At 39.5% G+C, this 129,799-nt stretch overlaps 3 protein-coding genes across 8 annotated transcripts; all 3 read right to left on the bottom strand.

Annotated features, from left to right (window-relative positions):
* Window positions 1-8,303: 8,303 nt before the first annotated feature.
* TBC1D15 (TBC1 domain family member 15) lies at window positions 8,304-45,161 on the bottom strand. 5 transcript variants are annotated; one of them, XM_074162722.1, is made up of 18 exons: window positions 41,286-41,365; window positions 40,805-40,811; window positions 36,337-36,435; window positions 36,028-36,102; window positions 35,164-35,302; window positions 33,341-33,551; window positions 28,384-28,486; window positions 27,212-27,409; window positions 25,414-25,542; window positions 24,618-24,721; window positions 24,227-24,321; window positions 21,845-21,961; window positions 19,013-19,113; window positions 18,181-18,280; window positions 17,716-17,813; window positions 12,803-12,919; window positions 12,148-12,234; window positions 9,300-11,482 (listed from the first exon to the last, which is right to left on the bottom strand). In XM_074162722.1, the coding sequence occupies exons 1-18, from the start codon at window positions 41,294-41,296 to the stop codon at window positions 11,276-11,278; spliced, it is 1,998 nt and encodes a 665-aa protein (XP_074018823.1). In that variant the 5' UTR covers window positions 41,297-41,365; the 3' UTR covers window positions 9,300-11,275. The 5 variants fall into 5 exon arrangements, with proteins under 5 accessions (XP_074018814.1, XP_074018823.1, XP_074018832.1 ...); XM_074162713.1 differs by lacking the exons at window positions 40,805-40,811; window positions 41,286-41,365 and adding an exon at window positions 45,080-45,161 and having other exon boundaries at window positions 8,304-11,482; XM_074162731.1 differs by lacking the exons at window positions 40,805-40,811; window positions 41,286-41,365 and having other exon boundaries at window positions 27,212-27,458; window positions 28,391-28,486; window positions 36,337-36,429.
* Window positions 45,162-55,426: 10,265 nt separating this feature from the next.
* Window positions 55,427-73,011, bottom strand: RAB21 (RAB21, member RAS oncogene family). Its single transcript, XM_074163943.1, has 7 exons — window positions 72,603-73,011; window positions 65,709-65,768; window positions 65,413-65,520; window positions 63,822-63,885; window positions 62,942-62,996; window positions 62,420-62,508; window positions 55,427-61,519 (listed from the first exon to the last, which is right to left on the bottom strand). The coding sequence occupies exons 1-7, from the start codon at window positions 72,747-72,749 to the stop codon at window positions 61,380-61,382; spliced, it is 663 nt and encodes a 220-aa protein (XP_074020044.1). The 5' UTR covers window positions 72,750-73,011; the 3' UTR covers window positions 55,427-61,379.
* A 21,711-nt stretch (window positions 73,012-94,722) lies between these two features.
* Window positions 94,723-120,836, bottom strand: TMEM19 (transmembrane protein 19). 2 transcript variants are annotated; one of them, XM_074168704.1, is made up of 8 exons: window positions 120,602-120,836; window positions 113,571-113,615; window positions 109,872-110,022; window positions 103,003-103,116; window positions 101,287-101,424; window positions 100,707-100,961; window positions 99,415-99,624; window positions 94,723-96,595 (listed from the first exon to the last, which is right to left on the bottom strand). In XM_074168704.1, the coding sequence occupies exons 3-8, from the start codon at window positions 109,999-110,001 to the stop codon at window positions 96,432-96,434; spliced, it is 1,011 nt and encodes a 336-aa protein (XP_074024805.1). In that variant the 5' UTR covers window positions 110,002-110,022; window positions 113,571-113,615; window positions 120,602-120,836; the 3' UTR covers window positions 94,723-96,431. The 2 variants fall into 2 exon arrangements, with proteins under 2 accessions (XP_074024805.1, XP_074024806.1); XM_074168705.1 differs by lacking the exons at window positions 113,571-113,615; window positions 120,602-120,836 and having other exon boundaries at window positions 94,815-96,595; window positions 109,872-110,133.
* Between the last annotated feature and the right edge of the window lie 8,963 nt (window positions 120,837-129,799).

The following is a 129,799-nucleotide window of genomic DNA, read 5'->3' on the forward strand; positions in this document are numbered from 1 at the left end:
TGAGGAATTCTTTGGTGCAGGAAGTTGTCTCTCTCCCTTCTATAGAGTCCTGCTTAGAAAAACACAGGCTGGTTCAGAGAAGATGTATTAAGGGAGAGGAATTAACATCTTGTAATGAAAGACTTGACTTAACATACCTGATATATTGAAGGGTGATTGGTGACATGCAAAGAATACTTCCACTGAAAGAGAATGCTTAACTTGAGAAAGCTCTTTAGCCATGACAGGCCTCTGCCTGAGCTGTGTAAGGGCCAGGCTCCGATTATAAGACTCTTCTAACCACAACATCAATAAAGCAATTGATCGCCTATGAAGGTAAAACAATCCCATACAGGTCCTGGAGGTCTTCTATATTTGTATGTGTTTTGGTTTGTTTGTGTTTTTTTTTTTAAAAATTGGTTTGCTACTTAATTTGAGACTACGGTTAGCTCAGAAATTTTAAGCGAGCAGAAGGCTGAAACAATAACTTGACTGCAGTGTTAAGGTACTGTCTCAGCCTCAAATCTACTTATGCAATTGTTTTAGGATTTTTAACGTCTCTTACGCTAACATTCTGAGGTCAAACACTCGTTTTGTCACTTGCTCTCCATATAATTTTCCTCCCCACTTCTTCCATTATCTAAAACTTTTCTATGACCTGCTTTGAATAAATAGGTTACTTTACAGAGTGTAGGACTGAACAGCACATCTGGATTGAGAGCACCATTTCAGTAAGTTTCCTTCAAATACATACACAGTTTTCTCTGTTCCAACACACCAGCCAGGAGGAATGGTCATCGCTTCCCCTTGCGAGTCACCGACGGTGCTTTCCCATGCAGCCTCCCCAAACAGGGACAACCTAGCTGAATGCGACAGCTGGCATCATGCGGCCTTAATTTGATTCTCAGAATCACAGCCATCAAGGAAGAAAAAACTTCTCAGCAAACTTTCTAATTTATATTGAATGTGATGCTCATGGTATGAAATAATCCTGTTGGCCAACTTGGGTCAAGTGTCCCAAGTCTCACTTCTCCTCATCCCCAGACCCAGCTAACTCAAAAACAGACCTTGAAACCCACATACCATAGCTGGTTATAAAGTAACTATATTCACTAGTTCAGACACCAGAGCCTTCTAAAAGTGTAGTTTTCCCAGGCATTAGAAGAGAAATTAGTCCTGTGTGGCTCAAACCAGAACAGTGATAGACCAGGAAAAAGTTCAGGTTGACTGAAGCTGAGACACTGAGCAGGGAGCTCAGCGCACAAGGGAAGTAGCAGGACGTATCGCTCATAGTACTGAGCTTCATATCCCGTCTAACCCAACTGCAGGTTGCCTCCTTTCACCACCTCCATGCCTTTAGCCTTGCTAGACTTACTACGTATAACGAGCATTTACATATCTCTGTCATCACAGAATTCATTTTGCTCTTTAGAAGAGACCAACACAGAAGCACAACAGATTTGAGACAGTTTCATACCTCCCATAGAGTATCGTGAAATCTTACCATTTATCAGAACTAACAAAAAACAGCAAAAGCTTCCAGTCTAAACTGGCTGTTGTCAGTCAGATGAGCTCCTTCTTAAAGTGGATGGTCATGCTCAATGATTAGGTCCAGGACAGGTTCACAGATGCCTCAGAACTGGTGGGAGGCTTGAAGCAAACCCTTTTAGCCTCACTTTTTCAGAGTTTCTCTTGTGTGAAATGTAATAAAGATCCTTTCTTCTGCTTGACAGTAAGATGGTAATAATATTTGATTCTTCTACTTGCTTCTGTAATGTGAATCAACCATTTTCATTACGCTGACAAAGTTTTACTGCATTTTCCCAGTTAGAGGAAAGCATGTCTGCATGTAAAGTAAGATTTTATTTCAGTCTCGTATCCTGAGTTACCAAGAGATATTCTGTCAGGTTTATCCATTATTTTTAATAATGGGAAAGCAAGTTGGAGTCTTTGGACTTTGATATTCCTACCTGAGATACCTAGACACCATTCCTACAGCTGAACTATTTATGAGAGGGAGATCACTTAACATTCTCCAAATGGTCCAATGACAAAAGCAAGCTCTACCAAGCAGGCTTTTCTCCTACCAGCATGACAGAGCACAGTAGATTTTATCTGCTGTTACATGCTAGTTCTGCAGCTGGGACATCCCACAAATCAATGACCTACTACCCAGTAGCCTTGCTGTCTGTCACAGCTCTGTGACAACCAGAGAATGGCAAAGGTTTTCTGTCTCCCACAACCTCTTCAGGGTGACTGATGAATCCAAAACAAACACGGCTACATTATGTCAACAGGTACTTAAAACAGGCAGGGAAAACTAAAATTCAACTATTTTAATCGTGCTGCCCATGAATCCTGCAGAGACACTGATTCTCCCTGGAGAGGAAGTTCTTCTTTTGCAACTTGTATTTTGTAGGTAGACTTTCCTATAGCAGTGCCAGATCGAAGGGCCTACATTTATGGACTGAAAATGTTTATTTCTTCTTTGTTCTAGCTGCAGTACAACAGCGGTGGTATTTGGCTCTAAACAAAATCTGTATTTAGCAGTGTTGCCAGAGTTCAACTAATTTTTCTATGCTTCACAGTGCTGTATACGTAACACAAGTGAACACTTTAAAATTGCTGGCCAAAAAACCTGGAAGTTCATTGAAGCAGCTATTAAAAGCTATCTGTTCTAGAACGTATTTCAGTGTGCCACAGAACAATCTTATTTCATTTTGGGAGATGGGGTTAGCGTTGATCATAAGAAATGAAGCTTTGTCTTACTTTTATTTCTAAAAGGCATCTTATTGTCTATAATCAGAACTCAGAAACTACAAGATCTTCACACATATTTTTCTCTCCTCTTGTGAAAGAGCAGAGCCATCGTTGTCTGAACTCCTGAACTGTGCACTTCTTAAGCTTAAGAATGCAGAATTCTTAAGTGAAAATTTAACTCTAAATCTGAAGCAAGTCTGTGAAGTGTTTTCAATGTTTGTGTCATTTTTCGCTCTTAGAAATACTGACTCTCCATTTCAGCATAGTTTTCCTTAAAACTCTTTGTAACATTTACCATAGTTTGATGACATATACTAGCAACTTCAGCACCTCTGATTTGATTTTAACAGGAGGATAAAATTTACAGTGCAGAGGTAGCAAGTGTACACAAAGAAATAATCTGAATTTACCTCTGGCTCTCCCAGATCACCACCAAGTCTTTGTCTACAGGCTTGCTGCAGCAGGAAGGAGAACTTTCAAGTCAACTTGTTGCAGAATAGGGAAAGAAATGAAGCTGTGAAAAAGTATACAAAAAGCACGAAGAAAGGTGGACTTCACAAGGATCTAAAAATGAACATTATTCAACATAAAATCAAGGCGGCAAGGAGGAGAACAGATATGCTTATTATTAATGCAAGAGATGTTGACAAAAGCAGAAAATATAAGTCTTGATGCCTAACCAAATTATCATTTATTTGTTAAAACAAGGACTTTGTGAAATAATTGACAAGTGGACTAGCCAAAGGACCTTCCTACAACAAGGGAAGAAAGATGTACAATCAGTTCCTAGATTATCAAAGATACACACACCAAGTCCAAAGTCCATTTCTCTGAGTGAGATAGGTCAAAATCTGTGAAAAAATCTGCTGAAAAATCTATGATGAGAACACAGATCTAATTTTTAAGTCATGAAGATATGAGAAGCAGAGGTTTTCGGAGCAGCCAGCAAAATCAGCCCAAGTTCTAATAACACTAAGAGGATTTTAATCAAGCAACAGCTGTTGCGAAAGGATATCTACCAAATGATAGACTGGCTAGGAAGATCTGGGAATAAAATGATAAATTTTGATCCAGGATTTGGAAGAAAACAATGAAAGGAGAGGCTCTTGTAGATTTGATTTGAGCCAACAGAGAGGAACCGGTTGAAAATATTATGCAGAAGGTGGTCTGTGTGAAGAATGAACATAAAATGAATTCATGATCTTCAGCCAATAAGGGTCAGAGAAGAAAGCAGAAATTTACAATTTCAGAAAAGAGGACTTCAGTAAATTCAGTTATCACAACATCCAAGGGGAGGAAACCTAGTGCAGAAAGACAATTCTTTCCTTGCTTCAGGAAAAAAGTAGGGTTTCATCAGGAAACTCCTTCACTGTAGAGGAAGCATAGTCTTCTACTACGCTTTTACTAGTAGTATCGTAAGTCATTAGTTTGTCGTTACCCTCAATTCAAAGAAGTAGTTTACAGGAGGTGAAAACTAGGACCAAGCTAAGTACATTAATGCATAGACAAAGGCTGTGGTACAAAATTGAAAGTAATTAGCATAGGACTTCAAAAGCAATTTTTTCAGCAGCCAGAAGAATTGAAGTATCAGACCACTACTAAACATGAAAGGACAAACTAAAAAACTTGATCTAAGTATGTAATGCTGCTTTTTTTTTTTTTTACATCATTCTTTGCTGAAAGCATCACCTGTGACCAGGGGTCTGTCATTATTAACAGCAAAGGCAGAGGGGTAAGCTCTTAGCTTTTAGGAAGATAAAACAATGTTGGAGAATACTTGGGATAATTCTGATGGTAGCAAGTGATTTGGCGCAGAAGCCACCCTTACAGAGTCGGCTCGTTAAATCTTTGCCATTGATAACTATTTTAAGAACTAAGGGGATAGGCAAGTGACAAGGAAGTGGGAAAAGGCCAAAATTATGTCCATTTTCAAGAAGATATTGAGGAGGAAGAAGGGCTGAAGAGTTATGGACCAGTCTGATTTCATTTGTTTCAGAAAACAGAAGTTATTTGTAAAGACCTAGAAGATAACAGATGATTAAACAGTCAAGATGGATTTGCTGAGAACAAATTGAGTCAAGCAAATCTCATTTCCTCTTATGTCAGTCCTGTGGACCAATGCAAAACAATACACGTCATTCATCTTGATGGCAGTGAAGCATTTGGCGTGGTCTCTCATAACATTCTCACAAGACAGATAAGGAAAATCCAGATGAAATTAATAGATTGGACAAATGGGTGGGTTCACTGTTAAATGGAAGGGTGCAGAGAACGGGAGAACCACAGGTACCTACCCTTACTCCTGCAGTATTTAATAATAGCCTCAATGACCGTGTAGAGACCACCTGTCAATTCCCAGGCTGTACCCACCTCAGAGGTGCTGTAACGGTTACAAAATTTAAACAGATCTTGACAGGGAGGAAGGACTACTCATGGATGACCAGCTGCACAATTACAAGAGAAGGCAGAGCTGATATGAAGGGAGTCAGAAGTTACAGAAAGTCACCGGCTGCATGCGATCGTTCAGTGTGCCCTGGAAGTCTACAAACACCTGAAAAGTGCTTGTATAATAGACTGCAGGATCTACAAAGGTGTTCTCCAAATGGATCAGACAAGCATCTGGCAGAAGACAGACATGCCTTCCAACAGGAGATAGTTTAGCTGGTCTGTTATTCACAAGCTTTCAAAAGCGCCTTCCAGTATTGCAAACCTATGATTTTAACAAACTTGCTGTATGCATGTACTCAGGGTGAAAAAATGTGTGGTATGATCGATCTGGCCAGAAGAACTGGTTAAATCGGAAATTTATCAGCTCCTTTATGTAGTTCACCATACACTGCACAAATTAATCATACCAGCATAAAAGATGTAGCAACACAGGATGGAGAACAAGGAAGTGGTAGCAGTAGTTGTACTGTTTTGCTGCTTGAGGAATTATCAAGTCCCTGAACCCAAAAACCTCCCCTTTTTCAGTTAAAAACCATTACCCCTCATATCCCATCACTCCACTCCCTGATAGAGTCCCTCCCCATCTCTCCTGCAGGCCCCTTTTTTAGGAACTGGAAGGCTGCTATAAGGTCTCCCCAGAGCCTTCTCTTCTCCAGGCTGAACAACCCCAACTCCCTCAGCCTGTCTTCATAGGAGAGGTGCTCCAGCCCCTCTGATCATCGTCCTGGCCCTCCTCTGGACCCGCTCCAACAGGTCCATGTCGTTCTTGTGCTACCACTGTGCTCAGCAATAAAAGCTCAGGGAAAGGAGGAGGAAGCAAGGACATTCGTGGTCTTGGTGTTTATGTTTCCAAGGAACCCGTGCTGAGTCCTTGCTTTCCAGGAAGTGCCTGAACATCTCCCTGCTGATGGGCAGCAGAGAATGAAATCCCCTTTGTGCTTTTCTTGCGGGAGCAGCATTTGCTTTCCCTGGTGAACTGTCACTTTCTCAATCCAGGAGCCTTCTTGCCTTCCTTTTATTTTCTCCCCATCCCATGGGAGAGGAGAGTGGGTGAGGGGCGGGGTGGGCGCTTGGCTGCTGGCCAGGGTCAACCACAACACACAGAGGAAACAAGTGGCCACCATTTACTGGGCAAAAAATTAAGCTCTACACAGTGGGCCTCTGCATTTAGTTGGTGAATAACAAGATACATATGTAGAAACAATCCAAGAACTAATGTTAAGACAGGGTACACGTAGCCTGTATAATCAAAATGTATACTATAATCGAATTCTTTCAAAACATAACCCATCTAGAAGACTTCATTTATTTGAATTACATGGACAGTTTGAAATATATATTTGATTCAATTGTGAAATTCATTTTGGATGAGGCAAAAAAAGTGACATCCTGCAATATACTTTTTGTCTGCAATTCATCAGAAAATTCGATTTGCGCCAAAGATAGTGATTTAACATGAAAAAATAGCACACAGTTCTCTAAAAAACATTTAAGATTAAAATCCCCACTTGAATGAAAAATGAAATTCAAGCTGAATTTATACAAGGCCGGCACTGCAATAACATCACTTAATTGAATAGCAGACATTTTCAAGTCCCACTAAACATGAAGCACAATTCATCATGTGTACACCATTAAAAAAAAAAAAAGGTATTTGAAAGCATCTTTAAATCAAATATAATAACGCACATATATGAAATCTGTCTGTTAAGTGGATATTATGTGTTATGTATCTCTTATTACCTTATCAATGCGTATATGCAGTCACATCAACTATTGAGCCAGATATAGGTACATCATTGCACATAGAAAACCAAGGGTTAAGATTTCCTGCTTTAATCCCAGCCACCACAGAGCAGCTCATGGAAAATCTGCCCTAAGAACAAGCACAGACCTCGCTGCCACGATTCCTTTCACACAGATGGAGACGGCACCAGCCGCTGACTAGAAATGTTCCCGAAAACAGTCAACAGATTTGAAAAATGTATTTCAAGCTATTTAGCCAGCCACAAACGAATTCATGTTACCAGCCACTTTCCTACAGCCCACGGACCAAACTTCAGTTTTACATTGCATCTGTACAAGAATATTGACTAAAACTGAGTGTGAGGAATAGTTAACACATTTCCTAAACAAATGATTACTCCAGCACACAGCCCACTTCATTACTGTTTTCCAATCGTATTTGTAATGTGAATCAATTCTCAGATGCGCTTCTAAAATGTCACTAGCGTCTTCAGCATTGTCGTTTCTGTTGTTTTACAAGGAACAGTTTTGAAGAAAATATAGATTTTGCCTACAGAAATTCAATCCCAAACTTGCTAAGGGTTCATCTGCATCACACCAGGATGCATGAGTTGTGCCAGTGGTACCACAACTTGTTCGTGGTCCAAATTCTGAATGCCAAATCATTTACAATAAAATAGTTTTTCAAGTTAGGCAAGAGTCTTGTAACAGGAAATTCTTTAGAAAAAGTCCCTCGCTTATTTTGAGCTAAAATATTATCACAAAAAGTGAAAGCTAGAATACTTTTTACGGATTTCTGAAAAGTTTCAGCAACAGAGCTTTGATTCAGTGCTCAAGAATGTATTTGAAAGTAGTGAGGAATCTGCTTCCTCACCGCTTTGGCTGACTGGGGCCAAAGGATTTTAGAGAGTAATATGTGAGGAAAAACTAGAGAGAATAATTGAAGAGACACCATCAGCATCTTAAATTTGTCTGCTAGAAACAAGCAAAGGTTTTAAGAAAAAACTTGTTGGCAACAAAACTGGGCTTGTTGAACATTAACACCTTAATTTTAATCAAACTACAGATCAAAACCAAAACGTTGCTAATACAGTCAACATCACGGTATTTCCACATTTGGTTCTTAAAGCAATCAGGACCTGGTGTAACAACGTATGTAGCCTTTATCTTCTTTAGGAAGATTCCCCACAACAATGAATACAAAACCTCCACACTTGACAGAGGTTTGAAGGCCACTGGGAGCCAACCCAACCATTACAGACGAACAGGACGGGCACACATTTGCCAAACGTATTCAATTCAGCTGAAGCTTTAAGTCATTACTATGGGCAATTAAGTATAGCATCATCCTTTTATATTTTTTTTTTTTAACCTCCCAGTATCAAAACCATCCTAAAGACATTCATTTTGGTCCAAACTTCCAAGAAGCTTCAGCCACTTCTTTTTGTAAGCTATCCTCTTGCCCTCAAACAGAAGAAAAAGCCCTCAAGAATGTACTTTGGAAACAAATGAAGTTGCCCAAACAGGCAGAATAAGAAAAATCTCTCTTAAGGAGAGACCTACATAAATGTAATTTTTACATTGGAACAGATAATACTGGAATACTGCTATGATTGACAAGTATGATATTTTAAATACTCACTCCCAAGAGATAATTATCTTCAAGTCAAGCATTAAAAAAAACAAACAAAACCAACAAAACCGGTTTCCAGGAACTAAACAAATATTGCCTCTTTCATAGCCTGACAACTGTAACCAAAAATGTATTCCATGCTAATTTATACATGTTAATTCTAAGCAACCCAAGTCATTCACGTACAAAAGAAATTTAGACAGCCAGAACCTCCAGCCACGGCATTTTTTCAGCCATCGTGATCTTGATTAAGGCCTCTCACAGAGTCTGAACCAAGACTACAAACAAAAGCCATCCCTAACAATCAGGAATAGTTTGGTGGAAGATGAGGTTCCCTTTAATTGCAGCTCTCTGCAAGGCTGCCTGTCAGCAGGAGGGAAACTACAGCTAGTGAAGGCTGCGAGGGACTTGATCTTACTGCTGGGAAGCAGAGGAAGCTGACCTACTCCAAGCCTTCCGTAGCAGCTGCTCAGTGGGTGATTCAGGAGCAACCTTCTCATCCTCCACATGCCAGTGCTTAATACAAAGGGAAAAGATCAACAATTATACCCAAAAAGGAAAGGCAAACTTTCAGGGCTGGCAGTAGTTCTTAGCAGCCATAGCTGTAACTCTAAGAAGTGACAGAATTCCACTTAAATATGTTTTTCCTAAACATTTGAATATTCATATTCAGTCAATTATGATTTTCTTCAAGGTCTTAATTTGTTGCATACTTTTTTTTTTTTGTGGCTGCATATCCTGAATAACCAAGAACCACGCACAGTTAATTGACAGACTCGCCCATGGCATTTCTGTTTTAGACATTTCCTTCCCCCCCTTTCATAGTTTCATTTTAACATCATTTTTGACAAAAAACATTTTGCAAGTATACTTCAAAGTGAACTAGGTGCTCCAAAAATGCTGGAAGTAAAGTTGCTTAGTATATTTGAACCGAAGTGTTGATTATATAAGTTCTAATGCCTTTATGTATTCTATGCCACACTAAAGGAGCTGCCAAGAAGCACAATGCTCAACAACTAACAAAGGGAGATGCTTCACAGTAATTTCCTGGAGAGGAAATGAAAGGCCATAGATATGCTGAGCTGTGAACCCCCGACTTTCACCACGTAAGACTTCTTATTAACTGATGAGCGATAGCACACTGACGATATTAAAAACAAAATCTACACTGATTCAGCTCTCTGGTGTTTGTTCACAATTGGTGAGAGAAGTTTAATCGGGTCTCAAAATATTGTAACAACTTGATTTATCTATTAAAGCCTTTCTGTATTACTTGTATTGGCTTTAGATGGCACAAATGACATTTGTAAAAGTAAACGGCTCCAGAAGAAAAGAAAGCTCCGCCATATCCCACACATCAACCGCCTAGAGATGAAAGGCATGTTCTTCTCTGTAATAAACAGATATTCCCACTGCTCTTCACTACTCACAAAATATATAATATTGATGAACTAACCATTGTTAGCTATCCCCTCTATCTCATGTTCTTATATCAACAACCAGACAACTTTTTTCTCTAAATATGATTTAATTAAAAACACTAAATCAGCTTTGATTTTTATTTTATATATGTACAATAGTTACCAAATAATGAATACACTGAATCAGTTATGTTAAATTTCACATAACGTCAAAGGACATCAGCATGGCATGGAATAAACTCACATTGCCTTTTGCATATACAAAAAAACGCATTAACGTTAATTCTGATTACTATTTTGGTTTGTGGGCTTTTTTTCTTATAATCTGCTTATTAATTATCCAAATAATCTTGCCATAAAAACAGCGTAGTTAATTGATCAGTTAATATATTAGCAAAGATAAACATTAGTAAAGTTTGCACAAAATCAATTGCAAAGTTACCTCTAGCGTAGGACTGAATGTATTCACAAGAAATTGTGACCTTCTTCAGTTAGAAAAGTTTTGAAAAAGAGCCCAAGTTGGAGCTGTGCATTAATTTGGTCAAACTGATTCATATGAATGAACAGTCAATATTAAGATATTGAAAATATGACTATCCTTTTTAGTATTCACAAACATTTGTGTATATAGTGTGTGTATGTGTGTAAATATATATATACGCATATATAAAGTGAAGATATGTTAATGTAAAAATATACTGTTCATCCACTCCCAATTACACAAAATTCAGTATTTGGACATTAAACTGTGTAAGTCTAAATGTCCATTTCAAATCTACATTCAACCAGCAACAAATACTTAGAAGTATTTTTGTAAACATTTGAGATAGGGCACACCCATTCATTTACAAAACAATCCTCCTTTAACACATCAGCATCTCTTCAGCCTGAAAATTTTGTACAGCGGCTTCAGCTGGCCTCTTATGAATCTGCTCAAATCAAAGAGCTCACACTGTCTTAGATCAATACGTGTGAAAGCTCGACAAATGCAGAATTTTCCAATTCATTCTTAATCACCATCCATTTCCAGTTCACCAGCAAAAAGAAAATGCACTTGGCTACAAAAATATTAAGGAATGTTATTGAAAAGAAAAGGCTATTTTGGTAGAAGAAACTACAAAAATAGTTAAGTTGAGTCATGTTGTAAAGCTTTAATGCAAGAGCATTACAGTACAGATTTTCTTTTCAACCTTAAAGCTTAATCAACACCAAATTTAAATATCCATCTCTCAAGTGCTTGAAAAAAACGTGCTCAGTAAAAGTCTTTCTTCAATGTAACCAACTGTAATTACGCAGGTGTCAGGCTCTGCGTGTCAGGCATCTGTTGAGTGCTGTCTCTTGTTCCATTGGCAGCAATTACAGGTGGTGAGATGCTCTGATATAATGACGTTGGACAACTCAAAACAGCTCCGCTTTCATCCTCTCCGGTATCTGAATCTGGTGTCACAGAACTGCTTTCTATCCCCAGGATCTCACTAACTGCTTGAGGCAATTCCTAGAAAGGAGGGGGAGGAGGAGGGCAGGAAATAATAATAATAAAAAAACCCCACTGTAATTAATTGAAAAAAGTTAACAACAAGGTCCCCCCTGGTCCATCCCCCACCCCCAATAAATAATCATTCATCTGAATTTAGCTCTCGGCATTAGTTCCATTAAAGTTACCATTTTCTGTACCTGCTTTTTGAAAAGGCAACAAAGGGGACAGGCTCAGGAATCAATTCCTGATTAACAATATAATCTTTATTACAAAAATAAAAGTCTAAACTATTATAATTACACTTCATGTTATTGAAATTAGCTTTATTGAGCGAACCATTAGTTTCTGCCTAAGAAGTCTGGTGTGCTTTCAGTGCAATGTACCTTTCATCTCATTTTTCTAAAGCACACTGAACGTCAAATTACTTGTACTGAGGTTATCTAAGAGTCAAGAAATCACCATCAAAATGCACAGATCAGCTTTACCCCAGTGAATGATACTACTCTATAAAATTAATCACTCTTGCTTACAGACTTTTACAATATAGGTGCTGTATAGATACAGCACATCCTTTATCATACACGGGCATTTGGTATTTCACATCATACACGTACACTTACACCCAACTATATACTTTTACTCTCTATAAATGCTCACAGTAAATATATGCAAAATATCTTTACCTTGCAATTCATCATCTGCATAGAAATTGCTTCTGCTTTGCAGAGTATATATTCCACATCAATTTTCATAGACAGTTCATTGATATGCTAAAAAAATATTCACAAACAACAGTAAGTGTGATAAATGGAAAATATGCTTTATTGTAAAATAAACTAATACTGTACCGCACTGCTAATAAGTATCGCCTTATAAGCTTGCCTCTTAAGCTATGAAATGCTAAATGTACTCTATCTGCTGTGACAAATGGGTACTGAAAGATGTAGTACGCACCAGCTGGCTTCTACCAGTGTCCAAGATCTGGAAGAGGAATATTGTACTTCTAAATGTGACAAACTATTTAGCCCTCCTGGGTACCGCCCCAGCTCACATTTTCAAAGAGGTAACAAATACAATTACAGAAGAAAAAACAAAATTTAAGGTTGAACATACAAAGCAGTAGTATTAGCAGTAGCCGGTTTTCCAACTGTTAATGATATCACTAAACACAGACGTCAGATAAACTGTTTCAGAAGCATGGAGGACAGACATTCAGCTCACGTTTAACTCTTCAGAAAGTAGTACACACCTTTTCCTCCCCCCAACATGAAATACAAACATACTGCATTAAGTCCAAAAAGTTAATTAATATTTAAATAATGCATAAGAATTCTGTACCTTTAATATTTCATTAAAGCCATAGTGCTTGTCCATTATTTGCTGTTTTTCAGATTCTAAGATGGCACAGCAAAGGAGAAGATGAAAATTCTGGCAAGGCAATTCCGTCCACATGACCTATTAAAATACAAAAACCACTTTTGAAATGCTTATGCTTTTCCTCTGAAAAAACCAGCAGCTCTTGGAAAAGTAGTAAGCCCTCAAGCCAAGTGGCTTAATTACAATTAAGCTATTTTTGAAGGCAACCAAGTATTTGCCCAGTGAATTGAAATTTTTCTTTTGGCCAGTTAGTGACAACTGCAAGTCTGAGTCACTAAAAGTTTGTCTGGTTCTTTAAGACTCCTGGGTCTACTAGACTGTCCACCATAATGCTATTAAGCTGCCTGAGCTTGTGATCTTGGGAATGTGTGTGTTCTGCCTCAGCTCATGTGAAACTCTCCTACTCAACTACTAACTACACAAAAGTAATTAAAGCTAACAAATTATTTATGTATCTTAGTGTGTCTGGATTAAGCATGAATTGGTAGAAGCGTGTCATGCAATCCCTCCAAAAGGTTCTTATGGTTATAATTAAGGTGCTAAGGTTGTTCCCAGTCTCCCACTACAAGAGCCCAAATACATGTACACCCAGGTGTTGGGTGTGGATGGGTGTTACTTTCTGAATGGAGATACATTGGCTTTTGGTCCCACAGAGGCCACAGATAATCACTCCTGAGGTCACTGGGACTGAAATGTGCAATCTCAGTATTAATATCCTATTTCAGAATGTTCATAAGAATCGAATCTTACAAAAAAAAGTATTTGAGGAGAATGTGTGTGGTGGGCAGAAAGCTGGAGAACAGTTTTGACAACAAAACAAGGAAGGAACCAGAAAATTGTTTGCATAAATTACTCTGACATACAGAAAAAGGGATTTAAATCAATGGACTTTTTCAAAAGGGCAGGTAAAAAAAAAAAAAAAAAGCAGGTTCTTGAAGAGTCTTACTTCACTAGTAAAATTTTTTTTGCTTCGTTATTGATAGAACAGAGCCTTAAAGCTCAACAAGAGCTTACTTATACTAGAACTTTCATCACTAGTACATGTAGCCCACAAATGGAATTGCATAAATCTGAAAGACTTCCAAACCAAGTTCACCCAAATTAAAGTACAAATAATCTTGAATGTTTCAATTAAGATTCAATTCACTCAGTCCAGAATTAAGTTTCTGATCTTTTTCATGTATCCGATATTCTGTGAAAGTACTCTCTCACTCCAGGAAAAGGGCTGGAATGTAAATAGGCTGATAAACAATAACAGTCATTCAAAAATGCCTACAGTCTACCAAATACAGTCTGTCTACACACTACTGGTTGGGTTTTGTTGTTTTTTTTTTTTTTTTTTTTTTCTTTTTAAGAAGGAAATTGACAGCTGCACATGGGTTTCATTCAACATCAAGTCTGCACATAAAGAAAGCAAACCACTGCCTACACATTTCCAGTACAATCACATTCTCACAGTATAAATATCATGAATCATCTACAACAATCACTAATGAAGCATATCAGACAACAGGCTGCCTCGTGGCATTAAACCTAAACCAGAACATAGATGATGGAAACAAAACAATGCAGGATATGGGGGAAACCAAACCAGAATCCAAATCTGTGTAACAGTTACTGTTTTATAGACATTAACAGAATATTTAACTTTCATATCTACAATTTAATGCTATCCTACTGGAATATCTCCTTTAAGAAGTATTTGCTTCAAGCTGTAACTTCAGTAGAAGCTGGATCCAGCTTCAAAAGTGGAAAAAACCCAAAAATACTAACAAGGATGTTTACAGACATTCTCTCCTCTGTGAGGAAAATTTGCTGCTGTCACCAGCTGCTAACACCAGCTGCAAGAAATTCCATACTACTTGCTACCATTTTTGAGACACCTTTCAAAGTATGGAGCAGAGCATGCACTTAAGCTTATGTACGTAAATGTGTAACAGCATCATCACAAAGTACTTGGAAAAGGATAATAGAAAAGCAGCATTTAAATTAAGAATATAAAAATCTATCACTTAAGCATGACAACTCTTTTCCTCCTATTTCTTTCTGATAAAACCACATAAGTAAGGACGCGTTTGTTCTAGTGCTACCCTCAGCATGCATGAATATTTGTAACAAATACTAACATACATGTAAAGTAATTTATCACTAGGTCATCCTGGTTTTATACAACATGAGATGTACTAGCATGACATTGGAGGTAAGTAAGCCAACTGTGTAATTGTTAAAGAATTTTTTCTTTCAGGGATTCTTCTTTTTCTACACAGTTTTCCTGCACCGTCTTGAGAAAGAAGCAGCTCACTGTGCAAAGGGAAGATTAAGAGCTGTCTGGAATTACCAACTAATATTGTCTGTCCCTCCAGTGTGAAGGAGGGACTGAGCTGCTCTCAATTTTGGGACATCTAAGCAGTGGCTCAGCGTGCTGTCTATCTGGGCTGAGTTTGAGAGACACTGCTAAAGTGCGCTGCAAATAATCTCCCCCACAGCCAGAGCAGTTTAACCTGCATGTGTATTGCTGTAAAAAGGTGTTGCATATAGCACTGCAAATAAATGCAATCACACAATGTGTCTCAACTTATCCACACAGGGTGTAATGCCACCTCACTAGCGCTTGGCACTGGACCATGATGATATAACCACCCACATTTTCTACCACAATCCGATTATTATGCCTCTGGCTCAGTAAGTGGGAGGGCCTGATGTTAGCTTCTACTCCAGCTGTTGGAGACAGATATCTCCCATCTCTAAGGTGAATGTCTAATAACCACTGTAGTGAAGAATCTTCTTCATTCCTTTTTTTGAGATAAAACACTGCAAGTCACGAAGCCAGTGGGAACAGGGAAAAAATATCCGATGCTACCTGAGTGGTTCAAGCAAATCACAGGACAGAAACGGAGGTCCAAAGGAACACTCAGAAATTCAGAGATGAGACACAAGAACTTGCGACTGGAATTTCAGATGGTACCTCCCCTTCTTCCCATTCTACCCTCTGCAAATGAATATGTCACAGGGAGCATCACCTTCAAATGGGTTCCCTCAATTCATGCACTATTACAAAATCACAGACTAAATTTGCGCAGACTGAAATACCCTAAAAGCAGTTAATTTCTCTTTGCTGATTACAAAGGGGAAAACGGGCTCCTGTGCCTATAGCTTGCCTTTGTAAATCCCACACATACACACCACTGGTATGAATGAAGCTGCATAACTATGAGCAGTGAAAAAAAAAAAAACAAAAACCTGTTGTAAGCTGGACTTCAACTGTGACAAAGGTGACGCTAGCTTTCACATAAAAGCATTAACATAATGCCTTAATCAGTTTGTTTTAAAAAGGAAAACAAGATATCCCCTTTCCCATTCTGTATCTCCCAGCAAAGAAATTGGATACTTCTAGTAAACATAGATTATGATTTACTAGAAGAAACCTAGAAGACTATTACTACAATTCCAACATTCTCCTCGGACAGAAAAAAAAAATACTTAAGAGTTAGAAATACAGTATGTTTCTTTTCTGTATGCACATGTACACATGCATTAAGGCAGAGGTGATAAAAACATGCTAGCCTGGGACTAGAAACTAAAAATAAAAATACTGTTGTCATCAATTTAAAAATAAAAATTAGTCCTTAAAAAAAATTACTGAGAAGACAACATAACACTGAGGGGAGAAAAGCAGATGAGTGATTTTTTTTTTTTCCCCTCCAAAAATCATTATCATTTTATCCCTTGGAATAAGAGAATTCTTCTCTTTTCTTTTTTCTACATTTTGGTTCTCTTATTTATGAATGTTATCAATAAACTTTTCAGTCTTCTTCAGTTAAAATACCACCTCAATACTCTATGATAGTAAATTATACCAACTGATCATAAAAAGCTAAAAGAAATTTATTTGAGACGGTTTTAAATACTGGTCCTCCTCTTTATGTGTCTCCTTTTTCATTAGTGGAAAAAGTGAATAAAAGCATCGACATTATTTTTCATTATACGAGAAACAACACCATTTTTCATTATAGTACAAGTTTTATGCATCTTAGTCCTGTTCTTTTCATTACCCTTCTGTTCCCCAACACAACTCAATGTGATGTTATGTCCTAGTAAATACTCCTTCCATTCATCTCAACATTTATTCTCGTTTGGGAGTTTTCAGTGGATACTGTGCTCTCATTAAATGCATCTTAGACAATAAACCTGCACTCTTAACACACTTCTCAATTTTCTGGGAACAAAGAATTAATGGATGTTCAGCAAAAGTACTAGTTCATCTTAAATACCCCGTCTGATTACAAGGCCATCTAAATCAAAAAAGATCTCATTAACCTGGAATTATTAGAACTTTGATGTTTTGACATTTTAAATTGTGTTATTGGGCATCACGAAGCCTTATCATCAAGATTAACTGGGTCTTCTGACATCATCCTCTTTATGGTTTTAGGTAACACAAGAACTACCCTGCCAGTGCTTCATGCCACAATCTAGAAAGTACTACCAATATCAAGGAACTGATCAGCGACACAAACAACTGCTATGTCTTCTAGCATAAACGGTTTTCCGTTAAAAGTTAATTGGTACTCTCCACTTACTACTTTCACTTAAGGGCCTCATCTGAAGGATCGTGTCCAAACTTTTTGAAAAAGCCAATTTATCCCCACCAGCTCTTACAAGTATTTTTTTCCGTTAACTTCCTAGTTTGATTTTTTTGGCTAAAAGACATAATATATGCTAATATGTCCTCACTTTATTACAATGAATCAGGTTGTTGGTTTTTTTTTTTTTTTAAATCTATTAAGAGTATTAATCACTTTGAAGAATGATCCAAGCTTTTCATTCTAAAGTCCACAGACTGCTGGAGTTTGTGTGATGACATATCTTCTTACCTCCCAGAGTCGAAGAATATCTTGAAAACTAAATTCCCTTTTAAATCGGATAAGAAGCCACCGGAAACAAAAATAAAGGTAGCCTGAGTCTTGAGATTCTAGAAATAAGAGCATTACATTTCATAAACACCAAATTTGGTTAAGATAACAGGTGAAAAAAAAAATTCAACAAACCAACACACTTTACAGGTACACAATCACACCACCGATTTTTAAGACGGAAGCCCCTTTACAGAATCAAAAATATTTGCCAGAGGATGGCATATTTTTAAAATCAGTAACAAGATGACCCTGTTTTTCAACAGGCATAGAGCAATTACTGAAGTCTTTCAGGCGTTATTAATTTACACATCCTGTGTTCATATAATATTACTAATGGAATTATGTTTAAAGACTAGTAAAGATATCAATGCACACAGAATGCAGTAAGTTGTTTTAGTAATTGTGCACGAATAATACACCTACCTAAATAACTGCAAAATCCACTGTCTAGTAAACGGAGCAAAGTACTCAGCTGAATTAGTTGTGTCTTCATACCCTGCATCTGTTCTTCAAAATTCTGATGCTGGATGGAATAAAATATTAGCACTGTCATTTTTATTAACTCGATGATAATTTTGAGATTTACAGCTATTTTTAATTTTAAAAAAATAAGTTGTGTTATTGCAACAGTGGTTCTCATCCTTTAGGTATTTAGGATATGGATATTCAACTGTACTTCTGTCTAATGAAATGTCTGCCTTTACTGAAAAGTTTAACAAAACAGTGAACTGTGCTTCTTTTTTCTTTCTTCGATAACACTTGTATGTAATAAATGGTATTTTCAATCAGCCTATGCTTTGTACCTCCAAGCAGCACCACTGCACTCAAACCAAAAAGACAACTTTTTTTAAAATTCTCATACCAGTCACACATCGTTTTGCCACATGCACAATTCATAAAAGCTTCAGTTTGTGGAAAGTCTAAATTGCATTTAGCAAATACCAAAAGGCAAGTATGAGAGGGAACTGTCAATTCTGAACAAAATCCTGCTAGAGGACTCCTGATTAATACAAATTTGGCTGTGATAGCTCCGAGTCACTTCAAAATTTCCAAGGAGCCAAATTTGTCTTTATTGAACAGCAACAGTATCACAAACCCAACATAATCTGTGTCACTCAGAGAAAACATTGACTTTAAACAAAAGATGATTGCTTTAAAAGAATTTTAAAAAATAATGAAATTTATAAAACAAGATTAACCCCAAATGTTATCCATAGGTTAACTGTTTATGCGGGCTAAAAAAGCCTTATTTTACCATTTGATCCATGTATGATACAAAGCACCAAAAGGCATCTACTTCATTCTCCATAATATACAAGACAGGTGAAAGTAGGTCACTCATCCCCTGGACATAACCTTGATGGAGAAAAAGAAAAAAACAAAGCAAACAGGAATTTACTTAAACTCAGCAGTTAAACAGTAATTTTTCAAGTGTTGAATGACTGAGTGCAAACGAATGTTTGCATTCCCAGTTTGTACAGATACTATAGTTTTCCAACTCAACCACCAGTAAAAACATTTTTATATTAATAACCACCAACATCCAGCAGATCTAACAAGCTTTAGCAGCATTTTTTGGCAGTATCAAGAGAACATAAAACACACACTTTTTTTTGTAGTTGTTAAAATACATACAAATTGAGCTGACATCAGAATAGATTTTTAGTATAAGAAGTTCCCACTAAGAGCTCAGAAGCATATATTGATATTTTTGAGAAGATTAAATAAATACCTTGCACCATCACAGACTCATATTTACTCTCCTCTCCATCTGTAATTGGTTGTTTTCTTTCATATATTTAAAATCTTTTTATATCTTCCCATTTTTTTTCCCCCTCCAACTGAAGATGTTCTTTTCAAATAGATTTGGAGAAGAGATGTTGAGTTTCAATCACAGGAAAACATATGGTGCAATAGCTTTTATGAAGATGATTTCACACTTAGCATTTCTAGCATTGAATATGCTTTAAGGATTCCTGTATTTAGAGAAGTAGGAACTGTTCTGCTTGGTTGGTATTTTAAATGCACCAAAGCATAAGATCATCTACGTAACCAAGCAGCCAACAACAACAACAAAAAAAGACTACTACCTATCCAATAAGGAGATTATTAGCAAAGTATTGCTTGTGAGAAGCATGAAAGAAACATGTATCCAGACCCAATTCAAGGAAATGCCTTTATGTTTCTGTTCCCAGAAACGATGAATTGAGTTCATATGCCCTAAAAAGCACTCGAATGCCTTATAATAAAAGCTTACAATTAAGTCCATTTTTAGATAATATCATTTTTTACATATAGCTAGAAAATTTTAATTGTATGCAAAACATTTTCAGAACTGTATAGCTTTTTAAAGCTTCTTCCAGCTTCCTTTTTTGTAATTAACAGCCCAACTAAGAAGAGTAGAGGACTAGGATTTTTAGAGCTCATTTTTCCCCTTCTTCCTGACTTTTCCAACTACCTTAACACTGATGCTCAGGTCAGCTTATCTACTGGCCTATTGCTGCTGACATCCTTAAGTAAGGGAGAACATGATTTATGTGTATTTCTGTCATCAGTGGTTGGTTCAACATGACATTTCTCAGACTCAAGCTTGGCTGATTCAATTTCTTAACATTGTAATTAATTATAACTGAGGAACTGAAAAGAGGATTCGAATCAATGACTGAAAATATGGAGCAGATGTGAGAAGAAAAATAGAACAAGGAACAGAAAACAGGTAAATAATTAAAAGAAAAAAAAAAATCTTTATTCCCCTATACATTTAAAAATAAATGCAGAGAAAATTCTGTTTGAGACAGTTTCGACGTCTCTTAAAGACTAAAAGCAGTTTCATTAATACAGACTTGAGAATCCATTCCAAAAACTATTGTATTAACAGCTGTTCTGTCCCCTCCCCTATTTGGCAGTCTGTGGCATTATTCGGACCCATTCGGACAATGGCAGCATTGTACCAACACTTGAGTAGCTTAGAAGCCTCGGAGAGATACAATGTCAAAAGTACTATATTTCTATTATTCCTGCTTGTTTATAAAACAGAAGACTGCATATATTTAAGACACCTAAGTGATATTTTTAATAGAGTGGGTGGTAAATGTGCTTTAATTTCACTTATCACTGTGTGTTAATGCAGGTTGAAGCGTGGAAAAACATGCGGAACAGAGCTACATGTTTAAACACTCTCGATCAGCTTTAGTTTTCCCCTTGTTTTTGAAGCCAAAGATCAAGTCTCTCTACAGACTTGACAGAAAGGACAAAAGCTGACAAGTACGACCACTCTGCAGCAAGTTTACTAGCAGCTAAAGATTTGTTCCTACTATTTACCTTCAAAACCTGGCACAAAGTGGGCTTTAAGAATCCCAACATTTTTCTGAGACCGGACACCCCCCAAAAAAAAAAACCCCAAGGATACAACAGCCAAATTTCACACCAGGGAGGAGGGAGGAATCAGCTAAAAGTATCTTTTGGCTCCCTCCCTTCCTTCCAAGACAATTAACAGAAGCCAAGACTTAGACATCTTGTATACACTGTGATTAAAACTAGATGTTATACGCTGTTCCTTCTGCAACAGATGCATACACTAAAGTGTAATTTTTGACAGACTGTTAAGTGTACTCCTCAAGAACAAGCTTTAAAAGTATTCCTAAGAAAATCCATGTTTACAAACAGCTGGTTCAGCATGCTGAGCTTTAATTACAGAAGTGGCAGCTGGTTTATCATTTTAATTGATACGTCAGTCTTAAAAATGGATATAACACTCAAGCTACAAAGACCTAAACCTATTTAAAACTCTGAAAAGCAAACTTGATTCAACTCTAAAAAAAAAAAACCCAACAGTAGGGCTACAGTGAAGACAAACTGCCACCTCAGCTGATGAATTCAGATGCCTGTGATAAGCCTCAGATAGAAGACAGGAAGAAGCAGGATGAGAAACTGAACAAAGTTATCTACATTATTAATACATAAATCTTGACATTTACAAAAAGCATTGTAATCAATCCAAGTTGAATTGTATTAACAGGTCTTAACATAAGCAAAGCTGCGTATCAGAAACTAAAAAGGCTTTTACATTCAGAGGAACACAACTTACCCAAGTCGAAATCATACATGCAATAGGTCATCAAAATATCATGAAGTAAAATCAGTCCTGGATTATCTTCACCTTCATAGAATTTATTTGTGCGATCTGTCCTGTTTACATCTTTTTCTAAGAAAACAGTCCAGATTTAAAAACATTTTCAAAACAAACATTTTCATTCTACAAAGCCAGCATTAAATGAATTCAGAATGTTCTTAAGCTGCTGATTTTTTCCTCAAACACTGTTGCAAAGCTTTGAAGTGTTTAAGACAACTGCATAACCAAATGTCATTTCAAAATAAAGAATATTTTAAAAGAAAGAAAATCCTTCCTGCCTGGAATAAAAGGATTTGCTTATAAACATATTTTAAAGGTTTTTGCCTTTTCTTTTTTTAATACTTTTTATGGGAAAATTCTTGATTATAATTCATTGAAAATTTACTGAATTTCACTGAATTTTTTTAGAGTTGGAAGGGACCATATAGATCATCTAGTCCAACTCCCCTGCTGAAGCAGGATTGCTTAGAGAATGCTACTCAGGACTGCATCCAGGCGGGTCTTGAAAATCTCCAAAGAAGGGGACTCCACAACCTCCCTGGGCAACCTGTTCCAGGGCTCTGTCACCCTCACCGTGAAGAAATTCTTCCTCATATTCGAGTGGAACCTCCTATGTTCCAACTTGTGCCCGTTGCCCCTTGTCCTCTCACTGGGAACCACTGAAAAGAGTCTGGCTCCCTCCTCCTTCAACCCACCCTTGAGATACTTATAGGCGTTAATAAGGTCTCCCCTCAGCCTTCTCTTCTCCAGACTAAAGAGTCCCAGCTCTCTTAGCCTTTCCTCATAAGGGAGATGCTCCAATCCCTTAATCATCTTTGTTGCCCTTCGCTGGACTCTTTCCACTAGTTCCCTATCCCTCTTGAATTGGGGAGCCCAGAACTGGATGCAATACTCCAGTTGTGGCCTCACCAGTGCAGAGTAGAGGGGGAGAATGACTTCCATCGACCTACTAGCCACACTCTTCCCTATGCAGCCCAGGATTCCATTGGCCTTCCTGGCCACAAGAGCACATTGCTTGCTCATTGTCATTTTGCTGTCTACCAGGACTCCCAGATCTTTCTCTTCGGAGCTTGGCTCCAGCAGGTCCACGCCTAACCTGTATTGGTGCCTGACATTCTTCTTGCCCAGGTGTAGCACCTTACACTTTTCCCTGTTGAACCTCATGAGGTTCTTCCTTGCCCAGCTCTCCAGCCTGTCCAGGTCTCTCTGGACACTCTGGACACAAAATGTTCTACACTTACAGGGATTAAGAACAATTTTATGTGAGTTTGCCATGCAATGCCATTTATGAATACTTATGTGATGTCACATAAGCTATAGTAGGAAAGTTACCACATGATCAGCTCAAAAACACTGTGATAGGTGACAACAGCATGTTTGTAAGTTCTGTTTAACAGCTTCCTATAACTCAGTGAGCTGAAAATGCCTATTTATCAGGCAGTTTTCAAGCCTCAAAAATAGCAGGCACATCGCATACACTTTAAAAATGTGAAATGCAAGATTGATGTATTGAAATAAGCAAAATTTTGAGTGCACTTTAATAAAAATAGTATTTTTTAGTTGTCGATTTATTTTAGAACATAAGCCTAATAGTCATTTACATTTCAAACACTTAAAAAGGAACAGAACTGCTTCAAGAGAAACAAAACTTCAGCCTTTTTTGAACTCTGAATATATTTTTTTCTGTTAACATACACACTCTCTAAAACATTAGTCTAATCTTAGTAGATTAGTAAATTTTCTCAACCCTTTCAGCTTGCCGCTTGAGTAACCAGATGAAATAGATTTAGTCCATATCTCAGAATAACAAAAATTTTATCCTATCTCCTGAATCTCTATTTAATAATCCTAAACACTGGTGTCCAAATTTCATTACCAAAGAGAACTGAAGACACAAACTGCTAATATGCAGCAGAACTTGATGAATATTTAAAAACAGGTATAAAACCCCACAAGTCAGAATGCATATAAACAAATCCCTGTAAGAAATTTAAAAATGTAAACAGACACATTTTCACATTCTTGTTGTATGTCATTATTTTAATGGCATTCCCACTAAAACTACATCATGAAATAACACAAAGAGTCTTTTGTAAAGGAAGATAAAAAAATCCAGCCATTCTGTAACACTAACATGTAAACCTCTGAATTACTCTGGTTAAGAAAGTTTTAGTGTTAAGTATATAACAGAGTTTAGACACCTCTGAAAACAGCAACGTTAGTTTTTAGTGCCTCTTCATACAGGTTACTCAACGGGTTACGTTTTTTCAACTTCATATTGAATTGTACAAGTGTATGAACTTGTGCAGTTAGGTAAGTTTCTAAATCTAAATTTACCTATAAGACTCCGGTAATCTCTTAATCTTGAATTTCGTTTCTCCTGTTCCTCACTGACAGATTTCCACTGCAGTTTCATCCTGAAATATTCATCCCTGGAGAAAGATAATTTTGAAACCAAAACTATGTTACTACATTTCTTTCTTATCTAAGCATTCATTCATTCCAGTTTTAATTTGGCATAAATAGGATAACTAAACCCTGTTTATATAATATTTTTACTTTAGTGCAACAATCCTTTTAAAGAAAGTCTCACACACTTCTTTGCATTCAACAACCTTTAGCAGCTGTCTGTCAAGCTTCCAAAAAAGCTTTCTACATCATTACATGCCTTAATAAAAAATGAGGTTTTTTAATTTTTTTTTTGTAACAAAAACCCCACTGTACTCACGTTTTCCTTTTTTGCAGATTTGCTCTCTCTTCTTTAGTGCTATTCCAAGGAAAATACCCCAAAAGAAATTTCCATGCCTCTTTTCTTAAAGTATGGCAGAGACCCTAGGGAAAAATGGATATGAGATAATAACAAAAAGACTATTTAAATTTTGTGAGGAAACTGTCCTATAGTGATACAACACTTCTTAAAGTAACAACTTAAAAGAGAATTTTTATAAGTAAGCTGCTTCTTACATTGTAGCCAAATCTTATCTGCTAACTAGGTATCACACTTGGAGAAAACAGGAGGAAGAGAATATGATTAGGCAAAAAAAACTGTAGAAACACTGGATTCATCCTTAGAAGATGAAAAAGAAACTTAAAAAAAGATTTTTCTTTGCTTCACTGCTGGAAATAAAAACCTTATGGGCATCAGAGACTTTAAGAAGCAAAAAAAGTACCTTTAAAATTTATATATTTAAGCATCATGCTGCCTAACTGCCAAACTTCTGGTCTCACCACAAACTGATTTTGAGGACTAGACTTCCATTTATTTATTTTTTTTAAACAAATACTTTCATCTTACAAGACGTAGCCAACATGCAGATGAATCTTGCAAGCAGTCAAAAATACCAGCGTCCACTCAAGGTCACTATTTGTGAAAAATCTTTCCAAGTAATGTTCATGATTTGTAAATGACAAAAATGTACTAGCTGAATCATATCCCATTCTCATCAAAAGAGTCTCATTCAACTGCTGAAGTATAGTCATGAGAATGAGGCATAGGTCTTGTTGACTTTAGAAAACTAAGTTACCCCTTTGAATATCGATCGCCTTATGGAGTCGACATCTAAAATTCTTCCTTCAGAATCCATATTCTTAGCCCATTCTTCAGGCGACACAGGCTCTCTTCTACTAACTTCAGGCTGTTTTCCGAGATCGATCTGAAACACAGGCAAATACATTATATGAATCCCACTGAAGTGCTTCAGTAGTTTTAAACAACTGCACAAATAGTACTAAGCTTGCCACTTGCTTATATTCAGTGCAACTATACTGCCACATGTGCACACCTCAGTTAGCATTCCTCTAAGGATATGGGGCTGTGTCCACATTAGCAAGTAGCATGGACCAAGGCAAGCAGATCTTTAGCGCAAGACACTGTGCTGAGGACCTGGGTATACATGTTAGTATTTCAGATTTTGGAGGAGGATGTACATGTGTCTTAAATAACCTTCTACCCCACAAAACGCCTCTGAACTAGCTCCCCATGGACTCAAAGTCTCTATGCAACTAGAAATGTATTAGGTATGTGCAACACAGCAAACAAGACAATAGGGAGCTTCACTTTGAAAGCACATTTTTAATACACACTAGCACATCTTAGAACTGAAGAACTACTTGTGTTCAGAGATGATACGCCCACACAGACTGCACAGTGTGACTTAAAGATCAATTTTAAGTACACTGTCTGTCATGGCTTGGGCCGGACTGACCACTGAAGCAAACGACAGATGCTCTCCCCTACCTTTCTCTCCAAGGAGAGGAGGGTAAGAGTGAAAGAGACTTAGGAGTTCAGAAAAAACTGCCTTAAAAAATAACCAAAACCCAAAACAAGACTACATGCGCTTTCAGAACTCCTAACACCCAACAAAGCTTCAGTTTGTGGCTAGTCTCTCTCAGTTCCCAAATTGCAGGTTTAAGCACAGCAGAATTCAACATAGAGTAATTCCTTACTTTCTAAAAATATTTTGATGATGGCAACCACCAAGTCAATTTGTGGTGTTTTACCTCTTTAGAAGTCAGAATTTGCCAGATTAAGATATATAGAACAGTATTATTTTAATTATGTAGCATTCATCATACTTCTTTTGTCAAGAAATTAACTGATTGATAGACAGCAAGTTCTTAGAATTACATAGTTCATACAGCTACTGCTAAGTTATTAACACTATTTTGAACTCAAGAAAAAAAATAACATTCAAAATAGTTTAACACTCTAAAAACGTTAGCTGCTTAAATACTAATCACAAGCATTTAAAAATAAACGTTTTCCACCAACCTGTAAAAGGCACCAACAGGAGCCCACACAAAGTGATTCATGATCCAATTACAAGCTCATTGTAGATTTGGTTCAATTCATACTTAAGCCTGTACATTTATACACCCTAGACAGTAATCATCCAATTAAATACTTTATTTTAATCTTCTTAGCCCTCTTAAAAAAACCTGAAATGTTCAAGTCATTAGCCAAGAAAGTTGGTTACTAACCTGTATACCTCAATTTTACTTAAATATAGCTCTATCTGACCAGAGGAAACACTAAACATGAAATGGGTCACTTTTCCGGGCACTGACTCTAAGATAACGTTCTCGTTTCAGTAACGACAAAACTTTCTTTCAAAGCAAAACTCCTATTTGCAGGGATCAAAGTTACATATTCTAGAAGTAGCTGATAATGATCTTACTCTTGTGAATAAATGGTAGGGCAGCATACAATACAATCGTGAGGCATGAACAGTATAACTCACAAAGCTTTGAGTCCTACCACTCCTTTAAAGATGTGCATAAAAAGAATCGATGCATCCGTATCATACTCATTTACACACTCACTCGTGTAATGACTTCAAATCCTGGTTCTTCCTGCTGATTTATCTTTAGCCCCGGAATAGCATCATTGAGAAAGTCTGCCATTTCTGATGGTGGTCGCCTTTGAGTTGAAGGGTCACTTAAACGGAAACTGTCAAAAATATAGTTTGTGACTTTGGAAAATCTTCCCATTGTTACTGTGTATGGATCTTTCTTCAGTTTCTGTGTTATAAACAAGTAAAATACAAAAAGCCTCAGATTATTTGGAATTCTTGTACTCAAAGAAAGCAAAAACAACAGGAAAACTATTGTAGGTCTCAACATATTGAAGTTTCATGTATCAGTAGTTTCATACAGTACATTCATCACAAAATTAAAAAAAGATATCTTAAGTATTAAGATAATATTTCTGATCAATTTGAAAGACTGCATAGCAGTGTACTCAGTAAGCCTGACATCCACATAGAAAAATGGATCAGATCTACTGCTTAATTTCCAGTGATTAATGCCACAAAAATGTCTTCCTTATACCCAGTTTCCCTACATTCATAGAGAAAACATCTTGAATCATCATGTACTCTGCTAGGAATCTCACACAAAACTTCATTTGACAATTAAGTTCAGAAACTAATGTAATTCACTCATGAAGATCTTCTTTAATTAAACAAATCAGTGGGTCTAAACTCCGGCCTCATTCAAGTCACTGGAAATTTTGCTGTTGACTTTCACGAGTCAACAAACCCCACCAAACGATAAGCAGTTTTAACATAAAAAGAAGCTTTTAGGCGCTATTGTGCTCTTTGCTGCTCTATTTCCAGCACCTCTTCAAAACTGTCAGAAAACATCAAGGAAAAGAACATTTTGTCAAGGAAAATCTAGAAAATTCTAATTAATACATTTTGATAACTCCTAACATTTTTTTCCTTCTTCCTCTTTCTAAAGCTATCTGTACCAAAACATACAGGATCACAGACAACACTAACCTGAATAGGTTTGAAATAGTACCACAGGGAAGTTAAGAAATTATTAGAACATATAAAATAACTTATAAGTGTACTTTCTATAGTAAGCATTTGTTTTAGGATACAGTCAGTGCTTCTACAACAGCAATCATTCAGAGAATATTTGCGTGACGTGGTAGGGCGGGTTTTTTTAATAAATGTCTTCAGAACAAAAGATTCAAAGATAATACATACTTGTAACAAGCCATATGATGGTTCATCAAAGAGATTTTCAAAAGACTGAGACAGAGACTTGTTCTGTGAATTCACAAGAAGAATCCGTTTATCCTGTGGAGATCTGGAAAAAAAAAAAAGAATTATAAAGGGTTTCTGTAAGTACTACCAGTTCTTCCTGAAATGTTTTTAGAACATTTACTGTTTTATCAAGTCACATTTCAGGTTATGTGCACAGAAAGTAGGTTTCATGCAAGATTGCTCTTAGCTCTTGGCGCAAGTTCACAAGCTGACACACTACAAAACAGGACTTTCATTTTTCACAAGATTAGTCATCATCATATTAATTCGGAATTGTACTCTTTCATTCTTTGAAAAATCATGATGCTATTGAGAAGTTACTCTGGAAGATAACTTGTCACCCACATGTAAACAAAGTTTTCTTCAACTATAATTTTCCAAATTTGACAATGGACAAAAAAGATGACACAGGAAATGAAATTTAATGAGACACGGTCAGGCTCAACACATACACACTGAAACTCCTTTAACATAATAGAGGATGTGAAAAGAGTCCATGTTATCATATACAGTTAAGAATTTCTTTCTACCAATTGCTAAATCTTACATTAAGGCATCCTGTAAAACATTACATTAAGGAATACAAACTGCTTTTCAATGTATGAAAGCACATTAACAAATTCCTAACAAACAGTATTACAACAGCTACTGTCAGAATAATGCTAATTCATACTGATAGGAGCTTAAAAACCACAACATCCATTGTACTGTGAAACAGAACCATCTCAGTACAGCCCTGCAAATGTTTCTGTGTAGACTCCAAAAGCTAAATGAACACAAACTCTATTTGGCCTAACTCACTGTATTTGAACACTCTTGTTCTTCAATATAACATTTGCTTCTCTGACAGGCTTGCACAGGCAGATGAAAACGGTAACAAAGACAGTAGAACCACGCTGCTCCTAGTATTTAATCTGTTCTTTTGCTCTCACCCACCCCCCCCACCCCATCTTCTCCCCTCCTCTGGCAGATACCCCATCAATTCATCAACCAGCTCCTGAATCACCCATTTACAGCTCAATATGTGACAGAAGAGAGAACAGCTCAGAAGCCAGAATGACATTCAAGCCTTGAGTTGGTGGCCAGTCAGAAGAAAGCCAAACACTTTACCATCTGACTCTAATCCATCATACAGACTTACATTTATAAAATACCTCTCTACTGCTCTCTCCCAAAGTTTAAGTCTGCTATATCTAGTCTTTGAAAGAAAAATTACTTTTATTTTTATTAGTACCTGCATCATCTACCATGTTATTAAAGTCAAAGATAAGAACTTTAATAAGCCTTATCTCTCTCCCATTCCAACAGGACAGGACACTGTTAACACCAACGGATATGAAATGCAACAAGAGATCTCATTTTGAGACAGCCAGACACCACAGTCATAGTTTTGAGGCAGCAACAGCTAATGAAGTTCAACTGGCTTTGGCTAAAAAGCAGCACAGGGGCAAAGGCTGAGTCATGTATTATGTTTTCCTTAACTAAAAGAAAAAAAAACATCTTTGTACCAAATCTCTACTTTAATTAAACATTCTCTCTGGACAGCCAGTTGGGTATCAACAGCTACTTGGGTAATGTTCAAAACAAATTTGTGAACTAGACATTTTATTAAACACTTACTCATAATACTGTGAGTTAGAAAGTGTCATCCCTACGTGCAGTGTTTTCTCAATATTAGACTGGTGCCACCAAACTATGAAGCACAAACTTTAAAGCAACAAATTACAAATATTTTGTTCAAATTTAACACGCTGATCTCAGCAATGACATGACATTTTGTAAGGTATGGTGTCAGGGAAGGGCAAAAACTTTTGAGGTAACAGGAACAAAGGAAGAAAATACCTATGACAAAGATATTTTAGAGAAAAGCTAAGCTTTCTGCCTTAACATCAATATCCCATGATATTGATATAAATAAAATATCAATATTTTACTAATATTACTAAAAACCTCTATAAACTAAAGGTTGGGATAACAAGTAATTATGCTGCCAAGTATTTGCTTATGACATCCAGAAAGCTGAGTAAACGTCTTTTCCTAAAAGAGGTTGTGAGCTTCGATATATCATGAACTAAAGCACAAATAACCCTCAGGAAACAACTTATATGGCATATTTGGTTTTTGCTTTCCTTAAAAAAAAAAAAGTCATCATAATTCAGGACCACAAAAGAATTTTGTGCCAGAAGCACAACTTAACTGGAAGACAGGAATTTAAGTAAGAAAGCTGAAACAAAGTTCCTGCTCAGCTCAATGTTTAACTTCATTCAAATTTAATTTCCACAGCTGTCTCAGCTTTTAGCTTTAAAGTTCCCAAAGTATCTGCTGTTGCATTCATCAATTTGAGGTGGCGATATTAAGCAGCTCAGCATGTCCTGAACGCTAACATCACCTCAAGTTTCCCTGTCTTACCTTAGCAGAGAACTCCATCTGATAAGCATTCCTGAACCCCAAGAACACAGCTGCTGGGTCAGACTGCACAAACTCTACGCCAATGCCTTATTTTAAAATCAGACACACGAGGACATGACTGCCTCTCTTCACACAGTTTTTTCCCCACCTGACTGCTACTGGTTTGCACTGTCCTAAGAGTAATGTCCATATCACCTGGCAAGAGGCTACAAAGGACAAGAACTAAGAATCCACTGGGTCAAGTAAAGGAAGAATGGCAAGCACCCACTCACTCACCATGGACTATCTGAAAGAGACAGTGTTTGAAACAGGACCCAAAATCACTATCCATTTCACTTTCATTCAGTGACTTGCCAATAAGCATTAATTTTTCATAGCAACATGGAGTATAATTTTTTGCAGCACATGACTCAATAAAACTGGAAATAATGCCTGTGAGTAACACAAACTACCTAACATTACATGCGGTAACAAACTGACAACCAAATGCTGGACAGAATCTAGGTGTCTGACTTATAGGAGCTTAGGTGTCCAACTTCATAAAATGGTTTTAAATATGCTGGTATGTTAGTTTAGATTCCTGCAGGTTTTTTTCCAAAACTTTCAACTATAAGGTCCAAAGATACAAAAAACTTCCTGAATATGAAAAGACAAATACACAGCAGAGCAGTGTCTTGTAAATATTTATGCTTTTGAGCAAAAAATTTTAAATATAAAATGAACTTAGACCACGTGTCTCAACATTAAATACATGGAACTCCAAAATTAATGCAAGTATAACAGATCTGTAGTTGCAGCACTACATTTTAATTATCAACTTTTCCGTTGCTTATTGCTTTTCATATGTGTGTATATATATGTGTGTGTATATACACACATATGCATATTCAAATAAGCTCTTTAAATAGTGGCAATTAAAAAACCCAGCAGCACGAACTCATTAGTTCTAAATTGCTTTTGTTAATGCCTCAAGAAGGCATAAGGGAAAATCTTCTAAAATTTTAAAGTTTTTAGTTGACAGTTAATCCCAAGAACAAAGTTTTGATTAAGTCAACGCAAACCAGTTTGCTACACTGTCAAGTGCACTCACTAGGCCTACTTAAGACTTGGTCCTGTTCATTAAGTATATGTTACGGGAATTAGTAGTGAAGAACTAGCAAAATTAGGAAACAAAATGAAAGAAGTTTTAAGGGAGAACTCAAAGGGAACTTAGAAGAAAAAACTCAGGATTTAAGATGAAGTTGTCATCCAGGATTTGCTAATCTACAGTAGTACAGAGAATATTCTTACTTACATCTTTATCTTGTCCCCTATGGCCTCTCCTTTGCTCTTCTTGAATTTTCCCCTTAAAAAGCTCACATACAATGCTACAGCCAGTACCATTTCACCAACTGGTCACACTGACCACACTACCTTCTCCAAGCAGTTGAAAACTTCCAATTATCATCAGCTTCAACACTACATCTTGACACTGTCAAAGCCTTCAAAAATTAGTATTACTCAGCAACAGCCATCCCTGCTTGTCAAAGGCAAACCTGACCTCATTGATGCTACCAACATGAGAAGAGCCCTCTGTGAGGATTCCCACAGCCATTTTGCTATCCACCTTCAAATCTGTCACCCAAATATTATGTTCCAAGTGATAACAAAACACTTCTGAGAACAGAATACCTGTTACACTGATGTTACACCTGTAACAGGTGTATCTGTTATACTTTATGCTCTACCTACTCTTATTTACCCCATTGCCTTCTTAAATTATACTTATGCCTACATGGTGAGAGCGAAACATTTTATTTTATTCTGCATTTATGCTACGCCAATCAAAAAGGCTTTTATCCAAGTGACAAACTTAGAGGTAACGCAAAATATATAACACAATATAAATACATAACAAAAGCCAAGTATTTAACACCATGATAGGGCCTCACTATGTTTACATTCAGAAAGTTGATCTGAAGAATAAAGATTAAGTGTGAAACACTCCCCACAGCAAGAAATTACAGAGGAACAGAATTCCAGGAGAAAACTTTTATATACAAATTGATTTAGTTGACAGTACTATAAGTTACCTCACACACTGATGTCAATACTCAGGTATTTCACATAAAGTAGAAGATCTCAGATTTTAACACAGATTATCCCATTTAATAGAAGTGGTTCATGAAGAAGGATTTAACTCTACACTGAGTGTTCATGAGAAGCCTCTGTACCCACTAGAGGGTGCTACTGGAGTATTATGGAGCTAATAACTCTTCAACAGATTCTAAACAAGTTCATAAATTGATCCAACAATTTTAAAACTTCAGCCTACATTCTGAATGCATATGTGAAATTACCATTTCCGTCACCTTGAAAATTGCTTCTACTAATAAAAAAGGGAAGAGAAAATACACCATTCAACATTAATCTGAAATTAATTACAAAATTAAAAAAATAAACCAGTAATCCATATTTAAATCAGAACTAAGGGTTGTCTGATACTTACTCATTGAGCACAACATGCTTTTCAAGGCATTTAATCAATAGCTTGCTATCTCCATGATGAAAGTGAAGAGCTGGAAGCTTCACATCATCCTTCAGACAGAACACTAAATAAGACCATCCCATGCCTTCTTTGTTTTGTTTGATTGATTTCAGATCTGCCAAACTGAACAGGAACGACCACTTGCTTTCTCCATTTGCATGAGCTGTAACATCTTAAAAACAAAACCATCACATAATTTTAGTTTGACTTCCAGTTTTAGAAGTTACAAATGCATGATATTTGTCACTGTTCCTAAAAAACAATCCCAAACCCAAAACCCAGCATTGGTTCTGATAATAAAATGTATCCTGTAACTACTGTAACTGTTATTTTTGGATTTCTCTTTGTGCCCCTCGCCTTCTAAAGGCTTCTACAATACTGAGCAAGTGCTTCAGACTGCTCCCCTAAAGCTGTCCCTACAGTTTACAAAGTGATCCAGGAGTTAAACGTACAACTGCTGTATTAAGTTCCAGCAGCAAGCTGAATCCCACCAGCATCTCCACCAGGAACTACTAAACTAAATGTGATATACATTACAATACTGTATGCTATGTATTGCACACAGTATTAGTCACGTATTGTAAGACTACTACCAAAGTAAGGGAGAAGGAATTGAAAATCTCCCCACTCACCCCTCTCTCCCATGTATACAGCATGTATATACACTCTGTGCAAGACTATATACATTTAACGAGAAAGGATTAAATATTACTTTACCAGAGGACACAAATTTTCCAGCATGCCTAGAGGGAATCTGGCAAACCCCCTGGCCTGCCCCTATCAAATTAGGGCAACTGGAAATAAGCAAGAAGTGACAAAACCATAATCCAAGTCAGTAGTGCTCACTGACACCTGCTTGGATGAAGATGTACTCGGATGCCTAAAGATAAAAAAAAAAACCCAATACAAAGCAGCAACGTAACAGACCATCCTATGCCAGATGCTGGTGTTAGCTTTATATGGTGCTAGCACTAAAAGCTCCTCTCAAACACAGTATTCTGGGAGCAAGGACTGTGGCTTTACCCCAAAAAAACATTCATAATTTTAAGTCGAAACCCTGCACTCATACATGACATAAATGACTTTTAAAACCATCCCAGATATGGTGAAACAAGCACAATGATTCCCAGTTATAGACTAAGAAATAATATGGGGAAAACAAGTATTATAAAGAAAAATACCACAGGAGAATCAGAGAAAAAAAATTACTTGAGAATCACTGTCCTTTCCCCCCCCCCCACTCTTTTTTTTCTTTTTTACAACATATCTACTGAGACACTATATCAAAAAAGGTGTAGCTATAAAATTATTTTGTTAAAGTAAAAGAGATGCTATAAAAAGACCCATGTACCACATAACTGTACATTTCATCTCCCCCTGCTGTTGCAGTATGGAAAAGCATTTGAGTAGTAAATTGCTTATTTTTTCATTTTCCTTTCTAATACGGCATCTAGTTCCAATTCCGTTTGTTTGAAAGAATGCAAGAGCCCAAAACAGATAGAACTGCTACATCATCTAATGATCGTCACAGCAAGAAGTTAGATTTAACATTTATTTTCAATACAATTCTCCAGCAATTTAAAGAAAAAATTAGATTGGAGGCAGATGGCAACTATTCTATTGTGAATTTTTATTCCACACCCAGAGATTCACTTCTTACCACAAACAACTCTCAGCTTTTCAATTCCTAATAAAATTCATTTTACTGTCTGTAAAAGGCAATTCTTCAGTTACAAGTTACCATAAAGAAAAAACAAAACTCCCACACTTATTTTTTTATGTACCTCCATTTGAATGATGCTTCTTTTTAAAAGAGACTGTGGTGACCATGTCCCATTCTGCTTCATAACTACTTGGACGGTCTGCTCCTCGGGAACATTTTTCTTTAGGAGTTTGAGTCCACTCCACAACAGAACTGGAATCCTGACAGGGGGAAAAAAAAGTGACTATCAAAAAACAAGGCATGAAAGTTGAGCTAGTTTCTCAGATTCAACAAGAATAAGCATCTTCATTTTCACAGATTAAAAGAATCTGTAGTATTAAAATCCTAAGAAACATGATACAGTTCAATTCAGGAAATTTTGACTTAAGACTTATAAAAGAGGTTTTACTTAATAAATTCAACATGGTACTAAAATATCCTAGCCTCTCCTGCAGACTCTACCAACATAAACTTTTTATTTAAATGTAAAACTTAAATATTTCTTCTTCTTTACTCACATCCTTTTAATACTGCTTAAATACCACATACCACTGCATCTTGGAACTTACACAGACTTCTATTTTTATTTTGCATTAGAACAGTACCTCTTTGTTTTGAGTCTAATTACGAAGAGTGAATCATCAGACTACAACACAGTAGATCCAAGGCGACCAGTGACCGTGATACGCTTACTATTCATACAGATTGTCCCCTTTATTTTATATATGAACCAAGTGAAAACTAAATACAGTCACCTACACATATATCCCAATAACCTTAACTGGGCTGCAGTCCACAAATACAATTCCTACTTGTAGCTATTAATACCAATGATAATCACATCAATAGATTTTTGCTTCCAGTTATGAGATCATCTACGCATAAGTTAACACAAAATAAAATCTCTGGAGAAACAGAATGAAGAACACATAACTAACAAGCATACCTTTCCAGCACAGAGGATATTAGAAGTATCCAAAGTATCATCCAAGGGTCTCCAGTCTACTATTACTTCATTTTCCTACAATACAATCATTAAAAAATTCAACACTACACGAGAAAGTACATATCTCTATTCACTCACAGTATGACTATAGTGCAACACACAGATATATAAAAATGATGCAATGTCAACCATTATGTGACATTTGTTCATTTATGAAATCCTATACTTAAGACATTTAAGATTTGCCAAACACGTTACGTGCTTCATCAACAAGCATACGAAGTTTCCATAACTGTATTATGCAAATACCTTTTCTATGACACGTAATACTCCTGGTATTAAGCTGTCCTGGTCATCATTTTTTCCACAGGATGAATGTATGAAAACTCCTTCTTGCTCATATACAACCTATAACAAAGTGGGTAACACAATAAAAACAAGATTTTAAAATTGTGTCTCTCTCCTGTGATACTCATTATCATTTTGACTCAACTGTATAAATGGAAACGAGTAGCTCTGCCTTTTCAGGAGTTTTGTTACCGTTCCTTCCTCCTCATCCCCAAGATCTGAGTCCTCCACTCATGTAAATCAAGAAACAACAGAAAATGGAACCTGTTAAATTTACTCTAAGTAATACACTGACTACTATTACCTCACCAGTAAATCACAAAAAATGCTTTCAATACCTAGTATTTTTTAAATCAGCAGGCAGAGGTTCACATGGAAATACTACACAGCTTTGAAAATATTAAAAAGCTTTCTCAAGTAGTCTGCCTTTCCCCCACTAGCCATTTAAGCATATTGAAATTATAGCCTTAATTTAAATTAAAAAATGGATGAACTCCACCAAAACTGCAGCCTTAGATTAAATAATGGTCTAATCCTACATTCAGGGTGAATGGCAAAAGTTCCATTTCAAAGGTAGAATGTGACAGTCAGATAAGAGAGGCTTGTAGGAGTACACGCTGCCAATGTAACTTTTGCATTTAAGCATTTACAAAACTGTTCACAGCATTCTGATCATGCTCCTAAAAAAGAAATATCTGAGAATTCTTGGCTGTCAAAATTCATCTGGCTCTTCAAAGCTACATGCTATACATACTCTTAAAAGCTCTATAAACAACATAAACGGGTTCCATTTTCAACAACTCTCTAAAAGAAGAGTGAAAAGTCCCTAACACACCAAACTTTGATTTTTGTGGAAGTGAAACACTGTTGTTTTCTGGTATTGTAGCACTGGCAAGCAGCTACTACTCAATTCAAAGAAGGAAAGTAACCTTAAATTACACATACAAGTAATAAATACTAAGGAAAGTATCAGGTTGAAAGACAGTATACCAGTAGTTGGATTTGAATAAAAACCAATCCATTGGTAGGCAACTACTGTAACACTGCGTAGCTGAACCCCACACACCATGTGGCCCACAAAGGTATTTGCTCAGTGCCTCCACAGCCCAACAATCAGGAAAATGTCTGGTCCGTCAGCACACATGGAAAACAAGACATTTGAAAACCAGGCAATAGCAGCATATGCTGCTGCTTGCCTAAACAGCAGGTTACAGCAGAACACATAAAATTATTATCTTGAAATAAGATGTGGGAGAACAGACAGCAAATGTTGGAGTACAATTAGAGGCATCACTAAAATACTAAGGACTTGTGAAAGGCGTGCACGCAAAATCTGTGTAGTGAGATCCTGGTACGTATGGAGACAGCAGAAGGAGCTAGATACGAGCACAGCAGGATAACGAGCCCATTGCTCCCTTATTAGCAGTTAAAAGTAACTACAATCCCCCAAACCTACCAAAACTTGCATCAGTATTACCTATCAACAACCCCTGCATAGCAAAGTAACATGATCTTCCTTAAATCTTGTTAACTTTTTGGCTTTAGTGACAGAGGTGTGTGACCTAGAAAGGCCTCATTATTCACCGTGTGGAAAGAATTCAAGGGTTTAAGAACGTCACATGTTCAGTTAGTTGATTATGCTTCTTGTATTATGAGACAAAAACAAGCTACTGGCTCACCTTATTTTTGTACTATTCATTATTTTACATATTTCATCATGGCCTTATTTTCAAAGGTAAGAAGTAGGTGGAGCCAAGATCAATCTTTCATTTTCTTTCTTTTCATATGATTAGAGACATCCCTCTTCCTCTAACTCTACACAATATTAATAAGCCCATCATGAAAAAAGACAAGTTCATGTTAATAAGTGTACACTACAGGTGATTAAATAAGTCAATATGCCCCTAGGATTTTAATCAAAACCCAAAGATATTCCTCACCCTAATATTACAGCCCTTCCACCCATCCAGCCAGTAAGAAACCTGTGCTCTGCACAGTCAACTGGCTGGTCATGGAAACAGAACCCCAGGGAAGAAAAGCAGCATATGTTGCTTAGATGCTTGAGGCCAAAAAAGCTGCTCAGCCGTTAAAGGCCTAACTACAGATTTAAACAGCAGGAGTTTTGTTTTCTTCTACTATCTATTTGCAAACATTTGTTGAGCTGTCCACAGAGATGCACGTTCCTCAGGTTTAAATGTTACTACATACACAAAAGCCAGACCCTGCTTGTCTCACAATAAAACACAAATGAAAAGAGAAAATAATTGTTTGTCAAAAGCACACACCAACACAACCAAAGCAAATGAAGATGTAATGTGACAGGAGCGAAACAACTTTGAGAACTACTTGATTTCAAACAAATTTTCATTCTGTCTTGTAGCTGTACACATACCAGAATTACTCAAAGGTTTTCGGACATCTTACTAGCTTAAAGCTAGTTCTATGCAAAACAGTTTCCAGATTTATCTGGAAATTATTTTACAGTATCCTTAAGTTTCTCAAATGCTTCAAATCATAAGCATGACTACCTGAGGAAACTTATCACTGTAAAAGCACTCAGTTGGCAACTTATTTCTACCAAAAAAAATGCAGAAAAAGTAGAGGAAAAAAGTTTGTATGATTCAAGTATTAATTTTTAATAATCTCAAAATATCAAGTTTGAAATAACATGTACCTGAGAAACTCATGTTCATACATCTTTCCTCCTTATCAAGCAAGTCCATACTTGCAGTCCGAAGGAATGACTTAAACCACATTTATTTTTCCATTTCTACAGAATTAAAACTTGCCTATTTGATTAAGAATCCTACCAAAAAGCAACAGTTTCCAAACGATGCTAAGCTACCTTGACCTGTTGGGTTATTTTCCCATACGGAAGTCAAAGGCAAACTCACAATTCATTCTAATCAGTCATTAAAAGCACTGTGCTGCACAGGGGCCACAGATATTCCATCTCATATACCAACAGAGTGTCTATAAAAACAGGGAGTCACAGCGCAAAATTCAGGGAATTTTCACAAAGGAATACTTGTCTACCCATCTATCATAAAAAGCAGAGGGAAACAGCAGGACACAGGCTCAGTTCACACGTCATGGCATACGCTAGTTAAGGTACTGGAAAGCTGTTCAAGTATTTATATTCCGTGTCCTGCAGACAATTATACAGTCCCAATGTTGTCCCAGTAACATTTTCTGAGAAATAAATGGTATCATTCTTAATACCATAAGGACATAGCATAGACAATTTGTTATCTCCAGTTTATTATGCTGTTTACAATAAGCAGTCAACAGGCGATGTTTGTAGCTTGTTATTGCCAGGGACATACATGAGCAGAAGGCCTTCAGCATACCACATCAACAACTACAACATATGCCAAAACACAAGCAAAGTTTTGGGATTAAATGTTTGCCATTTGATGGCAATTTACGGCCCTGTGCTACCAGCTAGTGAGAGATGACAACACTGCAACCAAAGACAGTGAGGTCTGGCAATAAAAAAGGAAAACTAGGATCTAGGGCTGCCATGGAACAAAATGGTCCTGCCCTCCTCACCCATATTTCCCACCCTACCTGTGCTGGGCACCTACGTACTAGCTGATGTCACGTGCACTGATCATTCATACCATATACTCTTCCTGCCACACATTCATACCGTATACTTAACCCTGTCACACACCAACAACCTGCCAAAAGCAGGACATCTCAGAGAATGGAGAAGCACTGCAACCGTCCCAGCTGGTTAACTAGTCCCATCTTTCAGACACTCCATACTCTCTCCCCGTCTTCTTATCCAACTGACTCTCCTTCTCTGCCAGAGAGTACAGCTCAGGGCCAACACTGCTCTGCCAAGATGCCATCCAGGTTCTCATGACAGATGCAGTTTGCAGCACTTAGACAGTGAATCAGCCACTGCTCTGGGGTCATAAAGTAATTATGGCACTGTGCAAATCCTGATTCTAACAATTTTTCAATAGCAGTTACTTCATTTTTGCCTAGTATTAAAGAATCAGGTAAAGGAGCTTGCTGTAAATTTAACAGTTGAAGCAGCAAGCAGGCGTGCTCACAAGAAAGTGACCAAGTAAGAAAGTCTGAATGCTCCACAGACTACAAATTAAGGAAAAATGTGTCTGGTCTGCAAACGTTAACAACAGATACAGCAGCTGCACGGCATCTTATTTTCAGATTCTGACACAAGGTAAACAGAACAAAAGATGCAACACGGTAAGGAAACAACTGCAGGCCAATAAAATAAACTCAATTCAGGCAATTGTTGCCCTGAGAGATCTTGCATCCACAAAAGAAAGTATATTAGTTTAGAGCTGTGCTTTAAGTTAGAAGAAACATAACCCAATTAACAAATCTGCATTATGCTGCTTTTATTTCCATCTCCCTCTTTGGGATAGCTGAGATTTCCCCAGAGCTTATTCACACATGCACTGCTAAACTGTGACTTGGCATGACAAAGTACCTACTGCATCAATAATCTGCTTTCAATGACCAGATGCCAGCACATTTGAGTGCTCTGCAGAGTGTCAAACTAACATTACTTGACCAACATGACCTTCTGCTCCACTGATGATATCCTACAACTTCTGGCATTTAATTTTTAATAAAAGTATAGAACCATACCCTTATATGTCTTTTGTTTGCTGACTCTATGGCTCAACCTTCTTAAGACAGTAAAATTTCACCACCTGCTAGTCTTAAAAGACTAGAAGTCTTACAAACACCATGTTTCTAAGCAGGAGAAAAACAATCCCTCATATATTGGTCATATTATGACAAATATGAGAAAGCGCGCAACGCAAACCACATATCGTAAGAAAGGTCTCCTGCTTCACAACAGTAAGTTTTTCACGTCTGCCTTATGTGCACTGAAGATTTCTTGAACCACAAAGTATTTCTGCTACTTATGCAACATCAGTGGAAATACAAGTCTATTCAGCGTACCGAGAGTAAGAGCTTGAGGTGGTAACAGACTATTTATACTGTGAACACCTCTGCAAGACAAATCTAATGAACAGAAAACAGAAAGAAAATACAGAAATTTCAGAATTATCAGTGAACTGCTTCACATCCAAGCATAATGAAACCTTAACTAAATTCAAAAGAGGCAAAGACAGGTAAAGGCTCCTGTTCACAAAGAAAACCTATGAAGTTCAAAATATTCAGAAAGGATTATGATTCTGTATATAGCAAAGGATAAAGGCTAAAAAAGTTATAATGAATATTTTAAATCAAGCGCTTAATAAAATGGTGCGACAATGCATAGTATAGGAGTCTCTGTGCCCCCAAATTTAACTAGTAGAAAGTGCAGCAAGACACTGCCTCCACCACAGAATACACAGTGGATTATTTTAGATGTATATATCTGCCAACAAACTACCTGAAGGATGCAAAGCCAATTTTAACAGACTGTATTTCAAATCTCTTTTGCTGGTCCTGGTTATTATAAAACAAAAACAAACACACAAAACTCAACAGCAAGCACACATCCCACCCCCTAATACTACCGCATTTACAACATTGTTTAGTAGTAGCTACGGTGCCACTCGAACACTTCTAGTTGCTGAACTGGCCAAACATCTGAGCTTAGATCTGAAACTCAGATGTTTGGTCAGTTAAAGCTCTGAAGCTTTAACTTGACGAGCAAGGGCACAGGCAAGTGAAAAATAACTTCTGTGACAGCCCATGTGCCAATTGGTAATGTAAGAAAGATCTAACAGCCCATGTGCTGAAAATACTCTGAACTCCAAGAGCTTAAAACAAAAATCCTTCCTGTCTTTAGACCTGCTGTAATAGTAGCCTATACACCAAGAGAATAAAATTGAAGTTTGAACTTCTCCCCATACACAACTTTTTACCTTAACATGGTTTACTGTTATAAGGTTTCCAGAGTCGGTTCTCTGAAATAAGGACAACGAACTGCTATTTGCTAAGCAACAAAAAGAGAAAAAAACATATACGTTCTTTCATGCATAAAGTCAAAAGCACTGAAAAATGAAAGACCTTTCTGCCAAGTTACTTGCAGGAAAAAAGCGGCAACTCTACGAAAGAGCAAAAAAATGAAGCTCGCACTGTTCTAGTGCCGATGGTCATTAATAAAGAATGAGTCGTGACTCCAGAACAGCATTAACTTAAGTTTTTCGGAACCGAGTTAACTGTATAGAGAAAGACACTGAAAAGAACTTTCCAAGCTATGAAACAGTAAGAAAACACAAATAGGACAAAAATCCAAGTGCAGTGTATGTACAGTTACATGAGGTAACCAAATTTATAATTCATATCCCACTAATGTATGGAGCAGAAACTACAGACAATATGAAATAGCTGAGCTGTAAATCCACTGATATTAATGATGTCTGGGAAATAAATAAAGTTAAAAAGAGGGGGAAGGTAAACAGGGTAAAAATATAATAGAAACTACAACCTTATATGGTTTGCTGAAAAAAGATTTCATGAAAGCTGAGACAATGCAGGCTATCCTAGCTGCTTAATATATTGCCATGTGCATTCCATGGGAATTACTTTGTGTAATATTTTGCAGAAAAGAACACATAAATTAAAATACATTACTTTCACGTGATAAGATCTGCCAAGTGAGACTAAAGCACCCCACAGACTAATGCCTACTACTCTCTTAGAAATCTACCTGAAACACCTCATTACAACCCTGCACAGCCAGAAATAAAAGTGCAATTAATTTAGGACACCCATAGCTTGAAAACACATTGAAATGCAAAATGCCTTAAGTGAGAATGTTGGGTCTATACCAACTTACACTGTGTTTATTCCACCTGGAGTGAAATTTCACTAGTTTTTGAGGCCTTTTAAAATCCTGCTGCCATCCAAAGGAACAATTTGTGATCCAATGTGCTACTTAGACCAACAGAAAAGCAACCCAGCCAAAAATAAGCACACACCGTTGTTTTTTTGGTAGTATTTCAGCTTGCTAAATGAAATCATTGAGATATCAAATAAGTACAGTATCCAAGCAAGCAGAAGTGCAACACACTGGTGGGGAGATCTAGAGAAGGATGGAACTGCTCCTGCTGAGCACAGGTGAAACTTCCAAACTGCCCAGCTACTTCATGAAGTTTGAGAAAACACAACTACTGGTTTCTTCCCTCTGTATCAAAAGAGACTGAATTAGAACTTGCATTAACAAGTTGCATTAGTACTGTGGATGTGGAATAACTGAAACGGAGTTTTGCAACATCTTAGAGATTTAGTTGCAAGCTAGCAGACTTTTTTTTTTTTAAACAACAAATACGTAGCAAATTTACAAACAACTAATCCACAACAGTTTTAACCTCTCGTATAAACTATGATAATACAGCTGCTTTCAGGAAAAACTTCCCGAAGAAGATTCTGATACAAACCTATGTGAAAAAAAAAAACCCAAACGCTGCAAAATTCAAATATTTACCATCATCCAATAAACTGCTGGACTAAGCTTAAAATGGACAAAACCAGAAGAGTAACTTTTCTCTGTATACTTAGAAACCAGATGTGCATAGCTAGAAACAGCTGGGAGGACAGTATGGCTATCTTTACATTTACAGCACTTGGCACTAAAGAACTTTAAGTTGTAACAACTTCAGCTGAACAAACTGCCTGCTCCACCAGTTCTAGTTGAAACAGATATGGTAAACTGGCACAAGTGAGATCTCTACTGAACTTTCCTGCTATCTAAATGCACTCCTCAGCTGAGATAGTAATTTTCTGCCGTATGCTGGAAAACCAAAACTGAAGACTATCACACTCTAACCCTGGCTACATACAGTCAAACACTACACTGAGATTTTAAATCCTAGATAAAGGATCCACGTGTCCAGGAGCCCGGAAGTTCAAAGTAACACTTTCAGAAAATGAAGTCACAGAATAAAAATATTTCTACGATAAAGCCATAGGGACTCGACTCGGGTTTGTTGTTCGGGGAGGAGGGAGGCAGAGATCGTTGCCAAAACCTTTCCTCCTGTGACCTCAAATCAGGACAGACATTTGAATCCTTGTCAAGCTCTACTGTTTCATTCAGGAACACTCGGGCATGGCTCGGCGGCATGTAAAAAATCTTTACGTTACCAAATATACCCGACCGACAAGGCTTTCTATCCACTCCGGGGCAGGCACCCGCACACCACCAGCGCGCAGGCCAGCAGAAAGGCCAGTAACGCCTCCGAGCCCCTCAGTGACAAGCGGCCACGTAGCCGGGACAAGTCTCGTTCCTCCGGTCCAGCCTCAGAGCCTGCTCTACACAGACCGGCCCCGGGGCTGCCCGCCTCCGGCGGACAGCGGCCTCTTCCTACACCAGAGCCGGGTCCCGCGTTCCGGGCCGGGCGGGAGACGCTGCGAGGTGCCGCCTCACCCACCCCGGGCAGGGCCCAAGTCCCACCCGCCAGCCGCGACCCCCCTGCCGCGCCCTAGACAGAGGGCCCATGGCTTCTCGCCACGCCAGGCCCACCCGGGAGCGTGGACGGCCCACCTCCGCAGGGCTCCGCGGCCCCGTGAGGAGACCCCGCACCCTCGGGGAGGACAGGCCCCCGCCTGGCCACACGCAGCGGCCCAGCCGCCCCTTCCCACGGCTCCCACCATTCAACGCGACCCCAGCACCAGACGCAGCAGGAGGCCGCCCCAGGAAAAGAGGCCGGCAGCCATCGCCGCCCGGGCCGGGCCGAGCCCAGCCCACCCTCCCCCCCGTTACCTTGCCGCTCGGAGGCGCCGCCATGTTGCCTACGAGTGTTTATGATGACGTTGCGCTCTTCACGTGCTTCCCCCGCCGCTCCACAACAACCCCCGTCAGCCCCTCAGAGGGGCGGGGTGGCGCAGGCGCACCCGGGCTCATCCTATCAGGGCAAAGAAGGGCGCGGCGGACGGCGACGCGCGTGAACGGCCCGGCTCAGCTGGGGGTGGCAAGGCCAGACGGGGAGCCCCGCCCCTCGGCGCGCGGCAGCCTGCGCGAGCGGCGGCCTCTTTACTTCAGGGGGCGCCGGCAGAAAAGAGGAGAAAATGGTGGTTTTATAACTTTTTCTTTCTTTTTTTTTTTTTTTATTCCCCCCACCCCAAAGGCTGTAGTTTTTTTCCTTGGTCTTTTGGCTCCTTTCGAATCCCCCGCACGCAGGTCCCTGCGGGGAAGCGGCTGGCCCCTGAGGCGGGCGGGCAGTCCCCGCGGCCTGGCTCTGGCCCGCCCTGGGCTGGGCGTCGCGCTGCCCGTGGTAACCCCAGGTAGGTTTCAGAGAGAATTGCAGTAAGGAGGCAGCAAGGGGAAGGCAGCAGCAGAAACGTGTAACCAGCGGGGGCACTGCAGAGCAGCCAGAGTGCCTGCACCTGCGCCGGGGATGGGGCCTCCACAGCGATGGGAGCGGTAGTGATCCAGCTAGATCGTGCAAGTATGGCAGTAAGGAGAAAAGAGGAATTTTTGGTTTTTTTGTTTTTTTTTTCCTCAGCCTTAAAACTTTTTCTGAGCCACCTGAGATTGTAATCACAATTTGAGCACTGTTGAAAATTTGATACATAGTATCAAATAGCCTGGAGAAGAGAAGGCTCCGGGGAGACCTTATAACGGCCTTCCAGTACCTGAAGAGGGCCTACAGGAGGGATGGGGAGGGTCTCTTATCAGGGAATGTAGCGATAGGACGAGGGGTAATGGTTTTAAACTGAAAGAGGGGAGATTTCGATTAGATAGTAGGAAGAAATTCTTTACTGTGAGGGTGGTGAAGCACTGGAACAGGCTGCCCAGGGAAGTTGTAGATGCCCCATCCCTGGAGGTGTTCAAGGCCAGGCTGGATGGGGCTTTGAACAACCTGGTCTAGTGGGAGGTGTCCCTGCCCATGGCAGGGGTGTTGGAACTCGATGATCTTTAAGGTCCCTTCCAGCTCTAGCCATTCTATGATATATAGTATTGTCTGTAGTTGTTTTCTTTCTCTTCCCGCGATTGCACAGTGTGAATATAAAGAAAATACCAGCACACAGGCACTATTAAGCGGCCCTAATACCCATGGACCAGATTTTTACTGTTAGTGAAAAATGCACCACTTTCAAGATGAGATTCCTTTGGCTTCTGACACATAACACATTTATACTCATCACGGCATAAAGCCAAACGTTAATTACAATCTTATCAATGTTATCAAATGTTCAGCATCCATATATGTGCAGATTTATACTGAAAGAATTCTCCTGTGGACATAACACGTTTTGACTAGCCGCCTTAACTGGAAAAGTATATAATGCATGGTATTAGTTAAACAGAAAAAAAATTAGGTTTCACTTAATGTCTGCAACATTTGATCCCACTGAGATGATTTTTAAGGCATTTGTTATATTCCAACACCTTATCATAAAATACTTTGAGCAAATAGTATGTCCCCAAATACTGTTTACTTCAAACGGATGAGTGAGATGCTCACAGGGAAACAATTCACTACTCTAAAGGAGCAAAGGTTGTTTAGTCTTTTTTATCTGTGTCATAAAATGTCATCATAATTTGCTTTTGACTTCTCAAATTAAAAAGTCATTTGGCTAGATTAACATCCACACTGTACTTTTTACCATGGAAAACCAGATTTGCTATTCTCAAGACAAATACTGCTTCAAACTTGGGAGAGCCTGTTGTGACTCTCTGTATATAAACGTGCATAAAGATGAGAAAATAAAATAAAACTGCAGTCAGAGCATAAGTTCTTGTAGTCATACCTGGGTCTGGAAAGCTGTATGGGCATTGCAGAAATGGACATCAAGGTGGTCCCTTTCTTTGTATTTAGTAGGAGAACAATTGAGTGTTAGGTGAATACAAGGAAGAAGGCTGCACATTGCAAAAATGCATCACCGTAAATGAATTGCTTTGAGAGGTGAAATTGTCGTTTGCCATCTTCCATACCCGCACTGGTTTCATCTCATTTGGTCTCCCATGTGTTCATTTTCATCCTTTCCCTTTCTTTTCATTTTCCTTTATTTCTTTCTCCTTGCAATATAATCATACAGTAGTTACACACCATGTGTAATCCCATTCCTTGCTCCACTTCCCTTTCATCTTTCAGCTCCCTGAAGTCTGCAGTGAACACTGGGGACTTCCTTTGCTTAGCTCCATTGCATACTCTCATTCTGGGACTCCACTGAAAGTGCTTTGTCAAGGTTTCTTTCAAAGTTTCTTTTCTAAGAGAAGCTCAGTATTATGATTCCCATTTCAGCTTTGTTAGCCTTTATCACAATCTACAACAGACTCCTTGAAGTCTGCTCTCTTCACTAGCATGACCACCATCTTCTAGTTCTCCTATCTCTTGGACTTGATCATTACCATATTCAATGAAAGACTCCCTCTCTTTGTAGGTAATCATGTCAATAAATATATATTTATCTTGTGACTCACTGTTTTATTTCTACTGCAGCCATTAATCCTGATCCAAATTAAAATCTTAGCATCTGCAGGCAGCTAACAGACATGATGGTTTTATCCTCCTCCAGTCTGTCTTGGCACCCACCTCTCTCCTCAGTATCAATACCCGTCTGTCTCCAAGCTTGGTTGATGCTTTACTCTTAGATATCTCTCTGCATTCTCTCTTTCATATAACTAGCTCTCTTGCAAACTTTCTTGTGCAGCAGCTCCAAAGCATAGCTTTTCCTTTCTATCCACACAGCTAAACAGTTTTTTCTTGAAACTGTTTCCTGACAGTGACTAACACCATTTTTGATCCATTCAGACTCCTGAAGAATGCTTTTGCAAAGGTCATTCATCTAGCTCCTCCTGTCCATCTGCCAACTCTCACCTTTCTCTAGGGCCCAACATAAAACGTCCTTCTTCATTTTGAGGAAGGTTACCTCTCGCTCTCACTGCCAAAGGTTCCACACCACGTGAACTCAGTGCTGGACTCTGCCTATAATTTGTAAAATTTTCACACAAGAAGTTGTGTGGAAGGCTTTTTCCTCGAGCTGACCTTCCTGCAGGTCAAAAGCTCCCTTAGAAGTGCACCAAGCCGTCTCATTATTATTCTTTAAATCCTGTCCTCCCTTTTGCTAGAAAACGTACCCCAAAAATTGGTATTGAGTAGATGGTTGATGAACTAAAACCACCTCTCATGGTGCTGACCGCCACATTGTCCCATTGTTTCCTTGCCTATTCTGACTGTATCTGTGTGTTGTTTCTTACCAATTCTTTGATTGTCAGTGGGACTGAATAGGATCTTTATTTTTCACATGATCATAAAATAATTTAGGTTGGAAAGAACTTTTGTACATCGTCTGGTCCACCTCACCACTCAAAGCAGGACTAATGTAGTAGTTGGGTCAGAATGTTCAGGGTCACTTTTGCTCTTGGTAGACTTGGGAACGCAACTCCAGAGGCACCCTGCAAGCAGCTGGGAAGCATGGTTCTCAACTGAGTGACTGAGAGAGAGACCAAAACCAATGTGCGGGGGTTAGAGATATGCTTGATGCGACATGCTCACACAGAACATCCTGCTCTGAGCAAGACAAGTGTTTTCCATTTTCTCCACCAGGAGATGGTGAACCAACCAGGATGGTTGAAAATTCTTGTTTATTCTTGACCCAAATAAGGGTTAACAGCTGCTTTTCAACAAATCTGGTTATTTAAGGGAAACCAAGTTCAAGAGACTGCCATTCAAATCCACTTGTTTAGCTGAGTTAGAGACCAACTTAAAGAATCTAGCAGAGCAGGATCTTGTTCCTTTATGAGATTCTTAAGGTACTATGGCAATACTACTACAAGTTTCTTCTTTCAGTGTTTCCATTGCTAAAAACATGCTAATTAACAGTTAATGACAGTGTAAGCTCACTGAATGCTAACCTGTGTTCCTCTATGCGTTTTCCTCTTAAGCTTCCCTCATTCCCGAATTCATTTGTAGTCACCCAAATGAGGATAGAAACATGGAGTGGAAAATGGAGAATACTAAGACACAGACTCCACATACGATGTGAGCAGTGAGGAACAGCTACTGTCCACCCCTTGTTAGGGAAGAAGGGGTTTAACACAGGTTATACACATAATCAGAGTTTCTTTGCCAAACATGGAATTACGACTCAAAATAATGGCAAAAGACCTCTTCAGAAGAAGGATGGGAGAAAAAGATCACTTAGCAGGGGACAGGCTAACAGAGAAACTCAGAATAAATTTTTTAAATAGATGGAGCTGTGAACATATCCAGGAAATTGTGAATTATTTCTAGACTGATTTTCTTAAATATTTTAATGTAGATAAAGATTATGTAATTTGTTAGGACTGGTTATTGTTGCCAGACTTGTGCTAATGTAATCAATGTTTGTACTAGGGAGTTGCAGCTCAAAACCTGACCAAAGAGACAAAACTATCTTCCATTATTCCTTAAGAAAAGCAGCATCTGGGGCTTGGGAGATTAGACTTGGAAGAAGCAAGAGGTTTAAGAAAGGTACAATATTTAAAAAAAAATAATCATTGACCAGCAAATACTTGAGCATCCCTGAAGCTCAATACACAGTTCAAAAGGAAGAGATTGGAATGGAGAAGCTCCTGCAGTCTTCAAACACAGACTTTAAAATGTACATGCAGATGGGGCCATCATTTTGCAAATATACAGGTACACTGCAAGAGCACCACATAAGTCATTCTGAAAAATAACTTTACAGAGAAACATTGTATGCCAACAGAAGAATGGTTAAAAATATAACATATTTATCTTTATAAGATATTTTAAAGCTTTGATTCACAAGAAGCACATAACAGAGGAAAAGATAGCCTTCAAAGGCTGTGAAACAAGGCCAAAATGAAAAGCTTTTACTCCTGTTGTGCAACCAGAATAGGGAGCAGCACAGCATTACCTGAAGGAGCTATCAACTAAGTAAAGAATTAAAAGATAAATTCCATTTTTGTTACTGTCAGACATCAGTTAATCCTTGCATTTCCAAAATTAATAAATCTTGTGGTAAAACATCATTGGAGTATGCCGTACTGGAGTATGTGTGTAAAGTCATTGGAAGAGTGCCATTTGTACGGGCAAGGGACTAATCTTCAACTTGTGATCTATTCAAATAGTTAAAATTGAAAACATTTTTATTTGGCCTTAGGACCACCCCAGTCCTAGGGAATCATCCATTACTCCCAAACACTGCTCCCAAACACAGGTATCAGTCCCACTGAATTGCCCCCCAAGTTTGAAATTAATCCTCGCTAAGCGATAGTTCTCACACAACCACCAGGATTCTTTTTGTTTCCCAGAGAAGTCTTCTCCCAGAGGTACTTTAAAGTCAAGTTTGAGACACTTCTCAGGCCGGCTTAGCATTTACTTTCCTTTGATGGAGATGTATTCAGTGCAGCTCCCTTCTCCTTCCACCAGTCATAGGAGAGGAGTTTCTGCTCTAAGTTTCTTTGGTGAATGATTGACAGGTCCCACAGGACTCTTCCTGAGTCTCCCATCCTAGCACACTGCTCTCAGCATTCCAGCCACTGCTTGCCTCACTGTCAAGAAGGAAGAGTGTTTCAGAGAGCTCAGTCCCACAGACCAATTTACTTTGTGAAATACATGACCACCACCTAGCTAGTTGCCCAATTTACCAGACATCCCTCTTGGGCGCTACTCCCTTGTTCTTTTGCAAACTATCATTGCGTAACAATGAGTATATCGTTATCCAAGATGGAGAGCAAAATGACCCTTTGCTATCAGATTGCAATATCACAGGATTACAGAAAGGTTGAGATTGGCAGGGATCTTTATAGAAATCATCTAGTCCAGCCCTCCTGCCCAGAGCAGATTGCTCAGGACCTTGTCCAGTTGAATTTTGAGTATCTCCAAGCATGGAGACACCACAACCTCTTAGATCAAGCTGTTTCAGTGTTTGGCCACCCTTTGAGCTGAAACATTTTTCTTACGCCTAAATGGAATTTCTTCTATTTCAGTTTGTGTCCATTTTGTCTTGTCCTTTCACTGGACACCACTAAGAAGAGTCCAGCTCTGTCTTCTTTACTCCCTCTCATAATGTATTTTTAAACATTGACAAGATCTCTGAGCCTTCTCAAGACCAAACAGTCCCAGTTCTGTCAGCCTCTCTCATATGACAAATGGTCTGGTCTCCTAATTATCTTTGATGGCCCGTCACAGGCCTCGCTCCAGGATGTCCATGGCTGTTGTACTGGGGAGCCCAGCACTAGACTTAGCACTCCAGAAGTGTCTTGCCAGGGCTGAGGGGAAGGATCGCCTCCCTCAACCTGCTGGCAGTTCTCTTCCTGATGCAGTCCAGGGTGCCATTGGCCTTCGTTGCTGGCTCATAGCCACTCAGATTCTTCTCTGCAAAGCTGCTTTCCAGCCAGTCCATCCCCAGCCTGTAATGGTGCCTTACCGTTTACAAACCTGAATGATCCACAACACCAAGTTCCCTAGGCTGACACAGTGCTAGCAGGTTCCTCTCCTTTCTCCATAAACTCATTAAGAAAATAATAGGGCATTCTGTAGCTCTGTGGTAAAGTCTAAGCCTTTGCACGCTACACAGATGGGAATCTAACAAGGAGGGTATCTTCACCTTGGTGGCCCCCTCTTCTCTGAGCTGTCTGCTCTAACAAGGAATCTTCTAATAAAGGTAGTCACAGCATCCCAGCCAGCACCAAGAAAACGTTCCTGGCTTTCCTCTGCTTTCTGTTGCTGTTGCAGCTGCAAGTATAGCTGTTATAGTTGTGCCAAGAGCTGCAGCAGCTGCTATTGTTGTTCACACAGCTATTTCAGCAGAGCTCCAAGATCCATTCCTGTGTTCAGAAGTGTCAGCTGCCCACATGCTCAACCACATGAAAACCTGGCCTGCACAAGATAAGTGCGGATTCTGTCAGATCCTTCCATCACAGGCTAAATTTGTACAAAGAAAAACTCCACAGCAGAGAAACAGTGCCAAAAATCTCTTTCTCTTTGACCTTCTGCTCACAGGAAATGGATATATTCCAAGCCTTGCTTTGACAGATGCGACCCACAGTTTTTCTGGGCTACTCCAGTTTGTCACAGATCACAAACAGACAGTAAATGGGTTACTGTCCTGGACTCTGGGGGCAGCAGCACACCCAGGAGGATGCTGCAGACTAGGCTTCTCTTTAATTCCTCGTATTCTAAGAGGTACCAGTCCTCAGGATGAATTAGTGTTATAGACAATAAAAGAGATATTGCAGAATTTAGCTCTCATGCTCTTGTTTTCCTCATACAAGAGGTAAAAATAAGAAACCTCCCATCCTACTCCACAATTAGGAGAGCAGAAGAGACATCAGGCATTGGCTACATCCGTTCAAGTCAACCAAGGAAGCTTGGCGTACTGACCTACAGTCAACCTTGCTGTTTAATCAGTAGTGTGTTCTTACATAACTACGGCCCGTATCATTTAAGGTTCCTCAGACTAATAACTAGACATAGCATGGGGAACAGCACAGCCGCTGCAAGCAGGCAGCACGTAAATATGAAAGCTATCCTGTGCCATTTGCTCTTGAGGCCAGAGCTCCTTATGCACCCTGGACTAATTTATTTGCCTCTGGGACCAGTTGGGATTTTCTCTACTCACTAATTGTCTCTACCTCAATGTAGAAACTGAGAAATGAAGATACAATAGCCTTTCTGCCCTGTTCCTCTAAGAAAACATAACACACCTAACCTGCATGAGCAGAGCATGCAGGTACAGTAATGTTCCACGCTTGGCTGCCTTCTGCCACAAGGTTAAACAAGGATGCAGACAAAGAAATTAAATACACAGAGTGAAATTAAAAGGAAGGAAAACCCATTCCCCAGCAGCATTTATTTGTATTTAGAGTGTGAAAGCATGGAGATGTAACAAGACATGAAGGCAGTACACTGGATGATGAGCTTGCCTCAAGTATTTGCACTGTGTCACATTTTGTATATCCATAACCACAGCTGTGAGATCCTGTTTGTGAACCTGGTATTTTTTTTTTAATCTATGAACATCAAGTATTAATGGAATTTCAGAATATGAAACAACCCAAAACAAGACAATCGAAACCATGGCAAGATTTGTCATAAGAAAACATTACAGTTGGTACAACTGATCACAACTTTACAACAGCTTTGTTGCCTCAGTGGGACAAGAAGCCTTTCTTAAAAATATAAAAGCAGCAGAGCAGATACCAACATGAAGTGCTCTGCATTTGTCATGCAAGGAGAGATTCATGATTGCATCAGCCTCCACAGCAAGTAACTGGAAGCTATCCGAGTGTGATGACTAAACAGAAACTGATCTGTTGTTTGCCGATTGGCACAGACTAGTATTGCCAGAGCTAGAAATGCAGAAAGAGACAAACAGTAGTAACCCCATCACTTCTACATATGCATTACACCACCACCAACAGGCAACATTTCCTGGAAAGAGCAGGAAACTAACGAAACAATTGTTTTAGGGTGGGGATAGGCAATGCTGTGTTTATCCCAGCTGTTCAAAAAGCAATGCTAAGGATGAGTCTGTGCTACTAAGAGAATACTTAGTTCTCTTAACTTGCCATCACAAGCCACTGCAGACACAGCTCCATTTCCCAAGCTGAAATCCCTAAGTCACTTAAAAAGAATCAGTGTCCCACAGTGCCAAGCACTGCGGTATTCACATACTGAAAGGATGGTCAAGATTCCTTGAAGGCTCCAATCAAAGCACAATTTAGTATCATTTTAAGTCTCAAACCAGCTTCTCAAAGCAGTACAGGCACATCTTATGGTTGAGGATTGTTTTGCACTTACTCTGTGTCACAAAACAATGGGAGAGCAAGCTGGCAGTCAGAGATGCACTGGATACTCTGCCGCCTTTTGCTATTTGAAACATTCACCATAGGACTCCGATTGCAGGGGGTAACTACGGGCAGCACACTTGTTCTTCATTATTTAATATAGCCCCTTTAATGAGATGCTGACAGTCTTCAGAAAGGCTAAATCTGTGAAAGATCTAGATTTACTCTAAAAAGCTCTTAAGATTTTAGTTTCTTAACCAAAAAATTCTCACAAAATAGAAAACACGCTTTCTGACACAAAGATAGTAGGATATAGCTACTACTTTTTAAAAGTGCAAATGAAAGGGCTAAGAACAGCCAAAGCAGGAACTGTGCAAACTCCCCTTATCTTGCCCTGCTTTTCCTGTTGCTTGCTGTTTTCACTGAGTGTCCATCCAGTCCAAATCCACAGCATCAGCTGAACAGCAGATTTCACTAGGGAAGTGTGCACAAACATTCATTACAGAGGTAGGACATCAGTAGGACAAACATAACTGGTGGAAAATTCCCAGTCTTGAGCCTTGGTTCCATGTTTGACTTGTTTTTGCTGCTCCTTTAGCACACAGGCAGCGTGCCTGGGGCTATCATTAAGCTGACAAATGTCATTCAACAGCAACTGATTCTTCTTCATGAACTGTTCTGGGCTGCCAAAGACCAATTTCGAGAATCAAAGCTGCATTTTGATGGGTCCCTGCTCCCACTGCAGTCTCTGGGATATATGCTAGCATAATGTAGAACAACCTCACTGAGCCTGGTTTGGCCCCTTAAAGCCTTCTTTCATTACATCATATTCAGATGGGTTCAGAAAGTAGTTATTGTATTTCTAACATAAACTTGTGGTCTCAGTTTTTACCCAGTCTCTTTGTAAGCCAGGTCACTGCCCCCAACAAGCACTATTCCAGTAATTTTCAGGGCCACTTTATTACAAATTGTTCATTAAGTTTCAAATTCTGTGACTCACTAAAATGTAAGAGATAATTTTCAAGTATGACTAACAAAAATCCACAGCTCTGATTTCTTGTACTGATTTTCAGTACACATTTTATCCTGCTTTCTATTGAGCCATTCCCACCTACATGCATAAACACTTCTAATATTAGGCATTAATAGAACAGCAGTCATGCTAAAGAAGTTCTTGTTTCCCTAGTTGATTGATCATTTGGAATTAATTTATCACAAACTATCTTCATGCAAATGCACTGGCATATAAAATACTCTAGATGTATTTAAGAACTCCAACTGCAGCAATGCACTGGGAAAGGTAAGGTTTGTGAAGGCTCTGCTAGAGACCATTTTTCAATGTGGTTTTGGTTTTTTTTTTTTTTTCAAAATTCCTTTTACCCACAAATGCCAAATAGCATATTCCTACAACATTTGACAATGTCAAGTTACCCGATATTAAAAATACTGTGTCCTTTTCAGTGTTGGCTTTTGCCCTGCTAACATTTTCTCTGGGTTCAAAGAAAAGTATTCTATTTGATTGAGCCTGATAAGCTCATTGAGTTTATCTGAGAAGAAAAATCCAGTAAGACAATCATTATGCCTGTGTGATCAAATAGCGCTGACAGCACTTAAAGATTTAGGTATCAAGTGCTCTCCTCTTTCTACTAAGAAAAGCCTGATTAGGCAGTTTCTTAAGTTTCCTGTTCTGAAAAACTAGATATTTTTTTTTCCACTGAGTCTCAAATTTGTTGATCTTTCAGAATGGAGTTACGGTTAACTTCTGCAATTTAACAGTTTCAACAGCTCAAAAGAGATCCATTGTATGAATTTGGATCTGTCACAGGATATCAACTACTTGGCCACAGATGAGAAAGTAGTCCTTGCTCTCTCCAATCCTCTCTACTTGGATTTCTTTTAAGTCACTTCCAATATCCAAGAACCAGCAGTCAGGTACCAGAAGTAGCAAGGACTTGCCATCAAACTTCCAATACTCTCTCCTCACTGGTTTGGAAGCAGGATATGACAAGATTGTTGCTAGTCATCATCCTTTGTTGTCATACTTTCAAACTGCAATTGCTTCTAGGTGATCTACAATAAAGTCTTACACCCCTTGCAAGAGATGAGTGAGACTAGATACACTGAAAAAATTACCTGTCAAGAAATAAGAAAAGCTCCTCTTGACAGGGAAGGAAAAAAAAAAAAAAGAACTGGGAGGAACTGGGTCTTACTGCTGTAATACTTAGCACTGTGTAGAAGAGCTAGAGAAGCAAACAGAGAACATCTATGTTTCTTTTCTTGTACAGGGGAATCTCCAGCACAGGAAGTTTCCTGTAGTAGTAATTCATTAACAATGAGCATCAGTGCAGCCAACAAGCAGGATGAGAGACAGAAACCCTCTTCGCATTCACTCTGCAGCTGCATCAGGTCATGCTGCTTGCCTGCATGTGCAAAGCAGTGGCAATAGATGGAAACAATTATTTTTGCAGTCCATCTTTCAACATCCTGGTATTGAATAAATACAATCAAAGCTCCAGACTGTCCAGTGGAATATAAATGAGTACACAACTTCTCCCTGTCAGACATTATTTTAGGGCTGTAGAACATGCCAATCAATTGGAGCTTTTGGCCTTGTTTGGTGAACTTAAGTCTTGGAAAAAATTAAGAATCAAAAGAGATCAGCTTGAAATAAATTTTCATTTTGGAAGTAGAGCCATTTATAATTTTAATCAGACTATATTAAAACTTTTTTCCAAGCCAAAATATTTTCAGTTATCTTGGACAGAATAATACCTTTGTGATAACAGTGACAGTTTCGTAGATTCTCACTTTTCAAGCCAACTCAAGACAAACATTTCAGATTCTCCACAACTTTCAAAACTACTTCTCCATCTCATTCTGCTCAATACAGTATCAAGAGGGAAGAGTATACATTATTATTTGATAGAAAAAGCCTAAATTCAGTAGATGACTACAGCACTGAGATGCACAGGTTGGTCCTAAATAGAGGAAAAAACTGGGCATTGAGCAGAATCCCCAAAAGAATAGCATGAGCAACAGTGCCCAGCACAAAGTGAGCCAGTGTGGGGGCTTTGTTGAACTTGTGCAGCAACTAATGCCAAGGATCTTCATCTTCATCTGCAACTCCTTAACACAACTACAGTAAAGTTATCCTCATTGAGAGATGTATTTCCTGACTTGTCAGGGAAAAAAAAATCCTAAGCTTTGATACAAACTAAGGTTAACAAGGTCAGTTAACTGTAATGCTCATAAATTAGCATATTCTAGTCAAGTTTTAAGTAGGTTAGTATTGTATCTGAAAGCCTGTTCAAAGTTATTTGTATTGTCTTTAGTAAAGCAAAAATGGTATTTCACAGAAGGAAGAACAACCTAGGTAGTAATCTTAGAAAAGTCTTAAATTAGGCAACTACCATCGCTGATATGACACACTAACAACTCCACCAAGAAACGGTTAACTCGGCACTTCACTCTGCAGCCCACTACCAGCACCTTCAGTTTTTCTTACTTGCCTTTTTCTTTCCACTTCTCTCTTTTCCTTCAACAAAAGGCAGAAAAACAAGAGAGGTGGCTGGCTTTAACTCTCTTGTTCCCATACTCTATCATTCATATCACTTAACTGCCTTTTTTTTTTTTTTTGAGATTCCTGAGCTCCATTTGTCCTCAAGCAGGATGCCCATTCCTCTTACCTTCTTTAAACTGTTTTGTTTTTTTTTTTTTCTCTGACAGCATCCAACATTTTCAGAGAATTCAATTTGTGCTCTAACCACCTGCCATGACCTCATACCTTTTTGCAAAGATTTTTTCATCTGGCTTGGAATCTAAAGTAGAAGTTAAATTACTAGGTTTCTTCAAGAGCTGTAGGCAGAGATACAAGTTAAACACCTAGAACAAGAGAAGTGGCAGGAAAAAGAGGGCTAAGGAATACTTGTAAACGTGGTAATAAGCAAGAATGCCTGTCCATAATGTGTGAACACTGAAAAGTGTGTAATAAAGGCAACACTCAAATACTTAACTGCCTCAAGAGACTAGCCAATGCAGTTCATCTGAACACTGAACGTCCCATCTTGGAACCATATGTGAGTTCACTGCAAACCAGACAATGTCATCATCCCCAACCTTTACACCTAATTACACTCATCTCCAAGCACTACAATATTTGAATCTACTAGTTTCCTTGCCTGAATCAGTCTATCTGGTCTTTTATAACTTCTGAACTATAGTTTAAGTGCAATAAGACAGCATCCATAAATAAATCCTACTAGATACATACTGCTGCATTAAGGTTTTTGGACTTCGGTTTGTTAGATTTTATTTCAGCAAGTGATAGAGGTTCATGGGTAGCTCAAGTATTCAGAGCAGCAGCATCAAGACTGTGAGCAAGTAGTTAAAGTTGCTTTAGAAAGGTATTTGTACTCATGCTATAATAAAAAGAAGTCTAATCTTTGATTTATTCTGAGGAAGTGTGCTTAATGTTGACTTACATGCTCTAGCATGTGTCTGGCTGGTATTATCTATCCCACAATAGAGATACTTTCGAACAACAGACATAGTTGTTCTCTTGCACTCTTCTCACAAGAATGAAAAATAGCTTACTTGTTTTCAGCAGCAGCAGTTAGCAACAAGAATACAGTTTTCCTTGAGACACAGAAACCAGGCAATCTAGATGATTCCAGCAAACGCAAGACTTAGTAACCTGGTATTACTACTTTGTGGTTTGGTTTTCAGAGTAAAACCCTGCTCTAATACAGAAAACCAAGCTATCTGTGCTCTCCTATATATTTAATGCAAAAACCACTACAGGTATCTTCAATAAAGATGTCTTTTCCTGGAACTGTTTTATTTTTTTCAAGCTGTAGCTTAAGAAAAGTAACTTCTGAGAATTTTTTTACGAAGTATTTTGCCTATAACAACCAGAACCTTTTTTAATCACACAAATTTTCAGCTTCCTTACCCCACCTATATCTTCAGTAGTAATAGTTTTAGTTTTGCAAGAGACTTCAGAGTTAGTATCAACATGACTTTGTTATTTTTGTAATTGACAGAAGTCACACAGAATGCCCCAACCACAGAATACACTAAAGAAAAACTTCAGCTGCCAGCAGAAAGATATTCTATACACTGCTTCTATTTCAAAGTAGGCAAACAGAACATTCTCTTGGGTAAACACCTAGTATTAATTTGCAGACCAGAACTACATCTGTCCACTCCAATGAAGTGGAGAAAGCTCAGCACTGGAGAGAACACGTATGCTCTGGTGTAGGTAAGCCCTCAGGATGCATCTATGTATCAAGTCTAGTTGAGGTTGGGTTGGTTGGTGTTTTTTCCCCCCCATCTCTGCAAAAAATCCAGATATTCAAATGAAAATTGAATCAAAAAATCTGGAACTCCTATTATGTTCAAGACTGGAATCTGTCATACAGTCTTGCCAGTTTCATTCCTCTTATCAATACCTACCACTTACAAGACTCACTTTTATCTAACTGTATGGATTTGAAGCTATTGGTTTTAAATCAAACTGACCTGTTTTTCAACTTTGGCAAGGCTCACTTAAGTTAGATAAGAGAATGTTAACTTAATGGTGTTGCTATACATATAGACACATAACCATGAATTTTAGGTTCACACCAAAGCTATGTGTGGTCAGGAAACTTTATCTTCACTAGCATGAAGTCACCTTTGTTCATCAAGCATACAGCCATGTCAGGAGAGCATGGCAATGGTAGCTTAAGAGAAAGTATCTACACCACAGTTTAGACAGAAAAGGAAAAAGTGCACCAGGACCAGTCTGTATCAAAGCCATCTATTATTTCAGAGAAAATAAAAATCATATTGAAGGCAGCACACTTCTTACATGTCAAACTGATTAGTTGCTATTACTCCTTTGTGCATCGAAACATACCCACACCATTCAATGCATTCATATGCAATAGTAATTCTACCCTTCAGAAAAAGGCAGGCCAAGGAATATTCTATTTTGTCATAGACATCACCTTTACTGTTTTTCCAAGCATGACAACTTCAGTTAAAAAAAAGTCAGAGCACAAAACATTTTGAAGTTTCAGCTACCACCATTTGTGTTCCTTTGTGATAGTAGTTTATACACTTTGTTTCCGAAAACCCTCCTCCCAGAACTTAAGTGGGCTTCAAAACACTTTACAAGAAAAAGAACAAGTCAGGAGTAAGTTCAGTTCTGTCTAGATTCCCCAAAGTTACAATTACATCTGCTAAGTTTCGTATCTTCCACTTAATCACTCCAATCAGTAGCAGATCTAGTTAATGCCAATTCATTTGTTCACTCAAGCCCTGCAATAAAGGGGGAAAAAAATGCTCATTAATAATTTATAATGCTGCCTTGGGACACAAATGTATTAATGCAGCTTAGGAGTTTCCCATGCATCTGGTTTACTGGCTACCAGACAGACTTTCTGGGGATATTCTGAGAGGCCAAAGTAACTGCAGAGGCAAGATATATGCATGCGCCAACTGTTTTAGCTGGCAGTCAGACACCTCAATGTTAAACAGCAGTAGAAGGAAGCATTCCCTTCCCACTAAGGAGGTACTCTAAATACTGCTACTTGCCAGAAAAGGCTTAAAAGAAAAAATAATCCTGTAGCTATGAATGTACCAAAAAATGCTGTTTTCAGGGAGGGGGAACAGAATGAGCAATTCAACAATACACATGAAAAGCTTGCATCTTTCACTGACTTACACACTTCACAATCACTGACAAGACTGATGTACATATTTCTGCACCTGCAACTGTAAAAGCAGATAAAATATTTAATATGTAATTTACAATGTATTTTACCAGCTTGGCATACAGGATGAACAGAATATATCAAAGTAGTTGACAGTTATAGGCTTGTAGAGGCCCTGCAAAAATATTACTTCAGGTATCTGCTAATTTAAAAAAAAAAAATCAATTTGCATTTTAGAAGTGATACAATTCAATCTACCACAAAATACAAAGAGCTGCAAAAACGTATACCATTCCAACAACAATGTATATAAGTTATTAAATAATGATCTGATTTAAAAGAATATAAATGAAGCCTTTAAGTAGGTCTTTTCTACATGCATATTATTCCTCATTAAAGAAAAATATGTAAAAAGGCCATTGGTAATTGCTTTGTTAACCACTGTAGAAAATGCCAATTCTCTGGTCACAGACGCCACTAGTTTAGCACTTAAGGTCTCTGCAGTGTTACATGTGATAATTTTTAAATACTGTTAATCCTATTACTCCATTGGTAAAGAATGCGTGACTTGGAATATGGCAGTCTTCATATAGAGAGGGCAGTGATGCACAGTTTTATAGTTATCCAGAAGAACAGCACCCTCCACTGCTCTGTACTTGTGGCTCATCATCAATGATCTGTACACCTCGCCTTGCTATTCCTGACTGACTGGAACCATTGCCTCTTGCTCTTTCATCCACTTGAGCAGTTTCTATCATTCCTGTAAAGGAAGAAATGTATTAGATGACATTCCACTGCATTTTCACACAAGACTTTGAGATCTTAATCTATTTCAGTTACATGCACAAAGTTCAGCAAGACTGGGTCTCCTATTTGTTATGCAGAAATAAGTACTTCAGTATCACATGGCACAGCTGCAAGAATATACTTAAATCTTCTTCCTAAGCACCAAACATCCAGCAGCTCCTGTTGACTACAGGAGACCCTAGATGCTTGGATGTTCTGGAGCTAGTGACTTGAAACGCTAAATTTACCTACCCGTATCAAGAACATTCTGTTATAAAAAAAACACTAACAAGAAACCACACACACCACAGCACCCCCTAAAAAAAAACCCCACAAAACTCAACAGCCTACTCTTCAGATACACAGATGAAGTTTTCCTGAAATTCTTATAAGAATTATATAAGATATATTCTATAAGAACACAATGATTAGGGAAACTCCCCTGTGTTTTTAACCTACATGCCGTGATCTTTTGTTTAGATCCGTGAACCATTTGCTTAGACTGCTGTGTACCATTTGCATCATTACAACTGAGTTTATGATTTGTAATTGACATAATTTGAGATTTTTTGAAAGAGGCTGAAACAAAGGGTTTGAAACAGACAATAGTGAGACCAGTCACATGAAGTTTGATTTGAAGTTACAGTAGCCAGTGCTCCAACGAAGTGACAAAAAGACATTTTTGAAGTACAGCATGACTTTGCAATTAAAAGCATCCATACATCAAACTTAGCTGTTACAGTACGCAGGTGGCTTTAAGTAGACTATCAGTTCTTAGTAATAGTTTACATTAAGGCTTTTCTAGATGGTTTTAAGCATCCTGAAGCCTTCAGCATTTTGTGAATGAGCTCTTACCAAACTAGATAATACCTACTTTTACAAAGGTCAAGAAACAGCTCTTCAATTCCTTTGTTCTGTTTAGCTGAAGTATGATAATGTTTTGCTCCAACAGATTCAGCATACCTGTAGGAACGCAGATACAGAATTTCATTGTACTGAAGGACTCAATCTTTCTAAGCCACTTTACATGAAGCAGAAAGATGATCACTTGAGGTTTTATTCCAAGTTCCGAGTTAATCTAAACATGCTGATTTAATGTAAAAAGGGAATTATATGGTTAAAACTGCTATGATCCATAAAGAACACTAGATGAAGCAAAGAAAATTTCACATCTAGAAACACATTTAAACTGCAAACGTTGACTTTAATCATGTACAACTCAAGTTACACTTTGGTCAGTAAGGACATTCTGACTCAGATACTAACAGAATGCTTAACACAGCAGCCAGCTAGGCACTGCTGGTTTATGCCTGCCAGTTGTTAACAGCATTACAAGTTTATTACTGCAGCATAATTCGACAATGACTGTTTCTATTAATAAACTGCTGTGACTTACGTTTCTGCTTCTTGCACTGAAACATGTCTCTCTTTTTCCAAGTCTATTTTGTTACCTGTTGGAAACAAGTTCATATTTCAAGTCTTTGTACTTCAAAATTACCCAAAAGAAAGCAATCATGTAATCATGGTACCCTACCATTTTCTTACAAGCCGTCCCAGTAAAGACCAACTTTTATACAAGTCTCAATTTGGAGAACAACAATATGATTTAAGAATCCCTTTTCACACAACAGGCAATGAAGATGAAGTTTTACTTCTGTAGAGAGATCAGAACAGCTAAATACCTCCACAGAAGCCACCAATACAGCCTTCTGCTTTTCTTTTGTGATTTGTCAGGCAGCTTATCTGTGCTGCAGAGGTAATTTTTGTAAAATACCCATACATCTATCCTCCTGAATGTGTTCTAATCACTTCTAATCACCAATTTTAAATCTAAAGCCTGTATTTCTGTTGCATTCTGTTTGATTGAAATACCCAGGCTTTAAGACTCATTCCACCTTCCAAGCACTTGATTATGGTAACAGACAAGCATCCAGTCCATACCACTAATAAAAGTAAAATACATGTTTTACTACCTGCAAGAAGGATAACACACACTTGAGGTTTATGTTTCTTTGTTACACTTCAGTCTGCAGGTGTCTGTACCATGCACTGACATGGTATATCATTAAATAACTTGTTTTTCCAAACTAACTCTTATTTTCCTCAATGTGATTTACTGAAAATTCTACCTCCAACTGAATTTTAAATATCAAATTAACATAAGCTTTACCCCTTCACAAGTACAAGCTGTCAAAGCAGTGTTCGGAAGATGGTATTAATCAAAAGAAACATTTCTGATTCACTCATTATAATCACATGTTAAAAAAAAGACTTACCTACTATACATAAACAGATTTCATTTCCCAACATTTTTCTTAATTCCTTAACCCAGTTTTTTACCTGCAAAAAGAACAGAGGTAAGCGTATTTTCACTTGATATACTATTAGCTCAAGCATTGCTTGACTGACCCATTTCCTTCATTAACTGTTTAGTCTAAACATGTTTAAAGCAACACAGGTGGACAAAATATTCTTTAGATAGCTATGCATGACCCTTGTTCAGCAGGTTTTAGTTTGCAGTTGAAATTAAGAGCAAATGACTTAGATAAAATGGTTCAGTCACTCCAGAAATATAACTCACCATACTGGTATTAGCCCCACTCCAAAGAACAAGTTCACTGCATTGGCCACTTTAGGTCAGGCATGAGATCTTTTATCAACAGGCACTTACTGACAGATCACAAATGGTACTTTAAAGGTAGAGGTACCTGAACTGAGTTGTTCAGGTTAGACTATAACAAGTGTTTGTTTCCTGAGAGAACAGATGGGACAAGTGTGCCAAGTCAGCTGATGGCAAGGTATCTGTTACAATTCTGTTGTCACACTTTTAAGTTTTATGATCACTGCACTGACTTAGTGACTGCTATTTTAAGATAATTTAAGTTGTTAAGAGAGGCAATCACTTCCAGAGCCTAAAAATAGTTAGGCTATATGATACAGAGGTAGTTATGCAGTCCCTTCTGCAAATTAACCTTTACTCTTTTTTCTGAGGATATAAGTATTTTGATACCACAGAATTTTACTAAGCAGGGCTCAGCATGAAAAGGCACAAGTTGAAGCAGTACTCACAAGTCATTACAATTCTGCACAAGGGGGACAGAAGTTTAACTGCTAGCACAAGTGCTTTACTTGCCCTACATCAGGCTATTGAAGTTACTTCAGCTGTTGTCAAACTACACCTTTACTTCTATCACTGCTAACCCAAGCCTTAACCATATAACCACAATTTCTTACTCCTCTACAAAGAAGTCCTACTACTTTTGCCACAAGCTCACCCAAGACAAACTCACTTAGGAAAGAGTGTCACCAGTTTTCAGGTGGAGCATCCTATGGAGTGATAGCATTGATTTGACATAGGGTTGGAAAAAACTCACCTGCGCAGACTCATCAACTAATATCACTGTAAAATAAGTAGCCATTAAACTTCAGGTTCTAGTGCGGATTTGAAGTCCGAATATCTATTATGACTGACAAAGCAATGTTTTCACTGTCATGTATTGCAATTTCAGAGTTTTCAGATTTGTAAAAGGTCATGTCACTTAGTATCTTTTAGTAACTTGTTTTATACAGTAGAGATCAGTATCGCATATCACAACAGTACTGGTTTATGTTTATAGCCTGTAACAGGTAACTCATACATCTAATTCCCTCATGTTCTTTGAATAACCCTGCCAGAACTTCAGTAGACTGAAAAAGTCAGCCTTCAAGAGAATACTAACAAGGCATATACTTCCACTATACGGTCTAAATTTGCAGATGTAATATATATTACTGCTGAAAACAGAAGATTCCCATTTACACAGTTGTATCACAGATTGCCTTTCAATCAGTTTTCATCTTGCACAGAGATAAAAATCTGTCCAGTACCTTCTGAAAAGAGTCTTCATCTGTTATGTCATATACTAGAATAGCGCCATTAGAATCCCTGTAGTAGATCGGCCCCAAAGCATGAAATCTTTCTTGACCAGCTGTATCCTGCATTTAAAATTACACTTGTTAGCATCTTAGACAAAGCAAACAATACTTCAAGAAATTCCAAATACTTTGAAATATTACTTTATTAGTAAGTGCCTGACATTTGAGTTCTAGCAAACCCAGAATATTTTCCTGAAAAATTACTTATTTAGCAAGGGGAAGGAAAATAGGAAAGTAAATATACATACCCATATTGCAAGGTTTACTCTTTTCCCGCCAATATTTAGCTTCTTTGTAAGAAAAGATGCCTGGAAAGCAAAACAGATTAGGGTTAAGTTTTACACATGAATGTCTCGTTTGACTTCAGACTGATTTACTAATAAAAACATCTGAATCAATAAAAGACAGATTTCTGGATCAAACTCTAAGCCAGAATGCTGAGTCAATACTAAGCCAGTTAATCATTTCACTACAGTTTGCCAGGAGTCCATTCTAAATAAATTTGGCTTAAGCCAATCATTTACTACATCTTTTTGCTGTTGTTTTGAATGATTTGGGAAGGATAAAAGCTGTGTGGAAGGAGTCTGAATTCACAACACTGATAAGTCTAAGCAGAACTTAAAGCATTTCCCAAGAGTACATGAAGTCTGGGTAGGAACCAGCCTAACAGGATTTTGAATTTGCAGGAATTAGGCAAAGTAGTTCACTGTTAGTGAGCTCCCAGAACAAAATAACATAGTTTATCGCTAAAAGTCTCAGAACACTAGTATTCTGCAAGTTTTCTTGTCTTATCTTTTTCCGTTTCCTGCTGAAGTGAAACCACAACTCTCCCCATCTGTTTTGGGGGGCTTTTTTGAAGAAGTGGTCTGGTTTGGATTTTTGGATTTTTTTTTTTTTGCCAGACACTGTTCCTTAAAGCTCAGTGATAGGCTTCTCCACTAACACACTAAAGGAAAGCAAGTGGCAGGATAAGAAAAGCCTCAGAATAAGCATACAAGCTGCTCTAAGAATTCCACTACATTATCTTCTGAAAATGTTTTAAAAGGACCAAAGCATATTGCAAGGTTAGTCTAATTTCAGTAACTGAAAAGTATGTCTGTTCTTCTCCAAGCCTGCATGATCCACATTTTCAAACACCACCTCTGTTATCAAGTATATAGTTTTGTGGCTAAAAAGGAGTATAATTTAATACAAGTTTAATAAGCTAGGACAGGGTCTGAAGGAGTTGATAGATTAGGAACCTGCTCCCCCTGTTATGAAGTCTAGCAGTAACAGGTTAACATCAGAAAATTCAGTTGCCAAGGGTTAACTTTTGTCTTTTTTCTTAAATTATACTTAGTTTTCATTTCAGCTTTTGGACACCAACAAGTACTCAGTGGTATTTTACGATATAATCCTAGATCATTTTAAGCTGGACTGTAGCAGTTCAATATGAACCCTCTGTACGAGCACTGACCAGGCACTGAACTGACTAAAAGTCATGTGTATGTGGGATGTGGCATGGTCCAGATCAGCTGCTTAACTACATAAGCAACAAGTATGCATGCAGAAGACCACGATAGTTCAATTTACACTAGTCTAAACTGCTATGAAAGTGCCTCTCTGGAATGCTGCCTGTATTACAGTTCAAGTCATCCAACACTCAGCTGCTAGAACAGCTCCTGCTCTTCAGCCACTTCCCTAACATCAACTCTGGCATCTGTATGACCTAAGTTGAGATGATTCAAGATAAGATAGCAGATAGCAAAGAAATAATCATGACCATTGCATTCAACATAACTAAAGCATTAATGTTACCCCACCAGTCTACAGCAAGGTGGGATAAGTCAACTTCAGAAAAAGTTGCAGATAGCATGTTTAAAAGTATTTAACACTAGCCAAACAGCTCAACAGCAGAGTAGAAAATATTAAACATCAGGACAACTTTAATTCTCTAATAAAAAGCTCTGCAGGAAGTAGTTCATGGCTTCCAGCTAGCTGTCCCTAGGATTATCTGATCAGTGTCTAGTCTTCATTTAATAATTTGTTCTACTACACCAGAGTTTAAAAGCTAAAAGCTTAGAGGTGACTTCAAAAGTTTTAATTCACCAATACTTGGGCCATGTTAAGAGAAGGTATGGTTAGGCACAATGAATCAAGCTTACCTGACAGTGTTTTATTGATCTGCTGTACTACAGTACTTGATATTCTATTCTAAGTCTCAAAGGAAAAGCTCTTCTGAGCTTTGTTTGCTTTTGTCACAACACTGACAATCAAATCTGCTCAGCTGATATGAATTTCACATAGGTGTTTGAGAACCACATTTCTGGACCAAAAGGGAGAAAAAGCCTTCACAGAAACAGGATTTATATTTAAGAAAAAACTACAGAACTCATTATCCATAAAGTTATATCATCATGGCTTTAGACATTGGCCCAATTAATAGCATAGATAGCTTTACTATCTGAAAGAGCAAATATTAAAGTAGGCTTATCCCCACAGAAGTTTTACTCAAGTATCACCAGTCCTTCAGGTCACTACAGCTTTTGACAGCAATACGGTTTTTTAGCACTAAGAGTTGGGTATTTCCTTTCCTAAATACCTGAGTATTAGAAGACCCATACAATTAAAGTAAGGCTTTTTAGTGTCTCCTAAAAAAAAAAATAATCACAGGAGACTGTGGCAGTTGTACTTGTTCTCTGCATTAAAACTTGATCAATTTGTACTAATTAAGTTTTAGTCTACCTAAAGTCTGAGGGCCCTAGCCAAAAAAGGAGATAATATCCTATACCAGATATCTTGATTACAAGCAAGTTTGTCTAAAAAGCTGGCCCAATAATAAGATTGGAACCTGGTATTTGAAGTAGTCATGATTAGTAATGAGCAGAAGACTTTGTGAATATGCTGTGAGAAACCGTCAATACTATATTACAGACTAAATGCTTCTTTCTTCTTCATTGTGTTCATATACCTGAAGAATACTGTTAGCAGGCTCCATTCTTGAATTACTAAGTATGGGTAAGTTTGGCATATTTACCATGAGCAAAGCCTATTTTACAGCCACAGTGACAAACATGCCAAAGGCAAACCAGCTAGTATGTACCTTTTAACACCCCCCACTCCCTTCAAGCTCCATTTGCCTCATGGAAGAAAAAAGTTACTACTCTTCACTCATTCTGAGGTTAGACAGCAAGTAAATAATCAGGTGAACAGCAGGACTACACTGTTCTTAGAAATGTGGGGGGAGCTCAACACAGAACTGAGAGCCTTAACTACTATTTTGAGACAGTTTAGGAAAAAAACGTCAGCTGCCAAGAGTGTCAAAGCCTTTGAAATCCGTACAGCCTAGACAGTGTTAAGTAGTTACACACAGAAGAGGATTTAACATTTTTTCCTCATCTCCCAAGAATTTACCAAATTAACTCTGAGTTGTGACTCAACTTAAAATCAGTAACTCTTTTCCATATTATTTTCATTACTATGACAATTCATTTTTGCTAGGACTTTCAAAAACCCACAAATGTATAGGACTACAGTTAATTCAAATATAAATAATCTCAAACAGGTCTTTGAAGTAAGCTACTAATTTTGGTATTTTGACTCTAGCATCTTATGACTGGTGTGAAGAACACTTACACACTTAGAAGAAAAGGGTAACACAATTATAAGAGCTAAAATTCCATTCTCTTCATATGCCTGTAGAAAATCTTTTCTTTTAAAAGCTCAGTTTCACATGCCCATCAGGCCCTGTTAAGAGCTGATAAGGAGGCCTGAGTAAACACAAGACCCAGCTAGAAAAGATTCTCTTGAAAGTCACTGAAGGGAGAGGTGTATGTCATCTGCCCCTTGACCATTTCACCTTCAACAGAGGCAAGCCAGGTATACGATTAGAATCACATCAGTGGTTCTTCTGGGTTGGATATTTTGCAGTCCTCCACACATTTGAGAGATCAGTACACAAAAGTTGTATTTATCTTGAGTAATTAACTAACGGAAAGTGTCTACCCAAATGTTTTAAAAAATAGTTTGACAGTAGGTTTGTTGTTCACTTTTATCAATTTATAGCTTAGAATCATTTTATCAAGACAAGAGCACTGACCTCAATATTTTAATCAATAGGAACTAATTCTAACTGTCCACCAGATCTGACAACAGGTCACGGACTGTATTCCCTGCTTGCAAAAAGCCCCACCATCCCTGCATCAGCTTTCTCACACTATTCTAGATAAATGTTTCCTTATTTCAATTTACCTTAATTTCAATTTGCAGGTCATCAATATCTTAGGTACATGACTCAAAGCTACTGTAACTACACACATCCCAGCAGCCTCCTAACCTCAAAGGTTGAGTTCCAGTTCACCATTTCCGTCTAGCTAGCATTTAGGAAAGAAGGCGGAGGGGGTAGAAGAGAAGAGAAACAGCTCTCTTTCTCTTTTGCACTAACCGAAGGTTTTTAGTGAAACCCTATTTGGGTGTACACAGGTTATGTTCACAATAGAGTAACACTTAACTCTTAGAATTCAGAGAAGAAAGCATAGATATACATTAGATAAGAGATTTACACTGACCAATTTAAAGATTTCTGTGCTCTCCCCCCATCATCAGGCTCACTGCAGGAAACACTAGTTTCCAGAAGGCTACAGTCTCATTAGCCTTTTTGTTGCAATTATATTGAAATAAAGCACTATGCAGTACCTTTTTCTTCCTACATTGGGGATTACTGTGGATGGAGAGCCTCTAGTCTCGGTATCTAGCGATCTTTTCATATGATTCATCACTGTGGCTCCTTTGCTGAATCAGAAGCTAAGTATTTATCTAATTTTGGTTTTATAGGAACAAAAGTAAGTTGCTGCAACACTCTGAACTGACGCCACAGAACAAAGCCACCTTATTAGATTAAGCCTCTAATCTCAAAAAAACCCAGAAAGTTGTGCAAAAAATGTCACCTCATTGCTTAATCAGATATCTTAGTCACTCCTTATTTTTTAAGGGACATTTTAATTTGCTAGTAGAACTTACTAAAATTTTCTTCTAGAACTGTAAAAGGTAGGAAAACAAGAATAATAGAGATAATACTTCGTAAGTACACATGACGTACAGTAAGATTCAACTTTTACAATCAATAAGATGTATATGTGGCTAAGGAGGCTCAGAACAGAAAAGCAAGCGAGTTGAGAAACACAGTGCAGTCAGTTAAAAGATACAGGTAGCAACCAGAAACCTAGTCACAGTGGAGAAACAAAATCTCAGAGTGTGAGCACGTGCTTCCACTTCTCCACAAACATAACACACACCCCGCTCCAGGCAGTCAAACCTGAAAGCTCTGAAGCCATAGTATCTAGAGACTTTTTACTGTTTACATTTTTGAGCCATTTAAAGGCCCATTTTATGACATCTGTGACCTGAGTCTGTGTTGCAACTCACTTTTTGCTTCCAATTTTAGGTTTTCCACTACAGATTTAAAGAACATAATTAACATAAAAAACACACCAAGCTGCATCACATGACAAACTACTCAGCTCTACTCTAGCTACATGTGATACCAGAATTCAGCTATACATAATCATTTAGATGCACCGATTGTTCGCTCAATGCTACACTTCAGCTGAAAACTAAAACTGCAGGCCTGACACTTACAAGCTGCTAGTCATTCCTGCAGGTAGCACATATCAATTAGCTCTACGGCAATCAGAGCTAAAATCAGTTTGCCATAATTACCATACCTAGTAAACCCACCAACTGCATTCATCCAACAGCAGAGTATGAACATAGGGTAACTAAGTTTAAAACATGTTGGTTTTTGAGCTTTATAGCAGAAGTGGAGCAACAGCACCTGTTTATGAAACATACACTGTATTGTTTCTAGTGCTTCTCTAATGTGGCTTTCGTTTTAAGGGAAAATTTCACTATTAAATACTTCTAAGATAATCAACCCTATAAGAATTTTCCCCTAAATGCACAGGAATAGTGTGCAACTACCCTTAGGCCCTACTTTGGCATCACCTACTATTTATTCTGTACTTCACAGAACCTCAAAAGTAGTTAAAAGCCCACTAATGACCCACATGGTGGCAGGGTTTGTTTCTTTATTCACAACAAAAGAGTATTAAGAACAGTATACACTACAGCACTACAACCACACTTTCATATACGTGTTCACAATCGCTAAGAAAGATGCTGTGCAACTGGTGTAACTGCAAACAAAAAGGTTAAACAAGGAGAGACATCCAAAAAGACATAACACACAACCCACAACACAAAATTTAAAACATGTTTTCTGAGACCATATACAACATAAACATTTTAGTTCCTACCATGGCATACATACCATTCAGCACCAATAGGTAATGCACAAACATTGCTTTCAAGCAGACACCCTGTCACACACTCCTAAGTGAAACATCAATTTTTTGTTGTTTACGAATAAGCAAACAGTACTATTGAGAACTGGGCCAAAATTCAGGGAGATAATGTGACAAGCAAGTAAGCCTTAAGAATCTTCTCTGTTATTAAATCATAAGCCTTAATCTCATAAACCATTTTGTGAAAGCTGTTCTCTTTAAACAGCAGTATTTAGGCAGTTCAAGTGTTAGGATTTGAGAACATGAGGAAGACTATAATTAACAGGAACGCAGCACGTCTGAAACACTTAGTCATCAGTCCACTACCGACGACTACAATAGCAACATTACTTTCAAATCATACTTCCCAAGATTCAAATGAAGACATTCATACGCATAACCGGAAAAAACGAACAGCTTGTATTCAGAATAGAAACAAGATCTTTAAATACTGAAGGCTTAAGTCCGAGGCGTTAAAAAGAACCAGAAAATTCGCTTCCAGCAACCTCGGCAGGGGACAGCCACCATTTGAAGGGCGGCAGTGGTCACCCCGGCCGCCGTTAAGCGGTCAACAGCCGGCCAGCACCGAAAACCCAGTGCGGATTTAGGGAGCGACACTCCACCAGCCCCAGGGCTGAAGGAGCCGGCCAGTGGGCGCCGCAGGGCAACCAGTGGCGGGCTAGCACTGGCCAGAAACCCTAAGAGGTGGGCAAGGGAATAGGGGAAGAGCAGCGGACCCCCCTTCCCCAACACTCTCCACCCTGGCCCTAGCCCGGTAGCTGCGGGCAGGGTCTCTCCGCCCGTCCCCGGCCCGGCCCGCACCTGCAGGGTGGTGATGTGCTTGTCGTTGAACTTGTTCTCGCAGTAGCGCAGCACCAGGGAGGTTTTCCCCACGCAGCCCTCCCCGAGCAGCACCACCTTGAAGGAGAAGCTGCGGCCCCCGGCCGCCGACCCAGCACCCGCCGCCATCCGCGCCCCGCCGCCGCCGCCTCACATCAACGGTCCCACACCGCGGCCGCGAGGCGCCGCCGCCACCAACCGGGACGGAGACCCACGGGGAAACGTGTGGACTCTCGGGGCTGGAGGAAGAGGGGAAGGTGCCGCCGAGGCTCCCCGGGAGATAGCGGGAGCGTGAGGAGAAAGACGCCAAGAACCACAACGTTGCCTGCGGCCGACGGCCCCGCTCCCCCTAATGGCGTCTTCTTCCTCCTACGTCACGCGCCGCTCGGTCACGCGCACCTCCCCCCGCCGCCAATGGGAGGGGCGGACGCCGCGGCGGCGTGAGGCCCCGCCCTCGCGCAGCTGAGGCGGAGGGGGGCGGGTCGCAGGGGGGCGGGCGGCGGCGGTATCTCCTTAGGCCTTTCCTCCGGGACGGGCGGGGACGGGTGCGGTTTATTCCTCCGTGGGCGCCCGCGTGGGTACGGGAGCCGCGGTGTGAGTCAGTGTGTGCGCCTGCCGGCGGTTCCGGGGGCACCGGCGGCTCCTGGCCCGGCCCTGCGAGGCAGGCCGGCCTGCGCGGGTGGATCGCCTCCCGGCAGCGGCTGGATTTTTCCATTGCCCGTAAAGGGCAGCCGGAGGGGCGACTGGGGCGAAAGCGAGGTGCGCCGGAGGGAGGGAGAGAGGGAGGGAGCTCCTCCTCAGGCCTGTTGTCCTCCCCAGGCCTGTTGTCCTCCCCTTCCTCCCGCTGTTTCTAAAAATAGCCGCCTGTCCCCAAAACTCGTAGTGGGGGGGGCGATGAGGCAGACCGCTTAGGGGTTGGCGCTCCAGGCTCCCAGGGCAACAAATAGCTTTACCATATCTAGAAACAAACCGTCGGCAGAAATGGAAACCCATGCAAGACTTATACACCCATATGAATTTGCTTTTAAATGTGTTAAGGCTTTCAAATGCAGCAAATGTGCCTACCAAGCACCTCCCTGTGAGCAGGAAGCCAAATAAGCATCATAAGGACAGGTTTTGTTCCAATTTCGGTGGTCCTACCCACATGAACTAAGTTACATGAGTCTCTAAACCAGAGGAAAAAAACAGTCTGTAATAAAATGCTTCAAAACTCTGCTGTGAGAGCAGAAGGCTCTTGTGCTGTGATGAAAAAGATACAAGAAAAAAGTTCTGTTGAGTTCCTGGATTGTAGGGGTCTCGTATGCTCAGGAACTAGATAACTGCCTTGTAACACTGGGTGTCATTCCTTAGTTAAAAACAATCCTCACAAACCAATCCAAACTACTGCAGTGTAACTTCTGTCTGATGACCATTGAGCAGTAAGAAAAATAAGGCTTATGAAAAGGCATCACAGTGCGATTTCTTTTTTTCTCTGTCAGATAGTATTAATGCTCTGTTGTGTGAGAAATTATTAATAGAGGAAAGAACAGAGAATGCATCCAGGAGAACAGATTAAATTTCCTGAAGCAAGAAGCCTCGTAACGAACAGCATTACATTCACATACAAAATGGATTGATTTTATTTTCTCCAGATGTAAATAAAATAAACCTTTTTATTTTATCCAGCTGTAAATAAAGGAAATGGGACCAGCTAAAAAAAAAAAAAAATCAATGCAGACGCAATCTTCAGGAGTATCTTTTCTTTAAATAAATACCCAGTTTTATTAGCACATAAGTGGTTTTAGCAAGTTGCTATAAAAATACTGTCTTGCTGGAAAGCGATGCTGGCTTCTGTCAATCATGCCATCTGTGCACAGGCAGTAAAATGGGCAGTTCTTTGAGGCTGAATAGAAGGAAGTAAGATCTGGATTTGGATGAAGGTTGCCAGAGACAATGGAAATCAATGCTCACGAGCACAAGCTGCTTGCAGGGCCCAGCAGGTGGAGGCTTTGCTGGGTAACTGGTGGCAAATGCATCTGCTGAGACACAGGGCTGCGCGGAAGGCTGTCGTGCAAACAGCAAAAAAACATTCCTGTTCTGGTAGATTTTTACTGTTTTCAACAAAAGCAGGTTCTGCGTACGTTCTTTGTAAGTGCACGGGATTATACTGAAGAATGCACCTGATTTGTACTTTTCAGTTCTCCTTTGAATAGAAATGATCCATATATCAGTTACATTTTATTGGTTAAAAGGGTACTTTCTGCATGGATGATTTTTCATCAGTCTTAAGTCAAGTGTATTATTATACTGAACGCTGTGATGGACATACAGGCTGCCTTCCGGTGAGAAAGAGAGCTGAAGCTTTGAAAAGGGCTACAGGAGAGATACCCTCTATGAAGTCCACGTGCTGAATGGGCCTGACAGCGCAACCGTGAGCATTGTTTTCCTAAAAAAGGGCACAGCAAAGCGTAAAACACCAACTGAAGCGCAATTCTGGCAGGCTGTGTTTCTCCAGGAGTCCTCTTCTGTGATGCAAAGTCAGAAGATGCATCTTCTCACTGCGAGTAGGCTGCTGTGAGTAAATACTGTGTTCCATCGTTTCTGTTTTCCTCTCTGGTCTGGAACCTATGATTACTGGTTTTCTTGTATGAGAAGCCCCATACCTTCCAAAACTTGAGCCACCAGTGCTAAATGAAATGAAAAGGCTGATGTGGCTGAGAACAGAATATTCTGCCAGAGCTACCTAAAGTGTCACATTTCAGTGTAATCTGATACATGCGACTTATTAAAATCTGCAGGGTTAACTATCTGAGACAGTCATCAATTTATTTTAATAGTTCTAAGTTAATTTAGGAAGTGTTTATTTTATTTCAGCGTATTTGAGAATGCCTCTTTTTCCTTTAATTTGGTGTGCTTCCCCTTTTTACATAGCTTCCTAAAAATACTTTTGCAGACCTTCTGTTTTAACTGTGTTGCTGATTACACCTGCATGAAAAATGCCTTTTGAGACCTATTTTCTATTTCACAAAGAAACTACAATACCTTGTATGTTATTATACCAAAACAAATTGCACCGTTGTATCCATTGCCGTTACCTTTTATCATTCTTGGTAAGACTTTACTCAAGCCTTTTACTTCACAGGCAGTGGCATCTCTTTAAGTGAAAATCGTGTGCTTCTTTTGGCTTGCTTTATAAAAATATAAGATGTGTTAATTCCAGTCTATACTTAAGTGCATGTAGTAGCTGTGCAGAGGAGATACTCAAGTTGGTCAAACCTCCAACAGCATGAACACTTCCCATGCCATTGACAATGTGCCCAGCACGCTCAGAGCAAGCTCAGGGAAAGAAAGATGGTGGACATCTGAAAAAAAAAAGGTAAAAAAAGAAAAAAGGAAGGACTCAAAAGAAGCAGTTGGGCAAATGCTTTATCAATTTACTGCAATTCTTTCATTCCCTAGGGAAAGAACAAAAAGAGAGGGAATAATGGTGTGGGCTAAGAATGAGGAGGAGGTAATACTTTTTCCTCAGTTTCTCCCCCCAGCCACTCTCTTTTAAGTTCTTGCTCTCATGTTCATACCTAATTTTTTTCTCCCTCCAACTGCCTCAGTTTTGGAAAATTTGGCCATTACCTTGAGTACGCTTGACTGATTAGGCTATTTTTTTAAAGGCACCCATCTAAGTCGCTGCAGTTCTTGCTGTATTAATAATTAAGCTGTAATAATTGTAATAATAAATCTTGTGTTGTCTGACAACGTTACTCAAAATGATATGTGGATGTGCCGTATTTGTTACAGGAAATAAAACATTTAGGATGTAAAATATGTACACGAGGCAAATGTTGTCATCTGCAAGAATGCCTTATGTCAGAATGGTATAGCTTCAGTCCAGTTATTCCCAAATTTGACTGGCTGTAACTATTCTCACACACCATTTCATTTCCCATGGGCCTGTAATGTGAATTTTAATTATTCCAAATTTGCAGAAAAGACCATCAAGACAGTATCTGTCACGCTATTTATTTTGGGGCAGAAATGCAGCTTGTAACAGCAAGATTCCCCGGGACTGTGAGATACGGAAATTTCTCTTCATTGACATGTTGGAGCAAATCGATTGGCATCCCGTGGAATCTATGCAGGCTCTCAAAGCAATGGGGAAGAGACAAACGGTGCTGTAACTCCTTTTGCTGTTAATCCTTGATCCCACTCGTCAGCCCTGTGTGGGGGCCCTGAGATCAGTCCTGCTCTGTGAGGTTTGGCACCTGGGGCTCAGGGACAGCGTAGGGCCCGTGGCAGCCCCTTGCTTCTGGGGAGAGGCCCCAGAAGAAGATACACAATATGGATTGGTGGGTCCGCTGCTGCTGCAAATGCAAGGTCATGGCTTTGTGGAGCATTTGTCCGCATTCCAGCAGGTGGGCTGAAGATTTGATTTATGAGGATTAGTCCTCCTGGTTGGAAACCAAGGTGACATCAGCAGAGGCTACTGAGAGAATAAATACATTACAAAGGCATCTGCATTGTTTCGTACTTATATTAACAGCAAGAAATGAGCAACAGGGATTTAAAAAAATACTAATTGAGAAGAAATGTGCTATGAATAGCGTTTCTGAAGCTTGCATGGACAGCAACTTGAACAGCTGGAATATAAAAATAATATGATATAATCTATTATTTAACAAGCATACAGGTAGTGCAAAAGCACAGATGGGACCCTATAGCTTGTTTTGAAGACACTGTAACTTGTATCAGCATTATTACCATTTCAGACACACAGAACCTTGAATGCATAATTTTTGCTTGCAAAACCCAAGAAAGGGATATTGCTGGGGCTCAATAAAAGACCCAACACTCAAACTGGAAAATGAGCTTGAATTTCTTCATAGAAACTTGTCTGTATTCTGCCCTTACGGTTGAGGAGAAGGAGAGGAAATGGTGTGACAGTCATCTACTTAGAAAGTCCTCTGTATTGGAGGACCTGGAGACCAGATACAAACTATCAGCTGAATTTCAGGAGTGCCTCATCTTTCATTTCTTAAAACAAACAGTAGAGCACACAGGATGAGGTAATCCTGCTTTGGACTTAATGTTTAAAATAATCATGGCATTGGAGATGGTTTCCTAGGCATCAGGGACATAAATATGGGCAGAAAAAGAACATTACCAGTTAGTACTAGCTAATGAGCTGATTCCACAACGGAAGAAAACTTTTTCCTTACAAAGAAAAGTGGAAATCATAATTGGGACTCCTCTAAGAAGGGCTTGTAAAGCTAGAAAAATTACAAATCAACAATTTAAAAAAGAAAGATAAAGAGAGGACTTTTGTTAAATGCCCTGCCTGGATGAGCAGGAGCAGAAATTAAATTTAAAAAAAAAAAAAAAAGAGAGGGAAGACAGGGGAGGTAGAAAGCAATTAGTAGTCATTTAGGATAATAACAGGCAGAATATGAGCAGGGCAGACAAACAGTAGAGCGTAAACCCACTGCTTATAAAGTTAATAGGTATTAAAATGTCATAGTTACAAAAGTCAACACCTCCCTCCCCCAAAAGTCTGTTTACTACATATATGCTATAACAGTGTTAAGAATGAAAAAAGTAAATTAAAAAAAAAAAGCAGAAGTGTGCATTTTAAACACATGCTGGCAGACCAGGGAAATTCCAGAGGAAGGCAGAACTGGTAAGATCATGTTCAAATTTAAAAAGTGAAAACGGGACCCGTGCAATGATGAACTACCTAGACCAGTTTCAGTCTCTGGCAAGCCTTGTTTAGACAATTGTGCCAATGTTTGCAAATACAAAAGGCCAGTGCAGCTACTGGCAGGTCTGTATTTCCCTCATGGGATGTATAAAGGATGAGACTTTCCACCAGACTCTGGTGCGGCAGAGGATGGGGAAGTCCGTAGGTTCCCTCAGACCCTGCTCTGGGTGAGAGCGATGTGCAAGCTGATCCCCGGTGAGATCTCGCAGTGCTCTGACTGTGGGTCAGTCACCGCAGTCATAATGAAAGAAAGGGTTTGTATTTCCTGGCTGATCAGCCGGTAAATTCTCCGAGAAGTCCTATAGTGGGAACGGGAACGTGGAAAGGAAGTGTAGGCGCTAGCAGAGTTCCTCGGGGACATCCTGAAGCCCACCTGTTTCAGTGCTCCTGAGCTGCAGTTAGGCAATCATAATTGCATGAGTGAGAAAAGTAATGAGCTTCTCTGACTAACCCCACTCTGCTTTGGGTCATGGAAAGCTTACTTCATCAACTATGCATCTTCATCCAAATCATCATCCATCATAACAGCAACCAGGCAGTTCACAGACCGACTCTTTGTTAATGATAATTGCCTGTTGTGCTTCAGCTTGTACAGCCTTCTGTGCACGCACAGACCTCGACTCACCCATCCTCGCCCCGACATTCATACCTTCAGCTGTGGGGAGGAGCAGAGGATGATAAGAAGAAAAGTAATGATGCAAAAGAATGGCTAATAATTAAATGAAGCATGTGAATATTATGTGTGCCAGTCAACAAAGTCAAATGGAAAAACAGGTCTCATCAGAGAAACCTGAGATGTCATTACAGGCTTGGCTGTTGGAAGATAATGTCATAGCTGTACTAATTTTTTAAGGTGCTTGACTTAGGACTGCATGTTAATGATCAGAAAAAAATTGTATTCTAATGCAATAAAGCACAGATTCAGAGCATGAAGAACTGGATAAATGGTTCTAAGTAGCTGTCAGTGAGACAATTGTCTTTGATGTTCCCTTTGGGGCTCCTTGAGTTTCTTAAATGGCCTGGAAAGCAAATATAAAATCACTGCTGATCAAACTTGAAGTGATGTGGCACTGTCTGTGTGATAAACAGTGATAAGAATAAGGCACCCAGCAGGAACTGTATGAGAAACTAACGCCTGAAAAGTAGGAACGCTGTAAAGGATATAAAAGTGATAACTCTTAGGCAGCGTAAAGAATATGAGAGATGAAACATAACAAGTATCTCATATGACTGCAGCAAAAGGGCTGAGGTAATTCCTGGATATGAAATAAGGAAGTAACAAAGAGATGATTTTATCTCAGTCTATAGCATTGATAAAACTGATCTTGGAATTTGGCACGTAGTTTAAAAATAGGTCAGAGAGCAGGAAAGCTCTTGCTTTGGTTATCTCATTAATGATGTAGCAGGGACAGGCACAAGGAAAGAACTAGTAGCAGGAATCCAAAGCCAGAGAAATTGAGATTCAAAATGAAACACAAGTTTTAAAACCAATACAAACTACAAAATGAAGCAAATGATTCCTCATCTTCTGCCAGTTTTGCATGGGGGTTGATGGGGACCCTGATGGGATGACTTTGGCCAGATACAGATTGTATTTCGGGCAGTCACCAGGCCCAGTTCACAGGAGATTAACCATCTCTGCCAGCTGTGAAACTTAATAATAATTTTAAAATAATTTAATTTATTTTTTCAGTATTGTAGTCATCATATTTATTGCTGAAATAAAGACTATCAGAATTATTAATGGCCCAAATGAGAATAACATTTCACTGAAATATAGCGCATTCACCTAAGAGTTCTAAAATTTGGGGGAAAACTTGCATTCTAAATGTATACTTCATGGCAGTAAGTGGAACAATCCTAGGACTCCATTATATGGTTTAAATTGAAGCAGTTCCTTCCAAACAAGGAGAAAAACAGATAAGCTGTTTTTTAATAATATCATTCAATTCTTACCATTGATATAAAATGTATTGCTGCACTCTTAAAATACATCAATTTTATAGATTCTTTCCTTTGCAAAGCGTTCCTTAAAGTGCTTTGCAGTACAGATACTGGAAACAAGCAAGTAAATAAATAAACAGCAACAGTTATATGCTCAATTGTCACTCCTGTTCAGTCCTGCATTTTAAAATACTGTATGAAGGGCAAGTGACTGGACACCAGGATTACCATATAAACTCTTAAAGAAAGGCTTCCATTTTGACTGACTGAATAAATGAAACAGAATCAGCCATCCTTTCCTTTTCCTTCCTCATTTCTTCCCTTAGAAATTTCTAATTGAAAGCCAGTTCTTCTTTTAATTACACTAAGTAACCCAATTCCAAGAGTCACATGGACACAATGGGGAAAAAAAGGGCATTTGCATATTACTGTCAGAAGAACACATCCCATAAAAAGCAATCATCATCTTACTGCTTTGACCAGTTCAGTATTTTCTTTTAAAATGCAAAACATCTTGTTGTTAGAAGTGGAGAGCTGCAGTGATAGAAATACTGGTCTCATTTTCTGTCTAGAAAAAAATGCTTAAGTATGACTCCTGCCCCCAGGCCTGAAGCAGCTGATGCTCCAGGGCAGTATGAGGGTCTGGCGGGGGTTACCCCTGCCATTTCAGTTCTGCAGGAAGCAAGAAACCTCCTGTGCTAACGGAGGAGATGCTTAACATGAGCGGCCCCGCTGCATTCCGGGTTGCCTGGTGAGATTAGGATTAGGTTTTGGAGAAGCACTTTGTAAGAAATGACAGCACTGCTGTGTTTCTGGCCAAAATTCTCCACTTGGCCGTGAGTGAGGGCACTACACCGAGTTGCTTCTGCATCATACCCCAGAGGAGGCTGCCTGCCAGCGCTGGGTTAGGCAGCCTCTGGAGAGCAAGCACAGCAACCTATGTACACTCTGTGCATGTGTGTATGGAGAGAGTTGTATGTACATGTAATTTTCTATCATAAGTATGTAGGTTGTGTATATAAAAGGTGAGATTAAGGGTAAGATTAAGCTCACTACAGTCATTCAAATAAACAATTTGGCTATTCAAGTGGGAGCCCCATTGGAAAGCCATAGAATCATAGAACCGTTTAGGTTGGAAAAGACCTTTAAGATCATCAAGTCCAAGTGTCAACCTAGCACTGCCAAGTCTACCACTAAACCACGTCCCTCAGCACTGCATCTACTTCTTTTAAATACCTTCAGGGATGGCAGCTCAACCACTTCCCTGGGGAGCCCGTTCCAATGCTTGGCAACCCTTTTCATGAAGAAATTTTTCTCTAATATCCAATCTAAATCTCCCCTGGTGCAACTTCAGGCTGTTTCCTCTTGTCCTGTTGCCTGTTGCTTGGGAGAAGAGACTGAACCCCACCTCTCTATAACCTCCTTTCGGGAAGGTGTAGGGAACCATAAGGTCTCCCCTCAGCCTCCTTTTCTCCAGGCTGAACAACCCCAGCTCCCTCAGCTGCTCCTCATAAGACTTGTGCTCCAGACCCCTCACCAGCTTCGTTGCCCTTCTCTGGACCCGCTCCAGCACCTCAATGGCTTCCCTGTAGTGAGGGGCCCAAAACGGGACACAGCACTCGAGGTGGGGCCTCACCAGTGCCGAGTACAGGGGGATTATTTATATTCATTATAATTTTTATTATTATTATTTGTATCAAGTGGTTTCTTAATTGGTAAAAAACATTCCCTGTGGCAGGTTTGCACATCCAGCCAGCAAAAGCTTTGCTGCTGTAAGGCAAGATGTCCTTCAGGGGAGGCTGCCTTTTGGGTTCCTGCGCTTCCCCGGCTGCAGCAGTGTGGGTGCCGGTGGCCTGAGCCCAGAGACTCTTCCCCAGACTGGGGCAGGGGGGCAGAGGGGCTGCTGTGGGCACCAGCCTGCTCTGCTGCAGCTCTCACCTGTGTGGGGTGGCACCTGTCCCCTCCTCCTCTGCTGCCATTTAATCATTAGCATCATTAAAGAGTTGAAGTCTTCCTCGTTACATTACTTGATCATGTACTTTTCTTTCCCCACACAAATTATTTTTCTGAACCTTATACTTCCATATGAGCATAATTCTTCAAGTTTGCAATGGACACAAGTTTAAAAAGACACACACAAATAAATGCAGGGCAGCTTTCGCCAGACTCAATGAGCATATAGACAAATATCCCATGGGGAGTGGTGACACTAAAAGTCTTGCGTTGAAAAGGGAGGAATTGTCCTAATTTGAGGTTTTCTGGTGACCTGTGAGGTGCCGGGAAACGTGCTCACGCGGGGACTGCTGCAGGGCCATGGACAGGATTGGCACAGAGATGGTGGAGTCACAACTAACACCCTGCACTTGGCAGGGGGTTTTTACTCCTGAGATCTTTCTCTGTAAAGTGAGAATTGGAGACCACTTATAATTGGGTTACTTGGAGTAAATTGTGAAGGAATAGCTGTATTCCCTGCAACCTGGTGAGTGTTTCACTGAGCCCTGGTAATCTACCCAAAGCTTGCTGGGCCAGACAGATTGCACTATTTTTCCAGAAGAAGAGAGGAAACGCGGAGTTCGTGTTTCATCCAAAAAGCATGATCCTCATATTTCCATGATCTGAAGCTCTACCTGAATCTAAATGGAGCAGTAAAACAGGATATGTAGTGTGTTAGGTATATGTACTTCAGAAAAAGCGACTAATAAGTTTGTAAACAGCAGATCTCATGGGAACCACGTTTTTTAAAATAAGTGAATCCATGGTTAGGGATTCTCTGCAGTGTTTTGATAGTTTCTTTTTTCCCTTGTGGAGACACTGATGGCTACAAGACATATTGATGTGTTCATTAAAAAAAAACAAAACAAAACAAAACAGATTTATTAACAGATTTCTAGCAAACAACAGCATTTGCCAGATAAAACAGCCAAGACCCAGCAAAAAAAAAAAAGAAAATAAACCCTCTGGGGGAAATCTGGTTTTCCAACTCCTCTTTACAAGCACTTTGATTCAAAATACCATTGCATCCTTGGTTAATACATTTATTCCATGAGTACGGGGGTGGGAGCTTGGTAAGGTTCACTAAACAGTCCTTACTACAAATAAAAACATGAAGAAGGGAGGGAAGGTGTGTGTGTTTATAACTCCGGTTATTAGCTATAAATTGACCAAAAGGACTTTTTCTTTACTGCCAGTGTCAGTCTCCAGCGATGAGAGAAGCCCCCGCTCAGGCAGGAGGAGGCAGGATGAGTGAGCCAGCTTTTCTGCCCCCCAACCTTCTGTGCTCGGTGGGAGTCCCGTTTGCTCAGTTCAAGAAGTGTCGCAGGCAGGGAAGGAGGGTTTATTTGCTGCGAGCCAGAGGGATGTGGAGTGTGTGTTACTCACTTTGAACTACATGCTGCTGCTCCAGAATGAAAGTTCCTATCAGGATTGCGTTCAAATCCTGAATTTTCTCACAGAGTAGCCTTTGCTGACTGAACAGAACTAGCTGCCTAATAGCTTCACCTGGCAAGGCACAGAAATCATGGCTAGCATGATTAGTACTAATAAAACTTTATTTTATTTTTGATGTTTTGTAATCAAGCTGGTTTCAACTTGTTCAGTCATTTAAATTATGCATGCCAGTTCAAACAAAAGCTGAAGAGAGCCTTTAACGACTAAAGATGCCTGAGCTTGGTTTTGTGTTGGCTGTTCTGCGCCTTCTCCTCTCATGTAATGGCAAAGGTTAGCTTAAATGGTGGCACTTTCTCATCTGCATTGTCCTTACCACATGAGGACAACTGCAAGGGGAATGCTGTGAATCTCCAAGGGCGACAGGCATAAGGCTAGGTGCAGTCATCTTTGCTTTTCAGGTAGCAAAAGCATGATAGGAGTTTTAAAATGCCACATAGCAGGCACCTCCGAGCTGCCAGCTTTGTCAAGTCTCACTTCTTGACTCCTGAGCTCCCCAGATGTGCAGCAGTGACTGAAGTAATGATGCAAACTCCGAAGCTTAAGGAAATTCAGCCTCTAACTAAGGTGAGGTAAGAAACGTCCACTACATGCAGGTCAGCTCCTGATTGTCCAGGCCAATTCTCTTATTTCAGGATGATTCTTCCTTCAAGCCATCTAGCCCTGGCCAGTTTCCAGGAGGGATGCTGAGATTTCTGCTCTGATTTGATGGTACATTTGATGGTTCCCAGAAAAGCTGATGTCTCTACATGGGTTTGACAAAGGAATAATACAAGTTCCAGGAACACAGAGAAGGGAAACAGTGTACTTTCACATGGCTGGGTCACAGGAACTACAGGGAAGAAGCTAGTGCCTTGCAGCCTCAGGGTCTTTTTAGGTGGCTCCCTCCTTCACTTTCGTACAGTACAGCTGCTGCTACTATTAAAGGAAGACATGAGAGGAGTTGGAGAATGATCCTGTTTCAGTGGAGGCATTCTAGAAAAAGGCCTGAAGTTATAGGTGATGACAAGTTTTCCACTTCTCTTTCCACTGAGGTGTATCTGAATTGACTCATTCCAGGGGAAAACATAAAACAGTTGCTTGTGTTCTTCAACACAATGACATGGTCTCTCTGATGCTACAAGTACGCTATAATATCACACACTATCCACACTTTTCCATGCATTATTCTGTGCAGGATGGTTTTATCTAACCAAAGGTGGAATAGCTGTCCCATCTTCAAGGCAGCAATGTCTGTACCTTCAATGTGAGAGCCTTGGGGAGCAGCGCTGCAGAGGAGGTGCTGCTGGTGGAGGTCATGGGGCTGAGCAGATCAGGAATGACAGCTGTAAAATAGGTTTTGCAAAACTGGAAGGTCTGTTATTTTGGCATAGCAACAAAGAACAAATAGTTTAATGGAGCTTTTCAGGAAATGGCCTATATTTTGTGAAAAAGAAGTTAACTAGTGTCTAAAGGTTAGTATTGAAAAGAGGATGACTGATTTTTAGGTATTGTGTTTCATTAAATATTCCATGGCTCTTTGTGATCTTTGATCTATGCTTCTGTACAAAATATGGGAACTTCATCAGCAGATACAACAAGCAGACATCACCAAAGCATGGTGAAAAGAAGCTACAGGACAGCCTCCAGCACAAACGAGTTGAGGAGAAAGAAATGGACAACTGTGTAAACTTTTAACTCACCAGAACACTTATGAATGAGACAGAATGTAATAACCCAGCATGCAAGTCGTCTAGAAGATAGTGATGACCTCTGCTCTTCTCACTAAGCTCCCCAGGGTCTTTCATTGCAACAACCCATATGTCATCAGTATCAGACACATCCCTATAAATAGCAGCATAAATTCACCACTGAGGAATGAGGCTATCAAGGAACCATCCAAAATCTCTTGATTTCGTATCATGTTTGCCTGGGTCCTCACATCACTACAGCCATATTGTCCCAGGTTACACCAGTTTGCCAGGTTACACCTTCTGCCTACTCCCTTTGTGTAGGTAGGGTCCCTGCTTATGGGAGGCTGTTCCATGGAAGAGAATACAGTGCTCGAGCGTGCAAATCTGGGTGTATTCAGGTAGCCAACTTTGGGCTTCTGCTTTCAGGTGCTGCAGGACCCAGAACAAAACCTATTTCCAACCACTAGAAGAGTCCAGATAATTCACAGAAGCAAACTAAAATTCTCAAGGATCAGGAAGGCAGAAGGACTTCCCTCCTCCTCTTCCCATTGAATACTTTGGTACTGTAGAACCAGAAGACTGTAAGATGGGCAGAGCAAGTTCTCCCCCTGGTGCTGCCAGGTCACCCTGGTAGGAGAAGGCAACCCAGACCTGCTGTCCTAGTGCTACCTCGGGAGTTGCTGTAATACATTCCAACAGTCCCCTCAGCAAGCAGAATTAAATGGCAAGTCCCTCAGGACACAGAGCCACTGGCCTGTAGCAATAATGGAAATATGGCTTAAATTCTTCCAGTGGCGCTATTGCAAGACTAATACCATAGCAGAGCTCCACTGAGGCAAACCACTTTGGAAATCCTACTGTATTTAGTAATTCTGTGTTTTTATTAGGAAATCACTTCTGCTCACCATCAAAGGCCTGCAAGTCGTTTTGGGTCTGAACACTTTAGGCTACTTAGGTATTTCTGTGTCCAAATAAGTTTTAAATGTAGTATTGTTAGCAGAAGAAGAAACTATGTGTATCTAATGGGAAATTCAAGGCAAAAAAATGCTTCCTTTGATAATAAGCTGTGCTTCTGTCAACAGGCACCAGCTGATAATTCTGTTCTTCGTAAAAGAAAAATATTTTGCTTTTTTTTTCATGCAAAACAGAGGACAGGATGAGCTAAGGTAGCGGGCCAGAGTCCATTTGCATAGCTGTGTGAACATAACAAGCTGCTCGAAAAACCACGCAGGATTTGTGAAATGTTAAGGGTGGGCCCTAGATTCCTGCTTATCATTGACTTGACTTTGCTGATGCTGGGTGAGGCGATACCTCACAGTGAAAGTGAGTGACCACAGCTAAGCCATTCCACAGAGCTCTCCCACTGCCGGGCAAATCCCAGTGCTTTGGGAAGCAACACTGCAGAGACGGCAGATTTCTTGCTAAAGTAGCATAGCGTGAAAGGCACTTTCTGGTGTCTGCGGGTGCCAGTGTTTTCAGTGGGATATAAAACTGAAATATTGATCACTTTCATTCGTTAATTAGTTGATGAGACATTTTATAAGACCGTATAATTGCATCTTCACGTCACTTGTCTGCCACGCAATTAGTGTGTGGTTAAATGGCTGTTATGCATCAATAACCCCCACCAATGCCGATGAGAATATTGTCACTCACAAACGAGGCACACCATTTTGAGTCACTGCTTGTTGGGATGCATTTCTAGGCTCGTATAAGTGGTCAGTTCACAAGGGTCACAGACCATCAAGCCAAAACATATGGTTGCCATCAACTAGTCTCACCTCCTGTCTAATTTAATTATGACGTCTTCCCTGACTAATTCTTATATGAATTAGAGCTTATCTTTTAGACAAATATTGAATCATGGTTTCAGCTTTCTGTCTGTGTAACTATAGCCACTCTTGAAATGCCCATCTTGCCTGGAGAACTTCTGTTTGTTTTCAACCTGGATTCCTTTAGTACTATATAATTTGGAGGAGTTTTACTACACCCAGTTTCTGGGTGCAGCAGTTTTAAATAGCCTATCCACATTCATTTCTCTAAAACCTCCTTTGCAGACTGCTGAAATGCCTTTTCTGACCCTGAAAATAAGTGCCAGGGTAGGGAGGATCTGAACTGATAGCAGTAATAATACAATCCTTTTGAATTTGTTACTTTATGTTTGAAGATTAAGCACAATTTGTCAAAGATAAAACTGATGAACTCAATCCTGCAGCTGTGCGTGCACTTAATGAACTTGACTCGCATGAGTAGGGCCTGTCTGCTAGAGGTGATGCAGAGGAGCCTGCTGACTACAGTTCAGCAAGGCTGCTCTGGGTCTGCTTAACTTTAAACAACACTAGCATGCCCCTCAATTAGATATTAGAATTAGATTAGGTATCAGAAATAATTTTTTCACTATGAGGGTGGTAAGACACTGGAACAGGATGCCCAGAGAAGCTGTGGATGCCCCATCCCTGGAGGTGTTCAAGGCCAGGCTGGATGGGGCTTTGAGCAACCTGCTCTAGTGGGAGGTGTCCCTGTCCAAACAGGGGCATTGGAACTTGATGATCTTTAAGGTCCCTTCCGACCTAAACCATTCTATGATTCAATTACTAACACTTCAGAGGGACTACTCTTGTGCTTAAAATTAACTGTGGGCTTGAACAATTTGCTGGGTAGTATCTCGCTGCTCTCCACTTGTAGTGGGATCAAACACTGATGAACTTGAGCTGCCCTGGAGCACCTGATGCCACTGACCTTGGCAAAATGACAACAGCATTATTGACTGTGCAAGGTTTTGTACAAACTCTGTGGTGAAAACAAGGCACAGGAAAATAACCCCGCTGAAAACTTTGATCAACCTGTGACACTTCAAATTAAGGCTGCTCTGGCTTAGTAAAAATAAAAGTGCTCTTACTACTACAAGGAGTGTTTACAAGAATTACTAAGCGGATCATTTCTTACTAAAGACAGGACAATGTAAGTGCAGGTGGCTTGGCAAAGCTAATTTACTGCTTTTCAGCTTTGTTATCTGAGAAAAATGGGAGGCAACCTACTCTAGGTGCTCTTGGGTAGAGAAATAAAATAATCCTGGTGCAGATGTATCTGTTGTGTCCTGATAGGGTCTTACACAGGACTGATGCTTCAGTTCTGGAGGAAGATGCTGAGCTGATTTTTTTAGGATTGCCTTCAATCTAAAGGTATCTATTTGCATTAAGCTCTTGTACAGGAGAGAGTACCTTAGCACTCCTCAGCATCCTTAGCGCAGAAGCAGAGCTCAGCTTCCTGCAACTTTCAGCCCTAGCAGTCAGCTTTTGTTGGTTTACATTTCACTTTTTCCTGTATATGAGTGGGAAAGGGAGACTCTATAGGCCCCAGAGGACATAAAACAGTATTTTTATACAACTATTTGCACTAACGAAGAAAAAATAATTGCACAGAACAGAAGAGTCCTGTGCCAGGCACAGAAGAGTAAACACTAACTTTGTATCTGCTGCTATGAAAAGATTCACTGTTCTGTGGTTCCTCTAATTCACATTCATGAGGATCAGGGAGTAGCTGCAGACTCCACTCCAGAAGCCGTGGCAGTAAAACAGAGACATAGAGAGAGGAAACCGCAATGATGAGAACTAGATTCTTCAGATAATGGCAGAAAATAAAACAAGAGAAGATATTTAACAGGAGAGGATTACAATTGCAAAGAACTAACAATAACAACTCCAAAATGGCATGTGTGCAATTGTTATTTTTGGATTTGTAAATTCTGTGAAGACATGGGTATAGACTGATATACAGTCATTATTATCACAATTCTTTTTCTCTTACCTTCTAGCTCAAGTATTGAAGTAGAGCAGCTGTATGCAAGTGCATACAGACATCATTTAAGGGAATTTCAGTGATATCACAGATTTAACAGTAATTTTCAATAACTTTAACTCCATTTAAATTTTAAAAAATTCTTTTGGGGTTGCATTTTTAATGTTTGCTTCTTGGTCAAAAAGTGTGAGTAACGTAAACAAAATACTATCCTGGTAACAGTGTAAAGAAAAATAATAACCTAAAAAGTACTATCCTTTTAATATAAAAAAAATATTTTAAAAGCTTTCAAAACAGCAGGATTTTAACTTCTGTAAATGGCTAGTCCTCAAAGAGAATACTCTTGACAGTTTTAATTTTTGAAAATTAGGGGTGTCAAAAAGCAGTATTTATGGCAGTGCCTATTAAATCTAGTAGGATTTTGCTGTTACACGACGCACAAATAGCAGCAACAGTTAACAGCTTTCATTCCTTAGGACAATGCTTAAATGCTTAAATGCTGTATATGAACATTAACATGTACCTGCTGGAATTCAGGCTGCATTAAATGATACGTTCATTTGCATTCCTTAATACGACATAAACTGTTGCATTCATTAATTTCTCATTTTCAATTTGGCCAATTAAAGAAGTTCTTTAGCACTTACTTTTCTCCAAAGGCAGATAATGGTTTGGTACCACCAGTAAGTTAGTTTTTAGCATAAATATTAAGTGAGCACACGGAAGGTTTAATTTTTTTCAATAAATGCAGCTTTCTCAAAAATCTCAAGAAAATAGAGGGTAACAACGCTGCCCTGTCACAGTGAAAATATAGCCAAGAATTAAGGGAAAAAATCTGAGATACATCATCTCTTTCACTTTACATGTGCCAAATATCAGGAGTGAAAGATAACCTATTGGCTATGAAAATACTGACACTCTCTAGCAAAGAAGAAATTTGTGGCAAAAGTCACACATTATACTGGGTTGGAGAACACTGAAATTATGCCCTTGTGTATTTTGAGAATTTGAATTTTATTCTCCCACTAAAAATGCTATTACAAGCTCACTCAAGCCACGCACATGCAAGGCCTGTGTCCCTCCGGTCACATGGGGGGCTGGAGGCAGGAGAACACTTTGCCTAAGTACGATGTAAGAGCACAAGTCAATAAACTTGAGCACGTTGTAATCAAGCTAGAGCTTGCGTTCTAGTGCAAAACCATCTGCAAGGAAGAATGGAGCAAAACATTTTCAAAACTACGCATGCGTTTATCCTTGCCTCTGTCCTCTTGACTTTTTTTATACCTTAAGAAAGAAGATAGTTTCTCAGGTAGAACAGTAAGTGAAGACAGATGACTAGCTGTTTTCCACTGTGGAAAAAAAATCAAATTATATAGTTAAGAACTGGCTTTATTAGAGATAAGAAGAGAAAAAGGAAAGGCAACTAAGCTTGAAATCTAGATTACATTCTTATTTCAGCTGAGTTCTGAACCCAAGTGAAATATCTTTTAAACCACTTCAAACCAAACCTATCTGAACCTGACAATGTGTGCTTGCAGCCCAGAAGGACAACCATATCCTGGCTTGCATAAAAAGAAGGTGGCCAGCAGGTCGAGGGAGGTGATTCTGCCCCTCTGTTCTGCTCTGGTGAGACCCCACCTGAGTACTGTGTCCAGCTCTGGGGCCCCCAACATACGAAGGACATGAACCTGTTGGAGCCAGTCCCAAGGAGGACCACAGAGATGACGAGAGGGCTGGAGCACCTCTCCTGTGAGGATAGGCTGAGAGAGTTGGGGTTGTTCAGCCTGGAGAAGAGAAGGCTCCGGGGAGATCTTCTAATGGCCTTCCAGTACCTGAAGAGGGCCTACAGGAGAGATGGAGAGGGACTCTTTATCAGGGAGTGTAGTGACAGGACAAGGGGTAATGGTTTTAAATTGGAAGAGGGGAGATTTAGATTAGATATTAGGAAGAAATTCTTTACTGTGAGGGTGGTGACACACTGGAACAGGTTGCCCAGGGAAGTTGTGGATGCCCCATCCCTGGAAGTGTTTAAGGCCAGGCTGGATGGGGCTTTGAGCAACCTGGTCTGGTGGAGGTGTCCCTGCCCATGGCAGGGGGGTTGGAACTAGATCATCTTTAAGGTCCCTTCCAACCCAAACCATTCTATGATTGTGAGTTTATACAATGTCCTTCTACCTTCATAGCTTTGCAACTGGGGCTGCATTTGCAAAGTCCTTACAAAACTTGTTACTGAAGTTATTAGAGGATATTAACATAGGAACACCAGAAGACTTTTCTTACTGCTTTCTTGCTTTATACTGACATTTCCTGCATGAAAACTGCAGAATGCGTTCATGTTCTCTTAAACTGCTTTCATCCTTGCTAGTGGTGTGGGTTTGAACCTCCAAGTCCAGTTTGGATGGTAATCACATTGCTGTGTTTAATTCTGCTTTATGCTTGCATGAGCAAAGCCACAAAAAAGCAGCCACCAGGCAAGAGAGGTGCAAACAAGTTATACAGGGCTTCACAGGTGGCTCTGCAAGTCCAGCCAGGTAGCTCCCCCCAAACTGGTGTTTGTTTCCGCATTGGTGGTATTCCCCTTTCCAAAATCCCTTCCCTCAACGGGGACCAGACTGGTTCTTCCACATTTCAGCTAAACCCAGTCTTGTCTTCTTCAGTCAACCACCAGGAGTTGCCTCTGCTCTAAGATGACAGAACCCAGAGCAGCACAGAGCTAATGACCCTGCTAGAAGGTCTACTAAAGGAGGGTACATTTAGTCTAAAGATATTTTCAAAGTGATAACATGTATGAAATCACTAGTTCATATTATCAGTGGGTCACGTGGCAGGTTTCCCAGAACCCACATAACTATGGTCTTCTGCTTTCCTGTTGTCCTGGTTTGAAAGCAACACAGGACTAATTTCTCTTCTAATGCTGGGGAAAACTGCACTTTTAGAAGACTCTAGTGTCTGAATTCATGAAAATATTTACTTTATAGCCAGCTATGGTATGTGGGATTCAAGGTCTCAGTGTTTTCGAGCCTGGCCAGCTGCAGGGATGAGGAGGAGCAAGACCCAGGCACTTGACCCAAGCTGGCCAACAGGATTATTTCATACCATGAACATCACATTCAATATAAGTTAGAATGTTTGCTTAGAAGTGCTCTCTCTCCCTTGATGGTGGTGGTCCAGAGTACTTCCTGCCCCGGTGCCAGATCCCTGAGCCCTTCCTTTCCTCCTGAAGCCGTAGCGCTCGCAGTGTCTGACATTTACTGTCCACTGCTGGGAGTGCACAGCTTCCTGCTGATAGAACTGTCTGAGTATAATCCTTGTCTATTTTATATTGGTATCAGGATCAATACTGCTTCCTTAGTGTTATTAATGTTAATTATTTAGTCTTATCTTATATTTCAACCTTTGTGTTTCAAGGAAAACTCTGACATTTAGGGACATAGTAGAGTCCCCATCACCAGAGGTTTCCAAGATGCAGTTGGACAGGATGCTAGATAATCTAATTTTAGGCTAATCTAACCTTTCTCACAAAAGGTTAGACCAGATGATCTTTTGAAGTCCCTTCCAACCTGGGCAGTTCTATGAGTCTATGATTTAGTTCATGGTTGTAGTGGCAAGATATTAAAATGGACCAATTTTCTCCTGGGGCATGAAAGTTGTAGAAAAGCTGCTGAATAAATGCTCTCCCGGTGGAACTTCATTACTTGGATTCAAGTTTTACAGACTTGGAGTACCCAAGTACAAGCTGCCACTTGCCCTGCAACTTTATTTCTACATTCCCACATTTCATCTTCATTTGGGACTTGCATTAACATTTACTGAAGGTGGCTGCAGGCTTGGGAGCACTGCAGGGATCTTCGCAGTCTGAGTGAATTCATGTACCTGCTCTTATTTACACATTACAACAGGCCCAGCACTGTGAGAGCTGCCCCCTGCCCCCTCCCCCCCGCCAACAGAAACAGTATTTAAATTGAGTTATTATTCAGTTATGGCAACAGCCAGAAGCAGAGAACGTTATGCACCTGCAAAGCTTTAAGTGAATAAACTTGCTGTAAAACAGGTTAACTTCTGCTTGAAGAAGAGTGAGTGACTTCAATTTAAGATGCCAGATAATGAAATTTTTAAAAAGGCTGAGCGGGGGGCCAAAGCACTGCCTGTGGGGAAACACAGGGAAAACAAATCCTGCTTGCAAATCTGAGATGGCCAACCCTATCAGATTGTAATGTGAATATCAATCTATCAACACATTTATCCAGTGCCCAAATCAGGTTCTGTAAAATACCAACAGTATTTCACGATGTTTCAGCCTTTTGTTGTCAGAAAAAGTCAGTGTTCTGAACATCAGCTAGCCCTTAATACCCAAGGGAGGTGGTACATCCCCTTAATTTTTTATACCACTTCATTTTGTTGTCCCAGGGAACTGTCGTTTACGGCTGCTATGAGGGACCACTCAACAGCACCATGGTCACACCCCAGACAGTCTATGTAGCTGTAACAACAAAATAGAAATATAAAAAAAACCCAACTGAATATTGGTGACTGATACCAGTGTACTTCAACACTCGGGATCAAGACACCAAGCCTAAGTGAGACCTGGCTAAAGAGTTCTCTTATGCAATTACGTCATAATCATACTTTTACTTGAACTTCTAACACACCTAAAACTCAAGCCAAGAATGAGGATCAATACTTCACAATAGGAACCTCTTCAGTTAAGAAAAAACTGGAGTGTATCCTCTTGGTACTGTGGAAATATCGGTGCCACCTCAATATGACAGAACACCAGTGACAGAGTTACCTCATATACGAAGGGTACTGATGGCTCCAAAGCAAAAGAAATATTTGAGTGTTTAAAGAATGGAATTAAATTTGCTTACTGCAGTGACCTATTTTGCACCTTCCAATCTATCAGTTTCCTTGTTTTTATCCTAGCTCCTGCATATCCTCCCTCTCCAAGCAGCAGGTGGTATCCCTGTCTGCTCCTTTCTGAGCTCAGTAACTGCTCTTAGTGACACACACCAATCTACAGGCAGTTTGTCACATACTGTAACTTCTTCCTTGTCTCCCCTACTCCCCTTCTCCCCCCAAGCAAGCTAAAAATTTTACAGCTATTAAATAGTTAAATGTAAAAAAATTCACATAAGCTATACCCCACTCTACATAATATACCCAGAGTTAACACGGTCTTTTTTAGAGTTCGAGAGCGCTTAAATCTTTCTAACTACTGGGGATTTATGAGTGGGAATTTCAAAAGCAACTCAGCATCATCACTAAGACATGACAGAAAAAAATCTGAATAATGGCCTTTGAAGGTCCTACCTGAAGGAGCTCATTCAGATCACATTCATTCCTATGATAACAGATCAAAGCATTTCATGCCACTATGAATTTAAAATCACAGATGTCTTCTGGGTATGGCAAGCTGGTTTTAAAATGAGACCCATATTAAATAGCAGTGAAAAGCTGACCAGGTCTACTTCCGTGTCTGAAAGTATACTTTGTTTCAGAAATCAAAAGAGTACAAAAATTAGGCATTTAATTGAAAGAAAAAGTATCTTACAAAAATTGCGTCTGTCTTGGTTCTAGAAGTCACAATGGTATTACTAAAATATTAAGACAACTAATACAGTTTTTATTTAGAAGCAGCATAAATCCAAACAACGCAGAAGAATCTCAAGTGTTTATTGTTACAGTTTTAGTGCATATCTTCCTTTTATAATTTTGTGCCTTGCCACAGGAGCAGACATACAGCAGCCACGCAATTCGTTCTTTTTGGAAGCTTTTACTAGTTTGAAATCTCATCTTTATAATTGGATAATACAGTAAACTACTTCCAGTGATAAATTCCAGATTTATATAGACTAGATTTCAAAAGAGTAAACTCAATATGGAAGGTGTTAAAATTTTTGAATACTCCCATATAAGGTGACATAATGCACAATTCAAATGAATTAAAACAGGCAACATACACAAGACATTTGTAAAAAAAATAATCAGATGTTCAATACAAAATATTCACCAATCTCTAAAGATAAACAGAAAAAGCTTTATAACTTAACAGTATGGGCTCCACCTTCTGAATGTTGACAGTGACAGTTACTATGAGGGCATCTCTAAGGTTCAAATACAATCTGTGCTGGCTAAATTACTTCCACCTCTTTTATAGATGGAACATGGAATTGCTTAACATAGGATCCCAAGCACCAGAAGTTAAATTCCCAGTTTGAAATACTTTCTAAGTGAGACTTTCCGCAACCACTAAGAGGATAACCTCTGTACCTTCTTTGGTTGAGTCCATTCATCTCTGGACAGCAAACCCAAACAAAACTGGAAACCATTCCACTGCTGAGAAAGAACCAGAGTATAGTTTGCTCAGAATGCTAAACATTATGGAACATTTCTATGCTGACGGAAAAAAAAAATGTTCCATTTCTAAAGAGATGAATGTGAATTCACAACTGTACCTTTAACTTTAGATAATTTATTAAGTACCACAGTACTGACAATCTTCATAAATATTAGTTTTGAAATAAACGTGTCTAAAAAGCACAGACAAATTTATTATTCTTACTGGAAAAACTACTGAGTTTTTATTTTAAATTTAGTCTTTTGCTTCAAACATTATGTAGTGGCATCACTTTTACCAGCCCTATTATCAGGAAAGTGGAGACAGTATCAGGATACAGAATAGGCAACAAGGCTCACTTCTCTCTTCACCCATCCATCCCCCCCCCAAAATAATTTCCATAAAACCTTACATACTGTAGATTATGGTAAATACCAGAATTCACCCATTGTCACCACTGCCTACATAAAGCTGCAGCATACTTTATGTCTGGCTTGGACAATAGCCGCAACGCTCCATCACGCTGATTGATGTAGATTAGACTTCTATTTCCAGCTTCTTGCCCTTCCAGATGCTGGGGACTGGAAAGAACACAGACGCCAACCTTTCAGCTCCACGAGGATAAATGAAGTGCTTCACCTCCCTTGGCAAAGATCTACATCCCTTTAAAGAGCAGCAAGAGCATATTGACAAAACCCCTTCCTTGCCCTGGCAGATGCCAATTGCCATATGAAGTTTACAGCCTTCAGAAGCTGAGATGGAAAGTCCTTTGGCTCTCTGAAAGTTTCAGATCCCTCTCTTCAAGGGAGTTCAAAGAAAACTTTTCGGAGTCTTTGAGTAAGACTGAACGTAACTGAATCACATGCAGAAAACCTTAAACCATTTCAACGCCTGGGCCAGAAAAACCATGATAGGCTTGGAAGCACCAAAGCTATGATTATAGAAGAAAAAAGATTTACTGTGTTGTTGTCTAATATAGGTTTTCCACATATGCGCTTGGAGTCTTTTGTTTGGTGGTTGACAACCATGCCAATATTCTGGTCAAAACCTGGGAAAAGATAAAGACTTCATTTTTACAAAGTCAACCAAGCTGAAAAGAAACTTAGTAAGGAAGTGTATGCAACTTCTGAAATTTAATTTACCATTATTGTGCTAAACCTCTAAGAAAAGGCACCAACAGACTAAACTAAATTATAGTGTTTAATCTGGTAGCTTCGAAGAATGGGATATAAACGCAATACTTTACATTAGAAGTTACTTCTTTTGAAAAGTTACGCTTCTGTAAGGTCTGCTTCTCTCTCTTTATGTAGTTTCATAGCAAAGAAAGGAACGAAACAAGCTGTATCAGAAGAGGAAAAAGCTATTCCAAGAGCCATTGTAAGGCAAAGGATACTGTTTTGAACAGAACAGAAACACCTAATTAGCAATATGTATTTCCTTGTCAAGATGTATTTGTTTTCAAGGGAAAATTATGGAAATAACATTATTACTTGATGTATAAAAAAGCTCCTTACAGAGGTTGAATTTATCATTTCTATTTACACAGCAGTTTTACACTACCACCAGTTGGATTTTTTTTCCTAGTACTTAAGCCATTTCTTGGTCTATCTCTGTATTATCAGAACTCTAGCACTGTTTCATTAGCTGTTACTGTACACACACAGTTACCCTATGCTGTGTCCAGCTGCATTATTCTATATGCTGATAAACGCATTAAATTCTAGTACACTTGATTTTAATGCCAACTCCCACTACAATGAAGTATAACTGGGTACACGCATATGCACACATTTAAGATTGACATGAAGAAACATTCCAAAACAGTATTATTATTAACATTATTTTTCTTTGTAGATCTGAATGTCTGCTAAAACCCACAACATGGAAGTTTCATTTTGAGCTGCTGCTTTATTACAAAAAAAATTTCAGCATCTCAGACAAAACTTAAAAACACCCCACACCACAAACCCGCTTGTCAGGTATATAACTGGTATTACTGTTACCTTTGAATCATACATTTAAACCTAGCTTTGGATAATGCAAAAGAGCTACAGAAAAAAAAAACAAACTTCAAAGCCTGATAATTTAACACTCGCTATGTTTTATAAAGTCTTAAGTTTTCTTAAGAGAAAAACTGGGAATAACTTTTTATAAATACATACCTCAAACGCATAGAAAGCATGGGTTCAGTGCATAAACAAACAGGAAGAGCAACAGTAAGTCTTTCCATTAGCGTTGTTATTTACAGAATAGGTCTGGGTTCAGACTAGTAACATGGGAGAATTTGAATCTAATTCTGCACATCTATTCAAACACAATTTTAGTTAATAAATACCTGGGTGGGGAAGGACTATCTCTTAGAAACAGTGCTATCACAGACTAAAGACACAATTCTTTATTACCACAGCCGTATTTACTCATTGTTTTTCAAGATGCTGCAGAGAGATCGGAGTATTTCTTATGAGAACACGTGGAGTAGGGATTGGAAAAGTGGGTTAAAGCAAAGAGGGACACAAAACCTAACACGGTGCACCACATGAGCAGCACTATTCCACCTATGTCACAGCATATATACCATAGCATAACATGTATATAGTATGCATACTCCAGCACTACTTATGAATTTGTAAAAGAAATTGTGGAACTTGCATGCTTGTCCCTGCTACAGCCAGCAGAGTAAGTTGCTGAGCGTGGAAAAATATCTGAAGTGAAGAAGAAACAGATGCTGATAAATGCTGGCATGCATTAGCTAGGTTTACCAAATTCTCTTAATGCATCTGCCTCATTAGGAGCATGAAATATTGTCTGAGTGCTTAAGTGTTTCCTCAGTACAGAAATATTGTATCTAAAAATTCCTCAAATGATTAAACATTACATTATATTTTGGACTTTCCTGGAGCTACAAAGAATAGAGCATAAAAACTGCTGGAAAGCCAAATACAAGCATCAACAACAGTTTGCAGCCCTCACTGTGATGGTAGACTTAAAGGACTTTCATCTCTCAGGCAGTTCATCTGCACATTCAAACCTCGACTTCCAACAAGTAAGTATACTGACAACAAAACCTGAAAACTTAAAAGTTCTCTCCGTAAACCAGCTGTTAAAACAGAACAGTGTCAGATATGGTCCTTAAACAATTTTTAAACTTAGGGTAATTTACAGTTTAGTCTAAAGGTTGCCTGCAGCGTTTATTCACAAACAATGATCCTTAAAGGACAATGAGTAAATAAATACTGAAATTGTTGAGAAGCAGCCAGCCAACAACCTTTTTAAAAAGGGACATTTTTTAAAATTTTTTTTTTTTTTTAAAGTCACAGATAGCTTGTGATAAGCTTAACTTACAAGGAAACAGTACTCTTTTTAAGTGGTGGAAAAAACTAAATGTAAAATGTGCACATTTTCCTGGAGCTCCTCTTATTTAATTCTTAAAGCTGAGACTATTGCTAAGTCTTCAGGTTTAGAAATGGAGCTTCTGCAGTGACAACTTAATCTCAGTAAATGGCTAAAATTAAGCTGATGTTTTCTCTTATAAAATGTTACCATAATTAGATATATAGAAAAGGAGAGGGCAACAATTGCTTTTCCCAAGGTAACATGTTGGAGATCTCTGGTCTCTTTCAGTCATCAACAAGCCAGTAACATAAGATAAATAAATCAAAATGTGGAAGAGGACCAACTGCCCTTGCTCTTGTTTTCATTATCACATCCATCACTTTGGCTCCTTTTGTCCTTTGTGTTGCTAATTCTGTATTTTTCCATTTAAAAAACATGTCCTCAGCCTTTTTTGAAATTCAAGTCCATTTTTAGGTTACATTAGGAGAGGGTGGGGAAAAAAAAAAAGAAACAGAAAAAAGAGAAGCATCTTACCGCTGTATTGCATCGTAGCTCCCAAATATGAATCCACAATTGATCCCAGAAAGCCAGCTGCAGCACCAAACACAATAATGGGCCATTGTGGAGCAGATATTTCCAGATCAGTCACGAAAATGAGCTGTGTTATGAAGTAGGCTATACCTACTGCCATGCCACCGAGCAAACTTGAAAGCAGGCCCACGAAACTAACTGCTCCATTAGTACCTAAATCAAACAAAACCAAGCTGATTTACAACCTTTTTCTTGAACACTTCTATTTGTTCAAATGTTTTATATGAAATCAAATCATAGTGATCTCCCCCCCCTTATATCCCCAAGACTCTACAATCACAGCTTTTATTTACAATTCCCATTACGCTGTTGAGAAGCATAACCTCTACCATTACAGCCTATTACTATTACTTTTCCTGTCTCTTAGGCTAATTATCTAGAATCAAATTAAATAAAACCAGATAGCACACCTCTCAATGTCACCTGGTATTTGTCTGCTGTAAGATGGGGTGGGGGGGCAGGATAAGAAAAAGAGATTTGCTCCAAAAAATACAGAGCTTGAGATGTGCATGCTATTAAAGCAATGCCTCTTTCAGAAGCATACCAAGAGGGACCTCACCAACACATTTAAAAGAAAGAAAATCCATAGGAAGGAAGATGTTTAGCTGCTCACTGAATAAAAATCCGAAGAACGCTTAGAAAGAGGAAATAAAAATGTCCACGCATTTAAATTCTGTCCCACAACATCTAAAACTCGGATCAACATGCCAGCAAGACTCAAAAAAGACACACTGCTTTAAGGTAGCAGTCATTCACTGTGTAGACAAGGTCTGACAGACAGAGGGTTCATTTCACGTACCCGTGGTAAGATTTTAAAGGAAATCAGCGATTTGGTTAAGAGTTGAATTTTTTGTAGTGTCTGTACTGAATATTCAATATTCTTCCACTGATTAAAATTCTAATGTCTGAAAAATTCAAGTTGATAACTTGCATTCTTTATATTATTGCCAATATAAACACTTCCAATAGTGCCAGAGATAACAAGTGACAGCATTCACTAAGAATGACTTTAGCTCCCTGGATGCTATGTTGGTGCATCTCACCAGTGAGATGCAGCAGAAACAACTGAATATACTCCATTTCAGAGCATGCATTCCTGCCAACATTTTCTAATCCCAGATTTCTGATGTTTGTTTTTCTGGGGCTTTTTTGGAACTTTTCAAGTTGGACGCATAATTCGAAACAGAAACAGATCAGCAAAATAGTAAGAACATGTAGAACAGGTAACACCTTACCTACTGGAACCTTTTCCCAGGTTGTTATCAACCTTGGCTTGCTTTTGCTCATAACACTACCAATCTCTGAAGCCCACGTATCACCAGCAGAGCATGCCAAAGCTCCCAGAAGGGATAAGCACATCCAAGATGCTGTGTATTGCTTTGAAAAGTCGATAGGAATTTCGCCTGGTCCATTTTCTATCATATATAAGAGAGCCAGCTCAGTAGGAACACCACCATTACAGAATACTTGCACCCAATTCCTCTGTCCACCTAAAGTGACAAAAACTAAATTTTAGTATTTTCAGGCAAAATACCTTGACAGGCAATAGCATGAGACAAAAGCAAAATACACATATACAAAGTTTAAATTTAAAAAGACACACTTTCAAAAGAGAAACTAGATAGCAATTTGTTAAATAAAACAGAAGCAAAAGCAAAGCTGCTTGGGATCATAGGGATGGGGGTGGAGGGGAGGCACAACAACCGTGTTCCCTACTCTGGATGTTCCCTCTCATCTGACCCTTTGAAAGGAAGAGGAATATGAAGTAGTTATTCTCCACAAGGGATCTGAAAGAACTAAAATGTTATGGCTTACCTTCTTTGTATTCTGAATCTATTTGCTTCTTTATATCTTTTTTCCATTTAGTAAGTTTTGAAGAAGTAACAAAAAATACAAACAAGGAAGTGAAGAAACTGTAATTTGCAACTGTAAGGATAAATCCAACCACCAGTCCTATGAAGAAAAAAAAAAAGGTACATAAAGTTCCTTCAAGTAACAATCCCTGCTTTGCAAAGCAATTAAGTATTTTGAATCTCTTGAATATGAAGAATATCTTCATGATAAACCTATGACAATCATGCAACAAAAGAATTACTGAAGCACCCAATACCTGTATAAGAATTCCAGAAATACCCTGACTGAAAAAAATCAGTTATCTTTACGATTTTCTCTTAAATTTCATTGCTAAATTGCTAATTTTATTTCTACTGCTAAAGTGTGTGATTTATAAGACCTTCTCTTGCCACAAATCAGTAATGCTATGCAAAAATAGAAGACAGAGCTACAATAAAAGCAGCCAAAGGATATATAATTGAAATTTAAATACTCTGCCTGAAGAATATGGTTATTTTTTAAGAGGCATATATATAGCTGTGACTGTGTCTCTATCAGCAAGTTTATCTTCAGTTTAGAAGTCAAATCCTTCCCCCAGGGTCTCTAAGATAACATGGGTAACCCTGCTCTATATCTTAACAGATGCTACTTTTCCCTTTTGTTATTCATTTCCTTTTTCCGCTTCTAATTTTTATGCCATCTTTTTCTTTCTGTACTTTTCTTAAGTATCTGAGCTCCTGGACGTGCTGCTTTTTTGTCTCCTCCTTCACAAAGGAGGTCTAATTCTCATTGCCCACCATGAGATTACAATTCTTCCCGACTGAAAAAAATTTGGCTGCACTTAAAGCGAATGCCAATATAAGCTAGCTAGCAGAGCGGTTATGTTAAAGAGGTAAAAACACAGCAGAAGAGAAAAGATGGGTTTTTTTTGTAATTTAGACAATGCTCCCCTTAACACACAGAAAGAACAAGATTTGCAAAATGAGTGACATGGGAGGAAAAGATTTGAGGTCTTATTTCTTTCCATTGACCATCAATTCAGACAATGTCACCGGGTAAGGGTGAGTCACCTCACCCGGAAATCTTGCATCACATTTCAGCAAACGCCACTGTACACTTCATTGGGGTTTTTCTTACATGGTCAAGAAAAACTTTGTTGAAATGGTCATTTGCTTGAAGTGAAGTGCAGATTTAATTTTCTTCTTATTGTTGGGAGGCCAAAAATTGCCTAGATAGAACTGCTCACGTTACAGAAAGGAGAACCATGTTATCTTTACTGGTTTCCTACCAGGCAGGTAAGGCTGCTGACATGGCTCAGTTTTATGATATTTACCACCACCTCTGCCATTTCTTTATCTCTATGTGAATTCATCTGTATGTTAAACCAAAACATGCGATTTAACTGCATACTGAAGTTTAAAAGAATCTTCTAGGTTTATATAAATCTAATTAGTAGTAATCACATGAATATTAGTAATAGTAATCACATGAATTACAAACAGCAGCAAAAATTAATTTGACTGTTCTAACAGGCATGAGAAATAAAATCAGTATGAATTCAAGGTATGTATGCTTACATTTATGCTTTTATTATAATAGAACCAGGTAGTAAAGTCTTAAAAGAATATTATGTTCAACAAAAAATATCTTAATTTAGTTTACTAAACGCTTAGCTTAATAGTCTCAGAAAAAACATACCTCCCAATGCACCACTGTGATCAAGACTCTTCTTCTTCAAACCCTGTGTAGCAATCACTAGTGGAACCAAGACTGAAAAAAGCCAGCGCCATGGAGAAATGGGTTGTAAACTACCTGATAAATCAAATAAAAGGGTTACAGATGATCCATATAAGCCTTTTTAATGCCTTTATAACTAAAAAGTATTATGGTCTAGTATATATTTAAAATCTGATCTTAATAGAGATTAAAACCTTTTATGCTTCAGAAGAAAAATTTTCTTATGAATGGAAGACTAAAATATCTGCAATTATCTACTCAGTTTTGCTATCAGCTTTCACAGAAAAAAGAAAAGAAAATACATTACATGAGCTAAAATCAATTATTAAAAAAAATAGCAAATGTGACAAGAAATGAACATGGCGGTATTTTCCATTCTAAAAGGGATTTATAAAGTCCAAAAGTTATCATGGAAAACGTTAAAGCCATCTGAAACCTGATTTGGATAGAACAGGTAAGTTCAGATTTTAGAGAAAATACACCATCATACAGCCGCAATAAGTTATATAGAATTCGGTTTCAAATATGAATAAAATTCAAACTAAAATTTCAGCTAACAAAACATTAGCATTCCTCATGTAAAGAGACTGCAAACACCTTTAAGTAAATAAATTAGTGCAAGAGCTTCCCTCATAGGTCAAATTATGACTAATCCTCTGTAACTATAGGAACAAATATGATCTTTTTATTATGATGATGACGACTCTTTTTTGATGAAGCTTCAGGAAAGATGGCAACAATAAAAGGAATGAACAACACTGTCTATGGTCATTAATGCTTTTTAGCACTGTGGTCAAAGGAAAATTAGTACAGTATATTGGAAGCTTTACCTTGTCTTCAAGCCATCTCAAATACCAGTGTTTTTAAGAAAAGTCATCCTTGTTTATTAAAAGCTTTAGCTTGCTAGCTCTTGGCTATGAAAAGCAAGCAATTTTTTCATGCCTTTTTTCATCATCTACATATTCTGAATTATTCCTAGGATGTGCCTAACATTGTCACTTTGTTGTCTATGCCATCCATCAGAATTTTACATTATGTTAATAGAGGGACTCCTGCTACTTGGCTGACAGAAGACTTAAGAAGTAGTTTCATGTCTACGTGGAGAGAAGATGTCAGCATGCACAGAAGCTAGCTGATGGCTGCATTTTTATAGCTTTAATATTACGACCATATCCCTTTTATTCTAGTCTGGGAAACTTACATATTCTGTAATATATCTAAGTGCTTAGTTGAGCTACAGTGATACTTGATGTCATCTAATAAACTAGCAGGAAGTCCTGCAGTCCATGTATATATTTATTTTATACACTGACTCTGTCTTTCTGCATGTCTGTGAGCAATTCATCAGTTTAATCACAGTATCACTGATAATTAACATTGATGCAAGAAAGGAAGTTTACATGCTTGGCCTTCTTTTACAGTTTTAAAAAAGAAATATTCCTCTTTTGTTGGTATCCAAAATGTTCTGATTGTCTCCACACTATACTTGGTTGGAAATACAGGAACTTCCAAACTGGATCAAGCCAAACATCTGACTCAGAATCCCACCTGACAGTGGTGAGCTGCACACGTGCAAGCAAACAGTATAAGGAACAGATAAAGACTGATCTTCCCTATTTTATTGGGAACTTTTATGTTGGCATTCCTAAAATCCCTCAAATATTTGCCCAATCCACTTTTTAAATTTTATTTTCAACTCCACAACCAGCAACAGAACTGAATTCTGGTTTTAAATGCACTGAAAAGAGCCTTTCAAAAAAAAAGCTGAACAACAAAGATCCTGCTGCTTCAAGTTTCATTGGACATCTGCTAAATTTTACGGCCAACTGAATAACGTTCCTCCTGCCATTCATGACCTATATAAATGTCCCCTTTCTATGATAAAATATCTTTACCTATTTAAGTCCTCTTCAAATGGATGCTGTTACCTGCTCTGACCATCCTTGCTGCCGTCACTGTTCCTTTCTAATTCTGCTATGGGCATTCAGAAAGTGCACGCAGTACTCATAGCAGAGAGACACTATGATTTTGCAACTATGACTTTACAACTTCTATCAATCTATTAATTTTTTGACAGAGTGAAAAGCGTTTCACTTCCAAAAAAGATGAGACTATATTAAGTAACCTGGATGGTGTAATTCCCCTCCTGATTACCTGCCTGTATTTAACCAAGCTACTGGCCTCTTCAGTCATGCAGTACCTTAACTATAGACAGCTTTGGTGTAAAAAGTATGTATTTGCCCTGCTGCTCATTTCTTCTCATCACCTTTTCTTGCATTACTATCTTATCACCTTTACCCATGGTAACCAAGCTGTTGTGTCTCTCTTTCCACCACGGGAGCGTATCTCCTCTACAGGCAGAATTTACACCCCTCAGGACCTGAGAACACATCCACTGCCTTTACAATGGATGTTACTATGATTTTATTAACCCTAAATTTTTCACCAAAAGGGATAGTCCTACAAACATGCAAAGGAAACAAGGAATGCTTAAAAAAATAAGCTTATTTCAGCAAGTCATTGCGTTCCCCCAAACATAATTTTTAATAAAGAACAATATATACTATAAATTTTGTATTTAAGAAAAGGTAGCTATGTGACATACTAGTCAGGTGTTGTATAGTCCGGTTTCCACCTGAATATTCATCCTCAAGTGAGCCTGGAGTTATCTAATGCAGTTCTCCTTGTTCTGTCTGTTTCTAGAGAAAATTTGGCTTAGCTGAGAATCAGAGATGATTTAGACTTCTTATTCTTTGCTTTGCATAGTCCCTCTCCACTGCACAGCCTCTTCCCAACCTGGCAGCAGTACAGACAACTGCACACTTCGGTCTGTAGCGTTGCAGAGACATGCTGAAAAGCAAGCTGCATCCAACAATTGCATGTCTTGTAACATGGATTTACTCTCAGAATTTTTTTCTTCTCTGAGGATTATTTAGACTAATCCTTTTCCACTTCTATGTCCCACTGTCCTCCCTGTTATTTTTTCTCAATTTTATCTAGAACAGCGCAAACAGATTTAGTGAAAATAGAATTTATTTTAGCTTGCACAGCATGTTTGCATAAGAAATTATTTTCTTTTTGGCATGGTATATTCTGCATAGAAAGAAGACAGATATTTAAGCTAGGAGATGCCCTTCTTTTTCTACAAGTTAATGTGCCCACATAGCGGGGGAATCCTTTCCAGCGATTTTTGTTCTCTGACAGGAGCTGCAGCAGAATTGCCACATTGCTCAAGTCCTGCCTTGTGATTTCACATGAGTATGAATTTTAGGTTTACATATTTGCTAAGTGAGCAACACTTGGAAATTTATCGGTGGCAAAATTAGCAAGAAAGCTCTCAGCTTCCTCTTTACTTAGTTTACTGGTTAACTTCATTTAATCAAACTGAGCTTCCTGTGTTACAGCTATTCAAATATTTGATTGTAGCTTATAGGTTTTCTCACAGAGCTAACAATTGCAATATACTGAATGGTTTAAATCTATCAATTCCTTGTTTTAATATAGAAACGATTCTACTTAATCAAAGCTTCCGTATTTGGAAAGCATACTGCTTTTTGGGAACTGAGGAGAAATAAGGAAATAAGTCATTTCAGGTCTAGTACTAACATCTATGCAGAAATGGCTTACCTGTTATCCTCGTTGCACAGAAAATAAACCCAACTCAGAGCACTTTGAAGTATTTAACTGGAAATTAGTCAAATCCATTACTTTTTGCAAGAAAGGATTGTTTTTAATTATATTCTTCACTGACATATTTAAAGACAGACCACTTGAAATACTCCCAAACGAAAAAATGCTGGTTTTCAAAACTACCAATGGTTTACTTTTACAAACAAAACTGAAAACAAAAAATCAAGCTATTTTCTCATCAAGCTATTTTCTCTACAGTGCCTTCAAAAAAGCTTTTTCTTGAGTTTCCAGTTTGTTTCCTTTGCTTAGTCATTCAAGTCACTATGGTCTGAATTTAAACAAGCTTGCAGAACAGGAAAACAATATCCCACTCAGCTGCCATAATTCTACACCATTCCATAAAGCACTAGCGTCCACAGCAACTTAATTCTATGGAGACAATTTATTATCAATGTCCTAAACATAGTTGTTTCCTTCTAAAATTCCAGAACACTTACTAAAATAAAAGCAGTTAATAAATGAGTTGTTATTGTCCAGTTAAAAGGTATATTATTACCTGACTCAAGAATCTTACTGCTAAGGCAGTAATTTATCACAACCTTTATATTCTATCACCTCATTTTGACTTTAAATTGGAAGACACAGATTTCACTGCAAAAAATGCCAAAATTACATCTTCGAGAATACTGAAATTTAAAAGTCTGAGAATAAATTGTTCTTTTAACTACAGTTTAAAAGTCTTCCATCTTGGCAGTCAGAGAGACAAGCAAGTTATTGATTGTAACCTGAACTACACTACTTATTCTGACAGAATTTCACTACCAGAAAAATGACAAGAAAATCAGTCAACTAGGTGAAAGTGGCATGACTGCTTTCTAAAACATCAGCCCTTTCAATGCTTTTGAACTTGATGTAAGGCTTTCAAAAAATACCTTAAGCTGATGACTATCTCAGCAAGATGTCAAGTGATAGTTTTTATTTAAAAGACCCACAAATCTTGAAAAAGTAAACCTAATAGTTAACGTAGCTTTTGAGCTAAAAAGAAAAGCCCCAAAACCATGAGAAGTTATTCATCACATCTGCTACCCAAATATAAGAAATCACAAGTCTAGCATTAAAGTGGGTCTCAATCTCACAGAAGAAAGTTTTCACACAGGCACGGCAGCTTCTCTTGCTGGAAAGCTAAACATGACACTTTTCAACAAGAACTTTTGTGTCAACAGTAAGTAGAGCTTTGCAGATATACAGCCTCCCTGGTGCAATGTAGGACAAGGATATTTCACAGTAAAACACTTGTCATTGCAAGCACAAAGATTCACAAGACAAAAACTTCTCTTCTGTGTACTGAAAAGCCCCAATGCTGTAGGAGATGTGCAGGGGAGTCTTGCAGCCAAGGGTTGACTCAAAAACTCAAAAGAAAAGAACCACCGGCTGCGTATGAAGAGATCTCCAGTGCTGTAGTCTGGTATTGCTAATCACAAACAGAATCTTCATCTTTTTAAGGTCATTATTAAACTGACCTTTTCTTATTTTCTTGGGGAAAAAAAAATTAAGTACTGGTACTAAATTACTACTAAATGTAAGTAATTAATACTAAGATAGAACACATTAATTGGTTTACTATGGATTCTTTTAACACTTCCATTTTATCAAAATATTGGTCGCTGTTTGGTGGTTAAGCCCTACTACGAACTATAAACTGTAAATTAATGAAGGTATGTTTATAGTATTTTTGTATTTATGGTTAAGGACTGAATTACATCACTTTTACAGGCTGAAATTAAATATTTCAGTTCCCTCTTCCACTTCATTAAACCCCTTCCTACTATACGCTTCATTCACCTCTTCAAGCCAAGATCTTTCCATAATCTCAAGCAAACCGACCACAAAAGTTCTATCTCCTTCTTGTTCCATAATAACTCACTACAAAAAGGAGGATTTGTCTGCAATCTCCTCATTTGTATCAGTCTCTATCCTGATTCACCTGATACCAGGCCTCTCCACTGTCAATTCTAAATCACATTAGATAGCAAGGACTGGGCCTAATTAGAGGCAAAACTCAGAGAGTTATATCTTTAGAGAGCAGACATGCACAAGCAAAAGTGTCTTTAAATCCAACCTGGCTATCTATAAATGACACTAATGAGACCCGGTTCTGAAGCCCGCTTCAGCATACCTTCTACGTGTCTGGCATCTCACTGCAAATCAAATCAGTAGTGTTCAGACAACACAGATTTAATCCTGTACCAAGATTAATAAAACCTAAGGCACTGAAAAACACTGATCAGAGACATCCAATGCCCACTGCAAAAGTCAGCTTAAACTGGTGCGATATTTATTCTAGCTCTTTCTGGATCTAAGGTGACACTAGGCACTTGGGGCTGTTCACACTGCATCCCTAGGCATTTGCAGCAACAGCAACACTGCAATGGCCCTGGAGTTCTTCCTGCATGAAATTGGCTGAGGTCTTAAGGACAGGTCTCTACCTGTCCTGGGAAAGCAGTTAAACTCTTGTAGCTTGAACTGATGCTGAAGGCAGTACTGGCACTTTTGCACATTGCTGCCAAAAGGGTCCTACAACTGCAATGACTGACCACAGAAATCTGGACCAACTAGCATCCCTGGAACTACACGCAACTAACCCACAGCATGCCCAAGTTGCCTGAACAGAACACAGCTCACAGCGTACACCCACATCAGAGACCCCATGCATACATTTCTCTCTTCTTGTACCATTTCCCATTTCTCTCTACTGTGACCAGGGAATTTTTCTCACGTGCTCTGTTCAAAGCCTGCACATGCACTTTTAAAACTGTTTTGAAGGCTCCCACACTCCTCCCATGCCGCCACAACTTCCCCTGACAGAGGAAGACCTCTATAAGACCTTTCTTTTCAGTTTTTCAATTTACCTTATTTGCTTTCTTTTACGAAGACAAATCACAAAGAATAGCGACATTTTAAATTCAACGGGATTCAAAGACAAGCACAACGGCTGTTAACGCCTTCTAAACCATTACCAGCTGCTGTCAGGGCTGAGGTTTTCACCTCTACCAACGATGAAAAGGGTTGTGCACGTCCCTCTTCCAGTCCTGAATCCCCAACCCGCCTGCAGGGGCAGGAGGGGAGGGCACGGGGGTGGCAAGCGGCTCGGCTGGCCCCTCGCCGTGCCCTGCCAGCCTCTCCCCGGCCTTTGGACTCACCATAGTACGTATTTGCCGTCATGGACACGATCCAGAACGCCAGGGAAATACAAAGGATCAAGTTCAGGACGACAATATTCGCCATCATCTTGAGGTATTCTTTGAAGAAGTCCTCCTGGTTATAGGACATAGGAAACCAGAGGGAGAACACCTGGCGAGGAAGCACAAAACACAGCGCATCAGAGACACCGCTACCTTCACCGCCATCTCCTCCTCTTCCTCCTCCTCCCGCCGGGCCCGAGCCGCGGCCCTGCCCGTCCCGCACCGCCCCTGCGGCCGCCTCTCGCCCCCGGCACCTCGGGGCGCTCATGGGGAGGCGGCTGCGGCCACACCCGGCCGCACGGGGCTGGGGCTGGGCGGCGCTCGGTGGCCGGAGACCCCCGCCCTGTCTCCCCCTACCCTGTCTCCCCCCGCCCCTTCGACACCGACCTGCTCCCACAGCCCGCCGCCGCCGCCACCATCCCGCCCCGCCGCCGCTCCGCGCATGCTCCGCCGGCCGCCGCCTGCCCCTCCGTTGGCGGGCAGGGAGGGAGAGAAGAGGCGGCCTGAGCCCCGGGAGGGCTCGGCCCTACCCGGGCACGGCCCTGCCCTCCCCGCCGCAGAGCCGCTCCCGTGCCCCGTCTGTCCCTGGCGCTGTTGTCCCCTCAGTGGCGGCTTTTCCTCGCTCTGGTCCTGGGAGGCTGCCGCCCTCCCGGCAGCAGCCCGTCGCCGCAGCATGAGCTCCCCTGTCCCTCCGCAAGGAGAGGCGGCTGTCGCAGCCGAACGGGACCAGCCGGACTCCCCGGCAGCCGGGGCACCTCCCCTCCGAGCCGCCGCGGCCCTCCCGAGGGCACCCCAGCCCTCTGGTGCGGCGTCTCGCCGCAGGGCCAGGCTGAGGGGCGGGCCTGCGAGCTCGTCACTCTTCCACAGGCCTCTGTACCGAGCTGGGGCTGCTCTCCTCTTCCCGGAGCCCTTCCCGGCACCCTTCCCGGCCCCGGGTGGGTTCCCGGGTAGTAGGCCTCAGCGCGACCAGGGGCTGTCCTTGGCGAAACGCCGGGCTGTAAGCCTGCCTCCTCTGCGGCAAGCGACCATCCCTCAGCCAGCCATCTTCCCCGCCCCGTCGGGCCCATGGCTGGCCTGTACGCCGCAGCTCCAAATAACTAACAGTGTACACGCCAAAGGAAGAAAACAGCGGTTAAATATAAATCTCGTTTGTGAAATAAAAACAGCAATGGCACCACTGTGAAAAGTATGAAATTGGTTGATAATTGGTGAGACCAGTGAGTACCTGGATGGGGTTTGAAACTTGTTGGGACACCGCAAAGTTCATTGATGCTAGGAGAAAGAGACTTGAAATGTTTCCTGAAGTTAACTTGGGATGAAAACAAGGCAAACCTGCCTGGTAGCTTTTCTGCGGGCATGCCAGAATTACTCCCAAAACACTGGACTATAAATGAAGAAGCTAACACGAGTTACTGGAAGGACTCCCACACATCAGAGGCTTTGTCAACAAAGCACAGAAAGAGGTGAAGCTCCACAACTTTTCAAAAACCCTCCCTTCATTTTGAGGCTGCTGTCTATGAAGTAAACAAGACTTTTAAGCACGACAGAAGATAATTTTGAAGTAGCATTTGTATATTCAACGTTTATTCAGTGGAAGGTAGACCGAAAACCTTCAAGTTTACAAACACTGCTACAGATGAGCAGTGCTCATGCCACCTCATGAACATCAGTAACCTCAGGTACTTGTTTTCATGGACTTGAAGCAGCAGCAGGATAGAATATTTATTTAAGTATTCAGTGAGAGGCATAGTAATAGGAAAAAGTGAATTAAAAGATTTTTACATATGTCAGGAATAATTTTTAAGCTCAAAAGTTCATGTGAATAATCTTGGTGTAAGAGTTTGTAATTTCCCTACTGAATTTAAGACTTTCTGGCTCATTGACACCCATTCAGAGCTTCTTCCGATGTTGTCTAAACTAGGGACCATATTCTGCAAAGATTTACAGATACTGGTTTTAGCACATTCCAGAGATTAAAGTCAACACTTGAGTGTTTACAATGTATTGGCTCCAGGCAATTAGAGCCAAAATTTGGACCAGGTGCCTTAGACAAAGGTGTACATGCTTTATCTTATTTTCTGCAGTATTTATTTGTAATGAAGACTGGGAACACCCAAATTTTCTCTGAATCAGAGATCCACAAAACATAAATACTCCCGAAGCCAGAATGACTTTGGTATATTTTGTCTTCCTTCTCCCCTCCCAAATTTTCATTTGTTATGGTTTGAGGAATCCACAACAATTTATTGTCATTTAGACAATTATTCTATCACCTGATGACCCCTTGGGGAAGGGGAATTGGGAAAAACAAGGAAATAAGAAGGTTGAAATATAAATAGATTTAATAGAATAATACTAGATAATTAACATTAGTAACACTAAAGATCCAGTATTGATCCCGACACCAATATACGAGGATTATACTCAGCCAATTCCATCAGCAGGAAGCTGTGCACTCCCAGCAGTGGACAGCAAATGACAGACACTGCAAGTGCTATGGCTTCAGGAGGAAGGGAAGGGCTCAGGGGTCCAGCACTGGGACAAAAAGTTCTCATGGGAGAGAGAGCACTTCTCAGCAAACTTTCTAATTTATATTGAATGTGGTGTTCATGGTATGAAATAATCCAGTTGGTTCCTGCAGGGATCATACAGCCGTGGCTGATACCTGTGGGACTGTACAACCGTAGGACCAGGATTAATGGTAACACAGAAGCTGGTGTGAGAGGTTTGTGGAGCTTCCTTCATAGGTCCCATTCCTGTGTTAAGTAGCACTTGCACTGATTTAGCATGCCAGACTATTGCACTGGCTTATCCACAGGCCTTGCACCTGTGGATGCTGCTGCTGCTGGAGTTTACGCGAGCCCGGAAAGCAAAAGAGAGTCCATGCCTGGCATGAGAAAGGTGGTTCTGGCCATGAAATCTCTAACAACCATTACATGAATAGTGTTGGTTTTGACTCCTCTTTCAGCTCTGAGACTTGGATTAAATGTGACTTCACACATCCCTCTTCCAGTGTTCGAGATTATATAAAACCAGCATGTTTTTCTGCAGTCGCTTGGGACACATTAAATGTTACAAGTAGATTAGAAAATGAAAAAGAAAGGAACCTAAAGTTAGACACCCTTCTACATTCAGAAACTGAAAGAAGTAGCCATGTTTTTGCAAGTAATGTCTACAGCACCTACTTCCATTTGCCCAAATACTATGTTTTAAGTCCTCTTTTCTAGATGTTGCCCTTTGCTTTTACTAGGTTCTGCAATAATAAAAAAAAAATCACAACACTAGTTGTTGTTTTTTTTTTAATTTAAATGTCCATCTATATGTTTACAATATTGTGAATTTAGAATTCACATACTTAAAATGCTGTCTTGAATCAGTAAGAATATTATGCATATTTAATGCATGCAATACATACATTTCATAAAGAATTTTTACTTATAAAAACACATTCCTTATTCACACTTAATAATATTGATAGGCTTGAAAATTAGAAAATGGCAAGTAACAGTTGCTTGAGACAAATAAACCTGAAAGCTTTCCCCACACTTTACCATACAAATATATATTTGAAATAAGAAAAATCTGAGAAGTTTAAATAAATTTTTAAAAGTTAGAATTATAAGCTGCCCAATATTCAGAAGAAGAGTTTCTTCTTACCCTTTACTGAGATCTATAGGATGCAAAGCACAACCACGGCAGAGTCTAGAAGTAAAAATAAATATGATTTAATAGGAGACAAGAATGTGAGACGATTAAAGGCAGCATGACAAACTGAATATAATAGTATGTTACTATACATAGAATGCTAATCACTCTTTTACATTCATTGTTTTCCTAGGACTACATTAGAATTTAACAGAGTTGCCACAATACAGCATAAAATATCCAAATTTTCATGAAGATTTTAAAAGTAGACTTTCTTTTCTGCTTTGCTTTTCTGCCACTTCTTTTTTGTATCTCTGAGATAGTACTCTCCATTTCTCTTAATTGCTTAAAACATTATTCATGTTTGTGACAGCTCTGTTTTCATTATGCTATTCTTTTTTCTTAGAGGTATAACATTAATAGGAAATGCTGATATGACCACGGAATAATCATTTCACCTCCCTCAGTAGTCTTTTTTACAGGATAAGAAATACTGTTTATAGTAGAGTCAAGAAGAAAGATAAAGGGAGCTGGACATTGGTTTTTAAAAGCTTCACAGATGACTGTTGAAATTCTGTTTGGAGACAAGTATTGTTTATATTATGGCTAATACAGCAATGAAAGAAAAAAGCACCCTATGATGAGTAGTGATCTGTTTCAGTTCCTTTGATTCTGAAATCAAGTCTATGCTGTTTTCTCTTTGAGATTCTGGGATATTTCCAGAGAAGGAAGTCTATCCCTCCTGTTCTCCCGTTTTCTCTGTTGGACACACTTTATGATGGCATTATACGTCCGGAGACTGCCTTATACTGCAGGATAGCTTTCTGATGCACCAAAATTGTCTTTTTCTAGTGGTGGAAACATTCATTACACGACCTACTTTTTTTACTCTGTGTTTATTCTGTATTTATCTACTTTAGCAAGTAACTCAGTGAAATAGGAAAGGATCAATGTATGGAAAGTAGTGAGTGTTCAGGCTTCCAATACCTCCAGTACATTTGATCTGGGGAGTTTATTTTGGATGAGAAAGAATTTGGCCAAGTGCTGCACATCTCTATTACACTTGTAGTTTGAAACTATCTGAACGGAAGACAGCCTACAAAGCTCTCTGTAGGTCCCTCTGGAAACACCAACCTCTTCATTCATTTAATTCACACCAATGGCATTAACATACTAGTGCCCATATTATTGTCACTTGTGTAAAAAATAGCATATGAAAGCCCTTTTAGATTTATTATTTGTACCATTTCCAAGTGACACAAGGTCATGTGCTGTCTGATCTACCTTCCCTGACCAAATTTGAACAACACAGACTGTAAGGAAGATGTAGGGAAGAATAGCAGACTTAATCCAGCACCTGTAGCAGCAATGCTAGAAAGGCACCACGAATGAAGTGGCCTCCAGTCCTCTGGCATGTCCTTTTCACTGAGAAAGCAGTGGAAGAACGTCCTTCTGAAGACCTTGCTGCTCCAGCTGCCTTGCCAATGGTTGACTGGAAGTTTAGGGGGATGGGAGGTGACCTCAGGCTTGTGGAACTCCATGATCATAACATACGGGATAATGAACACTGGGTGTGAAATTTTCAGATATGGAGGGGCAACTTCTGAAGGTGTCTCTGAGCTGGCTGCATTCCTTTACTGTTCTTGCACAGTATCTTGGAATCCATACTTGTGTTCAAAAGAGTCCACTACACTGCCTTGTGGAGTCTTGCAACCCCCAACTCCTACTAATCAGTGGCTAAACAGCTTTGTGTAGACAAGTCCACTGTGGGTAAAACACTGGTCAAAGTCTTCAAGGCCATCCATGAAACACTCTTTTTTTGAATAATGGCAACCTCCTGGCGCTGTTGCTGAGTTAGCTTATTGTTTTCGTGATACCTTGGTCACTTTCAGATGAACAAGTAATGTTGTTAGTGGATTTCTGGGAGGTGGAAGACATTTTACACAGCAAGAAAGTCAAAAAGATTGAAATAGACTAAAGGTAATAAAGGGTTCAGCACTGTGGAAAAGTAACAGGAAGTAGGCAGGTAAAGATGGAAAAGGACTATGCACAAGGAATGTGGATGATTAAGGAAGGATCAGCAGAGGTTCAGGAAAGAGTTGAGAGCTGGCAGCTGAGGTGACGGCTCCCACGGTATTTGGCCCTCTAGAGCATCAGAGGGATCCATGGTGTTTGAGAGCTCTGCCCTGCTTGAGAACCTTCTGTTGGCATTAGTTAGATCAGCTGTTAGCTGTTCACTGCAGGACTTTGCAGTGGCATGGTCCTCTTGTGGGGTCAGACCCCTCAAGCCTTTGAGTGTGTCTGGGGGGAAACTAGGAGGTCAGGCTCCTCTAGGAGGAATTTAGCTCATGTACACCAAAACTGCATCAAAAAATGGATACCAACCTATGGTGGATGAGAGCAACCCTGAGACTGGTATCAAAGCCGCATCGTTGTTCTGTATTACTCTGCCAGGTAGAGCATAGTCTGTGTTGACAGAATAACAGCTAGGCAAGGGAACAGGACTGGCTGGCTTTTAGATTTAGATAACTTTTAAATGATTCAGAGTCATTAAGTTACATACATTTTTAGCCTGCGAAAACAGATGTCCTTCCACATCTGCCTCAACGCAAGTAAGTGGGTGTAACTTGTCATACATAATGACTCAAATCAGCAGTTTGACCTGTGTAGGGCAGACTGAGTAGAAGTGATGGAACTATGCACATACATATATTTTTTCTACATAGATCACAGATTTTAAGGTTTTCAGCAAAAGAACTGTTGCATTTACCTTTAGGGTTTTAAGCAGAATTGGACAATTCTGGTAAATACTGCTAAAGATTTAAGACGACTAATTTTTCACTTTGTTTAAAATAATTCCTAAGAGATACAGAATCACAGAATCTTCATGGTTGGAAGGGACCTTTGAGATCATCGAGTCCAACCACAAAAAAACCAAAAAAAACACCCCCACCCCCCCAAAAAACCACAAGCAGACACAAACCAACAATCTTGGGCACTAGAGCATGCCCTGAAGTGCCACGTCTACACGTTTCTTAAATACCTCCAGGGATGACGACTCCACCACCTCCCTGGGCAGGCTGTTCCAGTGCCTGACCACTCTCTCAGTAAAGTAATTCCTCCTAATATCTAATCTAATCCTCCCCTGCTGCAACTTCAGACCATTTCCTCTGGTCCTGCCATTATTCACTTGGGAGAAGAGGCCAACACCCACCTCTCTACAACCTCCTTTCAGGTAGTTGTAGAGGGCAATGGGGTCTCCCCTCAGCCTCCTCTTCTCAATACTGGGGGGTCAGGGGATGAACCAAAGCTGAATCTAGGTATGGAACAAAGTCTTAATAAAAAATATTGTTCTCCAGGTTATTAGTGTCTAGGCCTGGATTCTTGCAGGTTTGCCAAGCTCCCATTGATTTTAGTTGGAAATGGGTGGCATATATCTGTGAAGACATAAGCTGTAGTTATTTAAAAAGAAAATGTTTGGAAATTCAGTGTAGAGGAAGGGCAGGTGGGAGGTATGAAATTGTTGAGCTGGGGCTTCATATAAAAGAAGATTGGTGGCTTCAGGTTTAAAAAAAAAAAAAAAAAAAAAGAATAAAAACTCTAGGCCAAAAATGAGGATTGCAAGGAAAAGAAGGGCAGGCAGAATGCCTGGGAAACACCGGTGGAGATAGGCTGGAACATGGGAAGAACCCTCAGGCAGAACAAGAGGTAGAAAAAGCTTTGCTGAATGACACCAGCAAGAAGAAACACATAGGTAGGAAGGCAGAAGTGGTAATATAATAAGTGGAGGCACAAGTGCAAAGTGGATGCTCCAGCACACCTCGACACCAATTTTCAGACTTAAATGTGAATAGAGGAAATCCCTTTTTTTTTTTGTCTTCTTGACAGTGAGATCAAATGAACTCGCCTCAAAAAGAGATTTTTGGCTGCAGGCATGAAAGTTTCCTCAAAAAAATTAAATTGAGTGCATTCACCTTCGAGTGATTTAATAGCCTGGAAATCACTGGGCATGTAGAAGACCAACATTTACTGGTTTTTACTTGTCTTCACAGAACTAAGCAGGGCAAGGATTAAAGTTAGGTTTACTATTTTTAATTGACTACTCCAACCATCAGACTGCTGGCTTTTCTAAGGGATGTCCCTATTATAAGACTTTTATGCGCTTTCTGTCCTGACTTTAGGAGCTTCCCAACAAAAGTATTATTCGAAACTTATATGTTTTGATTTTAGCAGAACAGCACTTCCCAAAAGGAAAAAAAGTGCTTAAAATCCCTAAACATTTCTTCCTGGTAGAGAAGCCATGCCAACAGGCTATCAAGTCCAACTATTTGTTGAATTTATGTTTCATTGTAGAGGTTCAAAAAGTAGACCATTCTACAAGCCATTGGAAGACGAAAAGCAACAGGAAAATATGACTCACATTTCAAAAACCATCTCCTTATTAGGATGGTAACTTTTGCTTTCCTTGAGCAATGGCCCAAGTACCAAAATGCTGTGTTTACATGAATAGCTTTTAACTAGGAGTTTTCAAGCAGTGGCTCACCATGTCTTTATCTTCACCTGAAACAAAACAGCATTGAACCACACAATGTTTGCAGGGGTAACTCTGCCAGTGTCATCAACGGGTGGTGGTGTTTCACCTGCCAGGTCTCCAATCAGGGCATGACTTCATATCTCCTCCTACTCCCTTTTCCCAACCTTTTTTTTCAGTTGCTGTAAGCTACAGTGACTCCAGTTCTCTGCCTTTTCCATGTGAAGGAGGGTGGGATGCTCTTGTAACACAACAGAGATTTACATACATTCTGGGATGAACCCTTTTGTGGCTGTATGAAGCTGCAAGGCCACGCAAGTCAGTGAGGATGTGGTGTATTACACAATGTGCAGATCTGAACCAAAAAGTCAAGGCAGATGCTGTTAACACCATCAAACAGATATTTGCTCACTAATTCTTATTTCAAAAGCAGACTTGCAGTGAGAGTTGCTTTTTTATTAAAGGAGAGACTGGCTCTCAAACACCACTTAAATGCATTTATTTTCTTGACTCTACTTTTTTACTGCTTGTTCCTTATTAAATTTCTGCTTGACCATTTTTTTTTAATTGCTTCTGAGAAATAAACATGGGAAGTGGTATTTTTTATTAGTGACAAATGTTTTCAGAGGGGTAAATCACAAAATGCCTGGGGCTTGAGTTCCCTCTACCTTGTAGATATATCTCCTTTAAACCAGGGAAGAATTATGCTTAGGTACTTACAGCAAAGCTATAGGCCACAAAGCCAGCCTTTGGTGAGCTGATAAAGACAGATGACAGCAAAGAATAGATGACAAAGGCACTGTTCCTGCTAGTATATTTTGCTTTAGTTGCCTAAGCCATTACAGTTTGGACTGGTATTAGATGCATGGATGAAAGTGAAACAATTCATATTTCCAGTGATAAGTGTGTTCATTTCAATTGAATCATACGATGAATGTGATGATGTGCTCCTGGTAGTCCTGATAGAAGAAATAAAGGAGTCATCACTTCACTTCATCCAGTATTGAGTGTGGTCTTCTTTTGTATTTGTTTTAGTTGATTAAGATTAGAGGCACAATAGAGGTTACTTAGCATGTACTAAATTCTGAGTCTGACTAGGGAAGTATAGAAAAATAGCTTTCACAACTCTTTTCTGCAGCTATATATTCTTAGCTTAAATTTATAAGCTATTATATAAAATCTAGTGAAGCAGGTAAAATGCCTCTTCAAAGCAACTTTATTTCACTTTTTCAGGTTGCTAAAAACATGGGTTAGCTGAAAGTGATGTATCAAAAGCAATCTGAATTTTAAACTGAATTAATTGTGGTATGAAGTCACTATTAGTGTAACGTTATGACTGGATGTTACACGCATCTGAGAGGCAGGGGCATCAATTATAAAGACACAGCTTAAGTACTGAGGGTGTTCTGTCTGTCTAAATTGGTAACACATGCTTTGCATTTCCATAGCAGTACAATCATAAGAGGTTACAAAACTTCACAAACATTACATTTTGGCACAGTTTAAGGGAGGACAATAATATTGGTAAACATCTTGTTCCAGACCCCATGGGAAACTGAATCAAGAACAACATAAAGCCAGATGATTTGCCAATTCTTTCATACACAGTGAAACTATATTAAACATTTTATTCAACGTTTGTAAAAGACGCTGTAAGCCCTAAGCAGAGTCTCTGGATCCTGAAATGAAATAGATGATAAAATCTTCCTTCAATGCTTACCTCAATAACTACCAAAGAAACTGTAAGGAAAGTTCATGGAGGAATTATCCAGCTGAGGGGTGTACCTGGATTCAAATCTACAGCACTATGGGACCTTCCACACATTTCATACATTGTATTGATTTGGTCTCAGGACGCCAAAGATCCTACACATTAGTAGTAGCCTGTTAAAAACTACTACAGACTACAGTGGTGTCTGATGTGTTTTTAAAGAGAGTTATTTTTCTTAAGCTACACTGCAGCATTATTATAAAGTTTATAATATAAATTAAACCCCATAATTCTTAGATTTATGGTAGATTGTAAATATGTACTTGAAAGGTTGTTGTGTTGTGTAGTTCCTGGACAGATACTCAGTTTTCTGTTAAACCAGGTAAGTATTATTTACTTGGAGAGATACATATTAGAGGATAACACACTTGTTAAGCACACTACAGATTTAACTACATTGTGTAGATAGATGAAAGCAGCAAGTTCTCTGTGGCCAAAAATCTGGATTTCAGGAGATTGGCTTTTTAATAAACAAAAATTTTTGTGTCATTAAATACTCATGGAAATACAATACCTTTATTTTGGCAATACAGGATTTTAGTCCTGGTTCACCTGAGGCAAACACCTACACATCTAACCTTAAACACTGCGAAGGAGCTAAAGACTTTTTCACTTTAGAAACTGGGTAATTATGTAAGACAGCATGGAAAACCAAAACCGCGGAGTGAGGAAGGAAAGTTTTATTGAAAAGAGAGGGTTATAACAACATGCACTCAAAAGTTATGCAAAAATACCCCTTACCTTTCAAGACTTCTGTTCAGCCCAGATTCAGTAGAATCAGTGCAGAAAAAGTATTTCAAAGCAGTGAGTTTAAGTCCTATGACAAAGAACTGCAGATTCCCAATGTTGTCAGCAACTGAATTTTCTCATCAGAATGAATATTTAACTACCTCTTCTGCTGCTTTGCCATGATAATTTATTCCCATTGCTTCTGTCACAAACAGCAAAGTGATGCCACAGCAAATCATCCTGTCCTGAAGCAGAGGAAAAATGGAGAAATCAAGACGCTAACGAACAGGGTGGAGCTTAATCCACTCTTCTCATGCCAAGACAGTGTCAATTAAAGATTTCTTTTCTTGTTCTCCTGATTTCAGAGATCCACCCAGTGTCATAAATTGGTATTGAAGTTGCAGAGGCCCTTTCACTCTACACGACACTTTAAACTGCCACTGTTTTAATCTCAGAAAAGATTGTATATTTGACTAGCTGTGGAAAAAAAAATGCATCCTTAATCCATGAAAGGATTCTGTATTTGTTCCCTAACATGGTCATAACAAAGTTAAACAAAATTTGGTGCTCTGCTTTCCCACATAAATCTGAGACACTTCAGTTTTGGGACATCTAGGACATCACTGTAACAACAGGAGGTTATCTTACAGCTGCCAACTCTTCCTACATTTGATATTTTTTCTTGACGGCAGAGACATAGACATTGGGTAATACGAATGCAGAAAAGAGAATGAATTGGATTCAAACAAAATCATCTCAGGAGAAATCTGAAGACTTAAATAAAAAGTGAGTATTTTAACGTCTATGATTGTTTTAGTTGAATGGATCATGATTTTTGGATATATTTTGCATTCTTCTGTCTTGAGACTTCATCAAGCCTGCTTTTATGTTAATTATTTGAGCCTCCCACTTGTAAGTCTGTTCAACTATCAGGAATTCATCTTATATGTTTAATTTCTGTTATGTCAGCCACTGATTTGGTTGTAAGCCTTAGGCAAGCTGGAGCTGTTCCAGCCTTTGTGAGCAAAATACTTGCATAAAAAAACCCTTTTTATTTTTGCTTAAAAATTCAAACTTTTGTCAAAGACTTTAGATTTCTCTCTTGCAAATGAGGAACATGAGAACTCTTCCAGAGTCAGTACTGCCACACAGAAAAGCTTCTGGTTTTTTGGTCTGAAACTGATCTTACAGTTTCCCTAGAAAATGCTCAGATCCAAAAGATAAGTAGTAATGAAAAGTTCTCTATACAGCAATCAGGCCACTGGTAGCTGCTGGCTGATATAAGGTACTAACACTTTTGCAGAGATGGCTAAGGGTATGGTGTTCACAGATTCATTGTCTTAGGACACTTGTGTTGTATATATAAAAGTTACGTTCAGCTTATGGAAGCCACTCTCCTCTTATAAATTAACACAAGATTTCTGCTATGTGTTCCCCCCTCTGAAGTCAGTTGGCATTAGATGAACTGAAACAACTGATAGAGAAATTTTTATTTCTCCATTAACTAAGAGAAGACCTTGGCGATAAATTTATACTGCTAAATAAATAAATAGGACAAGGGTGCAGCTCAAGCATTGACCTCTCCGTAATTGACGCTGCTTCTTTGTAAACTTACTCTCCAGCTGCATTTGGACTGCTCCAACTAGCTGTTTCCAGGAGGTCCCTAGAGAGGGGGCTAGTCCTAAGCACCACTTGGCCTTGAAGCCAGGGACTGGACCCACGCCCACTTATTTAGCAGCACAGATAAAGTCAAATATTAGCCCTCAGTGCTTTAAATTGGGGCCTTTGTGAATATCATCCACTTCTGTTCTCTTGCCAGGTTAAGGTTCCTGAGGTTTCCTGAAGAAAAGGTGTTTGGAGCTGGACAAAACACTTCACATTCTTTAATTTTCCTACATATTCATAGTTCAGATTAGTCTGAAGAATAACAGTAAAGTGGTGCGAGAAAAGCTGAAAAAATTGCCTGGCACTGACGGTCGTGTCACACCTCTTTACATATCGGTTTAATTCTCTGGGACTGCAATCCCAACACTTTACATGGCTACCAACTGAGAATTAACATGCATACTCTTTTTTTTTTTTTTTTAAATTTAACTTTTATAAGGCATTAATCTTTGAAAGTCTGGCTCCCTTCTTGATATGTTTAATAGTATAAATACTCAGGCAACCTGGTGGCCCAGGTCCAATGGGATGTCTTTTTCAGCTGACATGAAAAGACATCCAATGGAAAAAACAAAACAAAACCCCAACAAAAGAAATCACAGACAGTCACTGCTGCTGTTTTTTTGATTTAGGCTCTCCCCCCAGATATCAGATCAGGCAAGCGAAAGCCCAGGCAGAACTAAATCTAGCCAGGGACATCAAAAACAATAAGAAAAACTTCTACAGATATGTCAGGGACAAAGGCAAGACTAGGGAAGTTGTGGGCCCTCTCCGGAAGGAAACGGGAGACCTGGCCTCCCAGGATATGGATAAGGCTGAGCTACTGAACAACTTTTTTGCCTCAGTCTTCACCGGCAAGGGCTCTAAGCACACTGCCCAAGTCATGGAAGGCAAAAACAAGGGCTCTGCAAATGAAGAACTGCCCACAGTAGGAGAAGATCAGGTTCGAGACCTATTAAGGAACCTGAAGGTGCGTAAGTCCATGGGACCTGACGAAATCCACCCACGGGTCCTGAGGGAGCTGGTGGACGAAGTTGCTAAGCCGCTTTCCATCATATTTGAGAAATCGTGGCAATCTGCTGAAGTTCCTGCTGACTGGAAAAAGGGAAACATAACCCCAGTATTCAAAAAAGGAAAAAAGGAAGACCCAGGGAACTATAGGCCAGTCAGCCTCACCTCTGTGCCTGGCAAGATCATGGAGCAGATCCTCCTGGAATCTCTGCTAAGGCACATGGAAAATAAAGAGGTGATTGGAGACAGCCAGAATGGCTTCATCAAGGGCAAATCGTGCCTGACAAATTTGGTGGCCTTTTACAATACTGCCACAGGCTTGGTGGACAAGAGCAGAGCAACAGACGTCATCTACCTGGACTTATGCAAAGCGTTTGACACTGTCCCGCTTGACATCCTGGTCTCAAAATTGGAAAGTCATGGGTTTGATGGATGGACCACTCGGTGGATCAGGAACTGGCTGAATGGCCGCACTCAAAGGGTTGTGGTCAAAGGTTCAATGTCCAGTTGGTGGCCAGTGATGAGTGGAGTTCCTCAGGGGTCGGTACTGGGACCAGTGCTGTTCAACATCTTTGTCAAAGACATGGACAGTGGGATAGAGTGCACCCTCAGCAAGTTTGCCAACGACACCAAGCTCGGTGGCGCGGTTGACATGCTGGAGGGAAGGGATGCCATCCAGAGGGACCTGGACAGGCCTGAGAGATGGGCTCGTGCAAATCACATGAAGTTCAACCAGGCCAAGTGCGGGGTCCTGCACCTGGGATGTGGCAATCCCAGGCACAAATACAGGTTGGGCGGAGAATGGCTAGAGAGCAGCCCTGAGGAGAAGGACTTGGGTGTGTTGGTGGATGAGAAGCTCAACATGAGCCGGCAGTGCGCAATGGCAGCCCAGAAAGCCAACCACATCCTGGGCTGCATCAAGAGAAGTGTGGCCAGCAGGTCACGGGAGGTGATTCTACCCCTCTACTCTGCGCTCGTGAGACCCCATCTGGAATACTGTGTCCAGCTTTGGAGTCCTCAACACAGGAAGGACATGGACCTGTTGGAACGGGTCCAGCGGAGGGCCACGAAGATGATCAGAGAGATGGAGCACCTCCCCTATGAAGACAGACTGAGAGAGCTGGGGTTGTTCAGCCTGGAGAAGAGAAGGCTCCGGGGAGACCTCATAGCAGCCTTCCAATATCTGAAGGGAGCCTACAGGAGAGCCGGAGAGGGACTCTTTGTCAGAAGATGTAGTGACAGGACAAGGGGTAATGGTTTTAAATTGGAAGAGGGGAGATTTAGATTAGATATTAGGAAGAAATTCTTTACTGTGAGGGTGGTGAGACACTGGAACAGGTTGCCCAGGGAAGTTGTGGATGCCCCATCCCTGGAAGTGTTTAAGGCCAGGCTGGATGGGGCTTTGAGCAACCTGGTCTGGTGGAGGTGTCCCTGCCCGTGGCAGGGGGGTTGGAACTCGATGATCTTTCAGGTCCCTTCCAACTCTAACCATTCTACAATTCTATGATTCTATACTCTAGTCCTGTGTCATGCCCTAACTGTTGCTGTTCCCCACCCTGTTACAGCCCTCCTTTTAAAAGAGAAAATACAACGTATTTCCAACTTGCACAAACATGTTTTCCAATAAAAACAACTCCTGTCATCAGCCAACCTTTTTTCTTGTTGCTCTGTCCTTAACCCTGTAGCATTGCATCCTGCCCCTGCTAATGGAGACCACCATGACCGTCTTTCTGTCACAGAACAACCCCTGGCACCCCTCCACGATCTCAGACATGTTCCCCTACAGAAGCCAGACATAATCCTTTTTGTAGATGGGTCCTTGTTCTATCCCTATGGCTCCACAGGGCATCCAGCTGCAGGGTGTGCTCTCTGTACTTCCACCAAAGGTCTAGAAGCTTATTCATTGCCAACCATCTCTTTGGCACAAATTGCAGAACATGTTGTACTGGCTCTCGCCTCTGTGCTTGCACAAGAGCATTTGGCCCCCCTGAGCAATCAGTGTTTCACTGATTCCCCAAACGCCTTTGGGGCTCTGCACAACTGTAGACAAATCTGAAAACAGCCAAAGTTCTTAACATCTGGCATTCCTATTTGAAACAGCTGCTACACTGAAGCTCTTCTGCAAGCATTATTATTACTGTCTCTTTTAGCAATAGTGAAATGCTAAACTCATGGTTTTCTTTATGAGGATACTGATTCAGAGACGCACGTCAATATCATGCAAGAATATGCCTTAAGTGATGAATCGGGAAGGACAGTGGACCTTTCTGGCAGCAGGCTCTTAAACATGCTCTCATCAGCCTTTCCACAGTGCAGTCACTGCCTGCTTCTCTTTCAGAACTCTCTATTTTACAGGACCCAGCCTCGAGAGACAAAAATGCTGCCTGGCTGTGCCAGGGCTGCCAGTTACACCTTGATTCCTTGTGGTGCTCCCCAGATGGCCACCTCAATGCATCTCAGGTTCTCCTCCCTTACACCTTGCTGGTGTGACCCACCTGGTGGCTCATACTGGCAAGTAGGGGGTGATTGCAGCAGTACAAGAAGATTGATTTGCTCCAAATTTCTCTGTAAGAGCACAGTAACACTGCAGCACTTGTACTGTTTATTTGGTCCATAACATCAAACGAAGGGTCAAAACTAAGGCTGCAGCACACCCAAACCCATGAGGTTCCTTTGTACATTTGCAAATGGATTTTATACAGATGCCCAAATGCTGTAACTGCAAATACATTTTTGTAATCATAAACATGTTCTTGGGATGGGTAGAGGCCTGCCTACGTAGAAATGTGGATGCTACTACTGCCACCAAGAAACTCCCGAGAGAATGCCTCATTTTGGAACACCCTTGTGGTGCACAGCCAGTGGAGTACTCATTTCACAGGACAAGTTGTCCAGCTGGTCTGTAAAGCCCTAGGAATCCAACAGCATTTACCCTGGGGAACTGTTGAAAGGAAGAATTCTCTTTTAAAAACTAGACTGGCCAAAATTGGTGAAGAAACTGGCTCTAAATGGCCAGATGCTTTACCATTAGCCTTGCTATACATCAAGAGCACCCACTACCCCCATATGAAGCTGTAATGGGTAAACCCATATGGTTACTACATACCTCAACTAAGCCGCCTCATTGATCCAAGCTACAGACAACCAATGATGTTATGTTGAATTATTGCAAGGTTCTAATGAAATTTGTGAAGACTATTCACTCACAGGTAAAAGAAGCACTTCTGGAACCTGCCTCTGATTGTGTCACTCTTGGGAATCTGGACACTTGGGTCTACACCAAGGTGACACACAGACAATTCAAGATCAACAGAATGGAACCCATAAAGATGCTCTGTCTTCCAAGATTCAAAAGTCTTTATATCATCACATAAACTATTAAGATACCTTTCTTCAGGTGGCCTACCATTATGCTAAAGATGTAGATGTTTCAAAATGTTGGGTGTGTTTCCATATCCCTCGGCACTCTACTGAATGTGTCTCCACCCTTCCTATGGTACGTAATTCATCAGTAAAAAGACCAGTCTGGAATCCCCAGAGGGCAGAAATTTCTTGTCAAAGATCATCACCAATGACAATACATGGGAACTGATCCAAATTGATCCACTGTGGATGTGCATGAAGCTTCAACTCCTTCTCGCCACCTGGGATTGGGTGCCCCTGGGGAACATTTGTTACTTGAAAGCAAATGCAACATGCTACGTGTGACGCAGTAATTGTACCAAAACTATTAATTTTCAGAATGATAATAGACGTTCATTTGATAATGCACAAAACCGTGAGTTGACATCATCTTCTCCACATACTTCCTTGGGACCCTGTTTCATTTGTGGTACATTTGCATACCTGTGGCTCCCACAGGACTGGTGTGGATCATGTTATACTGGGTATATAATGCCAGCTGTTCAACAATTGTTGTCTCTCCCCTCTGAATAGTCTCAGAAAAGGCAAGCTGTCTCAGAAAAGGCAAGAGCATGAAAAAAATAGAACTATTATACTTCCCATGTATGAGGTGGCAAGAGCCATTAAAAATGGTCTATTAGCTATTACTTAAACCAAGTTGGGAATTACAGTGCAGATTCTTACCAAATAATGATTGAAATGACCACTATCTGTAAAGTCCCCCTTCAAAACAGGTTAAGACTTGGCTTTATGCTGGCTTACAAGGGTGAAATATGCACTTTAACTGGAAAAGAATGTTTTGCCTCTATCCCAGCCAATTCTGAAACCATTCGTGATTTGAGTGAACACATTAAAAAAGAGGCAGCCAAAGCAAAACAACCCAGTAACTGGAACTTGTGGACCTGGTTTGAAAACATTTAAAAACACAGGGCGGGTTGCTAGGTAAAAAGAAATTGTACGGTCTTTTATTCATATTACTGCTGTTGGTTGTACTGTATGTGCTTATTCAAATAATTCCCTGCACAGTAAAATTGTGTATTAAGAAATGCAGGGAGACTGTTCTAACCACTCTAACCCTGGCTTGGCAGATGGGACTCACGTGCCTTGACATGAAATGAACAGAGGTGGAAAGCGAAGAAGAAATCCAGAAGCAACACTGCTTGACACCAAAGCCTAGAGGCAAGAACAGATGACAAGATGTGACAGTCCAAAGGATCATCAGTCTTTGGCAGCAGAACCATAAGATGGCTGTGGCTTGTCTGCTGTACTCTGCAGCAAGGTGGGGGTTGGTCTCCTCTCCCAAGTAACAATCGATAGGACAAGAGGAAACGGCCTCAAGTTGCGCCAGGGAATGTTTAGATTGGATAATATTCAGGGAACATGGTAAAGAATAAATCAAATTCTGTGCTTCAGTATTAAGACGTATGCTCTCCTATATTTTAAATTAATCCATCTTTACTTTACTGAAAACATATTCAGTATTTAACACAAAAATTTGTGGTCCAGCAGCAATACCAGATCTCTTTCAAAGAGAAATGAAGTCAAATGCAACTAAGATAAAATCTCTTTGGATTTTGTCTTAAATTTACAAATTGCAATGAAACCTCACAAAAAAATTCTTCATCTATTACCCATGCCATAAGCAAGGAAGTTTCTTAACGTTTTCTCTTTGAAAGGCAGCTCCCTCACAGTTTTCAAATGTTTATGGCCTCTTGTTCAAATGTGTAGATGCTAAAATCATCAGATCAACACATTCTTTTTACACATGCCATTTTCCTCTCTTTACAGAAGAGAATTTAACACTGTAAGTTTCCCTTCTTATTAACAATGATGAATACAGTTGATGAATCCACTTATTCCTGAAAATTTAGACATAAAAATTGATATGATATAGTTATATGATATATGATAACGTTAGACGAGAGAAAAAAGCAGGCAGCATCAGATGACTGAAATAAAAGAAGGGACATATGATACACTGGAAGATTCTCAGGATCTTCTTTTTCAGATGTTAATTATCTCAGCTAGAAATTGATAATACAGATCATATAGCATTGTTGAATAAATTCAACACACTTGTTGGATGAACTGTAGGCAAACATACAGTAACAATCAATAGAGTGGTTAAATTTCCATAGAGCTGCTGCTTCTTTACCAATACCTTACAGTTCTATAAATATTTCCATTCCCACTCTAAAAGATGCTGATACCAATTTCCTACTGGTGTGTGAAAACACCTAGAAATAAAGCTAATTATACAAAGGAAACTGGAACCAGATACATGAAAAGCTCTGAGATGCCCAAGTAAGCAATTGTCTGCTGGGAGGGAAATTTGTGCAGCTTAGATGTAGTGATACTGAAACTTCTTTGTAACTACAGCAGATCAGATTTCAGACAGGTACATCGGCAGCTAGCACTGTTTAAGAAACCTGCCAGACCTCCAGCTGCTGCTTCAGACGTTTTTCAGTAGGTCCTGTGTCATACCTGCTAGCCCTTTGGGGATGGTTTTAGTACTGTGGGGTATGTACAATAGTATAAGGGAAGTGTGATTTCTAGAGGTAACATTTATTTGAATAGAACTGACACAAGTAACACACTACTGTGGTATGATGGATACCTGTTAAAAAAAAAAAAAAAGGCAAACTTTTAACTTGCTTCATTGTTCCTTGTAATCCACACTGTTTTAAATAGAAGAAATTAGACAAATTTAAGATATGATATCCACATTCCATTACTCTACCCTGAGTATTGTATGAATTCAAGTCATTGGAATGTTATCTATGCTAAGTCACGTAGTTCGTCCCGTTAGGTAAAAATAAGAGGATGCAAACTCTTTTGAGCAAAAAAAAAGTAAGTTTGTTTGGAACAACATCTTGGACTTTATAAATATGCATTATTTATTCATGTTGGATCTAAAGAAAACCTAGAGAGAAAGGCAGAGAAGAAAAATAAATAGTAACATGATACTGAGTTTTATTTTTGGTACTTGTGCTTTCATGACACATTATTCACTGAAAAAAACCCCACCCTTTGCAATTCACCCTTAGGAAAAGCACAGAAAGGCAGCAGTCTTTTTCCAAGTACTAGGACCATGGCAAGCCTGCAAAGACATTTAGTATGTGTGATCATTGCAAA

Source organism: Numenius arquata, chromosome 2 (assembly GCF_964106895.1).
Source record: "Numenius arquata chromosome 2, bNumArq3.hap1.1, whole genome shotgun sequence".
NCBI lineage: Eukaryota > Metazoa > Chordata > Aves > Charadriiformes > Scolopacidae > Numenius > Numenius arquata.

Excerpts from the sequence above, each read along its gene's own strand:
- RAB21 (XM_074163943.1), bottom strand. The coding sequence starts at position 72,749 with ATGGCGGCGGGTGCTGGGTCGGCGGCCGGGGGCCGCAGCTTCTCCTTC. Across the intron at positions 65,769-72,602 it reads AGCACATCACCACCCTGCAG|GCATCTTTTCTTACAAAGAA; the intron begins GTGCGGGCCGGG and ends TTTGCTTTCCAG. Across the intron at positions 61,520-62,419 it reads GTTTCTTGACCTTTGTAAAA|GAATGATAGAAACTGCTCAA; the intron begins GTAGGTATTATC and ends CTTCCTTTACAG.
- TBC1D15 (XM_074162713.1), bottom strand. The coding sequence starts at position 45,103 with ATGGCGGCGCCTCCGAGCGGCAAG. Across the intron at positions 27,410-28,383 it reads CATCATATGGCTTGTTACAA|AAACTGAAGAAAGATCCATA; the intron begins GTATGTATTATC and ends TTTATAACACAG. Across the intron at positions 18,281-19,012 it reads TATCATACATGGATCAAATG|CATCAGAATTTTGAAGAACA; the intron begins GTAAAATAAGGC and ends TATTCCATCCAG.
- TMEM19 (XM_074168704.1), bottom strand. The coding sequence starts at position 110,001 with ATGTCCTATAACCAGGAGGACTTCTTCAAAGAATACCTCAAGATGATG. Across the intron at positions 103,117-109,871 it reads GACGGCAAATACGTACTATG|GTAGTTTACAACCCATTTCT; the intron begins GTGAGTCCAAAG and ends TTGATTTATCAG. Across the intron at positions 96,596-99,414 it reads AGCTACGATGCAATACAGCG|GTTTTGACCAGAATATTGGC; the intron begins GTAAGATGCTTC and ends ATCTTTTCCCAG.